The 130,935-nt window shown below is 41.3% G+C and overlaps 12 protein-coding genes, 1 long non-coding RNA gene and 1 other non-coding gene across 20 annotated transcripts; 4 read left to right on the top strand and 10 right to left on the bottom strand.

The window, feature by feature from the left end:
- Positions 1–11,370: 11,370 nt before the first annotated feature.
- On the bottom strand, positions 11,371–11,442 carry Trnaq-uug. The gene has a single exon. It is a non-coding gene; the product is annotated as a tRNA-Gln (tRNA).
- A 7,651-nt stretch (positions 11,443–19,093) lies between these two features.
- Positions 19,094–20,231, bottom strand: LOC120455854. Its single transcript, XM_039642325.2, has one exon. It carries the CDS (start codon positions 20,074–20,076, stop codon positions 19,504–19,506), a length of 573 nt encoding a protein of 190 aa, XP_039498259.1. The 5' UTR covers positions 20,077–20,231; the 3' UTR covers positions 19,094–19,503.
- Positions 20,232–44,379: 24,148 nt separating this feature from the next.
- On the bottom strand, positions 44,380–45,548 carry LOC120455334. 2 transcript variants are annotated; one of them, XM_039641413.2, is made up of 2 exons: positions 45,326–45,548; positions 44,380–45,265 (listed from the first exon to the last, which is right to left on the bottom strand). In XM_039641413.2, exon 2 carries the CDS (start codon positions 45,201–45,203, stop codon positions 44,601–44,603), a length of 603 nt encoding a protein of 200 aa, XP_039497347.1. In that variant the 5' UTR covers positions 45,204–45,265; positions 45,326–45,548; the 3' UTR covers positions 44,380–44,600. The 2 variants fall into 2 exon arrangements, with proteins under 2 accessions (XP_039497347.1, XP_039497346.1); XM_039641412.2 differs by having other exon boundaries at positions 44,380–45,244; positions 45,305–45,547.
- A 240-nt stretch (positions 45,549–45,788) lies between these two features.
- Positions 45,789–47,855, top strand: LOC120455326. The gene is made up of 3 exons (XM_039641403.1): positions 45,789–46,489; positions 46,547–47,247; positions 47,343–47,855. Exons 1-3 carry the CDS (start codon positions 45,907–45,909, stop codon positions 47,748–47,750), a joined length of 1,692 nt encoding a protein of 563 aa, XP_039497337.1. The 5' UTR covers positions 45,789–45,906; the 3' UTR covers positions 47,751–47,855.
- A 34-nt stretch (positions 47,856–47,889) lies between these two features.
- LOC120455332 (E3 ubiquitin-protein ligase MARCHF5) lies at positions 47,890–49,354 on the bottom strand. Its single transcript, XM_039641411.1, has one exon. The coding sequence runs from the start codon at positions 49,205–49,207 to the stop codon at positions 48,002–48,004; it is 1,206 nt and encodes a 401-aa protein (XP_039497345.1). The 5' UTR covers positions 49,208–49,354; the 3' UTR covers positions 47,890–48,001.
- Positions 49,355–51,005: 1,651 nt separating this feature from the next.
- Positions 51,006–59,962, bottom strand: LOC120455325 (glutaredoxin domain-containing cysteine-rich protein CG12206). Of its 2 annotated transcripts, none has more exons than XM_039641402.1 (5): positions 59,650–59,962; positions 57,216–58,809; positions 51,614–51,847; positions 51,490–51,555; positions 51,006–51,415 (listed from the first exon to the last, which is right to left on the bottom strand). In XM_039641402.1, exons 2-5 carry the CDS (start codon positions 58,557–58,559, stop codon positions 51,242–51,244), a joined length of 1,818 nt encoding a protein of 605 aa, XP_039497336.1. In that variant the 5' UTR covers positions 58,560–58,809; positions 59,650–59,962; the 3' UTR covers positions 51,006–51,241. The 2 variants fall into 2 exon arrangements, with proteins under 2 accessions (XP_039497336.1, XP_039497335.1); XM_039641401.1 differs by lacking the exon at positions 59,650–59,962 and adding an exon at positions 58,866–59,015.
- Positions 59,963–61,993: 2,031 nt separating this feature from the next.
- Positions 61,994–66,992, bottom strand: LOC120455322 (sodium-dependent neutral amino acid transporter B(0)AT3). Its single transcript, XM_039641399.1, has 6 exons — positions 66,429–66,992; positions 65,938–66,245; positions 64,896–65,853; positions 64,631–64,834; positions 64,115–64,536; positions 61,994–64,042 (listed from the first exon to the last, which is right to left on the bottom strand). Exons 1-6 carry the CDS (start codon positions 66,516–66,518, stop codon positions 63,844–63,846), a joined length of 2,181 nt encoding a protein of 726 aa, XP_039497333.1. The 5' UTR covers positions 66,519–66,992; the 3' UTR covers positions 61,994–63,843.
- A 1,431-nt stretch (positions 66,993–68,423) lies between these two features.
- On the top strand, positions 68,424–70,115 carry LOC120455331 (alanyl-tRNA editing protein Aarsd1-A). The gene is made up of 3 exons (XM_039641410.1): positions 68,424–68,581; positions 68,644–69,410; positions 69,467–70,115. The coding sequence occupies exons 1-3, from the start codon at positions 68,543–68,545 to the stop codon at positions 69,969–69,971; spliced, it is 1,311 nt and encodes a 436-aa protein (XP_039497344.1). The 5' UTR covers positions 68,424–68,542; the 3' UTR covers positions 69,972–70,115.
- Positions 70,097–70,872, bottom strand: LOC120455335 (mitochondrial import inner membrane translocase subunit Tim29). Its single transcript, XM_039641414.2, has one exon. It carries the CDS (start codon positions 70,765–70,767, stop codon positions 70,192–70,194), a length of 576 nt encoding a protein of 191 aa, XP_039497348.1. The 5' UTR covers positions 70,768–70,872; the 3' UTR covers positions 70,097–70,191.
- Positions 70,873–71,113: 241 nt separating this feature from the next.
- LOC120455323 lies at positions 71,114–75,059 on the top strand. 4 transcript variants are annotated; one of them, XM_039641400.2, is made up of 7 exons: positions 71,114–71,493; positions 71,833–72,863; positions 72,932–73,055; positions 73,111–73,301; positions 73,354–73,535; positions 73,618–73,762; positions 74,821–75,059. In XM_039641400.2, exons 1-6 carry the CDS (start codon positions 71,316–71,318, stop codon positions 73,757–73,759), a joined length of 1,848 nt encoding a protein of 615 aa, XP_039497334.1. In that variant the 5' UTR covers positions 71,114–71,315; the 3' UTR covers positions 73,760–73,762; positions 74,821–75,059. The 4 variants fall into 4 exon arrangements, 2 of the variants coding, with proteins under 2 accessions (XP_039497334.1, XP_043862469.1); XR_005616736.2 differs by having other exon boundaries at positions 71,115–71,493; positions 73,618–74,059; XR_005616735.2 differs by having other exon boundaries at positions 71,115–71,493; positions 73,618–74,059; positions 74,129–75,059.
- Positions 75,060–76,302: 1,243 nt separating this feature from the next.
- On the bottom strand, positions 76,303–82,710 carry LOC120455330 (dynein regulatory complex subunit 4). The gene is made up of 6 exons (XM_039641409.2): positions 81,224–82,710; positions 81,062–81,162; positions 79,914–79,956; positions 78,547–78,711; positions 78,182–78,485; positions 76,303–78,015 (listed from the first exon to the last, which is right to left on the bottom strand). The coding sequence occupies exons 2-6, from the start codon at positions 81,062–81,064 to the stop codon at positions 77,091–77,093; spliced, it is 1,440 nt and encodes a 479-aa protein (XP_039497343.1). The 5' UTR covers positions 81,065–81,162; positions 81,224–82,710; the 3' UTR covers positions 76,303–77,090.
- A 3,698-nt stretch (positions 82,711–86,408) lies between these two features.
- On the bottom strand, positions 86,409–109,020 carry LOC120455328 (lachesin). The gene is made up of 9 exons (XM_039641406.2): positions 108,855–109,020; positions 102,435–102,544; positions 102,147–102,332; positions 100,775–100,875; positions 98,637–98,728; positions 98,441–98,569; positions 93,429–93,548; positions 92,564–92,734; positions 86,409–92,178 (listed from the first exon to the last, which is right to left on the bottom strand). The coding sequence occupies exons 1-9, from the start codon at positions 108,958–108,960 to the stop codon at positions 91,538–91,540; spliced, it is 1,656 nt and encodes a 551-aa protein (XP_039497340.1). The 5' UTR covers positions 108,961–109,020; the 3' UTR covers positions 86,409–91,537.
- Positions 92,931–94,342, top strand: LOC120455336. 2 transcript variants are annotated; one of them, XM_039641415.1, is made up of 2 exons: positions 92,931–93,006; positions 93,838–94,342. In XM_039641415.1, exon 2 carries the CDS (start codon positions 93,839–93,841, stop codon positions 94,151–94,153), a length of 315 nt encoding a protein of 104 aa, XP_039497349.1. In that variant the 5' UTR covers positions 92,931–93,006; position 93,838; the 3' UTR covers positions 94,154–94,342. The 2 variants fall into 2 exon arrangements, with proteins under 2 accessions (XP_039497349.1, XP_039497350.1); XM_039641416.1 differs by lacking the exon at positions 92,931–93,006 and adding an exon at positions 93,435–93,570 and having other exon boundaries at positions 93,838–94,327.
- On the bottom strand, positions 104,240–105,642 carry LOC120455337. The gene is made up of 3 exons (XR_005616738.1): positions 105,506–105,642; positions 105,185–105,450; positions 104,240–105,123 (listed from the first exon to the last, which is right to left on the bottom strand). It is a non-coding gene; the product is annotated as an uncharacterized LOC120455337 (long non-coding RNA).
- Positions 109,021–130,935: the final 21,915 nt, after the last annotated feature.

Here is a 130,935-nt window from a genome sequence, read left to right as displayed (position 1 = left end):
CTGTCCGTCCGTATGAACGTCGAGATCTCAGGAACTACAAAAGCTAGAAAGTTGAGATTAAGCATACAGACTCCAGGGATATAGAAGCAGCGCAAGTTTGTCGATTCATGTTGCCACGCCCACTCTAACGCCCACAAACCGCCCAAAACTGCCACGCCCACACTTTTGAAAAATGTTTTGAAATTTTTTCATTTTTGTATTAGTCTTGTAATTTTCTATCGATTTACCAAAAAACTTTTTGCCACGCCCACTATAACGCCCTCAAACCGCCCAAAGCTGCTACGCCCACACTTTTGAAAAATGTTTTGATATTTTGTCATTTTTATATTGGTCTTGTAAATTTCTATCGATTTGCCAAAAAACTTTCTGCCACGCCCACTATAACGCCTACAAACCGCCAAAAACTGCGTTTAAGACTCTCCTTCTCTCTTCCACTAGCTGAGTAACGGGTATCAGATAGTCGGGGAACTCGACTATAGCGTTCTCTCTTGTTTTTTTTTGCCATCTTATGAGTCGTCAAAAGTCTTTATCAGAGAATTCGGCGATTGTCAAAAGGGGCAAAAAATAGAGTCAAATCAAATCAAATGGGCAATTAATCAATCAAAAACGAGAAACTACAACTGCGAACTTTGGAACAATTGTCACTTGATGCGGTGCCTGGCCAAAATTCCAAAAAGAGAAATATGGCCAAAAGCAATTCGATGCGGCCCAAACCAACTTAGGCCCAGCAATTAGTTGGCAATTGTAAATGGCTGCTCACCCCCGAAAAATGTCAGAAAAATACGCATTATTTTCCTGATTGCCAACCGTATCTAAAGCGATATGCGATTGTTGTTTTAGCCACTTTTTTTTTTTATAGCGACCTGCTCTCGATCTGAATCTCGATCTCGAACCGAAATTCAGATCAATTTTGGACCGATTTGATCTGAACTGTTGCTAGGCCAACTTAACGGCGCGATTATTAGGCAAATCAAGGAATTTCAATGCATGTGCTTAGCATATTCAACGCGACAGGTTCGATATTTTGTATCTGCTCTTTTGTCGGCACAACTCCATTGAATACGATTTCTAGGGATGATGCCTTGTCCAACATTCGATCCGAATTCGTGACTTTATGAGGCACAGATCTAAACAAACCGGTTAAAAAGGGAGTTTCTTTAAAAATTAATGCAGATCATCTTTCTATAAACATATTGAAATATTTTTTATGTACATTTAATTGCATTTATTAAGCATTTGTATATCCAAGAGGGGACAAGCCAAAAGTTAAACTACAGATCGTGTCACGTTATCACCTCTGTTTTGTAGTTCTTTTTTTTTGCAGAAAAAAAAAACTTTAATTCAAGTCGATCGTTCGGATTAGATTGAGATTTCATTAATTAGTCGATGTGTTTGAATGCCTGTCGCAGCGATTTCGCCCGATATGCTCACCTAGTTGTTGTTGCCAAGGGGTCTTTCGATATTCAGTCTTTAGTCTACAATCTTCAGTCTTCAATCTTCTGGGGATGACTCGATCCACCTGAGCCGTCGCGTCTGACTGTTGTCAAATCAATGCCATTTCAAACATTTCGTATGCAAATGAATCGTTTGAGGCGTCGCATAAATTTTAAGCATAAAATGCCAACTACGAGTCGAGCGGAAAGAGGTTTCAAATATTATCAACTGACCGCATAGCAGCAGCACGTGCGGCTCAAAAACGAGTTATTTTGTATGTATTTCGGGGGGCTGTACGGGGGAAATTGGTATTTTGCGTAGGCCAAGAGAAGTAACTCCCAAGATATATGTGCGAAATGTTGCCACAATTCCCATAAAATCCGTCCAGAACACACACAAGAAATAACCAAGTCGTGATAAGGAGCAGGACTGAAAATATGGTAGTCTGCTTGCAACGAGTGCTTCAATACTCTAATGCATAATCAAATGATATCAATATTAAAAAGTTTAAAAATGTCCAAAAACTAGACATTAAATTTGGATACTAAGTAATCTATTAGCAATGCAGATTGGTGGTTGGGGGATTTCAGCTTAATGACTGAACTACTGCGTAACCCCATTTGCAGAGTATGAAAAAAGGGTCTGCGGTCCTCGAAAGTATCGGTCCTAAAAGCTTCCAGCCGCGGCATCATCGTCTTTAAGTTCAAAAGGAAACGCCAGAAAGATATGCGAGGAGTTTCGCGATTTGTCTTCTTTGGTTTTTTTTTGTGGGGCTTTGGCTTTTTAGGGCAACAAGATTTCATTCCATTTTAACTGGAATCAAATTACGAAACCGACGACAATCATGAAGACGATGAGGAGGGCTAGCAGCGAGTCGCCAAATAAAAAATTGTGAATGGACCGTATCAAAATGGAGATTGTGGGAAAGGAGTAAATGGCTTAAAAGGTTTTTTTTCTTTTTCTACAAGACTAGAACTAAACTGAAACAAAATCCAGAAGGTTTCGAATATTTGTTCGTATAAGATACTTTAATACTATAGATAGATATTCTTTAAATACTAAAAATTCGTTTTATGCAGGACTCTCAGTGCACAAGTAAACGTTTCTCTGTAATTTGTCAAAACTTTTTTTTTTCGAGATATTACACAATTTTAAAATCTCGCAACATCTTGGGGCTGGGCCCACTTTTGTGTTAATTTTTCACAAAGTGAAAGTTTCTATTGCTTTGCCAAAAATGAAAAGGAGAAGAAACTTTTTCTCAGCAAGCCCATAATGAGCCCATAATACCTAGCCACAATATTTTGCCGATCATGAAAGAAACAAAAAAAATTAAAAAAAAAAGGCTGCGAGCATCTTAGTTATTTCTTTTCCTTTCTTGTTTTGGGGCAGGAAGCGAACTAAGATCGAGTTTTGGGATCTGGCGACCGTCACACAATTTGGCATTGACAACGGTGGCGTCCCCCCTCCCCAACCCGATCTGAAGAAAAAAAAGGGTTAAGAACGATGGGGGGCGGGGGCCAGCAAGGGGTTAAGGGAAGTGGAACGCCGCGGGCATAAAGTTCACACTCGTAAGTAAATAAATTTAAATGGCGGCACTTCTGTTAATCTTCTTCTTCAGCTTGTATTTATTTTGAATTTTTGTTTTGTGTCTTGGCTTTTATTTTTCGTCTTCTTCTTTTTTTATTTATTTATTTTCTTGTCTCGTGTGCCTTTTTTGTGATTTTTTCCTTGTGGATTTCTGTGAGCTTCACGAAACGTTTTTCATAAGAAATTCAACAGGCAAGCTAAAGATTTCGTTTCTTGAGCGAGTTGGGCATTAAGATTTTTATGGTTATTAATTTGCTAAGTAATACGAAGACGTTAAGGAAAGATCGTTGGGGTTGTGCAAAAAAAAAAAAATGAAAATAAAAATAAAAACCAGGTTGAGACCACAAAGGGTCCCGAAAACGAAAAGAAAAAAGAAAATAAAAATATAACCTGGGAGGGAGTTCTGTGAATGAAGAGCATTTTGCATTGAAAACAAGCATTTTTTCGCTCGAAAACTTCGCGCTGGAATTGTGCCTCATAAATAATCAGGACTTAAAAATAAGTTTAGCCATCCTGAGTTTTGAAAGTTTGTTATATTTAGTAAGCAGAGGAACATCTAAAAGCGAATGAACTTTGTCTGTTATTTTACGTATGTACATATGTAGAAGTAAGAGACAGACCTTTCGTCTGTCAATCACCTATGTATGTATGTATGTATGTAGTTCATTAGTGCCCAGATGTATTTAAACGACTCTTCACTAAAATGTACCCTTGATATTTCGAATTCCCATACCCAAACAAGTCTAGGGTCTATGATGGAACAAAGTGTGCTAATCCACACGGCCACAAATCAACTTTAAGTGGCTTTCAGCGCAAAGTCTCTCTAATTAAATTCTGAACGCAAATAACTTTCAATTTCCTTCGGGCCACAAAAATATATAAAAAATGTGAGGTATGCTTACAAACATGAGCAAACATACAACATCTGACCATATATGTAATTATAAGGTCTCGCTTGTCGGCTATAATAAATACATAAATAATTAAGTGAAAAGAAAACAGAAACATAGCTTGAGGCCCAAAGTCGAGCCCAAAAATCGAGCCCTTCATTGTCAACCTTCTGTCGTTTGATTAGACCTCCTCGTCTATATATATGTATACGTTTATAGGTATATATGTATATACATATGTTCATATAAACCTGACAAATCAAGCTGGCACATGATGATACGATCCCGAGACCCCCAGCGATTCACCATAAAAAGCGATCCAAACGGCCAACTATGTATACACCACCCCGGGCACCCAGATACAACACCTCCCCCCGCATTTTGATCTATGTGTGGGTCGAGTATGTAAATGGGTGTTTTAAATATTTATAAAATTTAATAGCGTTTGTTATGCGTATTTGCCGACTGCCTCCGAATGTTGGACTACCTCAAACACGCACATTTTTTTCATATTCACACTCTGTCTCTGGCCACAGGCGACGAAACTGATGAAAGCCAACTCTTTTAGGAGGTATTTCTGTTTTTTAATTTCAGAAGGTTATTAACTGAAATATTTACTAATAGTGGACAACAGTTAATGATTATTTTTTTTTAAATGCTATTAAACTGCTCGACAAAGAGAAACTCTTGAAAAACCAATAATATAAATCGAGCTTTATGTAAGAACACATATTTACTTTTATTGAAGTAAACAAAAAATATGACTATATGCAATTTATATTGTAGGAAAAGAGATCTCAACATATTGACTTAGCAAATTAGCAAAACATTGACCCATGACAACCTTGTCGCCTCCATCGATGCGTTAGACTTCAGAATGTTGGGCCGAAGAGCGAAACAGAACCTAGATATTCCCCGCGATTCCCGTTTCGATTCATAGCAACCATTCATGGAGCAAGCCAATCTACTCAACAGAAATTTATGTAACTGCGCAGATAGATTGTATTTCTTTTGCCTTTTTGGTTTTGGTTTCGGTTTTTTGATTATTTTTTTATTTTTATTTTTGGGGGGTTCTGAACAGCTGAGCACACGAGTGCTAAGGCTTAGAAGCCAGTAACCAGTAACCATTACGCAGTTCCTATTCCTTTTGTTAATTGTAAGTGGCATTTTTAATAGGGTTTCTGTCGTTCTGTTCTTTTAAAGTTGCGATACTCGTGTTTGTGGGCATTGTAATTTCGGCCAGTTGTCTGAGGCTGTAAGGCTTTTGATCAGGTCTGCTAAATGGCTTTGTAATTTAAAGTTGTGGAAATCAATACCAACTTTTTCTTAATTATATGCATTTATGTTAAGGCTTTAGAGGAATGACCGGAATGAGGTAAAAAAAAGCTTTTCTTTTTTTTTTTTTGCAACTTTAAAAAAAGTTTATTGCAATTATTTGATTATAAAAATGGTTTATTATGGTTACCTGTAATTTATGCAACCCGTAGGCCGTTTGGCGGAGTTATCAGAGATTTCTGGAGAAGATCTCGTCTATCCTAGGAATAAAAAATTGAGTTTGGGCTTTGACAAATCGAACTTTTTAGATGAACGCGTGTCGCGAATAGAGAAAGACAAATGGGTGTTGCCGAGCAATTTAAAATTCAAATTATTGGTGGCTTTCCCAAATATATAAATAAATATGTATTAAAGACGTTTGGTCGTCTGGGGCCACCGGCTGTTTGGACCCGAACTTGTAATTGGTTGGAGGGCATGGGATGTATACAGATGACGCCACCAGGTTGGCTTTTTCAGGGGCTGGATGTGGATATGTGGGTCTGCGTTTTGGTTTACATTTTAGTTTTCGGTTTTGACGGCGTTTTTGGGGGGCGTGAAAGACAGACACTACGCCTATCGGCTCGATACTCACACGCCGCTTAATTGACTGCCATAATTGCGCCCCAGAAATCGTTTTCCAATCATTAGTTGAGCGTTCCTAAGACCATTCGGTTAACTCCTCCTAGGCGAACTGCGTACACCCAAAGAAATGCAGTGCCTTTAAGGTACATATATTATTTTTCACATGAAATGAAGTAGGCATATAAGCCATATATGTACATATGTATGCTTTGTGTGTATTGTAATTTTCCCGGAGTAATTTCTTTGAGTGCACAAGTGGAGTAAGTGTATCTAGTGGGAAATATCGAGAGGACGGCAAAAGTGCCAGGTCGCTAATTGTAGCCGGGGAAATTAGAGCGGTTCGTCTCTAGGATTTGTGTTAATTTCGGTTCGCCGCCCAGCTCGATCGGATTTTATTTTACCTTATTTTATTGCAGGTCCCGAGTGTTACCTGAAGGTTTTGGGCGGTTAGGTCTGTTTCGGTACTCTTTGGTCATTAGGCCTAGTTTCCAGATTCGCCGCCGCTGTATCTGCAGATACATAGCTACATATGTTTGCCCAGAAATCTATCGGTTTCGGCAAAGCTATTGGTATAGGCAAAGGTATCGGTTCGTTCGCACAATGTTTGCTCAAGCAATTCATTAATCATTGATAATTACATTAAATGTAGGCCTACCTGCGCATGCGTCGCCTAATGAACATCATGAACAGTCTGAGCTGAAGTTTTCGGTTAGTTTCTGAACGTTTAGTTTCTAATTTTTGAACTTGTTGCCAGGCCAGCGGACCGGACCGGGTTGTTGTTGTTTTTTTAATTGCCCGTGAATTATAGAAACACGGGACACTCGGTCAGGCCCGGTTTTTCAAAGTTGGAGCGTGTTTTCTGCTACGTGCAGGGGCATTATCAAGTCTGAATCTATTTAAACCCTTTTCTGCGGAAAGCGTTTCGACCAAAAACTTTTAAACTTAAAAATAGCTCGCCAGACTCAGCGAAGGTAACGCGCAGACTTTGGGCTTGAAGTAAAAAATTAAAATTATGCCTTCTTAATTAATTTAAAAGTGTTAAATCTAATATTTTTAATTAATAAGAAATAAATCAATACATTTAAAGGAATTTTTTGCTAAAATTCCCTAGTTTAGTACCCTGTATATTACAGCACCACACAGGCGCCACTACCAATCCCATTTTTAGTCGCAATCCCTGATATTCCGTAGATACATCCACTTGAACTCCGGCCAGACAATAAAGCACTCGAGAAATGAACATGAATTTTGGGCCTGGCCCGCGAATCGGGGCCAAAATGCAATGGCAACGGGCAAAATTCATATGCCGGGGCTCTTCCACTTGGTATTTTCTTTTCTTAGCTTTTATTGTTTCTCCGTATTCTGCCATTGCTGCCGAGGCATGAATCATGCGCTGCGGCTAATGCATTTTCACGAGGCTGGCCAAAGGAAAAACCTGCGCACCGGCCGAGGCCAAAATCGCAGACGTTGTTGGCCAAATGCGTCGACAACGATGTCTTTAAGCAGCTTTTTAGTGTCTTAAGAGGGGTTTACACAAAACAGGGGGCCATCGAGGAGGGGGGCTATCGAAAAAGTGAGGGGTACGTTGGGGGTGGTGGTTAAGGAAAAATCAGTGGCAGCGTAGTTACCCACCAGATGGCGTCATCGTTAGCGTCAACGCCACCGGCCGGCTTAGTCAGACTTTGAACATTGAATCGATATTCGCAGAGGGTATTTTGCCAGAGCTCCGTGGGCATATTATTGCTAAGGTGATTTAAACACCCTTAAACACCTTTTAAAGTGATTTCAAGACATTTGTGATTTGTGTGGCTCATTGCGAAATTAACTGTTACACATATATGTACATACATACACATCTGGAAATCACTTTGCCAAAAACCGTGATCTGGGGGGTATCAACCGATCGACCTCTTGTAATTGCCACTTGTTCAATGACTCGCCGCTGCGAGAGTTCACCAACTATGTGGGCAGCGTGCAGTTCAACCGAATAGCCACGTCATCGCCACAGTACATTGTATATACATAGATAGTATATGTGTATAGAAATCTGTATCGGCTAATTGGGCGCTTCTAATCAATGCTTACCCGCTCCCTAATTCTGTTTTTAGACCACTAAAAGCCAAAAACAAATTAAAAAAATATTAAATAAAAAAAAGAGATGTAAGCATGAATCTAGCACATTGCGAATATTATGACACCAATGTCCAAAAGCGAAACCATCGGGCGAACGGTTGGCGCCGTCGCCACAGCGGTCAGTAACCAAAATGTTGAAATTCAGATATATCCATAAGTGGTGGCACTCGCCATTCGCATTTTGGGAAATTACCGCTGCAGCCGCATTATGAATAATGCATCCGTTAATTTGTCTGCGACTTCTGGACATGTAATTGATGCGTCCAGCGAAGAAGTGTCAAAGTGCCCGCGGAAACCCCAATAGCCTATGCCACTGATTGATTCGTGGCGTTTTCAAGGCAGCGCACTTTTAATGGACTTTTTCCCAGCTCAGGCACAACACTTTAGGCATTTATGTGACTGACACAATATAATTTAAACAGATCTTTTAGATTCTTATGATGATTGAGCTATGCTGATTTCTGGTTGTAAGAATTGGAGTATTGAAACAAGTTTATAAAAGACTACGCTGTGTCTTGAACACAAACTTTACTGCAGATAAAATCAGTTAGGTATAATTATTAATGTGTGTCCTCGAAAAAATTGCCAACATTTTCAGGAAATTAGTTAATGTCCAAATGAATTACTAAATCAAAGTCTTCATATTGTGTGCACAGGAAGTGGGGTCTTAAATCAAAGCGCCTAACAATATCTATTTAGGAATCAATTTTGCCAAGTCGTTCTCAACTACAACACCCAACAATACCTATCTGGGCAGTCCATCTTCGTGTTTGGATCATCTTTGTCATTTTGGGTCACCTAGTGGGCCATGTAGGCCTTTCTGGGAATATCTACTGCTTGTCGCGATCGATATCTCTCTTTTTTTTTGGGGCTGTTGTTGGATGGTTTTGTTCCTCGATGGTCTGACAATTTAATTCCCGATGCCTTCATTCATGTTCGCACTACAGCTCTCCTCTTTTTTTTTTAAGTCTTAGTTTCCATTTAATTTTTTTGTATTTCCACTTTTTTTGTGTTGTCGAACATTTTCGAGTTTTTCTAAAATTTTGTTGCTGCCGGCAATTAACACAAAAACATTAATTAAGTTACGAACTAATGTCTTTTGGACATCAGTATACCCGGCCCTGACAGACAACCAGACGACATGACTAAAAGTCCATATAAATATAGACAGCAGCGGTCAGTCAGGCAGGAGTTATTTTATTTCCTACAGGAATTGCATTGCATTGAAATTTAATATTAATTCCATAAAAATATGCGAAAATAGTTCCTCATGTCGGAGACAAGGCAATTAATACTTCTTTTGACCATATCTATGTCATTGAACACAGCTGTATGCGTTTTAGTTGGTGTGAATGAGTGGAGATGAGGCAAGAAACATACGAACGATTTGTTTTAGGCCTGGCTGCCAGTTCCTCCTGGCTGCTAAAACAAATTTAAACATTTCAATGGTGAAATACGTTATAAATGAATGGTCGTTGTAACGGGCAGACGCCACTGGTCACCGAAGGGGGGCGAAAATGGAGAGGGGGAGCGGCGACACACGCGCAACAATTGTCTCGCAAGAAGGCCAAAACGAAAAAAACATGGCGAACAAGTGTCTGGGATGGGGATGAGGATGGGGATGGGGATGTGGAATGGGGATGCTGCCCCCGGCTTCAGCTGTCCATTTGTTAGTTTTCCAGTTTCAGTTTTTCTTGCCGGCACACAGTCAACTCACTCCAGATAAGGGTATACCTAGCAAGTGGCTTTTGAAGCCTAAAGCCTAAGAATCATCAAGCGGCTCTTAAAAATATTTTTTTATTTACTAATATCTCCAATTACTACGCATACAACAATGGCACATAAACATGCAACTACCTAACAAATTGAAACTTCACGTTGATGCATTAAGAAGTATGCGGTAACAGTGATAATTAAAGGACTTCCAGGCTGATTTCTGGGTGTACGCGGTACTATTGTGGCTCATCAAGTTTCGCAGACAGACAATGAACGCGTGCTGCCACAGGGTAAGTGGCACATCCATAATGACGAGCATCCATGTCCATGTCCAGTGGACTCTACCAACTGCGAAAAGCAGCTCGTAGGCATTTCGCTAATTGAGCCGCAACAAGTCCCCGTAAATAAAAAAGTGTACATTTTTGTTTTGTTTTTAACCTCACGTCCATTTGGTCGTACATCCATTCATCCATCGCTTGTGAAAATTTGTGTTAGCATTTCCGGCCCTAGTTTTAGCTCTGGCCATCTGTAGAATCGAGCAACTTTTACTTTTTGGCTTTGGATTTGCTTTTGGTTGTGGCTGTTGGTTACTTTTGTTGTTTTAGTTTCTACAATTTAATATCTAATTCCGTATATTTTAACAAAGCCCTTCATGGCCCTCTGTTGCCAAGCGCGTCGAGTTAGCCACCATTAAAGGGCCGCTTAAAGGCCAGCAAAACGAGAAAAATTAATAGAAAAAGCCTAAGTGAAGGCCGGCCTTAACTGTGCCCCAAACATTTGCGCGTGTGGCCGAAAAAAAAAGAAACACAGAAACAAAATTTACTACGGAACTGCCGCACAAATAGAGCCAAAACCGAAAGAAAAAATTAACGAACAACAATTTTTTGTTTGACAAGCAAACACGAAACGAAGCTCGATTCGAATATCAGCGAAGATTCGATGCTCTAAATAAATCTGGTATAATATCACCATATATTGGTATTGATACTGGTGAATTCAATTTGTTAATATTGACTTTTAAATGTAAATTACAATTTTATTAAAATAAATAATATTTCTTGTATACTATTCAATATACTTTAATCTGTAGTAGATAGGCTTTAATTTTTGTATAGTTAATCGATGGGATTTGATTTTCAAAAGAGGCTTTTTCCGGGTGATTCCCGGGTGCTTTTCCCCCACCCCGTGTCAATTCAATCCGGTTGGGTTAATGCCCGGATCGCCGACACACTCCGTACTCCGGACTCCAATCGATTCCCAGTCTCTCACGCTGACCATTCACAAAGATGTGATATCTCGCCCCCTGTCATATCACGTGACACAAATCAAATTCACACCGCAGTCAAAAAGAAAAAAAAAATGTGGTATATTGTATGTATGTGGATATATATAAACGTCGCCCTGAATTCATTTCAATGGGTTTTCTATCGCTTGTGGAATGGGAGATGGTTCCGGGGTTGGCCTATGGCAATTGTGCAAATAGAAACGACAAGTTTGTCGACTTGATTAACGAGATAATGACCAATGAAGTGCCGACTATTGACCAATATACCCCTCCCCGGTTCCCCCACAACTATATAGTCAAATATCAGCACCTTATTTGAGCAGAGCGTCCAAACCGCTGTCAATCATCTGCCACACGATAAGCGGACCCTCAAGAAAAAAAAAAAAAAAAAACCAGCCAAAAAAAAATATATATATCATCCGACGGACCAGGTTCTACCGAGATTTGAACTCGGATCGCTGGATTCAAAGTCCAGAGTGCTAACCATTACACCATAGAACCGGATAAATGCGCTGCTGTAAAATTCCAGGCAAGTGAAAATCGGCGCATCTGTGAGCGCTGGAGAGAGGTGGAGTGCGGTTCGGGCTCTGGTTTTATAAATAGCCCGTTTCGTCCCGCTCACTCCCACTAGGCCTCTGATGAAGGCCAGTACACAAAGCTAAATAGGATCTTAAACAGAACAAGTTAAAGTACATGCATCTTCTAAAATAAGCTGTAATCTTTCACATATTTATACATTTTTGAATATAACTATCCTCTTTTAAAATTGTTGTGATTTTTTGAATATTATCCATTTGTTTTTTATAACTCAAAACATCAAATTAAATTGTAATTTTAAGTGTAGAGAAAGAGAGCATCTGAAAGAGAGTGAGAGCGAATTGCATGCGGGAGCCAAGGACGTCATCCCAGTTGGTTTCGAAAGTACTTGTAGGCGAATGTGTGTGTGTGTGGGTGCCTATCAATGTCCTTCTGCGAGGTGGTGCAGTTCGTCAGTGGGAAGCGGACTATTTATCAATTGCTAGATAAGCGGCTGAATTTCATTACGTAATTACGTCGATTGAAATGTTACGTTTTGCACAAACAGTGCTAGTCAATATATCCTTAGAGACTTACCGTATAATTGGATTAAGTGTTGGACTTCAACAAGGTTTCTCTAATAAATACAGGAACTCGAAAAATCTGAAATTGAAACATTGTTACCTGAAAATGTTTTATTATATTAGCTACATGTAAGGGTATCGAAATTGCGCACACATTTTTCAACTGATTATTTATTTGTATTTTCCTATGTCAAATATTTATACACAAACTTCGTTCTTCCGCTCTCGACTTGAAAAGGGTCTCCGTGATCGAAATATCGAGATAACCCCTTTTTTTTTTGCCATACTTCGGTTGGGGTGAGGATCTGCAGAAGCGAAAAGAACAACAAACTGAAGTTGCCACTTAGGGAAGGTCCTCGAAAACGAGATGCATTCGAAGGGAAGTCCCTACGATAAATACATACTTGCAACTGCGTTGTAATAAGTGATAGTAATACACGTGCTGTGTAATACAATGTCGAGCTCAACAAATAACATGCGTAATTACCAAAGGATGGGACTTCCTTGTAAGGAAAGCTCTGAGAATCGTTCCAAAAATATGAATATGGTGTTATACATTTTTATTTCTATTTCAACAGGCATTCCTTTACCACTGTAATTTCGAGCAGGGATTGCTTAACTTGGGGTGGTTCTTGGCACCCTTCCCATAAAGAGAGGGTTCTTGAAAACCAGCAACAGGCTGCGACATGTCTGCTCCTGACAAGGGTCAATTATGCGCATCAATTAAACTGTATTCAAACTGAAATTAACAATTATATAGTCTCCTGCATTTGCGTTGTAACCCAAATAGGAGTAGTAATCAAACGGAGAGGGGCAGAAACTTTTGTTGCCAAAAGGTACATCCTCTAGACATCAAGACAATTACAATTACATTTATGGCGGCGCAAAAAGACGCGTTTTTGTTGTCTACTCATTATCATAGTCGACCCGCCGAAAATCAGGGCGTTGAATTATCAAAAGGTTGAGATTCTAGGGCTGCCGCCGATCTGGTCTTTCGAAAGAAATATAAATAGAAAAAAAACGTATGGTTTCTGTTCAAGAAACTCAGACACGTAACTGTGAAACATAAAAATTGACAAATCGAAAACGAGTTGTCCGCACGCACCTCAACATATTTACACCTGATCATAGGCCCCTTTTTCGACGCTTTATGGGTTTTGCGATCACTTCTTAGGGCCCACGGTCACCCATTGAATTCCTGATTCAGCACGTTCTTTTCCACCAATTCGGAGTAATAAAAATTCTCTCCAAATCTGTGACCCATACTAAAGACGATCATTAGCATTTGGAGTGGAATTGCGTCATGTAATGCAAGGGGTAATACTCGGTCTACTTAATGAGGCCGCAGAGGAAAAATACAAAAAAATTTACATGTGTGGTTGGGAGAATTCCTTTTTATCCTCAAAATTTTCAGTTTATGACTATTTGTTAAGCTGAAAATGTTGTGGGAAAAGTCCTGGAAAATAAATAGTTAAGTACTCAATATACCGGCTATAGTTTTATGTAATCCCTACCAAGATAAGCAAAGTTGGAATCATAAAAATGCAATGAAAAAACCAGGTAAACTGACTTTTACCTGAAGCCGTTGCTATCTGCCCCGACTTCATTGAACGATTCGGGCTGTAAATAACAAAATATTTGTATTTCATTTTCGGGGGAACTCACTGATAAACGATGTCGACTATTTTAAATTAAATTTCTTATATATGTATATATATTTTATGACCATTTTTATATTGGGTGCCACCCTCCGAGTTTGTCTGGGTAATATTTACACTTCTGATCGCCCGGGGGCGATAAGTCCTTCTCCGGACCCTCGAAAATAAGTGTCCGTTGCGGTTGGTATGCAACTACAGTGGGCATCGATTCGGTAATCCTAATGTAGTCTTGCAATTTAAATTAAATATTTTAAACTAGCAAAAGCCCTTAAGCTATTTCGTTATAATGCAGCTTTATATGTTTCAACTTGATAGCTTAGGCGATCTTTAAATCATACTTATCGACAGTCTACTGTGTGATAAACGTACAAACTACAAGAATCGCGTTCCATTCCCCTTTCGAATCCGATAGGTGCTCGACACGCATGTAATCTCCCGACAGATATCATTCCGCATTGGAATAGAAATATATAAATTTCAAGCTAAAGTCAAATTAATGGATGCCGGCGCAAATATTTGCCACGTCACTCCGTCAAGTGATTTCAATATCATAGCCTTTGGTGGGACTGTACCATTAGAAGGGTTTTCCTTTATTTTGCTTATTGTTATCCAAATTTCGGTTACCTACTCGGTGGCACAAGGACAAGCTTCTTCTGTAGGGAAGTGGAAAAAAGGGGGTTCAACCTTTTCGCTTTTTCGATAAATCTGAATCTTTTTGTTTCCCATTCATTACGCTTTGATTATTGTTTGCAAACTGAATGAAAGTTTGTCCTTTTGCGGAGCACTTCAACTACTGGGCTGTACAGGTAAGAAGCCTGCCTTTGTCTTGGCTTTTCTGAAGATTTGAGCTTCTTTTGGTTTTTTCTGGTTTTGAATTTCAGCTACGAACTTTTTTTTGTTATTGGGATCGCCGAAAAGAGCGGTTCACAGGCTCGTCATAATGACGCTTATTATTCTACATCATTCCACATATTATTCTATGTATATTATACCCGCGACCCACAAAACTGACAACTGAAAATGCTTTTCAAATGTTTTCCCCATCCCATCGCGCGCTTTTCCACTTTTCACATTCGTTTCTATCTAAGTGCCGGCGAGTGGAAAATGTGTCAGACGCTTTTGTGTAATGCGTAGCGACAGAAAATCGGACTGTAGCTTCAGCTTCGTCACTTGCCATACATATATGTATAGTGTCGTCCAGAGCTAAAAAAAAAAAAACAATCGCGAAAATTCGGCGAAAATAGTAACATTTTTGTGATGCTTAAAATGCTGAAAAACGCATAATTATATATATTTATAAATATCTTAATTTGTAGTTGTAATAACACAGTAGATAAATTCATTAGAAGTGGAGGAATTTTATCAAAAAAGTCGTAAGTTCTATAAATGAAATGTGATAAATTACAAATAATTTGTAAATATTCAGTTTGTTAACAAACCAATTCAAATATGTATACGAAAAGTTAGCATGTTAGGGCCTATCATATTTTATAGCTTCGCTAGTTGGAAGCAAAAAGTTAGATTTAATCTGTAAATAAGCTAATGGCCATCGAAAAGTTTTTGAAACTTAAATGCATGTATGCTAATTTAAGCGTTTGAGAGGCTCGTCTGCTAAAGAGAAACCTACAACTATTTCCAGAAAATTTAAGCAAAGTCGGTTCGGCATTCTAAATGTGACAATCGTGGCGAGATAACTAATTTAATTAATGCATAACCATAACGATTATTTTCGTAATTATATACACACTGCCGATGAATATGCAAGCACAAAGATGAGACCAAAAAAAAAAACATAAATAAATAAAACTGGATAAATCTATGAAACTATAAAACGATGAAACTCGTTTGCTAGCTGTGGACAACTAATGACGAACCAAGTTTCAAGTTTAGGCCAACTTGGCGACAGGTGCAGGGCCCATCCCAAAAAACTCCAATAATCATGACGTCATGGTCATCATCGACCGTCCATAAAGACATAGATACACACAGAGAAAGTTTGTAGCCCAACCGATGTTTGTCAGATGATACATTAAACTTATACATTACAATTTATTATTACCATAATTTTTCTGCATTATAATGATATTTTATTTATAAGCTAGTTTCTCCAAAATATAAACCAACAAATTATTTCATCAAGGATTTTAGTGAAAGCTATGACAAGTTAATTTTTTTGTAAGTGCAAAATTATGCGGCCAAATTAAATGGGCATTCAGATATGAATTAAGTTTAATCAATGCAAATGATTTGCACTAATTTAGCAACAAGTTTTCGGTGTCAGTTTGCTTAACTTCCTAGTTTGCCTGGCACAGTGTTCCCTTGTTAACAGGCCCCTCATAATGAGCTGCGGAAAGATTGTTAACCGAACTCGAAGTGGAGATCGCAATTAACAAGTTATTATTGCCGAACTTAACTCGTTTGCTAATTTTAAGAGCATTTCGGTCTGCGCCTTCATTTTTCAGTTGGAAATCGCCCTTTAAGGACCAAAACGTATAGGCAATCTTGGATCCAAAGATCACGCGAAAATGTGATTCATTGGCGGTGTGTTACAAGTTGATTGGAATTTCTTAGAATCATTTCGAGTTGTTTGTTCAGCTCGGACAACAATTCGAAAGAATCTGTTTTGGATCTCTGATTCATAGTTTTGTGCAGTAGAATATTAGCATGCTAAGCAACTGCAGATATCATCCGGATATTTACAATGAACTAGACAAGTCGGATTAATAAATCGCAATGAAATTGGGCATAATAGATGAATAGATGAATAGAAATGTAATTAACGAATCATGGCCATTATCGGATCTACTCAAGCGATCCCCGGCCCAGAAGCACATCATCGAATCGGTCAAGTTAGTTGACCCACAGTTGGACTCATTCGCTGCATTGCCATTCCATTCACAATTCACAATATCATCTAAAGTAATACCCCGAAAACTGCGGCACACTCCGCTAAAATACCCACAGTATGGTTGCCCATTCACTTGCAATTGCCAGGTTGCCGGCATCGTGATCGGACAATCAATTTAGCTGCATTCGTCGTTCTGCGAATTGAGTGATTCACTCGAATGCAGCTCTAGTTTTTGCTCTCTCCCACGCCATCGTAGTATCTGGATGTGAGTGCATGTGAATGTGTGTGAGTTTGAGTCACTGCGACTGTAACGGGTTTTCTGCACGGCGAGAAAATATTGCTGCCGTGCGAGAGCTGGCATCTTAAAAAATATTAAAATCTCCAATCATATCCATTTCTCCATTCATGCTGAGATTTAAGTTTTCCGCAATCCACAGCCCTTTCGCCCAGTGTAGCCCCCAATCATTTCGCAATTATTGATTTTGCCAGTGCAAATAGTTGGCAAGCTGTGATTTCTGAGCCGGGTTTTTGTGTGTGCGCACAATATTTGAACGGACGACGACGCCTTTCGTGGTAATTTAAAAAATTTTGTGTACACAGCTTGTTAAGATTCGTAAACAAATCACGTTAAACAACAATGCGCAAGCGCAGCTGCGTCGGCGCGCAGCTTTTTTGAATTTCGCGCCGTCGCCAAACATGCAATACACATGCATACAGATACAGATACAGATACAGATGCAGATATGGATCGAGTATATATATATACATATACATACTATAGGGCGATATGGTACATATCGCAAGATGCCGGTTGCGTTGGCGTCGCCTCACATTTTGACCGTTTCTTGTTGAACACATTGGCGGGCATTCATTAAAGATATAGCGGCTAGGATAGGGAGAATCGGGGCATATCCAATCGTTGTGTCGCTTGGTATTATTTTCAAATAATTTATTATATATTATGCATATAATAGTCACTTTTTATAACACTATGTATGTTAGATATTGATAATAATGCAAGAGTACTATGTGCCGTCCTAGGAAATACATTTTAGGAACATTCCCATACTGCTGTTCATTCTGTATTGCACTATAGATAAACAGAGTTTTTATTATGCTACTAAATAATTGATTCATATTTCACTTACTTTTCAGGGTATATATGGTGCGTTTCTGTGCCCTGGCGAACTTTTCGTTTGTGGCCTCTGTGTTCCATTTCGCATTCATTAGCAGTATTCGCACTCTTTCCGTCTCTCCGATGTCCGCATTCATTTTGCATGCATCGTTTTTTATTTTATTTTTTTATTTTTGTTTTTGCTTAACGACGCCGCAGTCTGCCGATCGTTTGTATTTTTTTCTCTTTGTTTTTTTCTGTTTATTTTTTTTTTTAATAAACACGCCAAGACAACGACGGCAACAGCGGCAAAAATGCAAAAATAAAATAAGAAAATAAGAGGAGACTGCGCCAATGCCGGCCGGCTTTTTTAACCGACTGAGTCACTGCAGGTTTTTGAACTTGCTAAAATCGCTGCGCAGTCGCATTCGGCGTGCAATATTCAGCGCGCTCTTTTCCTGGCTTCTATGCTTTTTCTTTTTATTTTTTTATTTTGGCCTTTTTGGTCCTTTTCTTTTGCGGTTTCTGTTGTGTTTCGCTGTTTCTCGGTTGGCTGTTGGGGTTTTGTGCGATTTTTTTTGTATTTACAAATCTCTTGATTGTTTCAGCGGTTACAAGCGTCACAGTACAGGACCCAATCGATAGAAAGGATTTCATTGAAAGCAAAATGGTATATACATATGCTCTATCGATTTCTATATGGCATTAATGTTTCAGTAGTCTGTTTTGTATGACATTTGTACAGCACGTAAAATTGTGTCCAGTGATTATTACATATTACGCATACGTAGCGTGTACGCAATACCAATTTTATTATTAGTTATCAAAAAGGAGATGAATATCTTCTAGTGAAGCCTTTCAAAATATTTAATATTTGACTACTGTTTGGTTCAGCCACTGTGCTTCCCCAAAATTATCTGCGATATTGTTTCCTCAATTTTCGATGCGCTCAGCTTTGATTCATAAAATAAATGGATCGCCTTTTAATTGCACAAATGAGTTTGTCTGTTGAATATAGCTTCCCCCGATTTCCCCGGAATCCCCCAAATCCCCGCAGCCCGGTGAAATTCAAATGACGACATGATTGGCCCCAAAGGGGGGGAGTATGATTCGATCTGCGATCTCCGATCGCTCAGAGCCTTCATAAAACCCCGTCCACGGGATCCCGCAACTGGCAATTAATTAAAATGCATTAATTATTACCCATTCGCCGAGTTCGCGGCTCTTTTCCGCACATTTGTCGGTCGTTTTAATGGCGCCGGTTTATTAGCATTCTGCCCCCGAGAGTGACGCCTCCCGGCTCCCAAAAGTAGGCCACATTTATTCGGCCATGTCCTTGACTCGCCCCCGGAAATATTTTCAAGTTCTTATCAACTGGTTATGACATAGCTTTAAATATTATTTTAAAGTTGGTAGAACGAAACCCATTTACTTATGCATTTGTGTATTTAATTGAACATTTCAACAGCACGACCATCTTAACTCATGCCTTTTATTCGCTGCTTTTTTGGCCTCAGAGTGGGGATCAGCTCATTTGGCTCATTTGGGGCTCGCCGCTGACGTTGTAAATTGAAGCTAAAATGTTATCCCCAGCTGGATCTCTCTGGATCTTTGGATGATGGAGGTCGAGTGATGGCAGCGCTGGAGACACAAAGGGGAAGACAAAAGAGATGGAGACACTTAAGTTTTTTGGTCGTGCTGCGAATGTGACAAAACAATTAATGTTTATTTTTGCATTTTAATTTGCCAACATTAATTGCAAGTTTATTGAGCTGAAAGCCAACGAACCCAACCGCTGGCCTTGGCTGTGAATAGGTTCTCTTCTGGGAGGTCCAGTGATCTTCATTTTGCCGAAAGGGTCATGGTCATCAGGACGACAAACATGGAGTGGGCCAGCAGGTTGAACTCGGCACCAAGTCTCTTCCAGTAGTAGTCGAGGATAACAGAACCGTAGCGAGCTGCAAAAGCGATGGCAGCCATGCCGCCATACATATTGCTGGACTGGTTGACGCCCAGGAAAAGCAGGGAGACAACGTTGCCCAGGAGTGTGAGTTCCTTTAGGGTCTCCGTGGAGGTGTCCTCGTTGTCAGCTAATTTGGCCATCATGTCGTAGACCAATGGCACCACAAAACAGGTGTGGGCCAAGGCCAGGCTCGGATTGGTGGACTTCAGATAGAGCTCGATATTGGTCAAAGACAGCGGCACTATCTCCATGATGCCCGACGTAATCAGCCGCACCCGATTGCACTCATCATCGTCATTGCTCGCTGCCCGCACCATCCCCAAAATTCCATGAACCAGGCTCAAGGCCGCTGTTGCATAACCATAGGGCGTTTCCAGGGGGTGGAGGGTGTACATCGCATAGCCGGAACTGACCACCAACAGACTGTTGAACAATGCGTCCATCAGCAGCATCTCTTGCTTTCAATTTCAGTGCCCTTAAATCTAATACTGTTCAACTGGCCCTTCTGACATAGTTTGCCCTATGTTTTTTTTTTTGGCTTTTCAGTGCGTCAACGGAAAATTTAGTGTTAGTCAACTTGTTTTAGCCCATTTCAATGGCTAGTGGGTTTGACAGAAAAGACAAAGCTAACCTCTAAAGTAGACACTTCTATAATTCAGGCCGCTGCTTGAAATCGCGATATTCTTGACCAAATGATATGCTACATAAACGAACTTTTGCATTTGGAAATACGTTTAAGTTAAATAGTAGTCATAAGCCTTCATGGCTAGATCGCTTAAGATGTCAGGATGGCAATAACTATACATATATGGCAAGTCTAGTCGGAGCTTCAATGGATGTGGATTCGCTGGGATGCAATGAACCTGACCGTTCAACTTCTCATCTGGCTGAGCACCGAGCAGTGAGCAGTAAGCAGTGAGCAGCTAGCCCAATGTCCCCGTTGATTTATGGCATCAAGGGTGGGCAGCTTAATCCACTCACATCCACCTGCGATCCACCTGCCGGCGGCAGATGGCTCAAAGTCTCGTGACTCGGGGCCCAACTCCAAGTCCAAGTCCAACGACTTAAGACCCAAGACGATTGAGGACAGACCGGGACAGGGACCGGGAACGGGACCGCGACGGGGACCACAACCACAAGCTCGCTTTAATTATTAATTTAAATCGCACCGTTTATATGATAAAGACACTGGGACGTGCCGCTGAGCATTAGTGCATGTTGCAAGTGAAGTGGCAAGTGCACCAGCGAGGACAGGAGCGGTTCTGGGACCATGTTCCTGTTTTCTGAATGTGAATACATCAATTAGTTTTGTTAGTACAGTTCTAACACTTACCTTTACTTTTATGCTCATATTTTATTGGTTGATTATAATGTTCTTGAATTTTTTCTTTTGATAATTGAATAGTTTGGAAGATATCAGAACCTCTTTCCAGTAATCCCGATCCTCTGAACCGCTCCTATTTTCAACTACACTGAGTGGCGTGACAAAAGTTGTTGCTCGAGTGCCTCCCCTTTGCAAAACCCGCCGCTGACCCCGGCTCCGCCCCTTTTTGGGTCCCCACCCCTGCTCGCCCAGACAATATATATGTAGATATACGTATGTATGTATATGACCAATATTAAGTCTGCAGGCGAGCTCTGCAAGCGTAAAAATATGAAAAGTGCTGCAAGTGCAACAAGTGAAATATGAAAATACGAAACAAAAAAATACGAAAAAAGCCAGAAGTGCAAGTGCAGGCAACTCGGCTCAGACACTCAATTCATAATTAATCAGGCTCTTCTTTCCACTTTCTGCGGCGAGCTTAACACTTCCCCTGGGCCACACTGAGCGAAAAAATTGCACTTTAGTCAAGCGTGTATACGCAATTGTGCTATCTTGTATAAATCATTGAAATCTTTCATACACAAATTTAACAAGAATTATATAAATGAGCCCTCCAGAGATTCCAAAATGCAGTGCTTGCCATTTTCTTTTTTCGTTCGTTACATAATGTTCGTTGCAGGGAATGTGATCCCCCAATGAGAGCCCCGTTTTCTGGCAGTGCAGAGACAACCCTCGACCCTCGACGGAGTTTCCTGACTGTGCGCCAAGGTTGAGCGAGCATTCGTGATCCGGATCTGGCGGGGAATAGACCGTACTATAAGCAGGCCAGACCCAGACCATTGCGAAGACGCTCTGCAGAGTCCAGACTGCAGACTGCAGACTGTGCAGCTGGCTTTGAGCCCGACTTTTGGTGGATCCGTTCTGGGCCAGTTTACTTTTCACTTGCGGACTTTTGTGGCTCGTGTGGCAGCCAAGGCGTAAAGGCCTATTGATTTATGGCCAACTCGGCGCCCCGGCTAATCAGCGGCATTTGCATGCAGATCGCAAGTGAGTTTTTGGCCAAAATGTTTAATGAGGAGCGCACCGAAGACAAAAAGACTGCGTGGCCAAATATTTTCCGGCTAACAAAACCAAACCAAAATGAAACGGGCCAAACAATAAAAAAAACGTCAAATGCAAATGAATAGTAAAGTCGAGTATTAAATACTCTTCATTTAGTACTGATAGTTACCATGGCTTTAATTCAGCGATCAGGAAATATTAGTCAATCCAATCTTCAGCATTCGCAAAAAGTAGTCTTCTGCGGTAAACTTTTGTGTCATTTGTAAGTGCTCCTTGGCCTAGTGTTCGATTTGAACGTCAGAACACAGGTACCCCTTAATTTTAGAGTATCTGAAAAGGAGACGCCTCGACCAAATTGATCGGGGCAGTCCAAAAAAAGTGCGTGAGCGATGCGCAAATATTTGGCCAGAGTTTTGGAAGTGAAATAAATGAAATGAGTTGCGTTGCGTTTGGGGCTCTCGAGCTGCTTGAAATGCGCGCCAGAAACCCTACGCACTTCATAAATTATTTAACAGCTGCCTTGGCCAATCCAGGGGGGTTTTCGAGGGGCTTCCATGGGGGTTTCGATGGGGGTTCGCGGGGTTTTCGCGGGGGGCGGTGACCAGCGGAAGGGGACCAATTTTAATTGCCGGCTACACGACAATGACAACACACCACCGCACGCACTTTTTGGAGGCCGATCGTCGAGTCAGAAATCCGAAATCAGGCCCAACAAAAAAAAAAAAATTGAAAAAGAAAAAAAAGGCAGCCGCAGCAACGCAGAAATGTGCGAATTTTTGACAAGTGCAAACCGAAGTCGAGGCATGTACAACATGGCTTTGTACACGATTGTCGCCCCGCCTGATTTATGGCAAATGCCCCGGACAAGTTTTCAGATCTAAGCGATCCGTGATCCATGATTCATATACAACATACAGATTGCCTCATTCGGGTCCTGGGATAATGGGGTTTTGCCAAGGGAAACACTTACGATAAATACAAAACACAAAAAAAAAAAAATTTGTCCAAAAACGCTGAAGATCGCGCTATCAGATGGCATGAATGATTGTGTTAACAGGTTGTTGTAATAATGTGACAGGAAATGGTTAATTAATATTCCCATACTAAAATCTCTCAATGGATTGGCTTGGGCAATCGATTGACAAGCATTAAATCAGTTGACCAATGAGCGTTTGAGGCAATGATATTAGCATTATATGAATAATAATATAGTTGTTCTATTATGTAGGATGGAACGATTTATAATTGGTATTTGTATGAATACTCCCAATCCTACCAATTAAATTGAGCGACTCAATTAATTTAAGTGTTTCGTTCGGATTTCTTTCATGTTTTCAGTGATTAAGAATGTTTAATTGACGAAAAAACTTTTTCATTTAAATGTCAAGTAGAGCCGGAATCATCCAATGAAAATAGAACTGGTTCCAACACACTTCTAAATATTAGCTTGTTGATCGTAATTCATGCTACCTCCAAAACATAGTTCTTAATTTCAAAGAAGAGAACATCGTTCCATGTCAGATTAATCATTCGACTGCTGGAGCATCTTAAATTCAACTAGTTGATAATGGACGGCAGTTCCGCATCCCAACTTTGGCTGGGGGAATCGCCCCGATCTTTCGATAAATAGCGCCAGTTTCGAGATCAAAATAAACCGAACAATAAGATAGGTTTCAATTGTGAGCATGCCTTTAGGCTAATTGCACAAAATGCGGATGTGTATGGGGCATTATGAAAATACAGCATTTTTGGGTCATTCTTTTCGCATTTGATTTGATTTATTTTGCTTTGTCGGCTGCTCAAGGATTTGACACTTTATTATTCGTATTATTTATGGCACTTTGCTGAGCCCGGGCCGACACATCCCCATTCAAGTTCCCATGGCTGCCGTCCATAAAATATGTATGTTGTATAGTTCAAGTGGCCCAAGATCCATTTCCAGGAAGTCTTACTCTGGGTCGAAGCGGAAGTTAGGAGTCTAAAATTCTGCGAAAATCAAATTCCGCTCTTTCATGAATTTTTGAAATCGTTTTTCTTTGATAGCTTAATAATTATTATTTCTCGTGAAATATATTTTAATACAATATACAAAAATCACACTTGCAAAGTCCGTTAATTTAAATTGTTTCGCGGTCGCAAAAACCCCACTCATTTCTCCCACTTAAATTGACAGGGGAATCTGTCAAAAAAGTGCAGGGCGTAAAGAACCAACAAGTTCCATCATCGAATTGAGCGATTTGAGTTGGGTATCCAGCCAAAAATAAAATTAAAACAAGCAGAAACGAAACCAAAAGATGTTGTTCTTTGACGCTGCATAAAATTAAGGCAGTGAGGGTGGCAAAATATATACTCATACATATGTATATGTTTATGATATGTACATAAATAAATGTTCTGTCTGCCTGTCAAATGTCAATGATGTACACTTAAGCCTTTTATTCGCTATCTGCGATTGTATCCCGCCATTGGGTACAGTATGCCCTCCATTGGGAGCCTCGGCAGTGAGCAGTCAGCAGGCAGACAGTAAGACAGTCGATTCCTTTATTTCGGACCAAAAGAAGTCATTAAAAATGCACAGAATGTCAATGTAAAACGCTGATAATACGCAATTATGCATCCGCCAGATAAATAACACGGCCGAAGGAAGCTAATGACAGTTGGCAGGAATATAAAAAATGATGATGATGCCTGGAATGAAGAGAGATGTCGGTATGGAAACATATACTTACTTGTATTTATGTGCTGCGCCACATAAGCGAGCGAAAACTTTCAACATAAGCAAAAAGTCGTTGCCACTGACGGGCAAAACGAGCAAAAAACAAAATATAAGAAAAGGAGTATATTTTTATGATTTTATCAGGGTATATTTTTAAAATTTGTTTGTTAAGTACTTCGAGTACTTATGGCCTGCATGCTATTTGTTTCGTATTGCAAGCACAAAATCTGAAATTTAATTGATTATACATAATTCAAAATGATTTCACGCCACACAGGAGTAATCATTTTTATAAATGCGCCAAAATATATTTTTGCACACGCGTTGATGGGCGATGTCTGGGTGCTGTAAACATTGCCTCACCCGCCACTCCACCCATTTATCCACCAACAGCCGCACACTACTAACCACCCACCCACCACACACCTCCCACCATCAGACAGCGCCACACATCACACATCACACCGCACCACCCAACCACCCAACCACCCACCCACGAATGCCAAACACGAGCCACTGGCATGTGCGATTAAAATTGTTTTACGCAGTTTCCGACCAGCAACATTGTAAGCTATAGCATTTAAAATAGTTTCGCTGCCTTCACAATCGTGTGTGTTTGTGGGTGTGCGATTTTCTTCGAGTGTATGTACGCGTTACACGTGCGAGACCTTTGCCATATTACAACAATAAAAACAGGAACAACAACAAAAGAAAAAACTGAAGAAAAGCTACACCAACTAAAACAGTCGAGCATCAGCCGGCGTCTCATTTGCCGCGCATTTTGCATTTAAACGGAAAAATAAACATAACCGAGTGAATAGCCAAGTGGGTCGAAGCCCCAGATACTTTGGTAGTATTCTCCTCACTTTTCTCAGTAATATATCGCTTCTTTTTTTTTTTTTTTGCTTTTCTTATATACGAAAATAGTGAAAATGAATATTTCCTAGTAGTTATAACTGTTGCTAATGCTGGGTTCCTGTTGGCTTTGGGTTTCGGGTTCGGGTTCGGGATCGGGGCTTGGGGCTCGCACTTTTCAGGGTTTTCAGGGTTTTTTTTTTAGGGGGGGAGGTCGGGGGCTCCACTAACGCGTCATTTGCATAATGCAAATTGAGTAAACCGGCGCCATTGGCGTAATTCTCTTTAGTGTTTTGCAATCATTCATTCATTCAGCTAGTCATTTAGGCACTCAGTCGCGTTTCGAAACAAAGGCACAAATGAGTACCCGCAGAAATGTAGTATTTTTGTCACCCATTTATAATGGGTTATCTATTAATGGCTATGCATTTGGAATTGGGCCTTTCCCAGCGTAAATATTGTTAAACATTTCAACCCTACTCCGTTTCAGTTAAAGTTTTTTTTTTAAATATTGTTATATTATATGGCCAACAACGTTACTTAATTGCCCCAACCTTCGAATAGTTTAGCATAGCAAATTGTGATTTTTCCAGTTTGAGTATTTACATAACTAATAGATACACTTTTTAAAGCCCATTTTCTATTCTTTTTTTTATATTTTCAATTGATGTCACACATTCAGGATTAACTTATATTTTATTGAACTTAGGATTTAGGATATTTTTTGTTGAATTCATAACTCAGACCTGCGGTACTATCCTACATATGTACATATAGGGTACGGTACGCACACCTATGTATGTATGTATGTATATCCCGCCGAAGCTATTGGATTTCATAGGCAGACGGCGACATTTTCTTTCTTTCTTTTTTTTTTTCTTTACGATCTCCAATTCTGGCGACCGGGCGGTAATCAGTAATCTTATTTATGGCCTCTATATAAGTGTTGTGTATGTATATGCACGGAGGCTATATGCTAGGCGATTATAGAAAGTAAACTGGGTCACACGCTTTCTTGGGCTTTCACTTTTCTTTTCCTTTCGACGAGAAAAAGTGTTTCTTCGCGAGGATATAGATATTGATCTTTCTCGATAGTACGTCAGCTCAACACGAAACTGATCCCGTTGAAGAGCTGGTGGATTTTAACTTATATATATATATAAGTTATATATATATACATATATATCACATATATATATATATCACATATACGTGATGGCCCGATCCGTGTGGAATAGTGCGTATCGCTATTCAGTGTACTGGCATATGAGCATATGGGGCGTATGAGCAATTATTATTATATATATTCCTCTATCGGCAACAGTAATTTGTTGTAATTTGATGTTGTTGCCAAGAGCTTGGCATTAGCAACAAATAATGAGTGTATGCAAATTAGTCGTTGGACTGATAAGCACAGGCGCCGATTGTAACGAGGCGGTAAAAATAAACAGATGTGTATTCTTAAATACGATGTAGACCAACTAGTTACTCTTCCTGTTTTCCATTTCGTTCCAAATAAATTCTATTTTTAATTTAGAACAATAAGCTCCTGAGAAGAAGTTGCTTAAAGTTAATGCTTATTATTTATTATTTTATCAGTATCTAATCCTTTCTGCATACGCAGAAATGCGTTATGAAACTTTAAGACTATTAGTAAAATACAACAAACCATAAATCTGAACTAAATCAAATGGCCAATACAAATCAATTTATATAAAATACCCTCCTATGATTGTTTGTATACATTGGTGTTTTTTATGGGAGCCAAGTAATGAGTTCATTAAGAACATATAGAAGAGATTCATTCACAGTGATGCCCATTCACTGGTTGTGTAAGGAACGAAGGGCAAGACCATAAAGAGCCGATGGGGCAGGGGCCCATTATCACCATTATTATCGCCGCGGAGAGCCTCGATTCGTTTCGATTCGTTTTGATCCGTTCGACATTCAGCGTTCGATTGAATTTCGCCTGCCCGAAAAAGATGATTTCAATTAGGCAGCAATGAGATTTATGCCATGCATTAGAGCAGTGACAGATACGAAGCCACATGCGGTCTGTTTGGGACTTGTGGTACTCGGAGGTCACGATCCATTCCATTACCGAATCAAAATCGAAATCGGACTTATACTCGGAATCGGAATCGGACTCGAAATCGGGATCGGGAATTCGAAGAATTCAAAGACCAACTGCCAATGGACTGCCCCATGTTGTAATCGGCAATCTTCCAAACCTGTCAGCGTTTGCGATTCCACTTGAAATGGCGCCAAATGGCTTATCACTTATCACTTGCCTTTACAATTATTCACCGATCGTGGCTGGGAAATTCACAGCCTACCCCAAAGACTCGCCAAGCAATTTTGGGGTTTTTTTCTTTCTTTTTTTTCTGAAGATTAAGCATGAGATATTATTAATAGTAAAACTATACTCACAATGACTTGTTTTAAATTAAGATTCATAATAGGTTTTTATTACAGTCAATCATAATGTAAATTAGAAATTACTAAGGCATTGTTACCGTCTTAAGCACTGTAATTGCTTCCTTGATAGAACATGGTACATAAATATATTATACTTTACTACTATTATAAATATAATAAAGGCCCTTAAGATAACTAAATGTGACTGGCAAGTTTTTTATCGCATATTGATGATTTGCAAAACTTAAGGACACTTTTCCAAATATTTTCGTGTGTCTCTTAAACCACTCTCTGCCCATAAAGAAGTGATTTCAATTGAGTTACCCTGATGGTCCACCCAGCTTCTGCATAGTTTTTACAGGTAAATCAAGAAGACTAGATCTGGTGGGTGAATCACGTCTAGTTGAGAACTGGGCAGGTTAACGAAGTGGGTGGTGCGGGTGCTGATAAGCGACTGATAACGATGACGTTTTGTCCATCTTGTCGCCGGTTGCCAAGACTGAAATTATAATTATATTATAATCAGCTGCCTGCTTGCGTTATCAGACGCATATTTACGCAAGAGGCCCCCTCTGCCAACACTCTCTACACTTGAGATTAGCTTATAAATTCTATTTGCGAGTAGCCCGTGCGTAGATTTCGTGCGTAACGTAATCAGCAGCCCCTTAAACGAACGAAATCAGAATATTTTTTGGCACAGCAACGGTGCGTATGAGTAAAGATAAATTAGGAAATTTCGATGCCGAATGCTTAATGCTGAATGCGGAGTGGCGATAGGCGCGCATGTAATTAATGGGAAACAGCTGATAATTTGACAGACGGCCGAGCACTTGAGGCACGCGATTAACTTGGCCAACAATAAATTGCCTTTACGGTTATATTACCCTTTGTTGAGCTCTCCACAGTTCGAGGAGGAATTTCACAATTATTTGCGGATGATATGACATTTTGTCGGTCGGTTGGAAGTCGCAAGACTTTTTGCGTGGAGCGTGTGGCAGTCGATAAGACCGATCCACAACTATAACTATTCGGGGGCCATTTTTCTTCTTTTCTGAAGGTGTTCGCGCCAGAGAAATCAGCCCGGCAACCGTGAATACACTTCTGCAGATTGCCGGCTTGACCAGCGGATATGAATCGATATGGGTGACTATGCGCCTTTAAATCTGGTTCTTAATCGTATAATGTATTTATATAACATTTCATGCGGACTGCTGAAGTAAATTGTAGTATATAGATGCAATTCCTAAATACTCCCTTTTTAGTCACGAATATAATGGAGTATATTTCAATTTGTAAATGCAGAATACAATACGAATTAAATGACATACATACAAAATGAATTCAACTGCACGATAAAATCAAGGAACTGAAGCAGGAAAACCTCTTCCAACAGAAACAAAAATCCCCAATTTGACACGAGATTTATAAGCCGGAAAATGATCGCCAATCAAGATTCGTTATTTAGCGCATGTGAGTGCCGTTTGTGTGCGTGAGCCTATAAATAATACTATAGCTATACCGTAATCTCAATTAGCAGTCGAAAAAAAAATTATTTTTTTATTTTTGCGCACAGAAAATCAATGTTAAGGAACCTTTTTTCCTTTTGCAAACTTAAAACACAACAACTGTTTCGCACACTGTAGCTTCCTTTAAAATATAACTTTCTTGGTTTATTTCTATTTGAATAATAGTTTTGCAATAATGAATCTTTTTTGTGATGATCTGCCACTAAATTCAAAACGTGTTTGAACTTTTGAAATGGATAAATTCTTCTCAAATTTGACCAGATCATTTGAACATATCAGACAAGAGATCGCAAATTATTTGAGAAGAAACCAACATTGGGTTTCTGTGCAGGTGATTTGCAACGCACACGGCAACCACTCATTCGCGCTCAAGGAGAACTGATTTGTTTCGTTTTTGTAGTTGGGGCGTTCTGATAAGAGCCGGGTTCTTATCACTCGTATGGACGCCACCACACGCGGCAATCGTCGCGCTGAAACGCGAATGGCAACAAAGTTGGGCAGCCGGGCCATAAATTGCTGACGCTTTTTTTTTCCTACTGGTAACTAATCAACAAAAAGTGACTACATCAAGTTTGACCTAATTTTGATAAGCGGAGACTTCGCGAAAAAATAAAAGAAATTAGAAACAAGTAAAGGAATAAGGAACAAAGCGATGGCAAGTGACTAACCCGTATAAAATAAATTGCCGCGGCGTGTGCGAGCTTGACCCATGGATTCCTGAACTAGGGAAGCGATGTGGAAGATGTGGATGTGGCCATCCTCATCCTCATCTGGCGATAGTCAAACACTCAAACACTCAAATGTGATGCCATCTTCAAACGGAACATCTTCGTATATAGTGAGATAATATAATATACATTTAACAGCACCTTGTTGCCCTCGCTTGACACCAGATTTTTTCCATTTGCCATTGGGTTCTTATCACTGCCTTAGAAAGCGCATTCTGTATAATACCCAATAATGTAAAATCGGAAGCAGAGATAGCAGCAGCAGCAGCATCTGTTGTGTAAAGCATAGTTTTCAGAGGTGAGAGTTCCCATTGAAATGAACCCATTTGTGAGATTACAGCTGACAACCTTGCTGATTACGAATAGTACTCATCAAACAATTTTATTCGACTTAAATGTGAATAAAGTTGTCCACACGATTATGCAATTATTAGGCCTCAAATGTTGCAGACTACCCGTGTATTGGTGGCTTCCTAAAACCAAGTTACTGAATCACAATTATGAAATTTCATAATGAATACACTTACCCCGAAAGAGGAACAGTAGCAATCGCTGTTATGAAAAAGTTTGCACACACTTGTGGAGTCGCCAAAGGGCATCATGTGAATGTAAATATTTACCCATAATTCATTCAGTTGATTTCATTTCATTTCATTTCATTCATTTATTAGACAAATGCAATGGCAATGACTTGGCAGCTTTGAGGGGGAATCTCAATTCGTGTCGACTTACAGCTAAATTGTGTATCCCCCTAGAAATTCATACATAGATAAATCTATCTTTAGAGCGATCAAATACAGCTTATGCATATCAAATCGCCGGGTTCAAAGAGCTTTTCGAGGGGAGCCGCGAGCTAATTGTGTGAGTTTTTTTTTCCCCGGAATGCAGTGAGTAAACTTGCATACCCTGCCGCCTCGGCCCGATTTCCTACATACACTCATATTCACACCTCAACTTGTCGGGGGAATTATCGCAAAACGCCGTCAAGACAGGCGCCAGTTTTCATTATCTGGGAAAGTAGTTTCCACGAAACCCTTTTGCGGGGAAATCACCCCAACTGCCCGGCACTGCCGAAACGATCGCTCACGTAGATAATGGGTTAAGTAATATACTGTTTCGCTTGGAAATCGGATATAATACCACTACCATAGTTGAAGCAGATCAAGCGGTTATAGTGTTTAGATTTGCAAATTTGCTTCTGGTCCGATCGTCGATATCGAGGGCCAACTGTGGGAGTGCAGGGCCAATTATTGGCCCGCCATAAAAGCACTCGTAAACAAAAGGCCAAAGCAAAACAAATGAGTGGAGAATAGGTGCCGGCAAAAAAAAAAAAAAAAAAAAAAAAAGTAAAATAAAATACAAACACAGTCGGGTGGGTACCCCGGATTTTTCCGCACACCCCAATTTCCCCCCCATTTGCGATCCCACAGTACTCTTTCTTTTTGCACATTTTTTTGCACTTTTTTCGCGCTATTTTGCTAGGCATGTTTACTTTGTTTTCTGCTGTTCCGCTTTGTTTTGCGCCTTTTGTTGCAAAATGTTTACCAAAAACCTTGAAAATTGAAATTATGAACTTGACTTTGGTTGTATTTGTATTGTAGCTGGCCCAGAGATAAAGGAGTTACAGCAAACAGCAGCGAAAGCATCAACAGCAAGTAGTCAAATGCTGTTTGCCAAATTGTTTTTCGTTTTTCTATTCGCAAAAGAAAATCAAACAAAAAAAAAAAGAAGTCAACTTTAAGGGAACACAGACGAACACCTGTGGGTTTTCAAAATGTTCTTGAAATACTTTTTTGTCCTATTAAACATTATCAGATCTGGACAAATTGGGCTCAGCGAAATATAGTATATAGTATATAGTACATAGTACACTCAGGATAGTAACTTCCATTACTTTCCAAAGTCGTAAGTTTATTTATAATTAATAAAGAGAACAGGGTAAAAGAGCACTTTGCATGACTCTAAGAACTATGAAATAAACTTAAAAATAACAAAATTTCCTCTATTATATTTTGATTCTATGCACTAGTGGCACTTGAGTAGCGGCATTTGCATGCGATTAGGCGAGCATATTGCATTTGCATATGCGCAAAACAGCAAGAGCTGCTCGTGCATATGCAACGAAAAAGGCGATTATTGAGCCCATTACTCACTAATTGGCTGGCACCTTTTAGCTTATCGCCGTAACTGTAAACTGTATTATAACGATGGGTGCGCTGAGGGGTTCGGTGGGGAAGGGCGAGAGGGAGAGAGGGGGGGCTGGGGCAGCTAAAGGGGCCGTGAAATGCTGATAAAGGGAGTAAAACAAAGGGAAAAGTGCAAGTAATGCGCAGCCAGTAAGGAGACATCCCAACACGGTTTTCGTATATATGTATGTACATATACGAATGCCTGAGAAAAGTGGTAGTCCCGGCAAAATTTGCACTTGATGGCGCTGCCTTGTGTCTAAGTCGAATGCGAATGCGTCAATCGAATTAATCGCGATATGTATACGGTATACGTACACATATACGAAAAAATCGAAAAAAAAGTCGAAAAAATACATATAAAATCGCAAAAAATAAGCAAGCACAGGTGTTGCCACCTAAGTGTGGAAACTAATTTCAAAAATAGATTTAATACATCTCATTATTAATAATTCCTTAAAAGTGCAGAAAACTAGTACAAAACAATTATGCTAAATGATTGTTGTATAATTAATCGAACTGATTCACATCAGACAAAAATGCCCATCGTGGAAATAAATATCAATGGGTGGCAAGAAAAACAAACAGAAATTTACGATAACTGCACCTCTTGTGTTGCCATTTAACACCAAAGGAAAGGGAGGGGGGGTGCAGTGTAGCTAATTTGCCAAATGCACAAAGAAAACAACAACAAATAGGAACCAGGAAAAATAAAAACAAACGAAAAAAAAAATAAAAAATAAACGACTGATAGAGGGTGACAAAGTGCAGGGCAAAGTAGAAGGCGAAATAAAATTACGTAAAAATGACAAACAAACGCTGCAAATAGAAAATAGCAGGGCGATGGGCAAAAATATAAACAAAGACGCAGCCAAGACATAATAATAATAATAATAGTACAAAATGCGCCTGGAACAAGTCAACAAAAATCCGAGCGGTCTATATTATCGTATCAAGTATCAGAGAGTCCCGATCATTATACAAAAATAATAACAAATAACAATCAAAGGAACTTGAGTGAGTGTAAATTCCACGAACTTTTGCATTATTGATAAAACACGCTTATGTGTGTGTGTGATCATATATAGTTTTTAGCATGAGTTGGAGTAGGAAATCGGTAATTGCAGATATGAATTTTATTTTATTTTTGGACACACTGCTTCCGAGAGTGAGATCACGAAATTGAGTTATCAGGTTTCAGTTTCAATTTCAATTTTGGTGTACTGCACTTGGAATATATTAAGTGATATACATATGTATATATGTATGTATGTGTATACAGCGTAGGGTATTAAAAATAAGACTAGGATTCAATTGAGCTACTAGAAACCTCACATATTATAACACTTACTATTGCCATTCCATTATTCTCTTAGAGCTCTATTAAATACAGTCCTTTTATAGATTAAGTGAAGTGCTCTCTGTTTTGAAACTTCCACTCCTTTTTGTAGTTATATACCCATCCCTCATCTTTAATAGTTTTCCAGCTGAAAACTGTATCTCCCCAGATACAGATCTGTAATCTTATCTACGAAATTTCGTATGGTATTGCGACTATCATCCGAACTGCGGATTTAGCATGCTTAATGCTCTGTTGCAGCTATGCCATTTTCTTATCCTACTTTTCGATCCCGGAACTGATGAACACTAGACATAATCCCATTAACCATTACCCATTACCCATCAACTATTAACCATAGCATCATAATCTTTGGCTCGACTGGAGGGCCAAGGGCACGAATTGCGAGTGTGTGCAAATGCTGTACGTCACTAGCAATTTTGAACGATGACTAAAAAAGCGTGCACACATTTGCTTATTGGCACTTTTATTTTGCCGTTTTCAGGGTGTTTAAAACGTCTTTACGACTTATTTTCCCATGTTTCACAGCATGTAAAAAGACACGCCAGCCTATACGGGCATTTAATTTTTTAGAGAGCTTTTTTACATATTTAGAAGGAGCCTTCGTGCGCCGCGAAATATCAAATGAAATAAATTTTAACTGCAGTTGACAAAGTTCGAGGACGGATGTTGGACGGGCAATAAAACAGACGAGGAAAACAACACAAAAAATAAACCAAAACCAGTGTATGCGAAATTTGAAATTAAAATAAGTAAATAAGCGAAAAGCATGGGGAGAAATCTCAAATTCGAATGCACGATAATGGACTTTTATATATGTACATATATATATATATATGTATATATGAGTAGCTATAGTAGATGGTCGAAGTACATACATATGTATGTCTGGTGTGCATTTGTCTGTGTAATTTATGTATGCTGCTGATTATGACCGCCCCTCCCGGCAACATTTGCACTTGATGGCGCTGCCCTGTCTCTAAGTCGAATGCGAACGCGAATGCGAAAATCGCATTAATCGCTCTCGGAAATACAAAGTATAAATGTTCGCATTTTATAGTGCCAACCTGGGCGTGTAATTTCAGTGGCTGGCAGCACGTGTGGCTAGCAGAATTTCAATGGCTAGCGAAGATGGCCCAATACTTGGTCTTGAGATACTTAACTCTGATCTCTGATTACTACTACGATTCAAGCAACGGAATAGGGAAAAAGATATTTCAGCAGAAGCCCCGCTCAATCAATTTCAAGATCACGAACTTCATCCTTTCATGACGAGTTCATCTAATTGAGTCCGAATGCGGAGCCATAAATGTCGCAAATGAATCAAGAGGTCGGGTAAAATGGGAGACGATTTGGCCGTCAGACGAGCTAGGGGTTGTTGTCGACGCCAGTTTTAATCAAAAATTAACGTAATAAATAATCATAAAGAATGCATAAATGTCAAATTATAAATTTGGACAAGTTTTACGACGTCCCACCGATCCATATCTTGAAGCTTTATCCGGCTGTAACATAAATATTCGCACAACCAAAATGGGCGTGGCAATCGCGGAAAAAAATCAATGGATCTCCATCTCTCCATCTTGGCCCCCTTCCGAATTTTAGGCCGCCGCCGCAATTAAATTTGTCTGGGACTCTCGTCTTTGCTCCCCCAACTTGTATTATTTTTTCGTCATTTTCGTGGGCCCATTTGGTTGGTAACGCTGATGGCGAACGGCATCCACTTTTCCTTTCACTCACGTACATACATATGTATGTACGTATGTATGTATATGCACGTATACGTTCACGACCGGGCCGACAGCAGAGCGGGTGGAAAAGAGGGAAATTCGCAGACATTGCGGACGACGCCCATGCCGAGGGCCAACTTAATTCCTAATACCCTACCCATTGAGAACTTTCCCACTTAAAGCTTTAATGACTATATAAATGTTGGCAACTCTCTAATTTCAAAATAACTATGTTTTTATTTGCAGGATCAAGTGGATGGTATACCTCGCACCTAATGACGCACATAATAATGTAAGTACTATTCGGAACATTTATATATATTGTTTTAGACAAAGACCCTTTTAAATAATTCCTGAAAAAGCGCAGAATGAGTTTTCTGACCCGAGTCGTTTATTAAAAAATATGAGTTAATGATATAGTAAAGTACACAATCCGCGATTTTTGCTTGAAAGACTTTTCGATTTCGTTTCTTCGCGCCAATTTGAAAATCGTAATTGTGAAATTGAAAAGCTTTTTTTTGCCGGTTGAGCTTTTTTAATATTAATCTCCGGCACCTTATTCTCTCTCTCGCCCTTTCCGCTCTCACTCTTCTTGCTCTCTTGAGTGCTTCTCTTTGAGCACTTTTGCCTTTTTGTTTTTGAGTGGGCTGTGTTCTTGGTTGTTTAGAAACAATGTTGCTGCAACAATTATATTCATCCCAACATGTATAGGAACTAAACGAAATAAGATTTTAATCACTTCAAGCACGCATTATAAAAAAATGTTGTATTATATATATAAGTTAAGCAAATTAGTTGGTTATAAATATATTATTTTGTAAGTACATTTTTTTAGAGTACGTGTGTACTTACAAAGGCTGACAAATTCATTTGAATCGCAATCCCATAGCGACTGACATTAAAACCCTTTTCTACCCATTTAAACTGATTAGCATATCGGCATTCCAGAATGCAACCAATGAATAATCGCATTTGAACGCCTCGAAGAGTTATTTATGCGACCGATACGATGTGGTATGCCATGTGGTCGCCAATCCTGATTAAAATATGGGTTAAGCGAATCAAGCGATGAATTCTTTAAACCAAAAGGGACGTAGATTTTTCCACAACCGCGTGCATTTGCATGTACATACATATATGCAGATCTGCTTTTGCGCAAATTCGCCTTGGCATGTTGCATATGGATGGTACCTGAAACTGGCAATTCATTGGCAATGTGTCAAAGCCAAGTGGCATTTGCGTACTTTGCTCAATAAACCTCTGGCCCCTCCCCCTCCAATCCAGCGCCCCCTTAGGTTGCAATTGCGTCACGAGCTACGCGCGCAGTAAGCTGCCACTGCAAAAATCAATGCAGTAAACTCCGTTAAGCGATTTCTGTATACCCTATCACCAAAAAAAATACCATTTTGTGTCATTACTTTGGAAAATGAAATCGGAAATGAATCTTTTGGATTCGAAAGGTAGATTAACGCTGAAATAATAAACATATATCATATATATAAATGTATGTGGGCTTTTGGCACACAATTGTATGCTCTCTGCGAGGGTATGACAATACGAGATATTCCGGGCGGGAAAAAAGAGCCCATGCTGGGTTGCATGGACGGGTTGCATGGCTCTCTGCCGGTGGCAGATGTGGTCTCTTTCCCTCTTTGTATCTTTATCTGTGTTTGTCACTGTTTCTGTTTTGCATGCAATTGACAATTGAATTTTCCGCTGAAAAACTGAAAATGCAGCACGAGGTCAGGAATGGGAACGAAAACGAAAGACTTTGGCCACAAACTCAAATTCAGCGGTGCGTTAAACCTGCGGCGCACGTCTCCTGCCGTCTCTTTCTCACCGCCTGGCGCGGCTTTATGAATGAAAACTCATGTGGCGCCAAAGAGAGCACAAAAAATCGAAAAAATGCTTAGTTTTGTATTTGCCTAACCCTTTTGTGGCCGATGTCCACTTAGTCAACCCACACATGGACAGCACTGATACGGTCTCTGATTTTCCGATCAATGCAATTGCATGCGACTAACTAATTTCTCAAACAAATTTTCTGTGTTTACCTTTTTGGTCAATTATTGAAATCATTTTTCATTGCATTTGTTTTGCTATTTCTGTGCTATTTTTTGTCGTTGTTCATGTCATTGTTGTTGGCGGTAATTTAGCAATTATCTTTTTGTGAATTGCCATGTTGCATTAATTAAATTATCGCCCCAAGGGAAGGGGGAATTTCGGGCAGATGAATGAATGATTGTGGCAATGTACCTGTGATGGGCTCAGAAAAATATTGCCTAATCGCGTTAAGGGGGCAATGGGAAGTAGTTTGACAAAATTATATATTTGTTTTTAATTTATTGACAAATTATTGTTTACGTTAGTTAATAAAGAAACAGCAAGCTTCCAAATTGTTTGGTAACTTTTAAACATTCCTTGTCCACTCTTAACAGCTTAAATGTATAGCTATTAGTTTTAGGAAGCCATTACCGCTGTCTTTGAAAATTCCCACTTAGAATGCGGCTGGCACTCGATCAGATCGGTTTCTGAGGGGCCTAGCTCGCACCACTTGCACAAACCGACTCAATTCCACTCCACTCCATTCCATTCCATTCAATTCAATTCAATTCAATCAAAACTGTGTCACTGGGTTACGAGTTGGAGGCAATTGTTGTTGCTGCACTTTAAGAGGCACGGCAGCAACAAGTTTTGCCAGCGGCAACGGGCAACATCAACGGCCAATACTCTTGCCGTTTCCCTTTGGGCCAAAGCGGCCAATTAACTTATCTGATGCATAGAAAAAGATACAGAGATACTGTGACTTCGGCTGCAACAGCGATCACAGCTACAAGCCATGGCAATTCATAGCGCTTTTGTTTGAGATCCTCAATCGCTGCCTACGTACAAATATTCAAGCAAGTCTTGCTCTACACGGAAAGAAAATGTTGGCATAAAGTTGTAGTTGGAATTTATATGTACTATGTTGTTTATTCCACTGGGACTGCTCTTTGGTTTGCTTCCTTGTCTGTAGTCCATTGGTTTCGCGCAGTGCAGTCAGCCTTCAGCCAGAGGCTTTTTCATTCCATTCATTGAGTTTTCCTGACTCTAGCCATCTCTTTTCATCCGTCACAGGCCGTCTCTTTCACCTCAAGTATCCGCATTGCCGCAGACGCTCTGTCTGGTGAACGACGGAACGAAATGGCAGGGAACGAAACGAAATGAAACGAAATCACTGGGAATCAAAGTGGATCGCATAAACGGGTTTCACGGTAGATTGGAAAATATGTCTATTATGCACTGCGCCACGCCACTATTTTCTTGCTCAGTTATGTATTTCACTTTCGACGGCCCCAGGCCATTTTTGTGGGTGGCCTCGCCCTTCCTTTTTTCCTTGCCTGGAAAACAGCCCGGGGCGTGGTGAGGAAGTTGCTGGAAAAGCGGTGGGCCCATAAAATATTTGTTAGCAAAATTTCGCCAGGAATGGCCAAAAGGCGCCTTTATTGGACTAACTAGCTTAACTAGAATGGCTGTGATTAAAAATATGCACACCAAATTCTTTAAAAACCATACATGCTTTAAAACAACAAAGTTTTTCCATACAAATTAAAAGATTCCTTTTTTTGACGATTTCTCATCACACTTTAATTGCCCAACTCGGAGTTCAAAGCAAGAGAATATAACGAATTCTTGAAAATTCTGGAAACCTGGAAGTTCTGGAAGTTGCCCCCCGGCATACCAAAATGTGGGCAGCACTTGGCTGCTGTCAATCAAAGTTGCATTTTTGTTTTCAATTTTCTCTTACTATTTCACCATTTCCCACCTCGAGTGGAAAGCGCTGGGGCCAAAACCGGAAAAGCGTGTGTTAATAGGAAAACTTCAAAAGCCGAAAGGGGTGGAAAAACATACCGTATTGCATTTGCAGTAGTTGTCACAGCAAGGCATTAATTATGCCATCAGCAAACCGACGACGACATCGCAGCGGACATATCCTGTTGACAGCCCCCCGTCCCCACACCACCCGACCCGACCCCTTGGATTTTCCAGCCCCCAATTTCCCCAGGGGCGGGGTAAAGTTTTTCGCATGGCAACGGAAGTCACGTCGGAGTTTTTCCTCTGAAAATTCCCAGCACTCGCAATTGGTTAATAACACTCGTACAAGTGCAGTATAGTTTGATCAAAAAAAAAAAAAAAACACATACACACACACACAAGGGGCCAAGGTGGGCGTTTAGGTATGGCCTGAGCTGGAGGCGTGGCAATAATTAAGTTGCTGCATTGCAGAACGAGTGCCAAAATGAACCGAACACTAGACGGCAAGAAAGTAGGTTTATATCAACTTTGTGGGAGGGATCACAGAAGTAGAAAATAATTGGGTTAATAAACAATTGAATTAATAAATATGTGACAAATTGTAAAAAATGTTTTTCCCACTGTGTGGATTAGCACGTACCCCTGTTGACTGATGTATTCATAGGCGCCTCGCCATTAGCGTCTTTCTTTAAAAAAAATGGGGGGTAGTGTAGCCCCGCTTTCGTACAAAATATTTAGCTGTATAAAAATAAAATAGAACGTTTTCAAATGGGGAAAACTCACCGAGAGGTGTATCTATGAGATGTCCCCGCTGACAAATAGAAAATTCCATGCAAGTGTAAAAATAAACCTGAGGCAATGTTAGCTTTTCGTCGCTGCGGAATTTTCCCTCCGGAGATAAGAAAATCGTTCCCATAAATGTCAATTAATTTATGTGCGTCCTATGGCAACTAGACATTTTCCTGGCCAAGTAAGATTGAAGTTCGGCCAAATGGAAAGTGGAATCAGCTTCGCTATTGGAAAATGTAAGCTGTAAAGTGGGCAGGGGAAAATGGAAATGTGGATATGTGGAAAACGGCTGCGACTGCGACTGCGACTGCGTTGGCGGCCTTTGGCGACGCTGTCGGCGTTCTGGGCGATTAGTTGTCTTAAAAATAGACTCAGACATGCGGAAGAAAGAACGTAGAGATTCTTTGCACTCGAAGAGCCAAACACCGAATTATTAAAACAAACTTTGCACAGCAGCAGGTTTTATGCGTATAAGGTCTCCTGTTTTTTTTTTTTTTTTATATATTTTATCTATTTTAGCAAATATTGTTTACGCATAGACATTTCTACAATTTTTAAAGATCATTTCAAATATATGGTATAGTTTGAAGCTAGTAGCGAAAATATGTATGCAAAACACTTTCATAGTACTAGTTGGAATTGAAATCTTTTTTCGCGCAGTGCACACGGTTGTCAGGCGACATCTTCATCTCTCCGCGTCTCATCCATCCAATCCCACCCACTCATTTCCACCTCCTCAAAGTGTCGGCTCGGCTCGTTTCGGTTCTGTCTGGCTGCCTGTCTAAATATATTCCCCACTAATCTTACACGAAAACAATTTCGTTGTTAATAATCTTCTTCCGCAACTCATTGCTATGCGATCAGAATGCGATCCGATACTAGACAATAATGCCAGGCATCCAAATTTCTCGCTTCTGCTCCTTTTTACATACATATGTATGTATATTCGTTTACCTCGAAAATGTGGGATTAAAGTCGCATATATTTTGGTGATTTGCTGAAATCTCGGGGAAATCTTATTTAAGAATTTACTTAACATTTTCCTTTCGCTTACTGTAAAGAACCTAAATGGTTTGTCTCAATATAATATTTGTTACCAACAGACGAAGAATGCCGCCCACATTTAAAAACAAGCAAACTTCCTGATCTCACATCCGTGTCCCCATGAAAAATTCGACCCATTTGAGGCTTTAACTGCCTTTTAGCCGACTAGCGATAATTTGTCTGCCGGCTTCACCGCAATGGTACTCATATTTGCACAGTCAGTCCAAGGGTCTCGGTCTCGGTCTCAGTCTCGGTCTCGGTCTCGGTCTGGGTCTGGGTCTGTCTGCAGGTATTTCTTTTCTGCATCTCGCTGTAGTCAGTCGAACATACATATATAGGTGGTATATCTCATATATCTGCTTTCTTGAATGTATCGTGCCGGGGCAATTTTCATGCAGTCATTCCTCATTCATTAAAACGTCGCATGGCGTTCGCAGAAGAAAGAAAGACGACGAAGAAGCAGCAGCAGCAGCAGCAGCAGCAGTAGGCTGCCGAGAAGGAACGAGAAGAAAGATGAGGCAGGGAGGCGGAAGGTGGGGGGGACTCTTTTGGCATGGCATTAACCCGTAGAACTCCTTTCACTTTACATTCTAATTCCAAAAGTTCCAGCATTCGCATACCAAGACCTTGTTACCTTGGCCAGGGGCGCGGCGGGGGAGGCCGGCATTCTTCGCTCCGGCTCCGGCGAAACCTGAATGCCCGATGAATGCTAATGCTAATACCTCGTACCTGGCCAATTTTCCCCTCGGGCGGCCTATAAAGTGTGTCCGTGTGTGTATATATATATGTATATATATATGTGTGTGTGTGTGTGTGTGTGTCTGTGTCTGTGTCTGTGTATATGCAGCGCACACGGTGCAAAAAAGTATGAGTATCACCAAAATCGGTAACTTCGTGTATTTTGCGTCAAAATTGCTGTTATCGGTGGTAAAACGACATGGAAATTGGTATGTGTACATACATAAGCTGTTGCCCAGTAGCTTGATTACTTTATAATTTGGTTCCTAAACTTGAGCTTGGGTAAAAAACCAAAAATTAGTCTTAGAATTATTTCTTTCTGTGCGCTAACCAAAAGAATTCCCTGCTAAAAAAAACCCAAGCTATTGATTGGAGTTCGAAAAGCGGCCAAATCGATGGCACAAATAAAATATTTAATTGCCCCCAAGCAATATGCATTATTAAGTAACTGGGAAGCGTGGATGAAATATCAACAATGGCGCTCTCCACAGCTAATTGCTTGTAGCTGGAAAATGCATTTTCATTTTGTGAAAATGAATCCAACTACCGAAACTACCGAAAATTGTATCCGCACTAGACTCCGCAGCTATGGGGCACGTTTCGTCAGAGCGTTTGATACGAGTAGATATACTAAAGCAATATAGATAACTAGCTATAACTAGGGTCCAAAAGGGCGTTGACAGGTGTAACTGGGGGCGGCATATATAAACCTGTTGAAGCTTCGATAAGGGCCATAGGTGGTACGGATTTCAAAATGTGCTGGACATAGATATGATCGGAAGGGGGCAGTGCTATAAATATTACCGAAAAAGGTCCAAAACTGATATACTGATAGACAGGCCCAATGGCTGCGCCACTCCAAGTATTTCGCTGCCAAAAAGCGATTAATCATCTCCGCCGCCTGTTTAGAACAAAACAATAACAAGAGATTAATATAGCCGATGTCTGAGGCTGATTTTGATTCTGATTTTGGTTCAGATTCAGATTCAAGCTCTGAGGCTGTGGGAAAGACCACAAAGGAGTATCCGTACACCAAGAGAAAATAAGGTAGTCTAACATAATTTTGAAATATAAAGAAACGCTTCATGTTCTTTAATACAACATGTATGTATATTGCTGAGGGGGTAACTTTTAGTTCATTTGCAATACTTTTTATTGCCAAGTTCGCGAGACACAATATTATAATGAAAATAAATTCTCAATTTTATCCGACAATTTTATTTGATGGGTTTCTTCAGTGCTTTATTTGGCAAGTGGAGCCGCTGAAGGGGCCACCGACTCATCTGGAGTGCCACTTGCCACTTGCCACAAATTCCCTTAATCATCGCCTGGTGTAATAAATCTAATTTCCCCCAGAGCAGCCAGCCATCGATCGATCTACATATATCTACATATGCGGACACAAAAACCAATCAACTTACTGGCCATATCTCCACTCCATCCCAGAGCACTTCAGTTCACATTCAATGGCTTTGAATAAACAAGCCGAGCAGAAAACGAGCGACCAGACTGGCTGTATGGTGCAAATACAAGGAGTTATTGAACTTTGAGTTGCACAATAGTACAGTTTAGGCAAATTAAAGCTAATTTAATATTTAGTATAAAGTTGGAAATGTGTACCCAGAATGGCGACAATTGAGTTTAGATGGATATGGAGCCGTTCTCTCATCAAAGCAATCGGATTTTTAGCAAGCGGATGTGATCGGCAGATCTTAACCAAAGCACAGCCCCCAGGGTCCCTGATCTCCAAAACTTGCCCAATGCCACGACTCTTAAGGCGGGGAAAAGCGAAAGAAAAACAGACAATGCCAGCCAATTACCTGCGATAACACAAATATTTCTGTAACAACCAGTTCTCGGGCCGAGTTTTCAGTTTCAGTTTCGATTTCGTCAGTCGGCCAGAAATTAGCACGTAACTTCGGGTTGAGCCCCACCCCAAAACAAAAAAATAAATAACCGAAAAACCGAAAACCCATTGGCACTAAGTCATAAAAATAACAATGAACAAGACACAAGACACGGTCCAAAAATGTACAACCATTTTTATTATATCTTTACTCTTTTTGGGCTATTTGGCTTTTGTTTTGTGGCTGTCATGCTCATTGAGCACGCTTTTTGCTTCTGCCCTAAGACAGGGCAGGCTGCCCTGGTAGCCGGGCTTCACTGTGCGGATTGTGCGTTTGTGCGTTTGTGCGTGCCCCTACTTACCGCCGATTTGTTGACATTAGGTCTTAAAATTTATTAGTTCTTATTGTCAATGGCCGGTGTAGGTTTTGTGTTTTCGCTTTTTTGGGCGGGGGGCGGCAAGCCCTGGGCGTGGCCAATGGGATTTTGGTTGCCTAATGCCTCGCTCACAATCGAAACGTATCGATTCGAGCGGAATGCAATGCCGTAACAATTAAACTAGTCTAAATTAAAAGTGATTTTATTTCGTTATAGAACATCAACGAAATGAGTTATTTACAGCCATTAACTAATATCAAATTGATTCCCCAGTTTTCGATAAATGTATATTTCTTAAATATTGAAGCCAAATGATTAAAATATTAACGAGTCACCATAGCATCAGTCCAATAATTTATTCATCACTCTGCTCGTCCAAGGTCGACCCGGGGAAAAGAGGTTGCAAGGGCTGCAAGGGCCAACTCAGCTGATGGTCAGGAACCCGGATCCCAGGATTTGGGCAGATACACCGCCCACTTTGTTTACTTCTCGCCCGAGACGGCCATGGCGGTGAGGACGTAGAAGCCCGACCAACTTAAGTAGGTCACCGGCTCCCCGCTGCCCTCGCTGATCTGCTCCTCAAAGAATTTGGCCCCGAACTTGGCCATGAAGGCCAGGAAGGCCATGCCGCCCAGGTTCCAGCTGCTCTCATTGATCGCCAGATACAACAGCGAGGTGATGTTACCTAAAATGGTGAGGGTCTTCAGCGTGTCAAGGGGTCTTCCTTCGCCCTCATCTCCGCTTTCGTTCTTGCAAAAGCTGAGGATCACGCTGACGGCCAGTGGCACAATGAAGAGTCCATGGCCCAGGGCAATGTTGTTGCTATCGGCGCCTAGATAGAGATCCACATTGACTAGTGGCAGCGGTATGATTTCCATGATCGATGTGGTCGTCTCCGTGACCTTCTTGACATTTTCATCGCCGGTCAAACCGCTAACCAAACCGAAGAGTCCATGGCAGAAACCAAAAACGCAGGCTGTGAAGGCGTACGGGTGTTCACTGGGTCCAATCTTGTAGAAACCGAAACCGGCGGCTCCGCAGAGAACAACGTTGAGCACAGAGCTCACGGCCGTGTTGTCAGACATCCTGATGTTATGCTACTAGAATATGTCTTCCGAAAATAGTGCTACAAGTATTCTTTCTCAATCTACTTGATGTTAGGATTAAATGATTCCTATAAACTTACTTTTGGTAACGCAACGCTTACCAAGCAAGTTGAGGAGTGTCTGCTAGCTCGGCTCGGGGGTTTCGTTTGATTATGCTGATTTTCAAGGCAATTTTATCGAAAGGGAACTCAAAACTTATAAAGAAGGGACAGGTAAAAATTTACAATTTGAATTTGTTCTGATTTTACGAATAGAGTGCTTCAGTTTGACTCGAGAATGTGTCGACCGAAACGTTGAACGAGCTGTGTGATAATGCTCTACACGGAGCACTGACAAATCTGGAGAGGCCAAAGGTAAAGTCAATGCCTGCTGCCAATTTACCAAAATCTCCATTCCTTTTTACGAAAGTACTAAAATGTATGCACTATATTTTTTATGGATTGTCAATTATGTACGGAAATGCCTTTTATAGAAGGGGGATAATGCAAAGCATTAAAATTTATCATTTGTGAAACTAAAGGACAATTAATGAACATAGTTTGTACCAAAGTTGGCATTGAAAAATCTCTTCAAATTTGTTGCAAATTAGAAATTATTCATCTAAACGTTTTCAGCAAGTCTTTCTTTTGCACTTATATTTTATATAACTTCCTTGGTACATTGGTTTTATATAAAAGTGATCATGTTTGTGAACAAGCAAAAGGACGAAAAGAAGAAAGAGCACAAGGAAGAAATTTCGTCGAAAGAGCCCAAGAATGTGTTGGATGCTTCCAACAAATTGCTGACCCCCAACTGGTATTGGAGTCGTTATATAAATAATCAGATTGTTCCCAGCACGGTGACCCGTAGTTTGGTGGAGGTCGCCGATCCCCAAATGTCATCTCCGATTTCCAATAGCTCAAAACTTAATATTGTGGAAAGCATTGGGCCTGAAGCCATCGCTTCGGCAAACGACGAGAAAATCACATGTCCTCCGCCGCCACTAATGTATTTGACCCGAATGGATCCCGATTTCGCTGACATTTTGACCATTGCGCGACAAGCTCGCCTGCAAAATATAAGCAGTGCCTTTAGCATCGAGGGTATTCTGCCTACGCCCCCTGAAAATGAAAACGAGAGTTCGATGCCCCATCCACCTGTCTTAGATTCCATGCTCAGAGCCGGGGGCACCTCACGCGACTTTGAGGTCATTTGGAAGCCGATGAGTGCCAAAGTGAACGTATCCTGTGCCGAGACCATTTTAAGGAAGGCGAAAAGGCGGATGGGTGAGTTCCGCTACTGGCTACGTTAAATTAAAGGATTATTAATTAACGCATAATCAGGTAATAATGAGATCGTGTGGGAGGCGACAAAGAGGTGCTGGCACGACGACCTGGAGATTCAGATAGAGTCCAGGTTCTACTTCGTGAACCGTTTCCTGTTCACCTACTTTGCCAGCAATTTTCGTGATTTTTCGAGCCAATTTTTGCAAATGCCAGTGCAAAAAGTCGAAATGGCAATTATAGTTCGCATCTACGAATGGATGCTGAACGAGGAAGAAAACTTTGCCATTGGCAAGGAGCTGATACCTTTCTTCGCGGCAGCCAAGTGCTTGGGCGTGAAGGAACTGATGGAGCAGTACTGGGGCACCTTTTCGACGAAAGGAGGTTGCGGCATGTGGGAGATCAATGCATTCCACACCTACCTCATGGCCAGGGATTTGCGCTGCTTGGAAATCATGGTTGCAATGCAGGCGCGGTTGCGAAAGTGCTTTCTGCCAGTTGTGGCATCCTGGGAGTTTCTCGAGTTCGATGCCAATGAAGTGTACTCTTTGCTTAACCAAGACACGCTGTGTGTCAATAGTGAGGACGAGGTCTTCTTCGCCGCCTTCTACTGGTTGAATTACGCCTGGGTGGAGCGCAAGAAGTACGCCGTCCAGGTGATGCAAGGAGTGCGCTTTGGACTCGTGTCACCCTGGCTGCGCCGATCCATTTGCAATAGGTCCGAAAACGATCGCATCGGTGAGATTGGCCAGATGCCAGAGGTGAGCATCGGAGTGGTTGAAAATCAAAGGAGTTTGCGCCAGGAATTGATTGCCATTTTTAAGTGCTACATTTATGCTCTACATTTTTCTTACAGATTTGCCACTTGATCTGGGAGGGCACCCTTTTGTGTCAGGCGATCATTGCTAATAGACAGCGGAAAAGTCAAACGGGGAAGGACGTTAGGGAAATGCTAAAAGAGTTCGAAAACAAAAAGATCACGGAGCGGTATTGGGTGTATTGCGAGGGCGTCTCGCACCATCATGATTATAGGTGCTCACGTCATCGAGAGTTGACCTTTGAAAGCTTCAAGAGGTTTCTGCACCGCCTACACTCCCACTCAACGATCTTTATGGATAGCCTACAGTATGTGCCGAATAAGAACTGGAACACCTACCGCTGCTGCATCGACGTCAAGTTTCGTCCTAATTGCGAACGAAAGTGTCCCAAGGCGCCCTTCTACAGGAAGCATTTGAACCTTAATAAGTGCACAGTGCCTAGTTAGTAATATAGTAATATATTACTAATAATGAATATAGTTTACCAAACTGAATTCAATGTATTAAAATATATAACAATTATACAGGTTAATAAATTAGTCGAGCATCTATGCATATGTCCAATTTGCAGTTTTCAAAAAGACGTATATCTATACACTATTTTATTGCTCGTTTTTAACGTCTTTCGTGCCGTTAAAATTTTTGGGCTTAATTATCTGGTCCAGTGACGAATGACCAGTTCAGTGAATTATGAGGCTTAGCTGTCTGGGTCACAATCCTCAGAGTCCGTGGTGGCCACGCTAGAGCTGTCCTCCATGTTCTCATCCAATCCTGCAAATCCGGCAAACTGGCGTGCAATTTCAGACCTTTGATTCGGATTGTTATCGGCATTGGCCTGGGGATTTTGAGAACCGTGGGCTGGTGCCTCCCTGTTCTGTCCACCAAAATATAACCGTACGTTTTCATCGGTGTAGTTCACAATGCGACGCCCCCGGCGGCGGACATATAGCTTCTGTTTGAGGTAGATTTTTAAGATTCCCTTAATCCCGATATAGGCGATTCCGCCGATGATGGTGCGATGCATTGGATCTTCTATGCTCCTGAAAAACACATTTCCCACGGCGGCGGCAATAGATGGCAGAAAAAAGGCTCCGCAAAGGAGTCGAGAGATGAAGATGGGTTCGGTGATAGATGGATTATGCTGGATTGGTGGCAAACTACTGAAACTATCGCTCAAGACACCCAAGTCTCCCGTTCCAGCTTCCGGCTCCCCGGCCCAGTGGAAAAAGGGCAACTTCCGCAGAATGTTGTATCTGCTGCGCATGGCCTTCAAGACGGCATCCTCCCAGCGCACGAGTCGCATTAGGAGCAAACCAACCGGAATGAAGGGCATACCCACCAGCAGGAAGATCTCGTTCTCCACCAGCTGAGCTGCGCGTTCTTGACCCACCACCTGGATGACAGTGATTGCTCCGTACGTGATTGCAGTCCAGTAAACCCAGCACATGAACATTCCGAGCGCCAAATATGGGCAGGTCCGCCTCACAGCGAAATCCAGTTTCTCCAGAATACCGGCCAAGGGATTTATTCGGGGAAAGACGATAATATACTCAGTTTGGCATTGTTGACAAACCAACGCCCGCCGATGGTTACCCTGCTGCTTCTCGTCGATCCAGCGGTACAGACAGCTCTGATGAGCCCACTTGGTGGCACCGCGGCACTGGCACGGATGCACCCACTTGGCCCGCCGGTTGTCTTCGCGGTTTGCGAAACATATCCAACAGGTGCGCTCCACATCCGCAATCGGCTGCTCGGTGTCCTGCGGAAAAGGATTAGAACCGCCACTGCCACGCGTCTCCGTATGATCTGAATTATGAATATCAAGGTCCAGGGCACATTGCAGTTCAGCCTGGGAATCCACTTGGCCAGCCGGCTGGTAGTACACCTCCAGATCGGATTCCATCAAAACCCAAATCAATACCGAGAAACGGGATTGAAAGATACGGCAAAAAATGCAATTGACTAACAAGCGTAGAGACAACGAATTTTGTATGAAATAAACTTAAACGACATTAAATGCTGAAAACGAGCTGACAAGATGGAATGAACTAAGTGGCACAGACAAGATGATCGGGGTAGCTGACTCTGAAAATAAAGTAATGGAAATGTTTTTTTCTATTATTTTATATATGTTTTATATATATATATATATATATATATCAATCGAACTGTGTTTTCAAAAAAAAAAAAAATTTCACATTTTTTGTAATTTTTGATGATGATTTTTGAATATTAGCCGAAAATCGTTTTTCTGGTTTTTGTGATTATAAATATCAGTATTTTGATCAGAACATTCGAAATATTGTTCCGAATATGGAATGGCATGCCTCGTTGAGTTCGTAGTTAAATTTCCAATAAAACTGTGTTTTAAAAAAAAATTGATTTTTTTTTCATATTTTTTGTAATTTTTTTTGATGATTTTTGAATATTGGCCGAAAATTGTTTTTTTGGTTTTTGCGACTATAAATATCAGTTTTTTGATCAGAACATTCAAAATATTGGTCCGAATATGGAATGTCACACCTCGTTGAGTTCATAATTAAATTTCCAATCGAACTGTGTTTTTAAAAACAAATGCATTTTTTTTCACACTTTTTGCAAAAAATGCGAAAGTTTGGCCAAAAATTATTTTAACAAAGTCGGTCAAAAATTAATTTGGTTGATTAGTATTGGTAATTAGGAGTACAAAAATGTAATTCTTTTAACTTTCTGACAATTTTTAGCCAAGTTATACCGAAAATACCAATCGTAAATATTGAATTTTTGCTAAAATGGATTTTCTGTTTTTTGCTACTATAAATATCAGTATTTTGATCAGAACATTCGAAATATTGGTCCGAATATGGAATGGCATATCTCGTTGAGCTCGTAATTAAATTTCCAATCGAACTGTGTTTTCAAAAAAAACAAGAGAGAACGCTATAGTCGAGTTCCCCGACTATCTGATACCCGTTACTCAGCTGGTGGAAGTGCTGATACAAAAATGAAAAAATATCAAAACATTTTTCAAAAGTGTGGGCGTGGCAGCTTTGGGCGGTTTGTGGGCGTTAGAGTGGGCGTGGCAAAAAGTTTTTAACAAATCGATAGAAATTTACAAGACCAATACAGAAATGAAAAAATATTTAAACATTTTTCAAAAGTGTGGGCGTGGCAGTTTTGTGCGGTTTGTGGGCGTTAGAGTGGGCGTGGCAGCATGATATCAGTGCTTTGATCAGAACATTTGAAATACTGGTCCAAATATGGAATGTCATACCTCGAAGAATTCGTAATTAAATTTCCAATCGAACTGTGTTCGAAAATAAGGATTATTTTTTCTTCTCATTTTTTGCATGATTGATGATTGCCAAAAAAAATTTTACAAAGTTGGGAAAAGGGGAAGGGGCGTCATAGTTTTGGTATATGGCTTTTTAGATTTTTGACCATTTTTAGTTAAGTTATGATTAAAAACGATAAAAAATCGACATTTTGGAAACGATCCAAAAATGGTCCCAAAAGCGCATAACGGCAGCTCTGGATAAAAAAAAAGACTTACTTTGGTGTAATGTGTTGCCTACTTTTTTGCGCGGTATTCCCCAAGCCGTAAGGAAGTGTTGCATACGTTTGGGGGCAATTAAGAAGCACTTTTGAATGACTGCCCGAAAACTTGCTTTCAAACAGCCAAAGTAGAAATCATAAATTCTAATTCTTTTTTATTTGTTCGATATTTCTTCGATTCACATATGAATATGTAGTATTCTTTGTGTGAGTGTGTGTGTGTCGTTTCGGTTCCGTTCCTTTTCGTTTCGCACTTGTTACGGCCGCTCATCACCGGCTCAAACTGCTCTCAAATATCACAACTGTTAATAATAAGCGACTACAAAAGTTGCGCAAAAAAAAAATCTCTTCAATATAGATACAAAAAAAAGCATTATAGATGGAAAACGTGGTAGCGTTTTCCTCAGCAGTTCGGGCATTTTACCAGCCCAACTTCATCGCAGTTCATGCACTTTAAGGCCACGAACTCCGCCGTAAAGTGGTTGCGGTGTACGGACTTCTTGGATCCGCTGCACGAGGGACATGGCAGCAGGCGATATCCGCCGCACGTCTGGCACGTATACGCAGTGGCAATCGACTGAAAAAGGAGTATTACATTTCGTTAACTCATTAAAGAGAAAATATATTAAGAAATTTTTGATTTTAACATACTTTGTACGGTTTCAACAGCTGTCGTAGCTCGCCACTTTCATTCAGCCGCTCCACGATCTCGGCATCCTGTAGATGAATTCGTTTTAGATTCGTTTTTCATTCAAGAATATCTGTTTATAGTTACCCCAATGTGCTGACCCTCGACGAAGAGCTGTGGCACACGGATGGTCTCGTCGTGCATCCTTTCACGAATCTCCTGCTGGTATTCCACGCTCATAAAAACGTCCCTCTCCTCGAATTTGATTAGCAGTGTGCGCAGAATCTGTTTGACATTGGCACACTTGGCATATGTGTCCCTGATGATTCCCATGCTCGTGGTGTACAAAACCACCTTGCCCAGGTCCTTCTCCATGTAGTTCTGAAATTAGTTTTAAATCCGGTCACACAGCGAATACAGTGCTAAAACACAAAATGCAATGCTTGGATGTCAATGTATCAGTATGATACACTCAACTGGAAATTTGAATACTTTGCGCAGTTAATGATTAAAATGAAGCAGGTTAATTAAAGTGATGAGAATACCTTTGAGCTCAGTTTCAAACATCACGAAAGCTAATTCATTCATTTTTGTCATGAGCTTAATTGCTGATTCACATCCCCCAAATAAAATGGCTGTTACAAAAGCCAACTTGTAGCTAGGCCAATGGATCGAGGGCATCTTCGGCCTGCTCCATCGCCTTTGTCTTTAACCTTCCCCCCACGGAGCCGCAAAATGGTAACAGCCTTGGCCAAAACACTTGAGCCACATGGAGAATTGTGGTTACAAATCGCCCGCTAATTGCCAAGCAAAAATACTTGTTAAACGAAACGGAGCTAGTTTCTTTGCCATACTAATTAGCGGATTCCACTTAAAATCCACTCTGGAATAGAGAGTTCTTTCAGACGGGTTCTTTTGAGTGCCATCCATTATAATTCGCTGATACTGATGGGATATTGACTGGCGGCAATCACAACGGATCCAATTGAAAATTACGCATAGCCAATTTGTGTAAATGGCAAATGAATGTCCGAAGTGAAAACTTGGCACAATGCGAAACATTTTGCTCGATTCGGCCGACAAGTTTTTTCCGTTTCTTCCGTTAGTCAGCCTGATTAACTAGATTTTCATCGGCGACGACAGTCGATACCTTAAACTCGATCGAATTTTCCGAGGCGACTAGTTTCCTCAGTGAGGTGTCAAATTTTGCAATGATTTATTGGTATAAGAAACATAAATTAATAGAGCAGGACATTTGGCAACTAAACAGAGAGTTATGATGGTGAAATGTGACCTGAACATGAGAAATGGTATCAAATTAATTGCAACTGTCGCTTTTAAAGCAGTCTCACAAGGGAATTTGATTTAATTAACAACAAATGTATGCTATTTATTTCACTATTTACGTCAATAATTTTCGAAATTTTAGAGGGAGGTTGGGAATCTCGAGATAGGACACATTTCAAATTTTATTTCAAATTAAAAGTCAATTGTTTGCAATACAATATAATAAATATATGTTATAACTCAATGTTTAGTCAACTCCTTTATTGCTGGAAATTTGAGATCCGAGCTTATAAAAACTGCACGGTATTTAACCCGTCGACCCTCTTTCTGCCTTTTTCGATCTGCATCGGCGCATTGCACTTGCATAAGCTGCAAGTCCACGTCGAATTTCCAGCCCCTTGCCCCGTTCATCGGGGGTCCCATGGATCCAAGTCGCAAAATCGCCTCAGGTGGCGGTTATTTAATATATGGCATATAATATCCAAACATAACGCCGCTTGGGAGAGGCATAAACAAATGTTAAGCTGGTAAACTGGTACATTAATAGTGGCCATTTGCTGTTTAGCGTCATTTGTCGCTCCACCGACGAGAGTTCAAAGCCATTGAGTGTAATGAACATGTTCATGAGAATAAAAGCAAGAGATACCCAACGAAATGCGCACGAATATGAATGAGGCTGTGAACCGCAGGCCAAATCACTTCAAAATCTGTCCATTCAATGTAATGGAAGAATAAATAAACATGGCGCACAAGTATGAATGTGTTTGAAAAACAAGGCTGTGAACTGTGAACCGCAGGCCAAATGACAACTCAAAAATCTGGGCATCTTCTGCAGAACTCCAAGCACTCAAGAAACAGCATCTTCAACAGTTTTTTAAGAGCGGCGAAAGAGAAAGCAGGTCAGTTGTTCGACAAAGGAGGGGTTTTCGGCAATCTCTAGCTTTTGATCTGGAACTCAAAGGAGCCCCGAACGAAGTGCCCACCAAAAAAAAAATCTCAATTAATACGTCACACTGCGTTACATAACCCTTTCGCAGACCTTCGGACAGCCAGAAAGCGAGTATTTCGATGGCAATCGATGGATTTTGCATTTTTACCTTTTATATTTCGCTGGACAGCGGCACACACATTCCTGAACGAAACGCATGGGAAAAATTTCGCTTTTGCACAGCATCGATCTATTCAACGAATATAACATTTTTATTTGAACCGTATCCCAAAGCCCAACGAAGACACTTGTCTTATTGTATTGAACTGGGGGCCGTCGACTTTTTGCGGTTAGGGTACCGTCATGATCTGTCTACAAGTCAGTTCTCACACCCAGTTATACCGATATACAAATATATACATATATACATGCTGTCATATACATATATGCTGTCATCCCCCCTCACCGAAGCCCCTTTTCTTTTTGCATAAATTTACACACGTACGCGGGCAGAGTGGAAACATTTCACTTTCGTTCGGTTGGGTATTCAGTTTTGTATTCAGTTTCCAGGCTGTGGTAATTTTTGTAGTTATTTTTCTGTCATGCCCTGAACGAGCTTCAATTTGGCAATAATTGGAAACCTTAATAAGCCCATTTCGGGCGGCTCTCGTAGCTCTCGTGGCTTTCTTTTGGCCCTGAATGCAAATTGTAATTGAAATGCAGCTAACGCCCCACAAGCTTCAGTTGCCTAATTGTTCGAAATGTATCTTTATTTATTATACTCCCATACGATGTAAAAGATCGTCCAAAATATGCTACAAATCTGAATCCCAGTCACGTGCGTTTTCATTTTCACTTTCGTTTAAAGGCAAATAGAAATATGCATTGGTACTCAAGTGAAAAGGTCGGTATGGTTTTGTTTTCAAGTGGATCTTCAAAGATGTAGGCAATAACTAACTGGATAACTATTTTCACAATGCCCAAATGATTTGTCTCATTTTTATGCTTGCTATTTATGACCTGAAATTACTCCATTGTCTTTTTATCTGCATAAAGTTCGTTTGTTTAATTGGGAGCTGTTAAAATGTTTGTCTGCAATTTAAATATGAGAATTAGTGGTAAGGGAGAGCCAGCCATTTTAAAGTTTTTTCTTTTAAGTTGTTGCAGGGTGTTTTTGCCACATTTTGTGTATTGCTGTACAATGTTAGGGCATTTTCAGGGGAAAAAGATTCAATTTCAGTCTTTGGAAGGGGCCTTTCGTGTGCAAGTGGGCTTGTCATCGGGTCATTACACACATAAACTTTCATTTATACCTATTAGTGCTTAGACTTAGACATGATTGTTCACAAAAGTATTTTGGTATATTTAAACGTGCCTGTGCTCAAACTCAAATTAGCTAAATGATATTTTAATGACACCACTCCAAATGCAAAAAAAACTCGTCTCTGAAACAAAAGCCAAAAGGAATCGGCGGCGGCCCATAAAATATAATTCGATCTGTCTGCTCAGTATATCCGATTTATATTGCTGTTGTTGTTGCATAATTAACGCATTAGTGGCTCTTTATTATGATAATTTGTGTTTCTTGAAAAATTATGCAAGCTGTTTTTAGCCAAATAATTTCGTATCTTTCATTTTTTTTCGTTTATTTTTGTAGCAATAATTATACATTGATTTTGGTTTCAAGGTTGGCTTTGCTAATTTGACTAAGAAAAATCACCAAACAAAAACTTGTGAGTCGCACAAGAAGTTGACATTTCATTCGAAGAGGCAGTCAAATATTTGATTGAATCTTGGTTGAAATATTAATGAACTTCAGGGGTCATCGGGGTGACAGGCCTATGATAAAGTTGTCATATATTATGTATAATCGTGAAGGTTGTTTGAAGCCACAGAGTTTTGGAAATGTACACAAGTGGCAAAGAGTAAACTATTTTAAGAAAATGTACAGAAACTATGAAACATTTAACGTACGAATAAGTATTTCGTATTTCCCGCACTGGCATCGAAACTGACACCGTGGCACTTAAACAATCAGATTGGACACCAATATTGAGTAGATGTAATAGTTGCCCAATTTCCAGGGTTAATACGCTACCCCGAGTCTGGTAAATTGATTTCGCAAACTCACATTAAAAGGGCGTTTAAAAGGGGAAAAAAAGCGATATTCAATAGCCCAGATCAACCCGATGACAAGGCAAAAAATCGAGGGTATTTGAGAAGCGCGAGCGTGGCCAATTCCGGCTCAATAAAACTGCGATTCGACGCGCTTCCCCACCACCGAAAAATGGGTCAATTAATTTTGGTTTTTGTTTTGTTTTTGGAACCCCCATTTAGAAGAGAACTTTCCCAAAAGAGAAACCCGAAATCAAAAGTTTCAGAAATAAGACAACGAGACAAAAAAACAAAAAGACACTTGCAATTAGTCAGGTGGCGGATCATTTAAGGCGGAATTTATCTAACTTATCTAGCCGACTATCTGGCTTCGTACTTCCGTCAGCATTTTAGTAATTCAGCTTTCTTTTGCCTTTTCGGATTTGTATCCATATAGAGATGAAGGGCGTACATACATATGTGACATATTAAGCCGCTTAATGGCGAATCAAGCAACAACAAGCTCCGCAAAGAGACAGCGGCAGTCAGGTGTTAATTGTCTTTCGACAAAAAGAAAGAAATTTCTCAATAATAATCGTAATGAAATCAAAAATATGAAAACCCAAATAAAAAGCAGCGATGAATCACCGAAAAGTCTGGATTCACTTTCACACAGGCCAACAAACGAACCCTCACATGCAATCTATATGTATGTATACAATAAACACATTTTAACTCGGCATTGCATAATGCATACTATACTGCATGGTACATCTTTAGTTTCGAATGCGTCGCATCTGCGAGTGTAGGTGTGAAAAAGTCAGCGACCCAAAGACTAAAGTTAAACAAAAAATACAAAAATGTTAAAAAATTACACACACAAAATGAAAAAAGAAATCCAATACGAAACCAAAAACTTTCTCAATGAATAGCCCCCACATGCAATTGAATGAGTGTTTGTGTGAATCATCTGCACAAATGGAATATTTAAAGTAGTGTGGCATTCAAATACGTCTCGTCGAATTTCTCATGCGCTAATTTAATGCAAACTAAATATTTATTAAATATTTAAAGTCTAGAAATAGTCAGCTGATTAACTGCAATCATTTTGGAATTCACATTCTAAAATGTTTGACAACAGCACTTCGGAAATTGTTCATACATTTTGTATGCCAGTGGTGAATGCAAGTGAATTTAAAGACTTTCATTGCTGAAATTGTTCACTTAACAAAGAAATGTAATTGCAATTAATGAATTCGCTTAATGTATCCATTCACCGAATACAAGTGCAGATTGCACTTTTCCATGCCTTTTAATTGTTGAATGGGCTTTGTTTCGTTGTTATTATCATTTTTAAAGACTATATTAGTGTGTCTGTTATATTTGCAACATATCTACTAAATCGACTACCAAATTGACTTGCTTATTAGAAGAACTCACCTTCACATTGGGCTGCTGCAGCTGCAAGAAAGTGGCTACTCCATTGCGCACACGATTCTTGACACCCCTGACGGTTCCCTTGGCGGATCTAATCGTAGAATTGGTGGAGAGTTTGCCCTCCGTCCGGATGTCCCGATAGCCGGCAAAGTCCTCACCCGGCTGATCCTCCGCAAAGGGCTGCGCTTCGTACTCCGTCGAGGAATTGGAGCCGAAACTGCGGAAATTCTCGTGCTCGCGCACGTGAAAGGTATAATAGCCATCCGATTCGAATTGCAGCGGTCTGCCATCGATTTTGGTGACCAAAGGACCGGACTCTCGTTCTCGGAGTCGAATGTCCCGGAGCAGGGTGGTGGGCAGCAGGCCACCAGAGTGCAGGGAATCGCAGCTCAGCGAGGAGTTGCTGCTCTCATCGCACTCCTCGCTGTCATCGGTGAGGCTGTAGGCCCGCTGAGGAACTGGACTCGGCGGCGTCTCCAGCGGTCTGTGCTTACGGTCCGCCTCCTCATTGACCCTCAGCCGCGTGGTCTGCAAATGCAGCTCCAGTTGCGGTGACTTCACCTGCTGCTGCTGATGCTGCTGTGGTGGCTGTGAGTGACCCTCCAGATCGCTGCCCGTGCCACTGTCCAACGTCTCGCAGGGCGAATACTGGCCACTGGTGTCCACCAAATAGCACAAGTGTTGCTGCATCTCCTCCACGCCCTCGTTCAGCTTGACCACACTTATCTGCTTGCCCAGAGTTCGCGGCTGACCCTGGCTTTCGATTTGAATCTTCACCGTGTTGTTGTGTTGCAATGTTGCTGCTGCTGTGTCCGCTGCTGTTGCTGCTGGCTGACTGGCGGCAATTTCACCATTGCAGCTGATTATGGTTGGTGATGTTGCTGCTGATGCTGCTACTGCTGTTGTTGCTGTTGCTGCTATTGTTGCTGTTGCTGCTGTTGCAGCTGTTGTTGCTGTTGCACCGGCAATTTCTCCGCCAATGCGCAGCAGCAACTGCGGATAGATTTTGGTGGTGCTGCCCGGTGCTGCTGCCGACTTAGCTGCAGTGTCGTAACTAGTTTCCAAATTATCTTTGGTTGTTGCTGCTGTGTCGCCAAATGCCAGCAACATGCCAGCCTGGGACTTGAGCGACATTTCAGTGTTGCTGTTGCTCTTGGCAGTTGGTGCTACTTGTGTTGATGCGGCTGCTTCTGCTTCTGCTTCTGCTGTTGCTGTTGCTGTTGCAGCTTTTGCTACTACTACTGCTGGTGGTGGTGGTGTTGCCGCAGCCACTTCTGGCGATTCAATGATTATGGAAATACCGCGCATTGGCTCCAATCGCGACACATTGCTAGTGATTGCCGCCATGGTTCTGCAGCATCTGGTTGTTGTTGTTGTTGTCGATATCCGATTTCAGATATCCAATGCCTATAACTTGTGCTTGCTCCAAGCTGATGCAATCAAGTGCCGGCTAATGATGTTGCTCCTGTGCGTTCCACTTGTTGCTGCCCCTGCCGCTGACCGTTGCCAAGTGCTTTACAGTTAGAATGACATATGTGCTGCGTGCATACGATCGCAGCAATTGCTGTTGCCGCAGTGACTGTAACTGCAGTTGGTGCTGCAAGAAAGAGGCAAATCAGAATGAGTTTTGGAGGCAGCCACAAGAAGTTGTACCTGCGACTAAAAATTTGCCATATCCCTACGATTTTAACATTTTACGACTTTTGGGGAAAATCTGACTTTAATAAGCAGGGTAAATGGTATTGTATCAAGAACGATTTTTGATTTTTCGCCCATGTTTCTTGTTTCTCTAAGTGTGTAAGCCGCCACACGAGCTTGACATTTAAGTCGAAGATGATGCCGAATAAATGTTAAAGGCTTTACCAGCGCACTAAAAATACAGATGGGAAACCAGAAAAAAATAATAATCATAATAATGATAAACTCGAATCCGCAAAAAGCAGACGCAACTGGCAAAAGAATGCCGTAAACAAGAGGGAAACCCAGAACACCCTATAATTTTGGCACCTGATAAAGTCGCTATCCAGTGGTTTGATTTCCTGCGACAGTAGCCTTCTTATTTTCCAGTTAGCTAACCACGCACACTACTAATTAATAAAATGAAAAAAAAACGTTAAATATAGAAAATATACACAAAACAGATGTTGTTCAACTCGGGGTTCACATTTCGTTATTTGCTACAAGCCAGATCAATTAGTGCAGCAACTTTTTCGGTTCGACAGGGAATGTTCTTCGAACTTAAGAACGAGTCGGGATTTACATTTAAATAGCTGGGGAACTTGAAATATTGGGCGCGCTCAGCCCGCGGCTTTTTTTTCGGTTTTTTTTCTGTTTTTTTTTTTCGCTTTGGAATCTGGAAACTGGTTACACTTGAACCTGGTATTTCTGTTTTTTTTTTTTTTCAATTGTTGTTTGGAAATATTTGAGCGGCGCTTACCCGTTGTTATTGTCGTTGCTGGTGTTGTTGTTGCTGCTGGCCTGCATTCGGCGCTTATTGCACACAATTTTCATTTGGTAGCGTAGCACACACACAAAAATAAAACAAAAATCAAACAATTCGGAAAAGCAGTTTTACACATTCAGAGATTTTTATTGGGCTTTATTTTCCATATATTGCACACGCACGCTGCCTGTTTTTTGTTTCGGGTCGTCGCTTCTATTTTTTACTATCTTCGATTTCATTTGGGATTTTTGATGCTTCGGATATTAATATTGGCTTGAAAAACTCGCTTTTGAGAACTCGCCGCGCGTACAACCCATTCAAAATCGCGCTGGCAACTGAAACCGCAGCAACAAAGTCGCTTTGGGTTGGCGTGTTTCGCCAGGGATTGTTTTTTACTTCTTCTCCACGTAGTTTCCTCTCTGTCTGCCGCCCATTTGCCGACTCTTTCTCAAGCCAGTTGTTGAGGTTTTTTAATTTTTGCTTTCAAGAAACTCACAAAAAAGCAGCAGCCGCTGAAATTACCTAAAACAAAAATAAAAGAGCTGCACGTGCGCTAGGCGATGTCTCACATACACTTTCAACAGATTGTTAACGCATTAAATACACAATTAAATCAGATCACAGTTATTGCTTTAATATTTAAGATATTATGACCACAATACACATCTGCTTAATTATTTGTTAAATTATATTAAGCTTTAGCTATATATTTATGTATTGATTTCGTCAGTAAAATGCAAATAAATGGGTTGAAAACGAATTGAAATAGTTCATGTGAGTGGCAAGATGAGTGGCAAAGTCACATTACCCCAACGAAAAGTGCAACAAATATGCGGCGCTGAGAATTTGTTTACGTGCGCATGCGCAGCCGCAGTCGACGGCGCTGCCGCTGCCGCTGCCACTGTCTCTGCCGCAGTCGCTGCCTTTGTCGACGTCGGCACTTGTCCGCCGCTTTTATTATTGTTATTGTAGCTGGTCTTGTTGCTGCTGTTGCTGGTGTTGCTGGCGGCGCAGTACTCGTTTGTTGCCAAAGTTAATTGTTTGGTGCCCCAGCTGCACAGTGGAGCACCGAGAGTGCGCGGGGCACAGGCAGTGGGCAGTGGCAGTTGGATGGCTGGAATGTGGCAAGGCCTCAAACTGGTTTTCAGTTTTTAGGGGCTCAGGTGCGACGATGCCGCGATTGAGACTTCAACTCGAGAGCAGGAATTCCGATTCCGCTGGCAATCAAAACAGCTCGCAGATAAAATTGGTCCAGTTCGAACCCAGAAATATGAAAACCGTCCGTCCGTCTAACTGTCCGCATTACTTTGGAACCTCAGAACCTGTAGAAGCTAAGAAGTTGACCCGATCTAGTCATCAAAATGAATCCCACTCCAAGGCCCACAAATCACGAACAACTGTTTTGGACACTTTGATAGATTCCTACTGTTCGTTTTCTCTGAGATGTCGCCAAGAAATGTCCGCCTAAAAAATATGTATATAAACACAAACAACAACTTTCCTTCAGAGCGGCTCAGTTGGCTGAACAATTGCCGATGGATTTCAGCTTTTAATTATATTTAATACCAAAGTGTTTATGCAAAGGAAAGAAAAACCGAAAGAAAGACGCCTCGAATTTGTGTGTGCAATCAACGGAATGTAAAGCTGCACTTGCAGTATGCTGAAAGTACGAGTGCAGCAGCCACATGCAACCAACAGGCAGTGCAGCTTGTAATTTACCGCTAATTCCATGCAGCAAGACGTCCAACGATGACGACTACTTATGTATGTATGTCTGTGCATACCGCCATCCGCCCCCCGTACCGCCCCCAGTTGCAGAGGTACCGCTCCGCCCAGCACAGTGGCCGGTCACTTGGCCAGTTTGTTTCCGCCTGTTGCGCTCCGCTGAAGTCACAAGGGCTGCTGCAGGCGTTGGCCAATGCAGATTACCGTTGCACATGCGCACACACTTTGCTGCACTGCGAGAAAGAAGTGCCACTTTTTAATTGCTTGCCAATGGAAATGTCTTAACACTAGCCGCCGCTGTTAAGCTGTATTTTTAAATAACTTAAATTGATTTAAGCTCCATTTTGATATCTTGTATCATCTCCATTTAACAATGTAATTACATTTTTTGTCTGTGTACTAGTAGTAAGTGAAAAGAAACAAGCCTAGCTTCACTGATCATAAAGAGAAGTTGTTATAAATTCAGAATATGTAAAGGAGTCGTAGGATTATTCAAACGTGAATAGAGGTTTATGAGAATTCGAAAATACGGGCTTAAATTAGACACAACAGGAAAGCATAAGGAAATCCCAATTGTGCCGTAGCCAATTAAAATGCCATATGAACCTTGGTTTTTCTTATTTATTGTCATTTAGTTGCAATTTTTGTTATTACATATCAGTTGCAAATTTAACATAAGTTAAACATGACAAACTGAATTATCAATATGTTAGTTTCATGTGCTCAATGCGAATGAGAGAATTTTACAACAATTACAAGACCCTTGGGAGCTGGGAAAATAAGGATAACAATTTAGTAATAATAATCGAATTTTTTTGGTAATATGATTTGTATTGTTTATCGTAAATATATTACTATTCATTTGGATTTTCGCAAACTGTTGTTCTACCTGTGTTTTATCTGCGGGTAGTAGAAGATTGCCCATATATCTCATCTCTTTCGATTTGGTTTAAAACTCGTTTCGTAGGGGTTCCTTTATTGTCAACATCAATAACATTTAATACATGTATAATATATGTTTTCCTTTCGATCTAAATAGATGTGTATAATATATTGATGTATGTGTAGAAATATACCATAAAGAAATGTAGAACTTATAATACAATGCCATCAATTGCTACATGGAGGAGTGAATTTATTTTAAAGAGGATTTTGATCGATTTGAAAAATGCCCAGAAGTGTCCAGAACTGTGTTTTAAAACGAATTCACGCGCCCATTAACTGCATTTCGAAACACGTAAATATATGTATATATATATTTATACTATATTCCTTAATTTGTATAATATTAGTTCTTCAATGCTATAATGAGTCGTTAAACCTTAAGCTGCCTTCTCCAGTTATGTATATGTATATGTATATGTATATATATATCTTTATAGGGTTCCTTTTCCACCTATTTGAACGGTTGCGTTTGCGATTTGTTAATGTTTGTTTGTAATGTAAATGTATAACTACAGATATACCTATAGGCCATAAGTACAATGGAGTGTGGCGATGATAACGGCTACCAACAAGTAATTTTATTCGTATAACTTTCGATTAGAGCAAAACATAACGCATGTCCGATATACATATCTCTCCCCCTTCAATGACCTATAACACTGAGACGTTAAAGTGGTTTTTAAGTTTTAAGCATAGTTTCGGATGTGATATGATTTCGTGATTCCGCCTACACGAGCAGAGTAAACACAGAAAGCCGAGCTGATCACAACAGAGAATGAACTGTGGTTGGTATAGTTACATTATAGTTATAGTTAAACATATATCTCTTATAGGTGGTGCCCCTTTATGATGCCCCTCGCATGATATGGTCAAATTAAACAATTAAGTCTAGAATACAGCGTAGTTATCGAATATAGTTATCATATATATATCGTATATAGTCAGCAAATGGTGTTTGTGGCAAATTGTACGTTTTCTCTTCGATAGCGAAATCGGATATGTAGACCCTATAGGGGTGGCCATATAACAACTCTTCACTCTCTCTGCCCTTTTCGAAAAAACAAACCCGAAAAAGAAGAAAGGCAATGGAAAACAATAATCGCGTATATATATGGCCACATGCTAATGAAGTTATGCGGAAATATTTTCATTGATTTCGGCCTTTTTTTTATGCTTTTCTATAGCTTTCTGCTTGAATGAAACCGCGCATGCAGCGTCGAGTTTTACCTACATATAGTATTGCTATTTTCCTATTTTCCTTGTTGTGGTTGCTTTGCATTACATATTTTCTTTTTTTTCTTTTCGTTTTATCTTCAAACAGTCTTTAGGACCATATAGGAGTGTTTTGATATCGACGCCGCCTAACATCGGTGAGTGCTTACTTATTGTCCATATTTACATCGAGATTCATTATATATTTCATCCGTATCTATTTCGGTTTGCTTTCGCTTATGAATTCATCTGGTTTTATTGTCGTTGTTGTCTACTTTTTTTCTGTTTTTCTGGTATCCTCCGTATCTACTCCTCCTCTTCCAGCGACTTTTCTGGTAGTCCGTACTTTGGGCAGCACATGCCCTCCGTGCCGTCCATGTTGAAGCAGAAAATGCTGCGCTCCAGTTCGGTTGGCTCATGTGGCACGATGCCGTGGACTTCCCTTAGCTCCGCCTCGGGAAACCAGGCGGGGTCCGAGTCCTCCACCACCTTGATGCCGCATAGACTGAAATACAAAATATGTATATATATCCGGGTATGTGTGAAATGGTCATGGAAATCCGTCATGGTTTCTTACCGCAGCACCGCCACAATCGGTATCCACAGAATGGATGAGAGTATCAGGAAGAAGGCCACGACGATGCACCAGTGGGGCCACTCCATGCTCTCAGTGGCACCCTTGGATGCAATCCAGGCGGGATAACTACTGCCCTCGGTCAGAAGTTGATAAAAGGAGGCCAGCAGGATGGTGACCATTGCACAGGGCGATAGGTACTTCCAGCAGAACATCCAGTAGAAATTCGGCCGCGATCCGGTCATCATCTCAATGTCGTCCGAGAATCGGCGCACCCCGTAAATGTAGCTGATCGAGAGGCACTCGAAAAGCGCAATGATCAGCAGCGGGAAATTGCCTGCGAAACTGTCCATCAACTGAAATATATAGCTGCCAGCCCCATTGGCGAAGCACATGGAAATCGTGCAGCAGGAAAAGCAGAGGGCCTGCAAAATAAACGATTTTAATTATTATCAATTTCAGAAGGAAAGGGTCAATAAATCAGTGTAAAGCAGTGGCTAATGTATACGAATAGCTCACCCCCACAATATATTCCTTGGGCAGGTTGGGAAAAAGCTTCATGTCCACCAGGGATGTGACCACACCCTCCAGAGTCCCGAATTGCGAGTCGATTCCCAGGGTAAAGAGCATTAGGAAAAATAGAACGGCCCACAGTTGGGCCCCCGGAAACTGATTGATTGCCTCCGTGAAGATGATGAAGGCCAATCCTGTTCCTGAAGCACTCTGAAATAATAATAATAATAATAATAATTATATGCGTGCATGTGTAAAAAAGTTAACTCACATTGGCCAGTTCCGTTTGGAGATCACAGACGGGCAGGTTGTGAGTCTTGTTCTGGGCCATCAACCCATTCCGTTCCTCGGTGCATCGATCAAAGGTCGCCGTGGCCTTAAACCCGATGACAGAGAAGACAACCACTCCGGCGAACATGGAGGTGCCACAATTGGTGAGCGACACAAGTATGGCGTCCCTGTAGCAGTTATTATTCGCCGGATTGTACGAACTGAAGGCAATCAGACCGCCAAAGGCCAGTCCCAACGAGAAAAAGATCTGGGTGCCTGCCTCCAGCCAAACAACTGGGTCCAATAGAGTTTCCCATCGAGGGGTAAACAAGTGTGCTACCCCATCTGCAGCTCCCTTGAGAGTGATACCTCGAAAAAAGAATATTATGAGCACCACATACGGGAATATAGCCGTCATATAGACGATCTTGCCGGATGACGTGATGCCCTGGACCATGCAGATGTAGACCAAAAACCAGGAGACGATTAGCGCAATGGCCATGTGGTAATTGAAGTTCTCCGGCAAATCCACACTCTCCGAGCACTGCAATGTGGTGCGATACCAGTAGAATTGCGTCGGCGAGGAGGCCACACACTCCGGTTCATGGTCGTAGGTAAAGTTCTTATACAACCTCGTCGGACAGTCCGCCCAGGGCAATGGTGATTCGAAACTGTGTAGCAGATAAATCAGGCACCAGGCGATTATGGTGTTATAGTACAGCGCCACTATGTAGCTGACCACCGCCGATGAGATCCCGATGCCGCCTAGATACGGCGACACTTGGCTCCAAACGCCAATGGCTCCTTTTCGCAGTCGCTGGCCAATTGCCAGTTCCAGGTAGAAGATCGGTATGCCCTGGATGCAAAGCATTATGAAGTAGGGCACCAGGAAGGCACCGCCGCCATTCTTTTGGGCCAAATAGGGAAAACGCCACACATTTCCCAAGCCAACGGCATAGCTGTGGCGAGTTAAAAGTTACGTTAAGTAATTTATTGGCGTTACACCTAAGCATTAATACATTGCCTTTGGCTATGAAACATACCCGATGGTGGCCAGCAAGAACATGATCTTGCTGTCCCAGCTCTCCCTCTCCTCGCCCTCCTTCTCGCCCTCGACGATGTCCTGCTGATCCGACGAGGCAGCCGCAATGGCCACCAGTTCGGCCTTGGCCTTCGAAGTGCTCGCCTCGGAGCCGAAGGGCGGCGGATCCTGTTCCAGTTCCGAGGACTCGTCGAAGGCGTCGGACATGAAGCCCTGGTTGGTGGCCCCATAGAGCGGCTGGTGGTGCAGTGATGTGTGGTGGTGGTGGCTGACGCCATGCTCCTTTGTCACCAGGCGACCTCGGAGTTCCTGGAAAAATTAACTAATTTTATTAATCACACTAAAAAGGAGGAATTTAAAAAAAAATTAGTCAAAATACCCAGAGTTACTCTCAAGTATTAAATTAAAACATTTTATTAATCGGGTAATCTTTAATTAACCTTTTTTCTGCGCTGAATACCACATAATCTGTGCGTCGCCCTCTAGACTTACCCTCAATTCCAGCTGATCGATGCTCTTTTGGCTTTTGAGCACTATATCCCGGGAGCTTTGGCGACGCAATAGCTGAGCTGTGTTGGCCATGATTGTGTTTAATTATTATTCGATTTATGACAGGGTATTCTAGGTATACGAGTGGGTGCTGTGCGGGTGTGTGTAGGTGCCTAATAGTGTTCTAAGTCCGTGCTTCCGCTTCTCTATTCTCGATGTCCTCTGATTTCACTTTCCTCGGCGCCACCTAGTGTTGCGTTCAGGTAACTAGCAACTCACTGGACATTTTTCGTAGCATACTTTTTCACGTGTCTGTATTAATCGCATTATTATCCCCTTGCTGTTTACTTTCAGTTTACTTTTAGCTTATTTCTGCGTTTTATTGTTTTTTTCTACGGCTTGGTGCTTTTGTTAGTGCTTAATTGCAGGTGATAACGGTGCATTAGTAGTAGACGCCATCGCAGTGCCGCAGGCTGCTCTTTGTAGTGATATAAGTATTACTAATAATTGTATTAAGCATGCATGCACAGAGAAAAATTGATATGGAAAATGAATTCAGTGAAAAAGTTTAATTCTAAAAACTAATATATAGAACCTATTTATAAACCAATGTAGACATTGTTTATTTTTTTGTACTTATTTAAACTTTGAAATAGCTTAACCGTTTATAAAGAAAATATGCTACTTAATGGATTCCTCAAAAGTAGTCAATACAGTTACACATAAAGTTGATAAAACAAAAAAAGAGGATGACAGGACAGTTCTCATTAAATAAATAATCAAATTCAATAGTTCGTATTTTTTAACGTGTGCTTTCCATAAATCAAATCATGCAAAAAGAAAAACCCACACACAGCAGGACATGTGCGTGGTTTGCGCGACTAGGTCCACACAATAAATCAATCAAAGTGAGTCCTTACCACCCACCGCCCCCTGGAACACTTGCCGCCCACTTGCTAATGCAGCTTAATGGAATTCACTTTCTTTTCGGACCTGCAATTAGTGTAGGCTGTGTTTCTTAGGGCGATGGGAGTATTTTACATCGCTGCCATGGAGACCCTATTCTTTATAACTCTATATGAGCATGCTTTTAAGGATACTGATTTTGGGAAACTTTGGCAGCTTTACTTTTTTGTGCCCTCCTCAAAGGCGAGTTATATCCTTTCAGACTGACTTTTTTGTTGCTCGTTGAAATCTGACTTATATAACCGAAGCAAGCACTCGCGAAAAATTGAAGTCGCACTAAAACAAACAGTGAAGTCAAGGAGTCCAACAGGGCGAAGGGAAGGGCGCGGGGCTATTCGTCGATTATCCTTGGATTAACAGTTGCAGGTGGTTGCATTAAAACCTATTTAAAGGCCGATTCCGTCGCTCCTTTCGCTTTCCCGTGATTCTGATTGGGATAACGTAACGTTGTGTCGTAACGGGACGTTGGCAGGAAACTGTTGAGCAGCAAAGGACGTAATAGCCGAATGGCAGAACGAAAAGGATAACGGTTAACGGGGGAGGCGACGACGGGAGAGAAAGGAGGCAAAAAGAAAAGAGCAGCGCAGACGCGGCACGCGGCACGCGAATCCAAGAGAGAGGGAAGATGGTAAACAAAAGAGGGAGAAACATGAAACGAAAAATAATCAAATTTTTGTTTACCAAATTAGCTATTATGGGCCCTACATCAATTATCTTAATTTTCAGTTATGTCCACCTAATTGACTTAGCCAAATGCAGTTAGCAAAAGGCGTTAGTGAGTTTTCGAAAATGAACTCTGTTCATCTAACGAGTTTTTCAAGAAAGTGTTATCGATGAACTTATTGTCAGCAGTGATTGCAATCCACATAGTGACGAAAAGTAATAGAAAAAATATTCAAAACTACACATGCATACTTAGATACAAACTTCTAATTAAAAAAAGTGGATTACGCATAAAAAGATTTTTTTTGTCATGATAAAAGTGATATAATTCAAAGCCATATTGTGACTTCTTCACTGTGAATTTTTGCCCATCTCTGGATTGAACTGGCACAGAACCAGCCGCCTAATGAACACTTGTCGGCATACCTCTCATAAATTGTTTATTATTTTGATAAGCGAACGCGGAATTGCGTAGATTCGTGGGGAAGATGGTCTTCAAGTGCCAGGAGGACAGTTTCCTGAAGCAGGTGAGCCCTCAAATGCAGCGCAAAGTCCCTAATTACATAATTTGTGACCCAATTTATGGCAGTTCAAGACGAAAATCGTTAGTAGCGAGTTTGCCACCATCGATTGGACTGATCCCAGTGGAAAGGTCGAGAAACTGAAGGGTTTCAATGTGATCTGCGAGGATACGATTCTATTTCCCGAGGGCGGTGGTCAGCCCTGTGATTACGGAACTTTAGGCGGATTTCCCGTAAAGAATGTCCAGAGAAAGGGCACTACGGCTGTTCATTTTGTGGAGTCCTCAACTAGTTTCGAGCAGGATGCCGAAGTTCTTCTAACACTAGACTACCAGAGAAGACTGGATCACATGCAACAGCATTCAGGACAGCATCTAATCACCGCCTTGTTCGACAGGGAATTCAAGTACGACACCACCTCCTGGTCCCTTGGATCCAGTGTCTCCTACATTCAATTGAGTACGCCTCATTTGATTAGTCGCGAATCACTGGACCTCATCGAACGGCAAGCCAACGATCTAATTCGCGAGGGACGTGAAGTTACGGTGCTTCTTATGGATCCCGAGGTGGCGCAGGAGTTCCAGGATGCCAGGGCACCAAGGGGACTGCCCAAGGATCACGAGGGTCTGGCCAGGGTGGTGCGAATTGAGGGCATTGAGAGCAACATGTGCTGCGGCACCCACGTCACGAATCTCTCCCAGCTGCAGTGCATTAAGCTGCTTTACGCCGAGAAGGTCAAGACAAATGTTCTGGTGCACTTTGTCGTGGGCGAGAGGGTTCTCGCAAAGCTTGGCGAGGTCTTTCAGCGCGAGCAGCAGCTCACCCAGGCATTAAAGTGAGATCTCCAAGAATGAAGGCCAGTCTCTGTAGCTAATCATCTGCATTTCACAGAGGTGGGCCCGGCCAGCACTTGGAACTTGTCCAGAAGCTACAACAAAATGTGAAGGGCAGCCGGAAGTATTTCCAGCAGCTGCTTAAAGACTACGCCACCGCCGAAGCCGAGCGTCTGGGCGACCTGCCCAAAAAGGATCGTCCGAAGTATTTCTCTCTCCATCGACGCGACGGCATCGAGGTGGACTTTATTAACACATTTTTGCGGTTGGCTCCCGAGGGCATCTTCTACTTTCTTACCGTTTCCGAGGGCGTTCCTGCTGGCAGCGGTGCCAAGGGACATCTGGTGCTGCGCGGAGATGCAGAAATAGTCGGGAAACTTGGTCCCCAGTTCGTGGAAATTCTCGAGGGCAAGGGAAACGGCAATGAGGGCAGTTTCCAGGGAAAGATCAACAACTTGGCTAGACTGCAGGACTGCCAAGAGCTGCTGGAGGCCCAGTTCAAACCAAAGAGGGTCGTCGAAGCCCCTCCTGCAAACGGAGCTCAGCTGGAGACAGAGGAATAACGTAAATTGGGAGTGGTCAAATATACAATATTTGTATACTACTAAAATTCGAAAACAAACATTGCCTTTTTTTAAAGCAAATAGTAAGTCATATCGTAAGCCGAAGAGAAAGAAATAATCACATGTACCAGTACTAAAAACATACATATATTGGTATTCCCTCGATTGACTTAAACAGCAAACATGGTATTAAGGATAACGAAAGCTTAACGGTGTGGGATCACAGGTAGTTCACATCGTAGTTGTGCATCTTCCATTTGAGTCGCCAATATTGATTCCAAAATCCCACGTCGATGATCCGTTCATGGAAGTTGAAGACGCCCACGTTTGTATACTCGCAGATGGCCGGATAGGTGCAGTCGTCCTCGTCGTACAGATCGACCCAAAGGATGGTGCAGATGCCCAGGGAAAGGAGACGCAGTTTCTTCTGATTGATCGCCCTCTCCAAGGTCAGCAGATAGTCGGCGGACACGGGATTCTGCAGTTCTGCGGGCACTGTGATCATTCGATTTGTGGCGCCCCTCAGTAGAGTCATAAAGGCCTCCTCGCCAGGATTCTTGAGACCGGCTTGGTACACGAACAGCATGCCCGTGCCATAGAGAAGCGCCTTTTTGGGCTTCGTGTAGGATTCCCGTACAACGCCCACCGCCACCTCCGTGTAATCCCTGACCAGGCCGTTCCAGTACTGCACCCACTTCTCCACGAATGTGCCTTTGAAACGCTCCGGCATCTGAACCTTGTCGGCGAATCTTTGACGCAGTGCCGTTATACGACCACCCACACGGAGGAACTGCATCTCCTGGCGGGTTTTCAGTGATCAATTTGGAAAAAGCCGAAAAACCAGGTGGAATCGAAGTGCTAGTGTTATCAAATCAAAAAAACAGCTGTTCAGTGTGACTGTGCGCCGCAAAAATGTCATCGACGCGATGGTGTTATATCGATAGCCCCCGAAAAGTTGAAAGCAATTTGTTTTAATTATTAAATCTCAAATAAGTAAGGATGTAAGGGATTTTTATGTAAATATACAAATTGCAAGTTGGTAAATTAATACATATTCATTTTACTTTCGCGGATATCTCAATTTGGGGTGGTATGGCGATTGTTCGCATCGATAGTTCCAGGCAAATTATCGATGGCCAAATATACAAAATAATTGTTTTCATCGCGAACTGCCAGTGCGCTGTGCAAGTGATGCACAAAACTGGTTAAATAAAGCACAAAACGAACGGGTATAAGCGGCAAGGTGGGCGCATCGAGACAAAGAGGGCGTGGCGAATCGGCGAATATAGCACCAACCAATCCCTAGAAGGTGCGACGTACGCGTAATATGCAAAAATCGCTACCATGAAAAAGGCCAAGGGATCAAGCTCCCTTGGAACGAAGGGATCATCATCCCGGAGACTATCTTCTTCGGCTGTGGTGGTGTCCAAGGAGTCCGGGGGATCTGCAGAGTCGGCAGCGCTGAAGCAGGACGGCAAGGAGCAGCTGCCGGAGCGGAAGGACTCGCTGGCAGCCAAGGAATGTGAGTACGACGCACTTCTGCTTCCAAAACGGTACATGTGCTCATTCCCATGCATGCACAGTGGTGGGCATACTAATAGAAACACAATACACGAGGGTTGGCCAACTTGCTCAACGAATGCAATGGAGATTTAAAAGGCGTATTAAACTCCTGTAGCTGTGATACGAAAATTAGTTAATGTGAATATGGGTACATGTTGCTATTCCTGCGGAAACACAGTGGTGGTTAAAATAAAAACATTCACAGCTTTATTTATTGTTTAGTTAGATATCGAGTAACATTTACAACTTTCTTTGTATATTAACAAGTGTACCATCTTCCTCTCGTTATCATCTGCAGCTATGAAAATAGATCCCTCGAGCAATCAGCCATTGAAGAAGGTTGAGCCATTGAAAGATGAACTTAACCAAGCCGAGTGCACTGCCATCTCATCCATCCCAGCAATTGAGAAGCTACGCCGCTTCTGCTTTATTGGCTCCACGGACGAGCCCGTCTACGCCACGCCCGCACTGGACCTTGCTGTCGAGAACAACTTCGCATCGCTGAAGGAACTCTGCGCCCAAGTGAGCGAAGCCGAGATGGCCGAGTGCTTGGCGAGTGTTTTGGGCAGCGGACCGAATGCGGAGCACCTTCCCCGACCTGACGAGCCGCTCCTCATCCTGGCTGTTTTCCTTACCACGTGCGACGACGAGAAGGAACGAAAGTTGGTGCGCAATAGATTCGCCGACCTGATCACCAGCGATTTGGATCTCCTACTGTTCGTCCAGCTGGTCAAGCGAGTCCAGAAGGTGCTCGAACGTAAAACGCCCTTCAATCGCACGGTGCGGAAGGCCGTCCTCGAATGGTATGGCAAGCAATCGCTTGACCGCCTTCTCCACATGTGGTCGGTGGGCGATGGAAATCGTTGGCCGTCGCATCGCGATCTGCTGCACCGCTGCCATTATCGGGATGCCAATTTTCGACCGGAAATCATTGCTGCCTTAAGGCTGCTCTCATCTTCTCCAAAGGAGCTCTCGCAGTGGCCCGATTTTTTAACGCCCTTGAACAGCTTTCGCGACATCATTGAGGGTGTAGTAAAGCTTCGACTTCTAACGGATCCCGGACTAGCTCTTCCCATTGTGAAGAAGTTGTCGCTGAGCTGGGAGCATGTGCCATTGCAGTTGCTTCACGTCCCCGGGCTGGCGAAGTTCCTTATTCCAAGCATGAGCTACGAGCAACTCCTTCAAAGTTGGCCACGCCTCTCGCGACTCCATCACCAGGTGCGCCCCTTTGCTGAGCAATTGCTGGACGAGAAGAAGCTTAAGGCGGGCAATGTTCCACCCGTACGTCTGCTGCTGGAGGATATGCGTCTGAGGAAGCCCAAAAAGGTGGTGAGTGTGCGTTCCAGGCCCTTCAAATTAGTTGCTTTTTCCTCCATAATGTTAAATGTAAATTCCAGTATCCAACTTTGGTGCAAAAGGCGAGTTTCCTGCACAGCGTCTACGAGATATCCTTTGGCCAGAACAAGGCACTCGGTAGGCGACTGCACATTACCCTTAATCTGGAGAAGACCTATCTGGGCAGTAAGTGAAATTGTTTCCCATTAACTATTTAGATTATTACATCGAACACCCCCAGAATACCTTTCCGGTCGATGTCGTTCGCTCAAATACTTAGATGCCCTGGTGGCATTGGCTTTTGGCTATTTCCGCAGCGACCCCAAGGTGACGGTGGAGTTTTGGCACGATCGCAGTGGCGAGTTGAAGACGCTGCCCTGGACAAAGGAGATGACTGTTTCAGAGGCCGCGGCCTGTTGCGAAAATCAGAAGGTAATCATTTTGCACAATCGATCCACGTTTTAACCATTCGTCTTTGATGCAGGTGGGCAAAGTCAGGCAATCGCTGAATAGAATTCTGGCCAGGGCGCTTTTGGATGAGCAGAACACGTTTGACGTGTTTTTGGTGCTGGTGCCGGGTGCCGCGCGAGGAAATCCGGAAAATAATTCGAAAAGCTTGGCTGCTCTAATGGACAAGTATCGCGAAAAGCGAAGCTCTAATGCTAAGTGAGTATTTGCGAAGAATAGCATGATATCTGTCGCATTGGTTATTATAGTTGATATTGATTAAACACTTCTTCCTTCGCAGATTCATTGTGGTGAGCCTGCGGCAGCATCAACGCTCCATGATGTATTCCGGCGGACGAAACGAGAACTTGTTAGAGTTGTGCAGCCTCGATAAGCACACTCCGCGTTTGATTAACGCATTTGTCCGCAGGAAGTTCTACTAGACGGTGAGCCGCACTTCGAATAACCGACGACCCATTTAATCGCACAGCTGCAGGCACAAAGCAGTTCCATTTGTTGAAGGACGATGGCCATCGGTTAGTTGCCATCGGCCATCTCTCTCGCTTTCATAGACGCTAGGGCGCTCGGTCCTCTCACTCCCGTTTCGAATAGCTTTCGTGTAACATATATAGATAGGCCCTTGGTGCGTAATCGTTGTAGAGCCAGGCCAACTCAATGCTACATTCATACTTACGTATTAATAATGATAATATTTGCATCCCGGAATCCAGAATTGCAATCGGGTTAGTAAGATATTTTTATCGCTCGTTTTGTGTATTGACATTTGTATTCGTATTTGTAATTTGTACTAGATTTGGTGGATTAATTTTTTGAAATCAAACTGAATCAACTGAACTGAACTCAATCTAAATTCAATTTGGATTTAAAACAATCTCAATGAAATCGCAAGCGCAAACAACAAACAAAAAACAAAAACAAAATACAGACAAAAACAACAAACAAATTGCCTTACAAACAAAAATGTTAGTAAAACTTTCATTTTAGTTTAGACTTTTTCAAAAATTGAATACTGGAACTGAAACACAATTTATGGCATTTAGATAAAGTTAAAGTTAAATGTAAACTAATCGTATGGCCTATGTATTGAATATTAATCTAACGTAACTTTAAAATAGTCCAAGTCAAAGCAATAATCACCAATCACTAAGCAAATCCAGTTATAGCCTCAGATCGATTATAAATTTATGTTGTGCTCGAATAGAATCGAATTAAATTAGCTAAATAGTTGAAACGCGTACAAGGCAACAGATTGAACGAATAGAAAACAAAACTCCCAATGTGCCATACACAACCCACGACCCACAAAACACATTCACCCCATACACTTGACCAGTATACATATTTATGAGGATTGTGCAAAAATGCCGAACCGAAACCATATAGAGAACAATAACGAAACGACGAGCAAACGCTACCAATTTGACTAAAATTAGTTAAGTGAAATTATACTCAAATTACAATTAAATTACATTTACTTGTATAGAAAACAAAGCAACCAATTTGGAAGATAAGCAACCAAAAGCCAACTGAAAATAGGACAATTGAAAACGAAAATTAACTAACCGGAAATCGAAAGGACAAAAAAGAAAATAGGAAATATTTCCACGGACATTTCTAACCAAATGTTTCCACACGCGTCTGTGAAGTAAACCGTTGTGATCGCTTTAGATTTTGATTTAAACAAAATAAATACAAATACAAAACTACAAACTACTAAATACTGAATACTGAATACAAAAACAGATATGCCGGCACATGAGCCGCAACAGGCAGCTATAAGTTATTTTATATAGTTTGTAAACTCGAAATCAGTAGGAGCGTAACCGAAAAGTACCTATACAACAAAAGCTAAACTAAAAATGAAACTGATACTGCAGAGCCAGAGCCAACCAACCAATTGAACTCCAAAAATCCAACACAATTACACATAATGTATTCTAACTAACCCTCGCTGCCCGTGGGAAATCCAGAGTAAGGTTGATGGTAGGACAAAGTATGGATCTACGGACTACCGCAGAATGTATACACTACAGATTTTTGAGGAAAGACCTGGTCCTCACATTGATTTGAATTTATTGTTACTTAAGCTAAGTTCTAACCTCTTTGAAAGAGTTTTGACCATAAGAATAATTTAAAGACACACAACAAAACCAACCACAGTGAAATGAGTAGGGAATCCAAAGTATTTTTTTTCTTACTTGGTGGGTGGTCTTCTTTTATTATTAATTTTACATCCATTTTAGTTTAGTATTCAAGAAGTTTACTATTGGCCTAAGCAGACAAATTTTGTGGTCCGAGTAAGATACTCCAATTCCAATTTGAAAAATTTGCTATATTTTTGTATTATTAGATTTAACACCTTTGTAATGTTATTGTTACTGCAAAAGATACAAATTCAGTTAAGTGTAAAGTGTATTTCATGTAAAAACGCAACCAGACAGTTTTGTAAACAGTAAAGTCACCGAAAAGTTAAGACCCGTAAAAAGTAAAAGAAAAAACTAAAGCCAAGGAAACACATTTCAGTTAGAGAAAATTTTAATAAAGAAAATTATTGTTGTTGATCAAATCAAATCAATTTAAAGGAAACTAAAAATAAAACCAAAACTAAAACTGAAACTGAAATCGACTCGAAACGAATTGAACTAAATCCGTAGTAAAACAGAAACAAGAAGCAAAACATCATGTGATATCTATTTCAAAAATAAATCAATTGACAAACTAAAGAGAAGACCTTACCATACAGAAGCAGAATATAGTAAAATTAGCCTAAAGCCACGAAGCGTTCAGAATGCAGAGTTTCGAAAACGAAATCGATTTTATTGTTTTGCTTATAGTTTTTCGTTGAAGAGTTACGCAAGATCCCGACGATCCACAGATCCATTGAGTAAAAAAACCACATCATCAGTAATGTACGGCTCGACTTTGACTCTCTCTTTCTCGCCCCTGACCCGCACTATCAATTTATCTCTTTCTGTCTTTAGTGTTAGTCGAAATTCGGATTGTACGCGCATTTCCAAAATGTTCAACTCCTTGCTAACGTATTCCAGAAGGTTTTTATAAGCATATACATAAACGTATACATACTTCTTATACACTACCCTAGGCTAACGTTGAATAAATTCTGAATGATTCGAACACCACTTGCCATTCGCATTTACTGGGTCATTTGCATTTGATTTTTTGGTTTGTGGGATGTCTAGCTAGTAAGATCATCTATCATCCATCTATCCGTTATACATTCTGACAATCTAAATTTACCTAATGTACTACAATGCGAAACAAAAAAAAAAGATTTGAAAGTTCGTTGGTATAAGTTTTATTGCTTCCATATAATTTTTGAGGAGAATTTAAATAATACACTTCTGGTAGGCACAGAATGAATAAATTCTTAAAGTTCTCAACAGCACTAGCAATTTACATTTTCTGTGCCTACAAAGGCGGGATTCTTAATTGGCTTTTCCTCCTCGTTTTGTTGTTTAATATATTCCCCATTTACGTTTTATAGTCTTTTCTTTGTATGATCATCAAATAAAATCAGTTCCATCTTGCCTCTCCTTTTAATCCATGATATTGCTTTTTTTCATTTGTTAAAAATATAATTCGATAGTTTTTTTGCCTTCTTCCTTCTAGAGTTTTAAGTCTGGAGTTCAAGATTAGTTTCTTCTGGTTTTGAGTTCAAGTACCCTTGTCTTTCCCACCTCCAAATATGTTTGTGATCAGACTTATGAATGCGACGTTTTTCTTCTGCAGATCCTACTTATTCTCGGTGATTATTCCCGCAGGACCGCACACGTACAGCTGCTGTTGGTCCCGATCCCTAATGGGCTTGAAGCCCAGCTCGTCGGTGGGCACACCATACTGCTTGAGCTTGCACTCGTAGGTCTCCAGGAGATCGTCGTGGGCCTTGCGGGCCTTGGCTACCTCATAGCGCAGGTCAAGGATGATCTTGTTCTTCTCATCGATGATGTTGCCCACCCGTTCGTCCAAGCTGGTCAGCTTTTCGGCGAAATTGGGGGCGCATGTGGCGATCGTTTCGTGTAGGACAATGCTGCGCTTCTCATCCTCGCGCATTAAAGCGGCGATCTTGCGTTCCAGTAGGACATTCTTCAGCCCGGTCTTCTGCTGCAGCTCCACAATCACGTCGTTGAAGCGCTCCTTGAGTCCTTCCCGTTCGGCCACCAGAGAGTCGTTTCGCAGGATCAGAGTTTCCGCCTCCCAAGTAAGACCCTTCACCTTCTTTTCCAGCCGAGTGTTGCGCGTCTTGAGGCGACTTAATTGCTGCTTATCCCGCTCGTAGAACTCCAATTTGCGGCGATACTCGTTCAACTGGATATTGGCATGCTCCAATGGCTCCTTCAGTCGCCGGTTCTCGGCTGCCGTGTCCGCGGCAATTCGGTCAGATCTCTCCGCCTGTTTGCGCAGATGCTCCAGCTGCTCCTTCATGCTGCCAATCAGCGCCAGATTGTTCAGCGTGATGTCGTTGTAATAGTTCTTCATGTCGTTGAAGGCCAGGTCGTGGTGGTCCTGCAGGTCCTTTATCTGCTGGTTCTTCCGCTCCTCTACCTCGAACATTTGTGTGCCGTAGAAGAGGTCCAGCTTGGCCTTCTGCTCGATCATTTTCTCCTCGTGGAGCATCTCGTTGTCCTTGCGCTCGCGTTCGAAGGTGATGCGCTGCTCTCTGCAAAGATGCGAAAACAATTAACTTGTATAGTTAAAATTAGGCGTATAAAAATGCTTCCATAAGCATTTAGAACAGGGATTTTTAAGAGACATATTCAAGATATAAAAAAAAACGGACATTTTGGCTGTTAGTCCGGAAATAAACTTTTTAGGATGGTACACACAGCAGCTTCTCGTTGAAGTGAGCCTCCATTTGTCGCAACTGCATCTCGCTCATCTCCATTCTTTCGCGGAGCATCCGGCGCAACTGGCGCTTGTCCCTCTGAAGCTCGTTCTCCTGCAGAACATGGTGCTCCTGCGCCAACTTCAGTTGGGTCATCGCCTCAGCACGAACCTCACCAAGCCGGTTGTGGTTCTCGAACTGCAGATGCTTCATCTGCTGCATCACATGCTTGGTGTCGATATCCGCCAGATCCTGTGTGGCCTCGATCTCCTTGTCCTTCTGCTGCAGCTCATAGCGGGTCTCATCTAAAGAGAAATAAAAGGTATAGGCAAGGGAAGACGGAAAAATCCTCTGGTATTCACTCACCCAGCTGCTGGCGCGTGATCTCCCAAAAAGTGCGGATCTTATCCCGCTCCAACTGGAAGTAGTTACGCTCCTCTCGCTCCCGATCCATTTCCGCTTTTAGCCGGAGGGCAAAAGCTTCCAGCTGGTCGCGAGTCATCGCCGAGGTGTCCACGCCATCGATGAGCACTATGAATGGTTTGAAAACGTTTGCAGTCAGCAATATGTGTTTTACAGGACAAAAGAAAGTTTAGCAAAATATTCTAAGTCATTTATAGGATATGGAGTGAAAACCAAGAACACCCTTTAAAGCAAATTACCAAACGGATTTTTGACTTAGTTATTTTTCAATATTGGGCTAGTGAAAGGTTGGTCTGTGGAAAGTTGAGTCCGCCCTTATGGCTATTTAATGAGAGCGGCACGCCTGGCTACCTCCCATTTTCCCCCCTTTTCGGCATTTTTACCCCTGCAGCGCCCCTCTTCTTAGCCACTGCCCGCATATGTGGCCCAACAGCAGACCGTGTTGTAATTGTTTTCTGTAATTGGCAACGTTGGCCGGCTGGTGCCAGGACTCGGCCTAGGAAGGGCTACTAGGACCACCAGGACTACTAGGAGACGAACTAGAAGCCACACGGAGGAAAATGTCCGAAGACATTGCATTCTAGTACAAACTACAAAGTTCCGCAGCGCAGTTAAACTATTGAATAAACGTGATAGGTGTAGGGCAAAAAAACTATGATATAACTGAAATACTACGACACTAGTATAATAGTTTTCTTGTGTTTTTGCAGTGCACGCATAGAAACAATTATGTGCGTTAGATGTTCTAGAGAGCGGAGGAAGGTCGGAGATCGGGGGTCTGGGGAACTACAGTGTGCTCACTCGTGCAAATTAAGTGGACAGTTTGGCCCCCCATTTTTGCCCCTTAAATTTTCGGGCTGCAAGGCTGCGCCAGAGCAATTGCATCGGGAATTCCTTGTCCTCGGTGCTGCTTTCTCCTCTTTTGCCTGCCTGCAGGGTTATGCCTGCTTCTCTCCTCACGCAGATTATCGTTATTTACTAATTGTTTTGCTTGGCCTTTTTAAATTGCCCTGAATGACCAATGTCCGCCATTCCAGCTGCCCAGATATTCAACTACCCAACTACCCAGCTAACCAGTGGCACGGCACCCTGCTGCCATTAATGTTCCGAAAATGAATTGCCAGGCAGTCCTCGTCCCTGTTCCGTTTGTCTACTCGTGGAGGCTCTTTAACAGCCGGTGTCCTTAAAGAGGACACTGGCTGAAATTTGCAACAATTAACTGATATCGTACTTCAAGTTACGTTCGCATTAGTTAAATTTGGGAATTGATTAATCTTTGCTGAAGTGTATTTTACTTGAGCCGTACTTACCTGGCAATTTTTTGCCTTTTTTGCCCTTTTTCCCCTTTGGCGGCTGAAATACAATAAGTTTAAATAAAATTATTAATTTGATTTTGATCCTAGACGAGAACTTGTACACATTAGAAAACAAATTATTTAATTCAATTACAGAACCTCAGCCGAGTAGGAATCTCAAGTTGAAATCTCAGCTGAACTTGCCCCAAAGAATTTCCACATTTGTCTATGCAAATTGAAAGAGTTCTCCTAGCGGGAGAATGGAAATGGAAATGGGGGACTATACAATTGTCGTCTGCAGCTCGCCACTATTTTTCGCACTTTAAATCCTTTAACAACGTTTAATTCGATTCCCTTCACGTGGGAGAAAGGCAGCGAAAGGCGGAGAAAGGCGTAGAAAGCGGGCAACTGCCATCGTTGCTTTAAATAATGTGATGGCGCGGCTTTCAAAACAATTTCGCAACAGCTGTTGGCTGTTGGCTGCTGGCTTATTGCATATTTTATGACTGCAAATTATTCAAAAATTTTCGAAGCCGCCTGCGCCCGTCGCCGACCGCGCATTCGCATATCCAAAGGCGCAATATATATATTTTTATATTTATATGTATATATATAAATATGTAGCGGATGGAAAAAAGGGCGGATATATGTTGGGGGCAGGTCTATACATAAACAAATGATCGAAAATAGACAACCAGCAGGAGTTGGAGAGTCGGGAGGCGCAAAGGACTCCTGCTTGACTGCTATAAATACACAGTGGAGCTTCAGTAAAAGGATAATTACTAAAAACTTAGATGCAAAGAATTCGTAAGTTCTCCCTATATATGTATTTATATAGGCAGTACTATTAGCTGTATCGAAATGAATGCGTAGCACCAACGTTGGCATTTTGACCAACAGGACGGCCTTGCCGAGGCTTCACTGTAGCCCACTCGCAAAGTGCAGTTTGTATTTGCAGCAACAGCCTGGCTTGGCATGAAAAATTGAATGCGCCGCTTGCAGTGCATCTGAAAAAATCTGTAAAATGCTCAGACTAAAAGGAGCAGCGGGGCGTGGAACCGGAAATCGAAAGGAGGCGGAAACTGCTGGCCAAGCAGTGCGGCCATAAGGCGGCCGCATGGGTGCACTGCTTTGTTAATGTGATTTAACAACTTATTGCTCACCATACTGCTGCCGGTGCTTCTTTCTTACGATTCCTCTGCTCAGAATGAGAACCACTTCACTTTGGCCTTTCCTGCCAACTGAGTCTCTGCTGTTCTGCCGTCTTAAAACCAAACAAACTTATCGATAAAGCAGTTTGCAATGTGTGAGTGTCGTGTGTTTACGTGTGTGTTGGTATCGCCGGGCAACCGAAAGCAGAGGTTAAAGGTTGAAGCGTTCGTTTTTTCGGCTTAGTCTTCTCTCAATTATTTTCTATGGCAGGGACAAATAGGTTTGAACTGGAAAAATTACAAATTTGGGGAAACTTTTGCAGTTATCAACTGGGTTACTAGGGGGAGATTTTGGATGCCGAAAAACATTTTATTAAAGTGTACTAAAATATTCGAAACATATGTAAAGTACTGGAAACTATCATAAATAATTATAAACACAAAATGCAGGTATACATTAAACTAGCATAAACTAAATCTATGTACTTCTGTTAGCATCCGCGTACTTTATATAGTGTCTGACATTAGTTGGCTGCCCAAGCCAGTGAAAACCGAAAACCGAAAAGCCAGGCCAGACCAGCCAGACTCTTTCTCTTATCGCCGTCTGCTGTCGGCTTCCTATAAATGGTCTCTTCAATTTTCTCTGCCCCGTTTCCTTAATTTTCTACCCTGCTCTTTGCCTCGGAATTTTCCCTGCATCTGTTTGTTTATTTGCCGTTTGCTGGGCGGACTTTAAATGCTGGTGGCACTGCAGTCTCTGCTCTTGACTACTGGCTAATTTGATGATTTCGTGAAATACGATATTATCAGGAAGCTGGCAGATCCTCGGCTCCTTTGAGCATTGCTTGATGGTCCTGAAAATCTTGCTCGAATCAACTTTATTAGTCCGTTGAATAACACAGCACCTATGGCCTGGAAATTCCCTAGCAACTCCGCCACTTTCTCGCCTTAATTAATGTCGGCTAGGGGGCGGGGCAGGTTGGGTAAACAAAAGGCGGTGGACTCTCCGGTTAAATGCTTTAATTGAAATTAATAACCGCAGCCAGTTTTGGTCAGTTGAGCAGTCAGTCGGCAGTTGAGACGAGTACCCCGTGGCTTTCGCGTGGGAAAACATTTTGGGACCCGGCACACAGACACCGAGAATTTTCAATTGTTTTCATTAAAAGTCAATTTTTGATAGCAAAGATGCTGTGGCTGGCTTACAGATAGAAAAACGATTGTATCCCACGTGTCTCAAAAATGTTTATACCCAAGACTTGAAGTTACAGCCTGACAATCGAAGCAAACTTACAAAATACATACAATCCAACTTATAAAAAGGCGAACATGTTTTCTTTTTTGCAAACTATGCCTTTAAATGACTGGATTTTCCTCCTGTGTACCTTCAACCCTTTTTAGACACTTCTCCATCTGCCCTGCATAATTTTTGTTTCATTTTATTCTCGCCAACGGCTGCGGTCGGTCATGGCCCATTGAGTTCCGTAACGGCTGCCAAGGGTTAAAGGGGCGGCAAAATGGGGAGCCGCTGAAAAAGCACTGATTGAAAGTGAAAGTATTTAAAATATGATTAGAAAATTTGCTTATCAGCGCCGAGGTGTGTGCGCTTTAAGAAGAATTCTTTAAGAAGCAGAACTGGTAAACAAGTAGTAAGAAAAGAATCGGTGTAATAACATTACGGTATCTATTCTAAGCACATAAATATAACACATTAACCAATTAAAAATGCGAAAACAATTCAAAAACACATTGTTTTATTTGTCTCTGCTAAACTCATCGAAATCATGGAAATTTTTAATTTGGTAAGTTTATAAAAGTACTGATAGAAATCCATGGCAATGCTTATATTTTTCTTTCATCCTGATAAAAAGAAATAATAAATCTAAATAATTAATATAACAAAATAATTGTAAACCCCTCGTTGATATCCCAAAAAGTCACATGCAAACGAAATTGCGAAGCAAAAATCAAACAGCTGATTAGCGTAATTTCGACTTGCTTAGAGATGGTCGCGTCTCTGCAAATCTTCCTCACGATCCAAACAAACTTAAGGAATCTCGTGTATATCGTAACAAAGACGTGACACGGCCACAAGAACAATGCGACTCCCCATCTCTGATTAGCGTTCTTTTGCAAAGTAAAATGGAGGTGCTCGCATGTAACTGATTTCTTGTCACGCTCCCAACAACCACATGGGGTATTTTATTTATGTCGTGATTGTCGTGCAAATTTCGTGCAACACACGTGAAGCACCGAGTGCACAATGTGACTGAGCATCTCTGATCTGCGTTCCGTTGCAAAGTAACGGGATTTCTCCTTAGAGGGCGCCTGAAAGCATGAAAGGGATGGCCATCATGGAAGTATAAGCTAGTTGTCTCGTTCTATGATATCTGCTGGGACCTGCCGTCACCTGCTGAGATTTCTGTTCGCCTGGTGTGCGAAACCAAAAACTGGCCGATTTAGCAGCGAAAATAATATCCGGGCGGCTGAAATTTTCAAGAAATCGAAGAGATTCCCGATTTTAAGTACTAGGCGAACAAAAATCCTAGAAGGTAGCCAACGGTCCCTTTTTTAGCCTAAAATAGAGATGCCCGCGTGTAACTGATTTTTTGTCACGCTTCCAACAACCACATGGATATTTTATTTATGTCGTGATTGTCGTGCAAATCTCGTGAGAAACGCGTGAAGCACCGAGTGCACAATGTGACTGAGCATCTCTGATCTGCGTTCCGTTGAAAAGTAACGGGATTTCTCCTTAGAGGGCGCCTGAAAGCATGAAAGGGATGGCCATCATGGAAGTATAAGCTAGTTGTCTCGTTCTATGATATCTGCTGGGACCTGCCGTCACCTGCTGAGATTTCTGTTCGCCTGGTGTGCGAAACCAAAAACTGGCCGATTTAGCAGCGAAAATAATATCCGGGCGGCTGAAATTTTCAAGAAATCGAAGAGATTCCCGATTTTAAGTACTAGGCGAACAAAAATCCTAGAAGGTAGCCAACGGTCCCTTTTTTAGCCTAAAATAGAGATGCCCGCGTGTAACTGATTTTTTGTCACGCTTCCAACAACCACATGGATATTTTATTTATGTCGTGATTGTCGTGCAAATCTCGTGAGAAACGCGTGAAGCACCGAGTGCACAATGTGACTGAGCATCTCTGATCTGCGTTCCGTTGAAAAGTAACGGGATTTCTCCTTAGAGGGCGCCTGAAAGCATGAAAGGGATGGCCATCATGGAAGTATAAGCTAGTTGTCTCGTTCTATGATATCTGCTGGGACCTGCCGTCACCTGCTGAGATTTCTGTTCGCCTGGTGTGCGAAACCAAAAACTGGCCGATTTAGCAGCGAAAATAATATCCGGGCGGCTGAAATTTTCAAGAAATCGAAGAGATTCCCGATTTTAAGTACTAGGCGAACAAAAATCCTAGAAGGTAGCCAACGGTCCCTTTTTTTGCCTAAATTAGAGATGATGGCGTGTAACTGATTTTTTGTCGTGATTGTCGTACAAATCTCGTGAAAATGGTTTATTACATATTGTTTTCGTTTTCGTAGCAGAAGTCCAATAAATGTCAACTCAGTCGATGCAACCTGGGTGTGTGGAAGCTCGTGGGATTTTTCGGAGGGGCCGAGGAGTAGGCGTAAAATTAATCCAGAAGGTTGGTGAAGTATGGGTGGAAGATGGGTGGAGTGCAGTGCTCATTGCGGTGGCAAAAGTTATTTGCTGTGTTATTTTCACAACAACTTCCGCTCGGCGCAGAAACGGATATCCTGCCTCTGAGTGAGAGATTCAGATTTGTACAACTAAATATAGATAAAGATAGGATGAGGGAAAAGTTGTTGGTGCAGCTGGTCGGAGGTCTTGTCTTGTCTGTTGTTAGCTGGAAAACCCCTCGAACGTCTCTCGCCGTATGCAAAATTCTGCTTTTACAACTCCTAGGATCAAACTTTGACATGCGACCCAAACCCTGGCAATTTAAACTTTCTGATTAATTTTAATAAATATATTTTTGTCCTTTATTTGTAGAATTTGTTCGTTTACCATATAATATATATAATTTGTCTTGTATATATATGCTTGTTTATTTATTATATATAAGATATACTTTACTTTATGCGTTTACTGCTGGTTTATATAGAGCGGCTCTCAATTTTTTCAGGGGGATTATCAAGAGAACTTTGATTAAGCTTCAGTTTTTTGTTTTGTGTGAACGTCATTGATTGATCCTTAAATCCATCCTAAATACACATTACAGTTTATCCTCGTTGGCTATATACAGTTTATTTTAGCTTTAACTTTTCTTTACGAGCTGTCTTATATACAATTTTAGGCTTATGGGCTAATAGTAATGTAAAAGCAACGCAATGAAAAATTATGTATTACACATTTAAATGGATTTTAGTCACAACAAAACTATATACAGAATTTGAAAAGTTGAAAGATTCCAGGATTCTATAACATTTCCTCTAGTTTATCTTATTTATTTTCGTTCAGCATTTAGGTCTGCTAATAATGGCACATAATATTATTGTGTAATTCGATTTTTTTTTTTGATATAAGTACAGTACCATAAAGGGAGATATATCCCGCTTAGCATATGAACAACCTTTAATGGATCTGATGCTTGTAGAGTCCAATTTAATAACTATGATTTGCATTAAATGTAAGACCTTTTTACAAACTTCCAATACAAATTTAGCATTTGCTTTATACACAAACCAAAATAACTGGTTTTCTGCAGCTGTGTTCAAAATAAAAGAGTTGCTAAATAAAGAAATATTTTATATTGCGCCGAATGCATTTATCTAAGCTTTTAATGACTAAGTTTTTGAAAAATTAATGGGTATAACTAAGCAAAACAACCAATTTTCGAAATAAACTAATTTCAAAATATTTTCATTACTGTTAAAAAGAACTGATAGCGTTTTAATTGAACAAATATGTTAGGACATTACTATTACTCGGAGCACAACGGTAGCACATCTAAATATGTTTTTTCAATCGGCATATTTGCCATAGCTTGGTCAAAATGACAGCTAAAATGAAGACTGTTTTGTGCTGCTAATAAACATAGCTAAGTATGTGTATCCCTCCTTTTTTGATTTTCGAAAAAAAAAATTTTACAAATTTTCGCATTTTTGATAGGTACCATCATCAAAATTTGCGAAGAATTGCAAAGAATTACACTTTCCTTTTTTGAGGAAATTTTATTACGAATTCAACGAGGTATGGCATTCCACATTTGGTATTTTTATCAAAAAATCGGAAAAAAAATTTGTTGATAAAAATCTGATATTTTTGATCAGCGTTTTCGCCATATTTCTAGTTTTTTTCTGCTTTTTTCTAATGAAAAACCCTTGTTATTAAATTAAATTGATTACATTTTTTTTTTATAAAAAAATAATATTTTTATGTTAAAACATATTACGAACATGCCAATCATTAAATAAACAAAAAAGTTTTTCTTTCCACCTTTCTGTTAGTGCGTCTTCCGGGTATAACGACGTAAAATCGGTGCCTTGAAAGTAGCTATAACCGGATTCTACTGGATATTTATAAATGCGCAGGGGGTTGCTTAGATGTTGTGGCTAGATTTGGTTTTATTGTTCCAGCGACAGCACAAAGCAGCTCTTAATTAAAATGCAACAAATGCACAAAGGATCCTGCAGCAGGACAACTGTTGCACAATGGGGACGAGCAGGACTCGAATAAAATTTCAATTTAATCAATTCGAGCATGTGGCCAGAGGGGACCAAGAGTCCTAAAGGCCTGAGTACTCAGTGTACGAGTGCTCAGTACTGAGAACTCTGTCCTTCGTCCTTCGTTCTTCGAGTGCTGCCCACACATACGAGCAACATGCAACTTGCAAGTTGCAACCAGCAACCTAAAGCAGCTGTAATTGAATATCTGCTGCTGGAGTGGCCTGTTATCTCGTATTTGTTTAATTTTATTTCTCGCTCGGCCGCCCGGCAGTCATCACAAACTGATGAAAAGATACGGCTGCAAGCCAAAAATTTGGTTTAAGCTGGATTATTGGCTTTGGCCAAAACACGTAGAAAAAGGGGGGTCAAAAAACGTGTTACAACAAACAATGAAACGTATTGAATAGCCAAATAAACCAATAGAACCAGTGGAAAATGTTCTTAATAAACAAATATTTTTACACTAAACTGGGAACCGTCTTTGCGAGGAGAGCTCGATGAATTAATTTAAAAAAAACATATATTCCGAAGAAAACTATTAACAAACGGGCCATTCTGTTCCCCATTATTGGGCTATGCTATACCATAAAACGTTTATTTTTAAACCGGTTTTTATGGAGCATATTTGTGTAGTAATTTGGGCAGAGTTTTTAACAGTGCTCAACTTATTTATCCAGCTGTTGCTCGACAGCCGCTTGTCAGCCATTGAGACATTACAAAGCGAAGCCATTTACCGGGATACAGGAGTGTACACATATTCGCATACTTACACATACTCACACCCCCAGTGCCATACATATACACTTAAAGGAATATTCAAGCCGACACTCATTTCATTATTAAATCAAAAAAGTTGAGTAAATTTCAGCCAGCGGCTGACAGACTCCGCACTTATTTTGCCCATATTTTCGCTATATTTTGCTTTTACTTTCCCCTACGTATCATCCACGCCACCGCTTTTCAACGCCCCTTTATGTGTGTGTGTAACAATTCAACTTGATTGCCGTTTGTTTTAGCGAGCTGTTGTCCTGTCTTTTCCCGGAAAATGCGGAAAATGTTTTGCGGCCAACACACGCACACAAGTACATTTTCCCCCATCCCCGCCCACCGTCAAGTAAGCGGTGTATTCAATTAAACTTCCGTCAAACATGAAGCAAACTCCCCCTGAATTTTCCTCTTGCCTTGGGGTTATAAAATAAACATGTTGCCACACACAAAATTTAAATAGATACAAGTTCGCCACACTGCATAACACAATAAACCGCAGTAAACCAAAGACGGTTGGAAAAAAGAACGCCAAAAGAATGGACACCAAAATTATGACGAAGCCAGATATAACTCATGATGAGGATGTCCCAAATCGTGCCTGCAAAATATTATTAAAGTACAGCAAGTCTCGAAAAATCATTGGAATATGTCTAATGAAAATAATTGATATTTTAGAGATATAAAACCAATATTTTAAAAGAAAAATTTGCCAAGAAACACATTTTGGAGATTTCTCGTCGCATATTAAAATCAATTCCCTTTTTCCAAAACAAAAGCCACTAAAGGACAGCACAGAAAGGAATGTTAAAAAGGGAAATGCGAAATTAAAATACAATTTGACGGCATCAAATAGAGCAATTAAGCGCTTCTCCTCACGCCACACCCACTCAACGAGCCGTTTTACCCGCCCACAAAAGTAGGCAACACTTGGAAAGACAGAGACGGCAGAACTCACACGCACACACACCATTGCGCGCGGGAAAACTTGATTACAAGTGTCGCGGAAAGCCCCAAAAAACAACTCAAACTGTGGCTCCATAACAATCATAAGCAGCAAAATGCACACGTACACCGGAAAAGGTCTACAGAGACAAAATTACGAAACAGTTTACTATTTAATAGAAAAACATTACAAAATGTTTAGTATACCCTACATGCGCTACACAAAATAAATGATTTAAACAATTAAATGAGCCTATTGCCAAATTCTGAATGCAGTTGAACCAATTAGATTTAACCACAATTTCTCCCACTGTGATTGTCCTTTTGTGCATGTTTGTCTGGCATTATTGCTGCTGTGTATTTATATTTCTTGTGCTATTTACGCAACGCAACAAAGGACGACAAAGGATGCGCGATTTTAAAGGCATCAAATGTGGCAACAGCAGCATCATCAGCGATAACAACAAAAGAAGCGGCTGCAGAAGCAACTGCACGAGTGAAACGTACAGCAGCAACTTCAGTGGCAGTTGCAACATCCCCGCAGCAACACCATGCTTCGAATTAGCCCGTGTGACAAGAACTGCACTAATAATGGAAATAACCCAACCAAATTGGAGCAGAAATGTAGATGTACTTGCAATTCTTATGTTGATTTTAGGAGCTGAATGTTTGCGTAGTTCAATTAAGGCTCTTAATATCAGGAAAACGAAAAAGATTACGAAATGTACGTCTGTAAGCCGTATGTTTCCGCATTTCTTAATCAAGTGTCGGTTATGAAGCTATTAAAGTAAAGTGACTTTGGTGGCAGCAATGCCTTGACACATAGAACAATGTGATATAAATTATTAAAAATGTCTCCTTTGCTATTCAGCCAAAAGACCCTTAAATTATTAAAACCAAATGTAAATGCTTAGCATAGCTTTTCCTGTAGCAACACGAGGAGACTGACAAACATCAACACGAGCAGCAACAACATCATCAGTGGACAATGGCAGCAGCAACTGCAGCAGCAGCAGCAGCAGCAACATGCAACATCAGGAAAAGTGTTGCTGCCGGTTGACTAGTTCTCGATGTTGTACGTTGCTGCTTGGCTTCCCTTTCTTGGGGGTCCGTGTAATTTGAAGCACTTGTGTCAACGTAGCTAGGACACCGCCACATTTTGGCCCAGCTTTGGTGACATGTTTATTTGGGTTGCTGCCGCCTTTTGCTTTTGCTGCCGATGTTCATTTAGCTGTTGCTGCGGTTGTCAGCATCTTATTATCATCATCAGTGGCAGCTTTTGGCGGTTTTGTATATTTGTAGCTGTCTCGTTGTTTTTTTTATTTTAGTTTTAAGTTCTGGCAGAGGATTGTTTTGGGTTTTTGGGGAGTCTCGAGGTTTTGGGGCTGCTTACAATGAAATTCACTTTGCCAAAAAGTTTTCATTTCATTAAAAACGTAGCTGTGTGGGTGTGATATGTGTGTGTGGTTAACTGACATGCAAGTAATTCATCAAAAGCAAATGCAACGCAGATGGGAGCCGAGAGTTTTCTGTGTCCACAACTTGTGCCCCACAGCTGCCACACACACACATTTGCAAAAAAAAAACACACACTCACACACGCATAGACACACTCATACTCAGCTGCAAAGACAAGACGTTGCCACAAAAAAGAATAAACAACACTCCTCTGCAAAGACTTGGGAAATAAAGCAAAGGGAAAGAAAAACTTTTGGCAAACACGAAGAAATAGTTGGTAAGGGGTTACAAGCAGTGTATGAAGGGGTAAAAGGGCATCGCAGTTTGTGTGTAAATCATTTGCATCAAAATAAGAAATGTCGTTATATTTTAAGGTACAGCAGCAACACAATTAACAAATCTGCTGACAAAAAATAAATTAGAAAAAAGTTCTGGGTCTATTTATCATAAACTCACACCCTTTTGTGCAACCTCGCAAGTGTCAATCAAAGTTGAACAAATCAACAAAAGTCAGTCAGGAGTAGCCTAAATTAACGAATAACAAAAGCAAAGTAGAAGAAATTGAGTTCCCCTTGTTCTGTGTTACTTTTCTATATTAATTGACCTTTCCAAGAGTTTTGTAAATCGGTTTGGGAAATTGGAAAAGTGGCAAAAAGGTGTGCCAGCCACCAAATATAAATGAGAAAAATCAACAAAAAAGGGCTGATTATTAATGAGTATAGTCAAAGTTGTAGACTTGAAAGCAATAAATAGCAAGTGTTTTTTCTTATGGCGCTATCTTGTTACTCCTAAAATTCCATTCATAATTATGCTCTGCAAAAAAAAACGAGATGTTGTCTCAATTGGACTCTGATTTTTTCTCAGTGCCCGGTACACTGTAAATGCTTTAGGGTACCATTTTACCTTAGGCTAGCTGTGATTCATTAACCGTGCAACCCCCTTAAAAACAGTAACACTAGAAATTCTTGCGTTAAATACATTCACTAAATATGGATGCATCCAAATACCATCCCTGTTTTTTGTTTTTCATTAATGTTATAAACAATTTAACATTTTCTACTACAACATGTTTCTTTTATGTACTCGTTCTCTTTACGGTTGAGAAACTGTCTGTGAAAGTGTCGTTGCTTAACGATCGGTGAATGTTTAGTCCCTGCGAACTGTACACACTAAAACATTTGTTGATGAAAGTGTTGTCTAGTGTTTGGCTAGAATTTAGTTAGATGCCTTGTCCCTTGGACTATTCACACATAACAATTGTGTTATCTGATCGAGAGTTAGTGATCTAAAGACTGTTAGTTAATGTATGGTGAAGTGTTGTAAGTCCCTTGGACAATGAATTATAAACCTTATAATGTGTGGTGTGCTGTGTTTCGTTGTCGAAGTTTTTAGACTGCGTTTAAATTACTCCATTGTGTGTGTTTCTGGGCTGTGGATGTGTGTTGATGAAAGTGTTGTTGATATCCTTAAGCTGTTACACATTACAACTGGCTTTTCGGTTGATAGTGGGTGTGCTTGATGAATGTCTCGTGGTAGGGTTCTTAAGACCACCTTTTTTTCCTTCGCTGCAGTCATGTGTTGTTGAGTCAGTTGTTGAATGTGCTGGTGATTCCATTAGACTGCGTATTATAAGAGGCTGAGCAAAAGGCCGGACAGGGTCGACAAGCCCATTAAGAACGACTGTCGACAGTGCCAACTCCTGGCCAGGATGAGCTGCGCCGTGAATGGGAGGAGGAGAATGGGTAAGTGGTGACCCCAACGCAGTCGCGAGTCTCCGGAGCCGGAGCTCATTTCGTTGTTGTCAATGGGGCCCCTCACTTCTGTATTGCCGCCGTAATATGGCGGTGGCTTGCGGGTGATTCCTCCCATTTCGCCACCAGGTGACCCCGACCCACCGCCAGCTGGGCCGCCACCTGCCCCACCACCGTGCTGCTGGTTGTTGTGGTGGTGGTGATGGTGGTGCTGCTGATGTTGATGCTGATGCTGATTGCCGCCGGAGTTGCCCGGCTTATGTGTGGCCGGTTTATTGCCGCTGGTGTAGTAAACGTGCGGCAGCCCGCCACCCTCGTCGCCCTCTGCCTCGAAATCCTCGACGGATCCGTACTGCAGCTCCTCGTCCTCCGGCTGGTAGGTGACTTTGACTTGTTGTTTCTGCTTCAAAATGTCATTGGCGTCCGCATCCAGGCTTCCGCCCACTCCGCCGGCCCCTCCACCACCTTTTCCGCCGCCGTTCAGCGGATTTTTATTGCGATTCGGTCCGGGGATTTCTGAAAGGCAGCAAAAAAAAAAAAAAAAAAAAACGGAAAAACAAAGGAGCGAATGAGAAAATGTAATTGAAACAAAGGTGCAAATACGTCCCGTTTCGCGGATTCCAGGCCAAACACAATGGAGACCACGTAAATAGCAATGTCAAAGGAAAAATAAACTATTTAAAATCTTGTATACATATTCCTTTGTCTAACTGAATGAAGTGATAAAATATTTTAATTTAAATACCTTATGCAAGATATATGTATATATATATGCTGTGCATATTTTAATTTGACTGCATCGGTATTTTTGTGCAACCCGATGGAATGCACTTAATTCTTACACCTCTGCTGTCGGCCCTCGGTTTATTGCACATTGATGGAGAGGTGCTGAAAAACTCACCGTATAAGCGGATACTGCTGTCGACTTCGCCCAGCGAGTTTTTGGCAATGCAGCGATAGGATCCGACATCGTCCTTTTGGAACTTCCTGACTATCATTGACATTTTGGTCTCGTACATGGACTGCGAGCTCTCCTGCACATGATACTTGCCGGATGTCACAATCATCTCACCTAGTGGATGGTTTTAATATATGTAGTGCGGTTTTAACAATTCTGCATTCATGAATTTATAAATTGTCCTTCTTTATTCGAAATATATTTAGCAAGGGTATCATATTCATATAAAGCAAGCTGTGATTCACAGTCGGCCAAATGTCAGTATTTCGTACGGGGCACATAGTTAATTTCATTATATTTTCTCCTGCAGTGCACATCTCAACCAATTTCGTTGAAGAACCAGAATATTATCCCAAGGAAACTCTTATTTCGGCGTGGAAACTTGGGTAAGTGAAAAGTAAATAAGTAATTGTAAGAAACAGTCGTGAACCCTCAACTAGTTCTGTGTAGAATACGCACAGGCGTACTGTAAAAAGGCTTGAAATTTTAGAGTATTTCGGGGGATAGATTCTGGTTCCGTGTACTGGAAATCCCCGGACCTTTGCCACCAGACTGCACCACCTGCAACGAGCGAACGTGCCGCAATCTGACAACTGACTAATGACAATGCCAAGCGCTTCGATTCGAATCGATGTTGGAGTAATGATGCGTTCGGCCCCAGAGTCCGACATCTGCATAGATGTGTGTACCCATCTGTCCGTATACGCATATATACACATATATATATGTGTACGTACATATATATATATTCGCATATACATATATATATCGGCAGACTGGTCTCGGCCCTCCGCTCGCACTCACTTACCCGTGTCCTTAATCCAGTAGTTAATTGATTTGGGCGAGGCTTCGACGTGACACTCGATTTGGACATCAGTGCCAAGTGGTGCGCCGACTAATTGATTCGGCACTTGGATGACCGGATGAACTGCAACGAGAAGGAGGTTTGGGTATGAGTGGTTCAGTGATTCAGTGGTTCAGTGGCTCAGCACTGTGAGGTGTTCAAGTAAAACAAATGCTGCCAAGCGATCGGCCATCAAATTGGCTCAGATACGGCGGCTCGGTTCAATAAACTATGTTCGATAGTTTACCGAAACCAACCAACCTATTTAAGGTGCCTTTTTTTTTTTACTAACATTTCATTTGTGGAGCAAACTATTTCGCATTCATAAATATTGTCAATAATTTGAATGATTAATTTTTTCTGCACCATCAAGGATGTCTGACTACTCAAAGTTCCTGTCCAACTTGACGGATCAGCTGGGTCTGCTGCCTGTACTTACGCCCAGTGGATTGGCAGGACTGGGCAGCAATCTGGGCAACTTGCGCCCCGCCCACAAGGCTCTGATGTACGTGGGCGCGGCCACCGTGGCTTGCGTTCTTCTGGGCTTTACTGTTAAGTCTCTGAAGAGTCGCGACCGCAAGGACAAGCCGCGGATCATCAAGGTGCAACACGGGGTGCCGATCAAGCGGGACCTCGAGGGGGCTGATAAGGTCGAAGGATCCTTCGGGGAGGAGCAAGCAATCAATTAGTGAAGAGAACCCAAGAATTCTTAGGTCTGGAGAATCCTAAATACCGAGCACACGCCCAACTAACAAATACCTTCATTATATATATTTTGAGCCCGTTTTGTGCATTGCAACGTTCTCTGTATATTTCGTAATTTTATAGTGTTAAAAAGAGCGATTGTAGAAATGACATTTGTTCCAAATTAGATGAATGCCCATTAACATTCAATCATTTTAGAAATTAAATCAAAAAAGAATGAAAGAATTTAGTTGCACCTATGTAAGATAGCTTCTGGAATAATTTTTCTGCACAGAAATCGAAATATTACTTTTATTACTTATGTTTTATCGCTACTCCTCTGCATTGGCTAGCAATGCTACCTTTCAATGTGGCAACCATCGGGCATTCAAAAAGGACTCCCTTTGAGGGCAGAACAAAAGTTGGCTAGCGCACTTGAGGGCCAATTGAGTGTGGCATAATTTGATGGTGTGCGCTCCTGGCTTTTCCCGCTTTTCCCCGACTAGCGCCGCCCTACCAGAATTTCTCCACTCATTTTCCAGAACTCATCAGAATGCAGTTCAGGCAGAGAGGACGTCGGACGGTGCTGCATTGACAACTCTTTTGCCGATGGCCCAACATTCGTATTTATTGTCACTTAGTCCGGGTCCTGAAGGGACTGCCATTTTCGGGGGAGGTCCTGACCAAAATTGGTGGTTTTGTAAAACCTGCCAGAGGACCGAAATGCGAGTACCCTGCCCCGCAGCCAACAGCCAACAGCCAACAGCTAACAGCTCACAGATTGCACATTGTCTTCATCTATTTTCCTTCTACCCACTTGCCCCTGCCCTTGAGACATTTGCGGCCATGTGCATTGATAGTTGATTGCTGGTCCAGCAGCGTGCAACTCCGTGTTTCGTCCTGGCGCAAGGACTTTCCCAGCCAGAGGATTTTAATTGATTTACATGGCCGACTGCGCTCTGTCTGAGCCATCAACTATCTCTGCAGCCGCTTGTGGTTAGCCCTCTTAAATTTCATTTATGCATATGAAATAACTAGGTTGCCATTTTGCTTTTTGCCAGTGCTTAAGCACACTTAAATAATGATAAATTATTTAAGTTCTGCTTTCTCAAAACACTAAATAATATTAATTTATATGTTTATAAAGCGACAATTGATTTGGCAAACAATTGATTAAGTGTATTAATAAATGTTTGATTTTAAATAGGCGCACGAAAAGTTGCTAGTGCAATGCAATGTTAAACAACGATCTGAAAGTTATTGTTTACATATTTATCATATGTTTCACAATAACTTTTCCATGTGAAAAACTTTAATCCATATGTGCAACAAGGATCTGGGGTACCGGGAACCCGGGAATTGGGCAAAAAGAGTCCTGGAAACTTGCCACATTTGGGGTCTATCCTCAGTGCATTTATGCCGGATAAAGGACCTGCAGTCCCTCGGCACTTTCGCTGGGCGATTTGCAATTTTGCAATGATTATTCTGAGCATGTTCCTGCCTGGACAACGGCCACCTTTCAACCTTTCACCTTTCACCTTTTGGGCCATTCAGCCATTTGGCCAGGTGCTCCTGCTCTGCAGCTCGCTCGCTTTTGCGGCAAACAAAGCCACAAATATGCACTAATGACGTCGTCAGCTGCTGCCACTTCTGCCACTCCTGCCGCTACTGCCACTGCTGACACTGTTGCCAGTGCTGCCACACGCCCCTTTCCCACTTGCCCTCTATTCCTTGCCGACTGTCGCCCCGCATTTGCCCAGTTTTCACCCCGAAAAATTTCCCAGCAATCTGCAGCAGCAGACTCGCATTTCGGGCAATTGTTTTGGAGAGCTTGAGTTGGTCGAAGGTGACAAAAATTCTGAACCCATGCGTGCTGTAAGCGGTTAGTCGGCTTACAGTGCGCTTCACGGGCACAGGTTTACACCTAAACTGCCTGAGTGACATAGATCGAAAGGATAATAAGGTGCTCGCATGTTCTGATGCTTTAAGGCGCTGGAATCTGTAAGGGAAGTGGTCAAAATTCGTCGCTTTCATTTTTTTCTTTACTTTTTTTTGGTGGCTTTCAAACGAACGTGATTTTTCTCATTTTCCTACGTTTATTTCCTGTGCGTTCGATTTACGACTTATGATGGGGGCGTTGCAGTGAACCAAACGTGCCTTGTGACCAAGACTGAATATAAGGATGAAGATGGCATTTCCCGTCTGATTAAAGATACAGTGTTACACATGGCAATCGTCACTCTGCTCGCGGGAAGTTGCATGTTGCTGCCGGTATGCGGCACGCTACCAGTTCCTGTTGCACATCCCATAGGTGCAGCTAATTAGGGGAAACGGCTAATAGGCCGACGAACGGAAAGCACAGTGCAACGGAAGCGGGAAAGGCGGAATGCAGCAGACTTAAACACTGCACCAAAAATCTGTCCTATTTTAGAGTAGATTAAATAGAAATAAATGCGGAATGAGCTCTTTGCGGGGTGAAACAACTAGAATCACGTGCGTTTCCAATTTTACATGAAATATATATCTTGTAAGCTACAGGTTTTCGATCACTTTTTTTTGCCGTGCATTTTTATCAGCTACTTGCAGCAGCGGCAAGCCATCTGCAACTGAACCATCTCGTGCAACTGACTCCACCGAAAGTTTCCGGACCCACTCTTCGGAGCAACTCTTTGGCAAACAAATTGCAAGGAAGTTGTTGCAAAATGGCAACAGGAAAAGTAAACACGCACCGGAAACGGGGAATAGCGGAGGGGGTGGGACACGGAAATCAGAGGAAAACGCGGGGAACTCTCTACTCGAGTTGATCAAAAAGTTTTCCCAGGTCTCTGCCTCGGCTGCTTCTCACAGATAACTGCAAAGCAGTGACTGTTTACTGCTGACAAGCGGTACAAAATACTGCACTTAAATGGTTGCGACCACAGTAATACTCCCTAAAAAAAAGTGCCTTCTAATGGAAAAAACGCACTTGCTTCTGAAACCCAAATATTAAAATTGTTTCACAAGACAATGAGCAATATCACTTATTAGGTTCTAAAATAGCGAGTTACTGTTTGCCACCCTTGATCAGCAAACTATCATGGCAAAAAAGTCAATTGTTATTACTGTATATAAAGTCAAGTTCTGGACAAGCCATTTAAACAATAAATATATAAGTGAAATATAGAATTATTATATCTGTTTTTGCCTATGTATCCCAGAGGTTAAAGTTGGGCCGACTCACATGGACGCAGTGCCACTTAAAGACCGCATTAACACAATGTCAAAATGTTAAAAGGCGTGATTTTGCCACCTAACTGTTAGGGTGGACCCAAAGAGGGAGAGCTGCACTGGAAAACGATCCGAAAACCAAATAGGGTTGGGGTAAAGAAGAAGGCGGGGCAGGACAAACAGACGCAGTGCCACCCACAAGCCGCCCTTACCACACCTCTTTTGACTGCCTTGATGATTGAGTGAACTGCCACATGGCAGTAGAGTCAAAAGTGCATGGGTGGGGACGGCAAAATGACGGGGAAAGCTGGGGGCTAGAAGCTGGCAAAAAAGGGGGGAGCTGCGAAAAATAGTAGGAAAGTGGGGAGGCGCAGCACGTGCTGCAGACAGTTTGACAAAAAAGCTGTGGCCCACCAAAGAGCAGCAGACCCATCTCCACCTGCGAGAAAAAAAAGGAAAAAGAAAACAAAAACAACAAACAAAGATGAAGCAGGTAATGCCCGGTATCAGTGACAGGATTTAAACGGATTACAACAAGGACAATCGAGTTAGCACGGCACATAGAGCATAGGACCCGAGTTTACCTTCTGTCTTCTGGCGCTTGCCTTTTGGCACACCGCCCCGCTTTATTCCTATTTACTCCTTGCGCCACCGAGGACTCTCTGTACACCGGGGAAACGAAGGACTGCGTAGGCTAATTTGAAATAAAGTAAGTAACCCGTTTCGTTCGAATATTTAGCAATTTGTGTAGAAACATTGAAGGACCGAGTACGGGCGACTTTTTAATGCAATCCGTAATTGTTCGCTTCTTCTGGATCATCGCAGTGTAGGAACTTAATGTAAGATAAACGCCACAGCTGCCGTGGCTAAAAACCCGGCTGGTTGACTGATGTTCATGATGGCGTTGGCGAAGATGAGGTGACGGGATGCGGATGTGGATGTGGATGTGGGGATGCAGTGGAGGAGGATAGCCATGAGGATGCAACACCAGCACCAGACCCAACACCGACACCAAAAAGAGTTGACCAACCGCAGGCTTCTCTAATTAATGGCGCAGTGCCAGAACGAAGGAGGCAAATACTCACAGTGTATGCTGAGGGAGATGCGCTTTGAGACCGATGGGGGCACTCCGTTGGAGGCGATGCACAGATAGGAGCCCATCTCGTTCCTCGAGATCTTTGATAGCTTTAGCACCTCGCCGCGAAAAGAGGGTGCTGCAAAAGGCGGGAACAACAAATAGATTCGGAAAAAGCGCAAATGTCCTGCAAACTGGATACTTACCTAGGGTCTTGGTGCCCACATTGTCCTTCAGGACAATTTCGTTGCCGTCTTCGCGCCGCCAGGTGACAATCGGTTCTGGATAACCGCGGGCCCTGCAAATAAAATGCGACACAGGTACAGTGAGGAACCGATAAAGGTGAAAAGCTAAAAGTTACATTGTTACAATGCCGATAAATGAATTTTGCCTATGCGCGCCCTTTGAATTCAAATTGGATGCTTTTCAGGTAACACTTTCTGCTTTTCACAACAGCTCAAGCTCCTCGAGATCGAAAACCATTTTGGAACCCATAAACCATGAACCAACTGGCCACGCCCCCAGAATGTTGATGGCAATGGAAAATGGAAATGGGAAACGCCAAATGGAAGTGCCGAGATGCCAAATGGAAAATATTCAAGTTCAGTGGCTTATTAAATTTAATATGACGATGCTTCAGACGAGGTCTCCATTGTGCCTCCGCTTGGAGCAAAAACTTTTGTGCAATGCGAAGGAAGGCCGCGTGGAAAAGCAGAAAAGCAGGCAGGCAAAACGCTTGAAGCCAGCAGGCGCTCAAGTGTGTGGTGCAGTTTGAAAACCCTACGAAACATTGATCGACATCTCGACACTCCTCTGTAAAATATTTGCATAAAAGAATGTAAGTGGAGTTATATGGATCTGCATCTATAAACATTCATATTCTACCCCGAAAAAATGTATTTATTTAAGGAAGGTGCAGTCAGGTCTATTAGTATTTGAACTTACTCGCTCGTAGAGGTGTTCAATACGTTGGCACTGAAGGACTTTTAATTTTCTAGCACTGAAAACAGCTAGTCGCCTAGACAACATACCCTTCAATATCACCCAGTAGTGGGTATTTCGTGGAGAGATGCGTGTTAAGACAGCAGTTGTTCAACAGCAAACCAGACACGGGTGTGGTAAATTTTTATGATGCCGCAAACAGATGCAAAATGGCTAAAAAGAAAATCAGCCAGAACACAGATACACAGAAACTCCTATACACATGAGCAATACAATGGGCCAACAGTTAGCAGTCAGCGGCAGTTTCTTGGCCATGTTTAGTCGGGCCAAGACAGTCTCTCTTTTTAAGCCCAACTAAGTGCAATTTACATGGCCCAAAGACGGCTAGACAAAGCAAATTTCACTACGGTTCAGCAACTTATTCAACAACTCTCGGAGTGTCCCTCGCTAAATGACCTTCTTGGTTTTGTTTAAGGGAAGCCCTTTGTCTTTAATCTAGCAAATTTTAAGAGAATTATGATTGTCTCGTTGGACAGTGTTGACTTATGTTCGCCGAATTTATTACTAAAAAAAAACGTACCTAGTAAATTTCGTTCTATTCAATACATATTTCCATAAGCTCCAACAGCAAGAGTTTAATTTTATTAAAGTTTATCAGTCGAAGCTTTCAATGCTCGTTACGCAAAAGTTGAATTCATTTTAAAGGATTTGCACTAAGTGGCATTAAAAATGAACAGAAAACAAAAGAGGAATTTCGCAGACAAGTCCTCTAATAGCTTTCCACACTCGCACATTAACACATGGAAAAGCGCGCTTATCGCCATCGTTTCATCATTTTGCGGTTAAATCGTTAAAAAAAGAGAGCAACACTCCGTGGTTGCGGTCAAGTTCATAAATCAGCCACCAAAAATCTCCCCCAAAAACCCAGAAACCCCACAAATTAGTGACTGTTTTTGGTAATACCCTAATGTCGTAAGGACCCTTTAGAACGTACGTACACTTAAGAGCCTGGGCGAAATCCCTGCTTGGACTCAAGTTGTTCGGGAAACCAACATACCCGTAGGGCTTAGCCCCAGGGTGGCCAAGGAGTTTCGGTGCTAAATCAAGAGAAATGAAGTGTCACTTAATTTGTTGACATTATTACACGGACAGAGAATGAAAGTTGAGAGGAAAAAGATGGAAATGGTAGATTGCGAATGGCAACTGGCATTTAACAGTAAGAGTCAAAACCAAACTTGGTATTACTTTAAGTTAATAAGGAAACTAGTTTAGGTAATTATTTATTCGGAATACTCCTATTTTTCCTGGGTTTATCCGGTTAAATGGTCTAATGGAAGTTTACTTTTATAATTCCCTAGTAATGCTAGGACCCAAGCTAAAACCATATACGGTACATACTCACCGACATGTCAATCGCACGGAACTGCCCTCCGGCACAATCACATCGGAGGAGGTGTCCTCGCTGATGAAGTCCGGCGGAATCACGACGTCCAGGAAGCCAATCTGCAATTACCAAAAATAAGACAAAAGCAGAAAGAATATAAGACACCAGGCAACAAAAACATTAGCACGCACCGGATTTCATTCCACTCACTTAAATGATCACAAATTACTAAGGGGACAAGTGCACATTCCAATGCACGGTGAGAAAACCAAAAATCTTCTTAATACTTTAAGGCGAAATGTAGTATTTGCTATTAATGAAATGTTTGGTAAATTAACTGTAAAATTATAACATAAATATTCTATTTGTCTTGCTTATTTGTTTTATACAACAAATAAAATAAATAGGCTAACAGTACCACATAATTTTTTTTCTCAGTGTACCCTCAGCGAAAATTCGCTGATTATGCAAGTGGCTCGTAAAGCAGGAGTAACGGCAAAGTGTTTTATATGGCGAGTAAAGCGAAGTGATGTCGAATAAACTAAGAATAAACTAAGCCAAGGTAAATAGTTTAAGTCGGGACGGGGTGTGGCAAAAGGGGGCGGTCAGTGCGGTGCACTTTGACCCTGCTGCCGTTGTTTGTTGTGCTTTTGTTGTTGTTGTGAAAAGCGTAAAAGTGCGAATAAAAATTAAGGAAGCATGAAATACATTTTATTGGCACCATAAACTTCACTTCGCTGGACACACGAGTGTACGTGTGAGCGGACACACCCATTCACACACGCACACACGCCGCAAGTACCCACACAAACATATACAATTTATATATGTGTGAGCACATGATGCTGCCAATTTATATGCCCCAACATTTTCCCCCATCCACCATCACCACCACCACTGCCACTGTTTTCGCATAGTTTTCGCTTTCGATTTGCTGCGCTTTCCTTTCCCCAAAACAAGTAGAAGAATAAGTGGGTGGAAAATGTGGCAAATCGAAGGGGGAAATGGTGGAAAACAAACAATAACAGAGGCAAGTACAACAGCTCAATGCATTCGCATATTCCTCCACCGTTTAATGCCGCATGAAAAGAATGGATCGAATATGGATGGGAATATCATTTTCAACAAAAACGTGCAAAACCCCGATGAGGTCGTGCAAACAATATGTAGATGATATATGAATAGAGAAGCAGGACAGAAAAGTGATCAGAATTTAACTTTTATACTTTTCTGCGAATTACAGTGCGTATGAGTTATTTTGGTATATAAATGCATTACTTCCGTTAAGTATACGCAGTGTGTCCTTGTGTGCGTATACGTAATTTTAGTATATAAATGCGTTAAGCCCGTTAAGTATACGCAGTGTATCCTTAAAATTTAACTAACCCACCTGGCTCTTCATCGGATCCGTGTTCAGTTGGCACATATAACCGCCACGATCCTCCTCGGAAACCGCCTTTATGTGCAGATTCCACGTGTTCTGGTCCAAGTGGCTGACCGTGACGCGAGGATTGTGCGTGATTACGTTCTCGTGGATGGCTTGGATGGCCTTGGTGTCGGCCTTGAGCCAGCCCACCTTATTGGAAATAATGTTAAAGTCAATATCAAAAACTCTCAGAAAATACTTAGTTGCGTGCAAGCTGGTTTCTCAGTGCACTGGCGTTAACTGATGACTTACCCGATAGCCGCCCAAATGTCGGACGTGACACGTGAAGGTGGCATCGCGTCCGACGGCCACGGACACGTTGGAAATGCTCTCCACGAACTCCGGCTGAAAGGCGCCAATTGCTGCAACGATGAAAAAAAAGGAGCGAGATTAGAGTGCATCGGTGTGTGTGTATGGCAGTTAATGATATCGCGCCAGTTCACTGGCAATGCATTCAAGGCCCTTCCCTGCGAAATAATCCCCCTAGAAACGCCGTGCCCACCTCCCATGTTGCGCCTGCCAAAAAGTCCGTGATTTATCGCTTTTAAATGTGCCCCGTAACCAGCCATATACCCACCAGCTCACCAGCCATCCAATCCACCCACTGCATTCCGGCCTTGCCAACAACTTTACTGTGCCAGACGACCGGCGGCAGACAATTTAAAGAGCTGCGGCGGCTAATTGAAGATCGACATCCGGCCAGGCTGCCTGGCAGTGCGACTACGGCACTTCGTCTCTCCGCAAAACGGGAATCCGGAGCTCGGGCCAGAGGACGGACTCGAATACGGATACGGTTACGGAAAAGAGAACGGGTTTGGGTTCGGGCACGGGGCACACGCAAATATAAATAATTTATTGAATCATCGAAAATCAAACATTTCACTTGCAAGTGCTGCAAAAAAGTTTTCCAGGCCGTAAAGCAAAAATAAAAAAAAAACGCGAAGAGTGCCAGTTAAATAGTGAAGAGGGAAAATACTCTTACGTATTCATTGCGGCGGGATATCTTCAATGTATTACGTCGTTTTATCTTCCTAAAATATTTAAAATATATTCAATGTACGATAACTCATTAAGCTTGCTAACTATACTTATAGTTTCTTACAATGAATATTCATTTAATTGCCTCTATAAAGCTGTAAAGTTCTTGTGTATGTTTTTTGATGGATGCTGAAAACCAAGCCACACAATAATGAGATGAAGAATCCGAAAGACCCCGTTGAGGTGTATGAAAAAAAAATAGAAAATAGAATAGAGTGGATCGAAAGGACTCACCAGACAGCGGCAGGCACGCACGACTGCTGTCCCGGCCGCAAACTCCCCCCAAAAACCCGAGAATCCCGCTCCACCGGCGTCTACATCATCGTAATGCATGCAAAAAACTTTTGGCAAACTTGAAATTTAAATATTTATAGACAGTACCGTACCGTACCGATGTTGGCTCACCAACGTATTGCCGGAGATCAGGGGCGAGTATTGTGTGTAGAAATATATATATGCGTTTAAGTGTTGCAGGACGAGATGTGTGGAATGTAAGGAATATGCTGAATTGACTCAATTGGCCAAAGGCATGATTTATCGCACTTTCGGTGACTATGTGTGCCTGCCAAATGCAAAACGGCAAAACGCAGTCCTAGGAAGTTCTAGAGTTGATAATCTGGATAATCTACTTGCCGGCCAGGCCACAAGCTAAAAATATTCAAGCAAGTTTATTCCGGCAAGTGAATGGATTTATTGGTGAATTAATTGCTGTACTGCATATTTTATTCAAGATCGCACTGATTGAATTCATTATTGATTTATTGGCAAACTCTATGTTGACTTATCCGCAATGCCGTGAGTGAGAAACAATGGCTATTGCCGCCAAAGTAAATTTATAGCTGCCGTTAAAGAGCGCAGAAAATAATCGCCTTTCTCTAAAGATTTTATTGCACAATTGGCGGAGCTTTTAAAATTGTCATTTCAAATGTCAAGCATTGTTAAGCCACAAGGTAATTCATTTTGCAGGTTAACATATTTATTATTGATGAACACTATCAGCACATTACATTTACTAAGAGCTACCGAATTGTGCGTTTTGTTTTAAGAGCAGCAAACCCAGAGATTTGGTGTCGAAAACTCGCAACCATTCGCCGGGTAGGGGCCACCGTAAAGCCAAAGTCTTGTGAATGCAGACGGTACAGTGGAGCCTGGCCCCTTGCAACTCGCACCTCGCACCTCCGGCAAATGGGAAATGGCAAATGCTGTTGCTGCTTGGCTGACTGCGGCTTGTTTGTCAATCTGTCGTTGAGTCTGCATGCAGGCCAAGATGTTTTCCAGCATTGTGCCAATCCCAATGAACTTGTCGCCGCTCACCCGCTATCCCGCTCCCCCGCACCCTGGAGTCCTCCAGTTGTTTGTGAACTTTGGCCTGACTTCTGGTCGTGGGTCAGCCTCCTTGGAGCCTTTCTGCCTTGCAGGGCATTTGCAGATGCCAGAGGAGCCAGAGTCAATTAACCCCCGGCTTTGGTCCACTCGAAATACGAAATGCGAAATGCGAAATCCAGGTCCCCCGCCTCATAAATCTCCGCCTTAATTTCAATTTTCGGCTCCACCATTTCGAGTCTCGTCTTGTCAATTTTTGGCTCACATCCCGAGGCTCCTTTTCGCATTTTCGCATTTGCTCGGAAAAAAGTTTAAATCACACAACGACAATGAGGATTTGCCGACGCAAATTTATGGCTCGGGACATTGGCAAAAGTTAAGCAAGGAAACGTATTAGATTTGGGTGGCTGCCTGGGTGTTTTATATATGTTATGTGTGGGTGGGTGGCAAGGTAAACACACACGATCCGATACAGAGATACAAAGATGCCAATCTGCATGGGAATGACAGTGGGGGCTGGACTGGAGACCAAGAACTCTGATTTCTGCACTAAGAGAAATAAATTCGGCAACGGAACAGCCTTTGGATAACGAAATTTAGTTCGTTAGGAATGTAGTTATAAATTGTTTCTTTCACTGTACCATGCTACCTTCTCACTGGCCGTTCGTTTTTTATGGCCTCACACTTGAACAGGCCCACAAATCCAGTGGCAAAGCACCAATGATAGGTGATAATGGCAAATTTGAAAGCCAAACAGAGTGGGTTTCCAGACCCAAAGACACTCAATTTGCTACAAACTGAAGCTGAAACAGAGACCGAATTTGGCCTTAAAGTCATGCTTTGGCCAAGACAAACAAATGACTTGGGAGGGAAAAAAAAACGACAACAAGGAGGAGCCAGCAAATGACTGTCGGTTGGCATTAAAATTAGCATTTTTACAAATCGTTGTCGACTGAACTTACATTTTTTTTCCGACGAAAATTCAATTTAAATTTCTCGACTTCCCCCTTTTACCCCTAACAAATGTCGCGCAATTAATTGTGTCTAGATTTCTGTTTCACACTTTCCTGCAATTTTTTTTTTAGGTATTTTGAAAAGGGTTGCCCTATAATTGACAAAGTTTTCAGTGAGGCAAAGCGAAATATTCAAAAATTTATCAAATAATGTTTTAGGTATTGCTGCTTAAAATCAAAAACTTAATTTGTTTCAGCGCTCTTATTTGCTTTAATGAACCTCGATTTCGATCTTTGCGATTCTGCAACTTCAAGCCCAATTTTTGTTCTCCCTTATTTTTGAATTGTATTCTTTGGGCGTCACATGAATTTAATTACAAATTACGCGCATTTTTCGGCACAGAGCAACTTTTCTCGCAGGAAAGTGGGGGAGAAAAAAACTAGTAACTCCGTCTGCGGATTTTCCCGCTGACCGCAGGCGCTAAAAGCCGAAGAACCGCCGACGAAAAACCATGATAAGTGCAGGATAAAGGGAGTTGTAAGTTAAAACTTGAAAAAAGTAATGCATAATACACAGTAAACAAAATAGTCTGGCATGACGATCTTCTTAGTCTCGCACTTCGAGTTGTCACAGGAATCTAAAAGTACGCAGCAAGAAAATACGAGTAATTTTAGCTGGAATTTTGTGGCCTCAATGATTTGAAAGTTTGATATTTTGTAATTACTATTTATGCTGAGATTGAAGTGAAAGAAGCATATTTTCGCTGTTATTTTACATTTTATTTTATTATTTGCGTGCAAAAAAAATCATGGCTACTGCAGCTGTTGTTGGTATCAATTAAGTCACTCGGGGGACGGCAACAGAATGGCTATTAATGGCGCTATCTCGCTCCCACCATTTGGCCATGCTGCGGTTTAGCTTACATTTTACATCCGGTGTGGGGATTTTGTGGGGGGGCGGGCGATGTCCTGTTTGGCAATTAATTTGCATATCATTGATATGCACACACAGTAACAAACACGCACATGCATGCACATTATATTTGCTTAGGATTATTATCGGTTATTAATGTTGCTGTAATTGAAAATTATTTTCACTTTTATGTTTATCATTATCAGCTGCCATTTTACATCCTACAATCCAACATCCAGCATTTCCATCTGCGGCATTATCGTCGCTTGGGAATTATTGTTTGCCGTGATTTAAGTGCTTTAAATATGCACATCTGCCATGTATTTCCTATTTATGCGGACCGAGGACGAAGCGTGGGTCACGTCCATGCATAATTATCAACATTATGGGAATAGTTTTGCTTCTAGTTTGACTTCCTGAGGTTTTGTCGAGGAATTTTCGCACATTGACACGTGTAAAAACTATAAAGATTACTAAGCATATGATGTTTCGTCATATTATTCGTTTTTAAGCGTATTTAAAAAAACGATTTTAAACATGGAATTGTATTAGAACTTTGTTCTCAATTTATATGCCATCATGTACAAGTATGCACGCTATGGTCTTATAAAGTATTAAGTAGTTATAAGTAGTGGCTTGTCTATTAATGTGTAATTAGTTTCGTTTACTAGCCATTAAACGGCTAGCTGACCCATCGATTTCTGAAAATCTACCTCGGCGCATTGAAAGCCCCAGGCGAATCAAAGTTAATGATACGATTTACCCACATTGACTGGGGAATAAAACAAAGGGCCAACTGTTTTTAGAACGAATCGCAAACAATAAAGACCATGCCGTAAATATTTAATGCGAGGAAGGAAAGTGTTTGTGATTGTCGCGCCGACGTGAACAATTTGGCACTTCATTTTTTACAATTATCATACGGCAGGCAGACAATCGGAACAGCAATCACCGGCGGCCAGGTGAAAATGTGTCCAGGGAATATTGTGGTAAGAGGGGAGGGACAGGAAAGTGGGCAAGGTGAAAACATAATTTTTACACAATTAAAATGAGGCGAGAAATATGTGCGCACAATTCACTGACCAAACAGGGTGTCGCTGCATTAAACCACTTCTGAAGGTAGTTTTACGAAAATGAATACATTTTTGTTGTCTGATATCATTTTTTTTTGGAATTTAAAAATTTTAACAGAAATGTACATACTATCATTACCAGCATATATGTTTAATGCCGCTCTATACTTTTGAAACACACTGTACTCTGCACAGATTTGGCTCGAATCCTGATATCAAAAGGATCAGCTCTGAAAATGTGAGTGCGTGTGCAAATGTAAATGTAAGTGGATGAGTGAGTCAATTAAATAGCCATTGAATGGCCAGCGTTCAGTTTTCGATGTTGCCCGTTGTCTTTTGTTTATTTATTTATTTGTTTGTTATTTATACGTTTTAATGCCAAATGGCAATTGGCAATGGCAACAATGCACCCTGCATAATGCAAAATGGAGAACGGTATCCATGACAGTGCATTAAGCAGTCTCCAGCAGTTATTAATCGTCCGTTTTTCCCGCCCTCCTCTTCTTTTAGGTGTTTCAATAGGCCCGCAATACGGCGAAACAATTATCAAGTCGGTTTGCGTTCGCTTTCCCGCCGGATTGCGTCCGTCCGTTCGACTTCCGTTTCCGTCGCTGCACAACACTGATTACAGGGTTGCAATCGGGCAGAATACGACCTCGATAAACACGTGATAAGCTCCCGATAACTCCCATAAGCACTCTTCAAACGGATCAAGCCAAAAGCCAGCCCACTGACCACATCTGGTTTTTTACATACGTATAAAGTTTACAGATGATTGAACAAGTTGACAGATTTTTATATTTGAAAAAGTGCAATTAAATAGTTATTTGAGTAGTGTTAATATTGTATTATTTTCTTGATTAATTTGATGCGAACTCCGGTTTGAACTGAAATATTTCGGAAAAGCTTTTTAAATGAGCGGACCGACGGTAAAAATAACGATCCGCTTTGAAAGTATTACCAGCTATAACAAAATGAAACATACTTTAATTACGAGTATATTTCTGAGCATTGGTCAGTTTATGAATTGTATTATCAGCGTCAAAGGTAGAAGTAGAGTACTTAACAATATTTTTAAAAGGAAAAAGGTTTGTAAGAAACCTTTAACAGTTTTTTAAATAGAATAGAGTAGAATGGAAGAATAGAGTCCCAAAAGAATAACCGATTTTATGAATTAACTTTGTTAAACATGACAAAGTTTATGCCAAAAATGAATTTGTATTAAAACTGGTTTTCTGCCGTGAGTTTTCTGTAGTTTGACTTTGAAAAAATTAATTTATCAAGTATTCACTCAATAATTTCAACAACATTTATTTACAATCGATTTAAACTGAGTTATGCGATGTTTGTTACACTTGAATTATCCTTTTACCTTCCAGAAGCGAAACGATGAGCAGCAGGTGAATCAACATTTTGCCATTCCGATCGCACCTGGTGAGCTGGAAATTCCGAAGTAACCGTTTCGCCGACACTGGCATTTGGTATCAATAATTCCACAAAGGCATTTGCGATCGTAACGCGAAAAAAAAACAGTTTCACTGCACTAAAAAAATTTAAAAAAATATTCACTTCAATGTATATGTTGAGAGTTTTTTTTTTTTGTATTTTAATAATTATTTTTTAGGGACGCGAATATTTCGAGCGTGCTGCTTTGAGTTCCGTTTGACCGTTTTTCAACCAGCCGACAGCGCCGACGTTGATCAACTAAAGATGCAGCTGCCGGAATAAGCATCCCGTGGCCGCGAGGACGACCGAAAACGAAGAACGTGTTGGCACCGAAAGTGTACGAGCTGCGAACGAAGCAACACGAAGTGCTGTCGTAATCGTTAGCCGTTGGATACTGTAAAACCGAACTGGCGCCCCGAATGTCCTGCTGACGAACGCTCGTTGCCAATTGTCGAAGTGGATGTTCGAATCGAACGCCGTCCACCATGTGCCGAATGCGATCCACATGGCGGGCACGTGGTGGAACGCAAAGCTCGTGGATGCCGGCGGGGGGTTGTGCTGGCGGCGCAGGCGCCGTGTCCTTCGGAGGAGGAGTGTCGTCCACATTCGTCTGACAAATGGTACGACAATTGCTACAAGCTGTGGTGGCATTTGGCCACCGCCTGGCAGAATCACAATCTCCTACGACCACAGCGTACAAATGGAGTGACGGGAGGGTCCGCGGTTGGGCGCCAGTTGTGAAGAATTCGAGATTGCGACAGGTCACTGGGATACCCCACTTCAACAGTAGCTCAGCTCAGGTCGAGTTAGTGGGACCACTAATGTTACAGCAAGTGCACATATATACATATGTGCATTAAAGCTATACTCTTTTTTTAAAATTAAGAAAGCCTCATCGCAATGGGCCTTAACAAAAGTCAAGGGTTACAGGTATCATTACCACGCAGATTATAAAGCTTTATAAAAATGATATGGGTTATTATGACAAGAAAAATATGTAGCTGTGGATAATAAAATTCCGAACATGTAATCTACCAACTTGGTATTAAATTGATGTGCTTCGGAAACAAATGCTATTATATGTGTTAGCTTCAGATCAATTACTTGCTTTGTGTAATCGAACCCTGACTTGTGTCCCAATTTATTTGAACAAGCACTTATCCACATCGATTCATGTATGCATTTAGTCTACAAAATGCGCTTAAATCATTTTGAGTTTTTACATATTCATGGCCAATTACTTTTCCCGGTGGCCCTCATAAGTTGTCCGTTCCGAACTGGCCTCCAGCTGACATTCGGTGGTTGATCAACCGCCCAACCTTACACCAACCCATTTCCATTCGGCCATCGAAAGGAGCAACTTTGCTGGCGTTGGGTGGAAAAAGTTTCGAATTGCATTCTGCATTCTGGCAGATAAGCAGGCGACACAATCCCAATCGAAATCCCAATTGACATAATTTTCAATATTTCAATGTCGAGAAAATAGGAAGATTGCAATGGAATTTAATTGAACTTTAACTGTCAGTTTTTTGGGTCCTCAGAGGCGTCGCCAATTCGCTGGGGGACCACATCTCTGAGCAGGCACGATGTGACAGGGCCGAAAGTCAGGGCTGTCAAAGCTATCACAAAGTGGCTTAATTATCCAATAGACGCTAGATTCTAGATGTCAGCGGATGCCAGTCATCTTAAATTGTGGATAGTGTCTTCAACTTTTGCGTTAAATAACTCAATTATGCCTCAGAATTTTGCTGATGAATGGGACGGGGAATGGGGCTGAGGCATAATTATGCCATTACACAATTTTTATCACCCGATCCGCCTAAATGAATTGCAGCTGCTCCGCCATCAGCTGAAATGCGCTGCAACAAATCAAAGTGCGATTCCTTGAATGCCACGATGAAAACTTTTTGGCAATTATCCACAGGAATAGCGGAGAAAAGCGCGAAGAAAATCAGAGGAAATGTGAGGAAAAAGTTGGATGGGCGAATTTAAAATTACCAGGAAGCAATGAGGATGATCCAAATGTTGATTCTTTTCGATTGTCCGTACGAGTTTTAATAATTAGTTAGATATAAAAATCCGAAAAGATATTGACATACTAAAAGTGGTTGATTTTTGTCCAGGGTCTTATTTTTAACAAGGTTTCAATTTACAATCAAAAGTTTTTAATTTTTACTCTATAATTCGATTACCGAAATTTTCCCCATTGGAGTGACTTCTTTTATAATCTCAGTTCGAAAGTCGCCAATTTAATTTTGGGATTATTACCACCTATACAATGTGTCGCAAATAAGTCCTTGCCAACACACATGGTTAACTAATCCTGGTCTTTTTCCTTCACTTTTTGGAAAACTTCTGGGACAACGAAGAAACCAAAACCAAAACTTTTGTTTCTAAAACTCGTGTTCCAAGTACCATGCACAAAGGAGACGACTCCGGGCGAGGATGGGGCCAGGTGTGTGTGAATTTTGAATTTGAATCCCATCCACCCTGTCGTCCTTGTCTGGCAGACACCTGATGGAGCTGTAATAAGTATGCAGCGACTACAATATCCTGACATATCCTGGAAGCGGCTGACTAAAGGGATATACACTGTGGATGTGACAATGTTTTTCGTGAAAAATTATACATTACGTAGTCAAATACAAAAGCATATACAATAGCTAAATATCTTTTAAGAAATTTATATACCACAGAAAAGCATTGGTTCGTTGCTAGAAGTGAAATAAAATTAATCGGTATTTTATAGTCAGAAGAGAGAAGGCTAAAAATTGTTCTTGTTTTTTGGTTGTTAGGTGTTAAAGCGGGCGAAAGTTGGAGGCCATGTAGACAAGGACAACGGAGGGCGGTAGAGAGGGGCGTGCCGAAGGAGGCAGGAAGCAGCTGCATGTGTCGCGTACGTGTGCGACAACAAACACAAAAACAGTACTGCGAACAAGCGACAACAGTGTGACCAAATGTGCATGTGAGTAGCGCAGCGTAGGTACGACTGTGTGCCTGTGTAAATCGCACATTTCAATTTGCATGTGTTAGCGACAAACTTTTGATAAGTGTTACTCACATTACACAAAGGGATGGAAAAGGAGAGCAGATTCACAAACTTATTGTCAAACACGAACAGGAACCATCACTCCCACGCCCCATACATATGCAAATTCTGTTGCCACATACACAAACACATGCACACTCACACGCACACATATCAATATTTTTCAGACACTACGTGCTCGGCGAATTTCGCACACCTCGGGATCGATGGATAATGAAATAGCATTGAGTACATTATGGTGAAAATTTTCGAATTATCTGCGAAATTGGTTTCGCTGTCGAGCTAATAAAAACGAAAAGCGGAAAGAGACTAAAGCAAAAAGTCAAAGTCAAGGCTATTATTTAAAGTGTTTAAACATTGTTCAAACATAAATTGACCTAAAATTAATGCAATGGCTGCCTGTTTAGTTAATACTAAATAGAAACAATTATAGAAACAATTATATTATTGTAGACTGCAACTTCTCGTGTTAACCCATAGAAACCAATCTCTGAGCAATACCCAACTCACCGATAAATTCGTGACAATAAGCCCCCTCAACTAGGCCATTATATATATAGGGGTCACTTGCGGATGTGTTTCTCCTGTGCGCCACCAACTAACCCCACCAAAAATATCCTAAACCATTTCCCACCCAATCTTTCGCCGCTCGTTGAACGTTGATGAGTGCTCCGGTTATCTGGCATCCCTTTTCCCATGTTAACTGTCGCCTTTAGCGGGGAAAAGCGGGAAAAACGGGTGCTACCAAAGGGTGTATGTCAGTGTGGGTCCTTACAGAATTATGAACATATCCTGTGAATTGAAGAACGTCATCAAAAGCAGACAAAAGGCAAAACAAATTGAGAGCAATGCATATGCTCTGCCCGCCACTCTTAAAATTCATTCAGTCCTTTGTCGCTTTAGCTTTTTTTCTGTTATCGGATATTTAAAACAAAACAAAAAACATTTTTACTGTAAATGTAAATCCTAAATAATAATTAAATAAACTAATGATAAATAATAAGTAATTAAACTTAAAATAAAATAAACTATTATATTAAAAAATCCTAGAGTACATAACCGAAAAATCTTTTTCACTTTATAACAGGTATGCTGGTTCTGAAATAAGTCCAAGAAGACACCCTAACGATGTTATTAATTAAATCCAGTTCAATCCAATGGTCAGTTTTGGGAGGACATAGCTCTTTTTCTCGGCAACACTGTTGGCCACATTTTTAGGTGCACCATAAAAACTACACCCATTGACGTGTTATCTCTCGGCTGTGCGTCATTTCACAAGGAAAAGAAGAAGAGGCAGACCGCAACAAAACAAAATCTGACAATAAGTGTGAAAATGCCGCCCCCTTTCCACTACTTTTTTACTTCCCTTCATGCCATGCAAAACTAAAAGAAAAATGTTTAAATATTTCCTGCTTTTTATTGTGGGAACAGTCGCAACCCCTCACTCTCGCACTTTATCTATAGCTCCCTCTCTTTTGCAAAATCAAAAGCTGAAGTGATGCTGAAAAAAGGAAAAATATCAACCACAATGAAGAAAGTGGCACAAAAAAAAAAGAAACAGAAAGCTCAGGAAGTGGAAGAATAAGGAGTTCACATAAAGGGTAGAAGATGCGAATATCCTGGGATTTTAGTTTTAAATTCAATGATTAATATAATTTTGTCTTATTTTATTATACACTAATACATAAAGCAAAAATCAAATGTAGTTTTTACAATGGATTAATATAATTTAATTATTTATTCCAAAAACTCCTGCAAAACCGGATTTTACATTTCGTGTTTAAGACACCCAGCATGTTGGACTTTATCGAGGGTATCTAAAATGTCCTCTTACCACATATATCTGCAACTGAACTATCAGTGAAACAAGAAGAAAAAACAGCAGAACAAACGGGAGCGAAGCGTAAAAAATAGCAACATTTTCCGTGTGTTCCGCTTTGTTGTGAACTGCACTGGGAAAAAAATAAGTAAGCTTGTGCACTCAAAACTTATGAAAGGTGCAAACATCTGCAGGGATTCCAATACATATCTAAAAAATCAAGGCGTAAACATAACATGAGTACAGTGGAAGAAAACTATGTGTAGAAATAAAAACCTTTGAATGACTTTTTTCGGCGCATTGCTGTCGTTGTGCGCTGTTTATTTTTATTGTTGTTACTGGCCGCGGCGGCGCTCGAAAAATATGAAAACTTTCGACAGGAAACAGGAAACTGATAAGGCATTTTTGCGCTGTTGCCCCCGATCGTCCTGTCTCTTTCTCCGACCATGTCCGTGTCTCTGCCTCTTTCTCTGTCTCTGTCTTTTTCTCCCCCGGCTCGTGTCATTTGCTTTGGGCGCTTTCAGCGCTTTTCTTCAACGGGTTGCTTCGCTCTCCTGCCCAGCGAACTTATTGTGCGAGATTTATTTCCCAGTCCCCAAGTACAGTGAAGCCACGCAATACGGATAATCACAAATAAAACATCATGTGTCGGCATTCATTTCGGACATTTTTACCGTATGAGTTTGAGTTGCTAAATAAATAATACTTATAACTTTAAAGAGTCATAGTTCATTCAAATTGCAGGCTCTTATTTGGTGTTCCCATGGCGGAGAGCTGCCTGTTCCGCACACATGATATGTGGTTTTATGTAGCTTCTTTTTATGGAAACTGACAGAGTTGGATGCTAAAACATGATTCTATTCGGCGGATCCTCCACTGTATCGTGTTAGTTGGCATCGTTAAGCCATGGCCACGCCCCCTGGTGACACTGCCTGACAATGTGTCTCTTTTCGACCCCCCTCCTTGTGGCCTGTCCCCCCTTTGGCTGCAAACCCCCTTGGGGCAGCTGTTGCAGCAATGTTGCAGGCTGCAACAACAAGGCTTAAAGAGACAGGGAAAAGGTGGCATGCATTTTTTTTTTTATTCAACGAAATTGTTTATTTGGACTACCGTACTATTACCCTTATTGGACAACTTAATCTAATCTGAGAAACAGCGAAAATCGATTTTCTGTTTTTTGTTACCCCTTACAAGAAATGCGAAAATTTTGCCAAAAATTATTTTAACAGAGTCGGTTAAAAATTGATTTGGTCGGTTAGTATTAGTAATTAGGAGTAAAAAAATATAATTCTTTTAACTTTCTAACCATTTTTAGTCAAGTTATACCCAAAATACCAATCGTAAATATTGCATTTTTGCTAAAAATCGATTTTCTGTTTTTTTGAGTAAATAATAATCAGTATTTTGATCACAGCAATCGAAATAGTGATCAAAATATTGAATGTCATACCTCGTTGAGTTCGTAATTAAATTTCCAATCGAACGGTGTCCTCAAAAGGCGATTCTATTTTTTTAGCCATTTTTTGCAAATTTTGATGATGTTACACCGTACAAAAAATGCGAAAATTTGGCCAAAAATTATTTTAACAGAGTCGGTCAAAAAGTGATTTGGTTGGTTAGTATTGGTAAATAGGAGTACAAAAATGTAATTCTTTTAACTTTCTGACCATTTTTAGTCAAGTTATACCGAAAATACCAATCGTAAATATTGAAATTTTGGCGAAAATCGATTTTTTCTGTTTTTTTGGGTAAATTATTATCAGTATTTTGATCACAGCATTCGAAATAGTGGTCCAAATATGGAATGTTATACCTCGTTGAGTTCGTAATTAAATTTCCAATCGAACTGTTAAAAAAAAAATTTTTTTTTTCACATTTTTTTGCAATTTTTGATGAAAATTGAAATTTGGCCAAACATTATTTTAACAGAGTCGGTCAAAAAGTGATTTGGTTGGTTAGTATTGGTAAGCATGCAGCTTCACAAACGAATAAATGCCATTAAAATATCCGGGCAATGTGCGTAAATTGCACTTATTAAAATATATTTCAAACACCACTATCGTTTCAGTTAGCCTATTAAAGTTACCTTAGAAAGTACTATGGGTATTTGCATTTAAAAGACACGGGATTCCTTTTACTCCAAAGTGTCAAAAATCAGGGTATTCACTGCTCATCAGCGTTAAGATTTACAGGCCTAGTTAGCGGGCTTATTCCGGACTTAACCCAGGATGGCCAAGGGGCTTCCCAATCCAGGTAAACATTTTAAAGCCCACCACGGCAAAGTAGATTTAATTAAATAAGTCATCTGGCATCAGTTCGGTTAAGCCAGGCGGAGTGATTCCATTTTTAGGGGGTTTAGGGGGTTAATGCTGTTGTGGGTTAAATAAAGACAACAGGAATCTGCTTATTTACCAAACACTTCCCCTTTCCCTTCCCCTTCGGCATGCCGGTGGCCAATAAAGGTCCTACGCGCTGTCACTTTTTGTCCTTTCTTCTTCTGGCTTTCTTCTCCCGATTAACCCCCTCCTTTGTCCTCCATTTTTCCAGAGCAGCCAGCCCCCGGCCACCGGCCACCTGTCCTTGCCACATAAAAACACGACCATGAATTAACGTTAAAACATGGCCAAAAAGGCAGGACAGCCCTGTATCTGTGTGTTTCACAGCATCTGTGTATATGCGTGGCACATCTGTAGGTGAGTGTGAGTGCTGGCCGCAAACAAACACATAAAAATGGCCTGCTTCGTTCAAAGGACTTCGTTCTCCGTACTCCGGAGACTCGCCAACCGGCGTGAAAATCATTTAATTTACAACACGAACACGGCGGCAAATGGGTGGAAAATGGTGGGGCAATCACAGGGGGGCAGTGCGGGGGAGTTCTGGAAAACGAGATGGAGAAGAGGGCCTAACAATATGAAGTGAGTTTTCATTTAATGGACTGCAAGCGGTGAAAACTGGAGGGGCGAGCAGGTGCAGCAGCGTAGATAGCCGGCAAAAAAAATAAAAATATGAGTGGGGAAAATAGGAGAATAGTGGTCGAAAGGAAAAATAAGAGGACCTCAAAATGCAAGGGGGAGGGGAATTAAAATCAGGAGCACAGCTAGTGGGCAGCATAGAAAAGCTAAGCCACGTTATGCGGTTAACTAACACACCGCAAATCGCACACACACACACACGCCCTTAACCCCGCTCTTGCTAAAAGCGAGAGTTGTTGGTTTTTCGCTATCAACTGATGCCAGCAATTTATGCACTTTGCACAACCGACTAACAATTAACGCTATAACAGCCGGGAAAGCAACATTTAACCCTTAACTTGCTTGAACACCATTATCGTTGGCGAGTTTGTTGCGGCAAAAATGACTTTGAATAAAGAGAAATTTTCACCAAAATGTATTTGCTGCTTTATCAACTGTTGCACTGGAAATGCAAAAGAAAAAAGTACAGAAATAAACCTGGGAAAGGTAAACAGCAATCACTCGCTTGGGCTAACAGCAAAGCTGGCACTTAAGCGGAGGATGCTCAAGTCGTTTTCCTCCCCTTTTTTTTTGCGCACCAACAACCCCCTGCCCTCTTTCTCCCAGTGTGTGTCTCAGTGAGCTTCTATGTCAATGTTTGTCTCAGGCATATCGCCAGTAGGTTTGCCGCGTTCCTTCGCCGATTTTCTCTTTGGAACGCACGGCTAAATGTCAAACAAATCCAAAGGTAAGTTGGAAATATAGGCGGTGGTATGATCATTCTGTGCAAATATTTCAACATTTTTTCCTTTTTATTATCACGACACGTTGAAAGGATTTGCGCAAAAAAAAAACAAAAACAAACAAACAAGACAGACGGACCTGCGATGTGTGTGGGTCAGTAGTGGACATCTGGAAAAGCGGGTGGAGAATGGGGGGGACACAGCCAATTCATCCTTGAACAAATATTTGCCGACGATGGATCAAAAAAAGGAAAGGGCTCGTTTGGGAACAAAGCCGTTGACGCGCTGTCGTCGCTCTGTCCAAGCTGATTCCCTGATTTCCGAACCCACTGGAAAAAATCATTGCTACATCCACGAAATATTCACTTTCACATTCCTAGTCACTTGTGGCAGCTTTTTGAAGCTGTTTCTTAATCGAAATCGGTACGCAAATTCACTTCAATGCTGAAACGAGTTAGGTCCGCGGTAAATAAAATATCACACCTGAACTTGAATATTGTCAGTGCACCACTTTCGGCATTGCTCCTAGCCGCTCACCAACACCCCTCTTTATCCCCCTTTATGCTGCAGACGCCACTGCCCTTTCCTCAGTCGCTGCGTGTAATATCTGGGATTCAATAAACACTTCAAACATAAACTTGACGATTTATTACAACTGAATGGGCAAGCGTCTGCTTGCTTGCAAGTGAAAATGTCTATATATACGAGCACTGTGAGAAAAGAGTGCCCAATTGGTGGTTCAAACGAAAGAACAAATACTCAACGTGGGTCAAGTCTTGTGGAGTTCAAACCCATTGAAAAATGTTGGCTTTTGTTATTATATTTCGTTATATTGATAAGTCCCCATTTGGCTCAGTGGCTTCCGGGTAGATACTTATATGCCATTGAGTGTGTTTGTCAATATGCCATGTGACAGTTTGCTGTGTGTCTGTCTACTAGTGGCAACGCGATGTTCATATACGCAATGAATTATTAATTCGTTGGCCCGACTCCGGGTTTGCACTCCGGGTTTTGGAGCCGTGTCCGTGTTGTGTTGGTTATGTTTGATCGGATTCGGAATGGGAATGGGAGTCGGAATTGGAGTCCCTGCACGTCGGCTGCGTCGGCATTTAACTGCTGACAAATGATAAATTTATTATTTACCAGCCATACGGCAAAGGACGGGCATTCGGGTGAGCATTTGCTAGATTAAAATATGTTTTAATATTTGCTTTCGTTACGCTCTGGCAGAGCCACGCACACACAATCGCCGCCCACACGTGACATGGCAACCTTGGCACCCACCAATCCATTCCACACCACTTCACTCCACCTACCCACACACCACACCACACACCACACCACACAGCACCCACTTCTCAGCCAAATCCGCACAGCGACGTCCTTGTAAACGCCTTGGAATGCGATAATCACGAGCATTTGATTAATTACCCGTGTCGTCGTCGCTACTCCTAGATATTTTCAGACTTGGCACAGTATGACACTGGGGTTTACAACTAGCCATGTGAAACTTATAAGTATATTTATAATAATTAAACATATTCAATTTTCAGTATGTAAATGTGCTTCCTACAAAGTATGGCTCTGTTTTAAATTAATAATTGGTTAATACTTTATAAGTTATAAGCTTTAATAACATTACAAAAGTTCAGTTAGAAAGTTTAGCTAATACAAATTATATTTAAGAACATTTTGGCAGAAAGACACTTTGGAAAATTAACACTTTCACTAGTGCCATGCAGGCATGTTCCCATCTCCGAAGCACACTTAATTCTCAAGTTCAACAGGACGCAGTAAGTTTTCTTATCGTCGACACGAGTGCCGCGGAAAGTTGAAACTTTTGAGCTTCGGGTAATCGCCTCAGTTGCCACACCCCACAGACCCTGCCCTTTGACCCCGCAGATTTTCCCCATATCCTTAAGAGCCAGACACTCGGCGCTACGTGTCCAACTGTGAATCCGACCGCTTAGCGCCTTCGTAATTGTCAGCTCCGCAGGATATTTCGGGCCACCACCTGCAGGATAGCTCCTTGTCATATCACTTATGATTCTTTGAGATACGGTCCGGCAAAAGTTTCAAGTAGTCGGCGATGTTAAAGAGTTTGAATATTTGCTTATTTTCAAAATATTTATATGTTATCTTTAATCCAACGTCTTTAATTTGGCACCGAAACCAGATGCCAAGATTAACAAACGCAATCGGAGCACAGCGAAGGAAATCATACAAATGTTCAAAGAGCCGACAAAAAGGGCAGAATGTTATCATAAAACGTTTTTCTCACTTAACGATGAAAAGACGAGAAGAGAAGAGGGGGACTTGGAAAAAAAACTTAAATTATTGCAAATCAATTTGGGGGTCCAGTTTGCCCCGGAATCCTTGAAGTTGAAGCAGCAGCTGTGCCGCTGCAGAAGAGGTCCTTTCTCGAGGAGTGAGGAGTTAGGTCCTGAAAGGAAGGAGAGGAACTCAACCTAGACAGAGCCGGCGACCCCGTTATTCGTTATTATTTTCTCCTTGCTGGCGCGGCCATAAAGCACATTTTATTGAGTTGTCGAACTTAAGTACCAACAGCAACAAGAAGTAACATACAAAAAAAATGCTGGGAAAATAAGAACAACTAAAGTAATGGAGCGGGAGTGGTCTGGTATTTTGGGTACGCATGTGGTTCGAGCCCTTTTTCGATCCCTCCGCTCTGCCCTTTCAAGAGGTAGCTAGCTCTTTACAAAACTCCACATTACAAAGGGAAACCTGATTATACAAATAATAAAGTGTTCAGCAGGCAAAATATGGAATGAAAGATAATGGATTTTAAGCATGCTTTTTTGAAAGAAGGGTATTTCAAACTTCTCGATGTTTTCCCAAGCCATCCACTTGTTTTCCTTTTCGGTTTTCACAATGTAGGGCAATGTGGCGCATAGACGGCTCAATAATATGCCTGTTCCACAGTAATGGGTCCTCCGGCCATCGCCCGCCCTTATTTTGCACCCCTCGCTAAATTGAAGCACACAGACACCCATACAGACACAGACGATTGGTAACATTTTGGCAACACGCACGCAAAACACACACACACACAGTCAGGATGTCGATAAGTATTCGTGTCTTGCACCGCAAAAAACAAAGTTTAGGTAATACAAATAAAAGGATACTTTAAAAAGGATACGATAATTTAAAGGGAAAAATAACCTCTATTAATTTAGAGCTTAAATATGTTATAATCCTTCGATTTACTACTTGGCTTAATGTGAATAACCTTCTCTTGGCCTAAATAACTAGGTATCACTTCTCGATTGCATTCTTGAATTACCCCTAAAAGCAATATGCTTTTTTCAAACGTGTATTTCTTCACTATTTGATAGCGTAATCGTTTACAGCTGCTCGAATGAGCAAATAATTTGAAAGAAATGCGCCTCCAAGTGTTAGTACACGAAAACCTATGCGATGCTACAGTGGGCTAGAATTGATTTAAAACCTGAGAGCCAGGATAATATTTAAAATTCCAGCTCCAATTTCAGGAAGGATGCTATAACAGCTGTTTCATTGAAGTCTTTCATTTTCTACTCTGTTTTTATTCTAAAGTGCATTGTTGCTACATCTACGCCAATACAATGTACTTTATTGAATTTTGAAATAAATTGTTTTACTCACCTCACTTATGTGATAACTAAGAGTGCTTCAACGGCACTGTACGCCTGTGTGTCTGCCCGCTGCTCATTAGTACACAACCAAACAACATTCTGTTTTTTTCCCATTTTTTTCCACCTTAGAAAGAACACACACGAAGGAGTCCTTTTGGAGAGAGGAAGAAATTGGGGAAAAATGAGTCAAAGAACCAGCACTGGACAAAAATAGCTAATAAATAACTAAAAAGTTTTGTTTTTATTGTGGCATACTTAAAACTTCAGTAAATATATTACAATTAAGAGAGACTCATTTGTTATAAAAGAAAAACTTCACGCGATACTTCAGAAATATCAGCAATTATTTCTCTCTGTGATCAACAGCTTGTCTGTTCCCCCTTTTTACCCGAGTTCAACAGAAATGGGGGCACGCGCTATTATTTGATCATATTTAAAAAGGAATTTTCGGTGCCTTTATATTTTGCTCTCTGGCTTGTTTTTTTTTCTGTCTTCTTTGGACCCCGTTTGTTGGGGCTCGAGCCATCAATAATTCACTTTCGCTTAAGAGCCAATTAGGGGGAGTCACCACATGTGCCCCACTGACTCCCCCTTTTTTGGGATCGTAAATTTGACAGTTTATTAATTACTGCTGCAATTACAAGTGCCGCAATATCAGTGCAGCCAAAACCACCAGCAGTTAAGTTAAGCCACCGTAGTTTTGTTCCCAAACTTTGCGTTTACCTTTTGTCCAAAACAATTACAAAGGACGAGTTCTCAACTGTCGAGAACGCGATACGCTTGTTGGACTTTGTCATCGGCGTGATTAAAAAGGCAAACAATGAAACTTTTCTTTGCGCAACTTTAAAGAGGGAATCTGTGTAAGATTCAACATGCATATTTATAATATTTATACTACTCTAAGAAGTGGATATTCGAAATGGCGTCACAGTAGGAGATCTCGACGTACATACTTTTCAACGAGTAGCGGGTATAAAAACGAAAGCCAAAAAAGGAAACCAAACCAGAAAATGCGTAATTAGCTCGGAAACGCGTCCGGCATCAGACATCAGGATGTAGTACATCCGGACATTGTACATCTGATATCGGAGTGTTATTCTTGGTGAATTCAATTGCGAGAGATTTTGTTATTCATCAAGCGTTTTATAACTATTTTTCTTAACGCATTTTATTGCCGCTTGGGGCCGGAGGTCACTCGGGGGAGTGGTTTCTGATGGGCGATGGGTGGTGGGTGGTGGATCGAGTTCTTGTGGGCAATAACATCCTATTTAAAATGACACGCCCGACGTCCTAATGGTCATTCCTTCATACCCTCTAACTCCTGTGCTACTTGGGTTGTCTACTACATTCTTCATGTTCTGTTCTTGAGTTTACATTTTACACAAAAAAGTGTTTGTTGCAGTCAGTTAATCAGGAAGTGAAATATATAAAAATATACATAAAACTTCTACATAGCTTTTCGAAAAAAAAGGTATCTTTGAGTCGGTTTGATAACATGCATTGAGATATGGGCCATTTGTTATTGTTTGGCTCATCTTTTCCCCCCGATCTTTGCTTTTACCATTGTCATATTGAAACCGCAGTGACGAAAGCAAAATCGCCGGGTGGGTGACGAAAAAAAGGGGGAGATTGGTAAGTTGACAAGGCCGTGCATGGCATTTTCTATTAAGAGCCATCTCTCAAAGTTTTCATATTGCCGCTCCCCCTTTTTTTGGTTATTGTTATTTGGTAAAAGCTACAGACTCTCACAGTCAATAAGAAGCACGCTCTTGGAATTCCGAAAATATTGTCACAATGAAAATGTTTAAAAATTGTGTCCCAGTGCCATAAATATTTGCATCAGCCGCAGGAATTTTGCCCACTCCCCCAACTGTCGGTGTGCGTGTGCATAATTTTGGGTGGTGCTGTCTTCCAATTGCCTTTATTTTTCTTTACTGCAAAGTCTAGGCGACGTGTTTGTCATAACTAAAATGTATACAAATTAGGGTAAATGCAAACAATAAGAAATTGATAATTTGCCCTCATCCCTTTTTCTAGAATAAAACAGATAGCAATTTCGAAATGAAAATACATAAAATGCATGGTTAAAGAGTTCCAGGAATTTTTTTCGCCAGTTGTCGCCAAGTGTCAGTGGCATTTCAAGCGATTTTATAGCAGTTAGTGAAAACGGAAAATCAGCGAAAGGAACAGTTGAAAAATGGAGGGTTTACAACATGAGAGGTACGAAACGGCTACAGGGAAACCTCATGCACATTTTAATGAACACGCTTGCCATGTTTTTGAGATACCTTTTGCCGAGGTTTTCTAAATTAAATTCTGATATATCACGAAAAAGAAATGCTAGTAAGGACTGGAAAATCATTTCAAGCCACGAGTTTTGCCAGACAAACATCACTGTACAATTTATACTTCCGCAAATGCATTTGGTGCCAGGCGGTCCTCTTCAGGCGCACAAAAAGCGACGAGCAAAATAATTTTGCTTAATTCAATGCAAAGGAATTACTGGATGCGGATTTCCCGGTTGGCAGGTGGAGTGGCGGGGAAGTGCGAAAGTGGGAAAATGGGGAGTGAAGATGCCGCCGCCTTCCTGTGACGCAATTAGTACTACATTGTTGACATTGTTTTTTGTTTATCCTGCGCTTTTTTGCCACCCTTTCTTGCTACGTATTTTTTTGTGTTGTGGCTGCAACATGCCAATGCCACGGGTCAAAGGGCAAGTTTAAGCCGCCCTTAAAGTGGTTTGGCTGCTTCTTAATTTTTCCATTCTTCTTCTTTTTTACTTTGGATAAGAAGGAAGCTAAGTACTTCAATCGGATCTGCTTTGTTTCTTTTTCTTGGGAGTTTGAAGAGCTTGTAAACTGTATTAATTTCTTAGTAATTTTCACAACATTTAGGTTAGTTGTTTCATTTTTTTTAAGTAAAACCTTACCATGTTTCATTCTACTTTAATCTTTCTGCATGATTTCCATCCATTCGCATTAACTGATCCACTTGATTTTTAATGTCCGTGTTTCACTTCGTTCTCGCTTTTTTTTTCAATCCTCGTCCACTTGATTTTTATTACCTCTCCCCAACATTCCCGTTTGCAGTGTCGAGGACACTTGGCTGATGAAGCCATTGTATGCCAATCCTATCCAATCCTATCCATTCCGCTCTACTCCCAACCATTCCTCTGCAGAGATGGAAAAACCTCTTGGCTGAATTCCACTTTAAGAGCAAATCACGCGTGAAATGAGCCACGCTTTAAAACTCGAAAATTGTTGCCACACTCGCAGCTTACTTTTCAATTTTGTTGGTGGAGTTTTATTCATGCATACGGAAAAACAGGCAGCTGCGAAAAGTATCGAGTTTTCTTTTGGCCATGTGGCCAATAAGCGGCGAAATTGGAGGCCAGCTGCAGGGCTAGAAAGCAATCAGAAACAACAAAAGTGCGGGCCAAGAACTTTGAACTGGAATTTATAAATTCCAATGCAAAAAGGTTAATGGAAGTTGGGTTTCGCAAAAAGACAAAACATAACAATAAATTTAAGGTTCACGTATAACGAAAACTGCCAAGAGCAGCCAGCTTCATTCGTCCTCAACCCGAAATAATGTTGTGTTGCAGTTCACTTCAGTTAAGTGGTTGATGAAGAATGAAGATTATTAGTATCAATACGTTTTTTAATATTTACAAAAAAAAAAAAGCGATCACAGGACGGGGGGGAAGTGAATAAACCCGTTCCCCTCTCGCCAGCGCGCCACACAGTGCTGTTTTGTTTTAATTTTTTTTGGATTTTCTGCTTGTTTTGTTTTGAAGAATTCAAGGATCTTCTTGGGTCTTCCTTTCTCAATTACAATACCATTTGCTCTGAGATGACCGACTACACATATCTTCTCTGCACGTTTATACCGGAAGGAAGGTTTTGCATACACCTTTAACCTTAACCAACCGCAAACAACGGCTATTCCACAGCTAGACTTCCGTTGGCGACTCTTTCATTTCACTGAGCCCCGCACAACAAACTTGTCATAAATTTTTCATAGTCAATATACTCAATATACTCAATAATAAGTACACAACATATCTATTTATCTATCATTCCATTTATACCCCCCCATAAGAATGGGCGAGGCGACTTTCTCCGTAAAGTAAGTAAACACACTCTTCTCATTTCATAAATTTCTTGTATGCATCCAACAACATATCATGATCATACTCCTTTTATAAATTATAAAACCGGTTTCTTCAAATTCTTTTTGCCACAATTAGTGAGGAACGTGGGCCAACCCTTGATACACTGTGAGGCGCTCGACCGCCGAGGAACCAAGATTCTTAAGAGCTATTTAAAGGCACGACTCGCGGAAAAAGCATTTGGGAATTATAAACCTCTCAATTGAACGATAAACGAGCGAGCGCAGCAATCGCATGAAAGCAAGAACAGTGACTGAAGAGAGACTGGCAAAGTTCTATTTATTATTTCTATTTCTTTTCTCTGTATGTCACATTATTCCAAATATAACATTATTAAAAATCGTTGTTTATTATACGTTGATGTTCGAAGTAATTAGGGTATACGCACTCAGGGAGACTTGCAGTAGGGAGAGGGAAAATGTGCGGAAGCAACCCACCAGAAAAGTATAAAGAGAAGGAATATTCAGAGTAAGTAACGAGTTTTGAAACTGAGGAGGACACACCACTCACTCCATTTGTTTTTTCTCCTATCGCATATGTTTAGTTTGCATGAGATCGGGTATATATTTGCTCATATTAAGTCAATCTTTTCCTTAAGACAAATATTTATAAAAAAACAAACAGTGAAATACCTTAAATGCATATATTTTTGAGTAGACAAAGAATTTACGCTATGCGGCTTTCCAAAAAAAAAAACATGCACAAATTAACGATAATTCATTGAGGGATCTTTACGGACTGATCAATACCCATATCAATTTCTTTCCGAACTTCGCATTATGTTGGGGGCTATAAAAAGCGCCAAACCAATTTCCTACGGTTTTTCGGGAGCTAGAGGCCTTGACCAGTTAAACCAAACCGCAGGGGCGATCGAAAGGGAAAGTTGTGGTGCGAGTCCAACAAGCGTTTTTAATTGATTTCCCAACTAGAACTCTAACTCGAACTTTTCCGCATACACAGAAGCACACACACACGCTGGGGGTCTGAAAAGTTTACAATAATTTTTGAACATTCAATGGCCGCAGCTAAAAACGCCAAAAACGATTGGAAAATATGGTAGGAGGGGTGGAGCACAGAGAAACTGACAAGGGGTCAAGGGGTTACTCTACGGGCTTTCGATCCACAACTGAGACCCGACAAAAAGCGATGACAAAACGGAAAATTCGGGGAAAGCGTTTTGGGGATGGGTGAAAAGTTTTGCCCAACATTCTGTCTGTTGGCATATTTTGAAAAGCAGTTTTCCAAAATGCACACACATACACACATGGTCCAGACTGGGAGTTCAAAGTTCAACGCATGATTGTGAAAATGGAATTGCCAAAGTTAGTAAAAAAGTTGCAACTAAACAAAAAAGTACCAAAACCCACCGCTTTATTTGAATTTTATACGTTTTTTTTTTTTACTTTTTTATCTACATTTTCTTTCTGCGGCTGAAATGTTTCTGTCAATACTTTTTTGCATAATTTCCTGATTCCTCCTTTTTTTTCCTTGTGGGCCTGTTGTCATTTTCGATGACAGCTGCCTTTTGTCCACTGTGCTGTGACCAAAACCACCCACCGTCAATTCAAATGTGTGCTTAAATATATCTAGATATATGTATGGATTTGGGAAAATACGAACGCCGTGACCAGCTGTGTGCGAATTATTTTAATTTATATATCTGAATGCAAAGTTCCTAATTGGAATATCCGTGGAAAGGGAAGTCGGAAGAAGAGGAAAGAAAGAATACTAAATAAGTACTGGCTAATGAAAGTTAAACCAGCATACAGTTAGGTTCGTAAGCTAACTCAAAAGTGGCTTAAAACGAATATACTGAGGACAAAATTGCAGCTCAGAATTTGGGTCACACACCAGATCTAAAGAGCAGTTCAAATAATTGACAGAGTGTCGATAAATTCCCAGGAGTCAAAGAAAAAAGGTCTTTCAAATATAGGAAAACGAAGAAAAAGTGTAAGTATTTAATTTCAATTACAGGCAAGACAAAATGCTGTCGCTTAACCCACCAATGACCGCCCACTTCATCCGCATTATCCCTTTTGGCTCTCCTTTCCCCACGCTGGCCAACTTGACCCATCAATCCTCATCGTAGAACATCATCCTCATCCCAGAATACTGGGGAAGTTCGAGCACTGAAAATACCTCAAGTAATCAATGGACCTGGGTCTCTCTGTCTCTTCTTACACCATTCTCTTTCACTGCGCCATGTTGTCGTCTCTTTCGTCGCAATCAACATAAAACAAAGACGAAAGCAACTGTATAAAAATTAAGCTCAATTACCAGAAATTTACAACATCAATAAAATAACTGAAGAGTGCTCAACACAAAATCACCGTACAACGTATATGTGTGTGTGTGTGTGGGCGGAGAACGGTGGTGGCTATTGGAGTGGGCGTGGCACAGGCGAACGTAGCAAACTCATCACCGGATGCTGACATATTGAAACACGTACCGACAACATGCTACACCAAAATTATAGTCACTTCCTTGATTTTGATTTCAAGTACTGATGCGGGGGAATTTTCCGGAATGGGGAAGTTGGGGGTGGTAGTTGAGCTGAGACCTTGGCAAGAACCCCATCTCCCCACCACACACGCGAAGAAATATTGTGCATCTACACATTAAAAAATCAGAAATTTCAGGGCATCAAATACTTGGGTTTTTTTCCCCAAATTGCAAGGATTTGTTAATTTTACACACGAGTAGTGACTTGGAAATGCTAGAGTTTTTTGCTTAGTGTACTTCTGCCCCATCTTCCGTAAGCAGCCAGTAAGTGTTGCAAAATATGTTGACTCAACTCATAACAAGCCCAAAACTGAACGTAACTGAGAACGTGGCTGTGATGAGGGCCCGGGAAAACGGAAAAGTGCGGAGTGGCCGCGGTGCGGGGAGCGGTGGTGAGGCTGGTACCACCCAACGACAAAAAAGTGGGAAAAGTGTGAGTGAAAGGGGCGGGGGGCGTGAGCGAGAGCGGGAGTGAACATCAGTTGAGGATTTCCTAATGAGTGCTTCATGAATGAATTTCAGCCACAGAATACTAATTCGATGGAAAATTCATTTTTCCACACGATTGGCAATTAAAAGAGATTTTCTACCACGCACACACACACACACACACACACAGTCAAGGGCGGGTAAAGGGGCGTGGAAAGGAGACTCATATAGCTTTGTCTAGTCATCGAGGGAATTGACAGGCGAACGAAGCGAAGCGAAGCGAACAGGCCAAAAACGTTTAACGGAGATATCCGAAAAATAGCCAACAAAATAGTACTAAGCTGTTAACACATGGAAGTTGGATCTTAGTCAGCAGGATATCATTAGTTACTTGAAATTAACATTGAGTTTATAACAACCAGGTGTGAAGGCAGCTAAATTGGTGGAAAAATATTTTAAAGCAGACTTTAGAAGCGTAGCAATTTATTTAAAAACCAATTATGCCCCGTCTATTTTCAAGCCAAATTGAGATGGGTATGCGCATTTCTGTTGACGAGTTGCATGTTGTTAGGCGGTGGAAAGTTGTGAGTTTGGTGTTGGTTCGATTGGTTGACTGGACTGCTGCTGCTGCTTCTGCTGGTTAGCGTTGTTAGGACTCGCTGTCCCGCCTCCCTAAGCTTTTCCGCCCACGCCTCCACTCAACACCCAGCCACCCATTTTCCGATCTGTGTGTGTGTGTGTATTTGTATGTGTGATGACTTATGCTGTGCGAAAGCCAACTTGTCAATGTGAGACGGCAGTGAAGCAAGCAGTCGACAAGCGTTGACGTATTTGACAAACACGCAGCAGAGGTTCAAAAGGTCAGGGGTGATGGAGCATTTGTCACCTTATTGCAAGGTTGCCGCTTGTGGCGACGAACGAAGCGAGGCTAATTACTTTAATTGGTTATTGCTGTCCCTCTTTAAAGTGTCGTTGCAATGAACTTGTGGCTGTGCAAATGCACACGCTAAGAAACTAGTGCGCTTTTTGATAGTAAACTGTAAGCTTGTTAAAAAAAGGAAAATAAATAGAACGCATTTGATTAAGATTTAACATTCGTAAGTCAATCAATAAAGAAGACCAAAATAATGAAGTACAATTGCAAAGCGTTTACAATAAATGCTCGAAATTTGCGCTCTGTAAAATATGAAACTCATTGTGGCAATCAGCTTGAACAGCACGAACCATTTCAAACAGAAAAGTTTTGGTTGGAAAATCTAATAATGCCTCTAGAATGCCAACTACTTAAAAAGTGCACGACAAACGCATAAAAACAATAAATTTCACAAAAAGGCGGGTTGTGGGGAATTCCCTTTCAATTTGAGTTAAATAAAATGCGACACAGAGCGAGCGAGATGGAGATGAAGAGATGGTGAGATGGTAAGAGGGAACCGCAGAGGGCAACTTGGAGTATAATAAAGAAGTTTTCTCGGTTGGCCCCTAAAAATCCACCATCCTGCCCCGAAAAGCTTTCTACTTATTGCACAAAACACAATTTGACAGCTGCAGCCAAAGGGAAACGGGCTGCAAAAAAAAAAAAAGGAAAAAGCAACAGCGATGCCAAGAAAAACAGAATTGCGGCATCGCATTAACTGAAATCGATACAACACAGCCGCTTCAATGATTTCCTACTTACCCCAATACCGTTTCACAAGATACTCGTGTTGCCATGAAAAACTTTATAAAATTGACTACCAAACTAGTAGTATTGCACTATCTGATTACGCTTACTATATAATATCAAGTAAAATAAGTAAGCTCTCATTTGCACGCAGGTGCTCAAAAAGCCAATAAGGCAATGCCATATATCTTGTATTATAATATAGAAAAAATGTATACAACGTTTTGAGAAGGGCGGTTTTCTCTCTTACATAAATGAGACAAATACAGTAGCTCCAACTTCGAAATAAATCACTTGAACAGAGTTTCGGGTAACGCCTTTAAGTAAGTGCAGTGCCTTTTTCCGCCAGAAATTTAGCAGGAAAAATCTGCCAAGACAACTGCAGGCGGAAATAACTTAACTCAATTACGCTTAATTATTTCCTACTTCGAAAGGAATTTCTGCTCCTTCCAGTTGTCCTTTTGGCGTGTCCCTAAGTCTCCGTTCGCCGTCTTTTCGAACGGACAATAAAACTTTCGTTTCGTTTAGTTTTCCCATGTAACACGAGTGAAATCACCGAGAAAAAAAAAAAGAAAGGAAGAAAAGGTCCTCACACATGTGACCCGACCCCTGCCATGGGCGGGGGCGGGTGGAGGGCTACAAGGGGGTACGTGTCGGGGAAAGCCCACTTCTGATGATTATTATTCACTTGGGCATTTTTACGAGCTGCTTTAGACAAAAAGTTCGCCTCGAACTATGCGAAATGTCTGGGGTGCTTTCCCCTCTTATTTTTCCACTTCCCTATCTGAATTGTTGTATACTCTAGAATAAAGGTAACATGAGAGTATTGGTGTATTTAAATTCTACGAATCTCAGCCTATTTATATCTAACTATATTTATATTTATTTATATGTATTTGTGCTTTAAGGACAACAATTTTCCAGGGTATATAAACACTTCTATATTTTTCACCCAACTCTCTCTTTATGTCCAACTCTAAAAATCCAACATCGTCTGTGTATTTTTATGAGCCCAGCTGCCGCTTCCTCTTCCTCGGATAAGGTTATG

This window comes from Drosophila santomea, chromosome X (genome assembly GCF_016746245.2).
Source record: "Drosophila santomea strain STO CAGO 1482 chromosome X, Prin_Dsan_1.1, whole genome shotgun sequence".
NCBI lineage: Eukaryota > Metazoa > Arthropoda > Insecta > Diptera > Drosophilidae > Drosophila > Drosophila santomea.
This window is presented reverse-complemented; position numbering and strand designations above follow the sequence as displayed.

Bases quoted from the DNA above. Each gene is read 5' to 3' on its own strand.
- LOC120455334 (XM_039641413.2), bottom strand. From the start codon at position 45,203: ATGTCTGACAACACGGCCGTGAGCTCTGTGCTCAACGTTGTTCTCTGC.
- LOC120455336 (XM_039641415.1), top strand. From the start codon at position 93,839: ATGTCTGACTACTCAAAGTTCCTGTCCAACTTGACGGATCAGCTGGGT.
- LOC120455332 (XM_039641411.1), bottom strand. From the start codon at position 49,207: ATGGAATCCGATCTGGAGGTGTACTACCAGCCGGCTGGCCAAGTGGAT.
- LOC120455854 (XM_039642325.2), bottom strand. From the start codon at position 20,076: ATGCTGCTGATGGACGCATTGTTCAACAGTCTGTTGGTGGTCAGTTCC.
- LOC120455335 (XM_039641414.2), bottom strand. From the start codon at position 70,767: ATGCAGTTCCTCCGTGTGGGTGGTCGTATAACGGCACTGCGTCAAAGA.
- LOC120455331 (XM_039641410.1), top strand. From the start codon at position 68,543: ATGGTCTTCAAGTGCCAGGAGGACAGTTTCCTGAAGCAG. The intron at 68,582-68,643 runs GTGAGCCCTCAA...AATTTATGGCAG, and splicing joins AGGACAGTTTCCTGAAGCAG to TTCAAGACGAAAATCGTTAG. The intron at 69,411-69,466 runs GTGAGATCTCCA...TGCATTTCACAG, and splicing joins CAGCTCACCCAGGCATTAAA to AGGTGGGCCCGGCCAGCACT.
- LOC120455323 (XM_039641400.2), top strand. From the start codon at position 71,316: ATGAAAAAGGCCAAGGGATCAAGCTCCCTTGGAACGAAGGGATCATCA. The intron at 72,864-72,931 runs GTGAGTGTGCGT...TGTAAATTCCAG, and splicing joins TGAGGAAGCCCAAAAAGGTG to TATCCAACTTTGGTGCAAAA. The intron at 73,536-73,617 runs GTGAGTATTTGC...CTTCCTTCGCAG, and splicing joins AAGCGAAGCTCTAATGCTAA to ATTCATTGTGGTGAGCCTGC.
- LOC120455326 (XM_039641403.1), top strand. From the start codon at position 45,907: ATGTTTGTGAACAAGCAAAAGGACGAAAAGAAGAAAGAGCACAAGGAA. The intron at 46,490-46,546 runs GTGAGTTCCGCT...ACGCATAATCAG, and splicing joins GAAGGCGAAAAGGCGGATGG to GTAATAATGAGATCGTGTGG. The intron at 47,248-47,342 runs GTGAGCATCGGA...TTTTTCTTACAG, and splicing joins AGATTGGCCAGATGCCAGAG to ATTTGCCACTTGATCTGGGA.
- LOC120455325 (XM_039641402.1), bottom strand. From the start codon at position 58,559: ATGGCGGCAATCACTAGCAATGTGTCGCGATTGGAGCCAATGCGCGGT. The intron at 51,556-51,613 runs GTAACTATAAAC...ATTCATCTACAG, and splicing joins TCGAGGGTCAGCACATTGGG to GATGCCGAGATCGTGGAGCG. The intron at 51,416-51,489 runs GTATGTTAAAAT...CTCCTTTTTCAG, and splicing joins AGCTGTTGAAACCGTACAAA to TCGATTGCCACTGCGTATAC.
- LOC120455328 (XM_039641406.2), bottom strand. From the start codon at position 108,960: ATGCCAGTGTCGGCGAAACGGTTACTTCGGAATTTCCAGCTCACCAGG. The intron at 102,333-102,434 runs GTAAGTCATCAG...ATTTCCAATAAG, and splicing joins GACATTTGGGCGGCTATCGG to GTGGGCTGGCTCAAGGCCGA. The intron at 93,549-98,440 runs GTGAGTATTTGC...TTCTCGTTGCAG, and splicing joins CATCTCCCTCAGCATACACT to TTCATCCGGTCATCCAAGTG.
- LOC120455322 (XM_039641399.1), bottom strand. From the start codon at position 66,518: ATGGCCAACACAGCTCAGCTATTGCGTCGCCAAAGCTCCCGGGATATA. The intron at 66,246-66,428 runs GTAAGTCTAGAG...TAATTTTTCCAG, and splicing joins TCGATCAGCTGGAATTGAGG to GAACTCCGAGGTCGCCTGGT. The intron at 65,854-65,937 runs GTATGTTTCATA...AACTCGCCACAG, and splicing joins TTCTTGCTGGCCACCATCGG to CTATGCCGTTGGCTTGGGAA.
- LOC120455330 (XM_039641409.2), bottom strand. The intron at 78,712-79,913 runs GTAAGTACGGCT...AACCATTCATAG, and splicing joins AAAAGGCAAAAAATTGCCAG to TGCTCATCGATGGCGTGGAC. The intron at 78,486-78,546 runs GTGAGTGAATAC...ATTTCTCTTTAG, and splicing joins GATCACGCGCCAGCAGCTGG to ATGAGACCCGCTATGAGCTG.